At 40.9% G+C, this 144,179-nt stretch overlaps 2 protein-coding genes and 1 long non-coding RNA gene across 10 annotated transcripts; 1 reads left to right on the top strand and 2 right to left on the bottom strand.

Moving 5' to 3' along the window:
• The first annotated feature begins 25,470 nt into the window (after window positions 1–25,470).
• On the top strand, window positions 25,471–105,364 carry BLNK (B cell linker). The gene is made up of 17 exons (XM_068548282.1): window positions 25,471–25,655; window positions 46,035–46,100; window positions 50,395–50,444; window positions 65,638–65,678; window positions 70,518–70,674; window positions 73,263–73,426; window positions 79,202–79,283; window positions 80,526–80,597; window positions 87,322–87,394; window positions 89,135–89,162; window positions 89,962–90,004; window positions 92,236–92,323; window positions 92,887–92,918; window positions 96,327–96,403; window positions 97,232–97,315; window positions 99,931–100,086; window positions 104,741–105,364. The coding sequence occupies exons 1-17, from the start codon at window positions 25,609–25,611 to the stop codon at window positions 104,858–104,860; spliced, it is 1,380 nt and encodes a 459-aa protein (XP_068404383.1). The 5' UTR covers window positions 25,471–25,608; the 3' UTR covers window positions 104,861–105,364.
• On the bottom strand, window positions 74,404–107,055 carry LOC137767349 (uncharacterized). Its single transcript, XR_011074514.1, has 4 exons — window positions 106,974–107,055; window positions 92,910–93,059; window positions 90,762–91,529; window positions 74,404–74,676 (listed from the first exon to the last, which is right to left on the bottom strand). It is a non-coding gene; the product is annotated as an uncharacterized lncRNA (long non-coding RNA).
• A 10,959-nt stretch (window positions 107,056–118,014) lies between these two features.
• ZNF518A (zinc finger protein 518A) lies at window positions 118,015–143,213 on the bottom strand. 8 transcript variants are annotated; one of them, XM_068548274.1, is made up of 7 exons: window positions 142,419–143,187; window positions 141,042–141,161; window positions 140,508–140,593; window positions 127,875–128,021; window positions 125,311–125,362; window positions 124,654–124,777; window positions 118,015–124,507 (listed from the first exon to the last, which is right to left on the bottom strand). In XM_068548274.1, the coding sequence occupies exon 7, from the start codon at window positions 124,377–124,379 to the stop codon at window positions 119,913–119,915; it is 4,467 nt and encodes a 1,488-aa protein (XP_068404375.1). In that variant the 5' UTR covers window positions 124,380–124,507; window positions 124,654–124,777; window positions 125,311–125,362; window positions 127,875–128,021; window positions 140,508–140,593; window positions 141,042–141,161; window positions 142,419–143,187; the 3' UTR covers window positions 118,015–119,912. The 8 variants fall into 8 exon arrangements, with proteins under 8 accessions (XP_068404375.1, XP_068404381.1, XP_068404379.1 ...); XM_068548280.1 differs by having other exon boundaries at window positions 143,118–143,180; XM_068548278.1 differs by lacking the exon at window positions 141,042–141,161 and having other exon boundaries at window positions 142,419–142,518; window positions 143,118–143,167.
• Between the last annotated feature and the right edge of the window lie 966 nt (window positions 143,214–144,179).

The raw sequence follows: 144,179 nt of genomic DNA, 5'->3' as shown, positions 1-144,179 counted from the left end.
TCAATTCCTTTCATTCTTTTTTCTTTATTCTCCTCTGTGGTAGTTATTTCCACTATTTTATCTTCCAGGTCACTTATCCGTTCTTCTGCCTCAGTTATTCTGCTATTGATTCCTTCTAGAGAATTTTTAATTTCATTTATTGTGTTATTCATCATTGTTTGTTTGCTCTTTAGTTCTTCTACGTCCTTGTTAAACGTTTCTTGTATTTTCTCCATTCTATTTCCAAGATTTTGGATCATCTTTACTATCATTATTCTGAATTCTTTTTCAGGTAGACTGCCTATTTCCGCTTCAGTTGTTAGGTCTGGTGGGTTTTTGCCTTGCTCCTTCATCTGCTGTGTGTTTCTCTGCTTTCTCATTTTGCTTAACTTACTGTGTTTGGTTGGGGTCTCCTTTTCGCAGGCTGCAAGTTCGTAGTTCCTGTCATTTTTGGTGTCTGCCCCCAGTGGCTAAGGTTGGTTCAGTGGGCTGTGTAAGCTTCCTGGTGGAGGGGACTGATGCCTGTGTTCTGGTGGACGAGGCTGGATCTTGTCTTTCTGGTGGGCAGGACCGCGTCTGATGGTGTGTTTTGGGGTGCCTGTGACCTTATTATGATTTTAGGCAGCCTCTCTGCTAATGGGTGGGGTTGTGTTCCTGTCTTGCCAGTTGTTTAGCATAGGGTGTCCAGCACTGTAGCTTGCTGGTCATTGAGTGGAGCTGGGTCTTAGCGATGAGATAGAGATCTCTGGGAGAGCTTTCGCCATTTGATATTACATGGAGCTGAGAGGTCTCTGGTGGACCAATGTCCTGAACTCGGCTCTCCCACCTCAGAGGCACAGGCCTGACACTCGGCTGGAGCACCAAGACCCTGTCAGCCACACAGCTCAGAAGAAAAGGGAGAAAAAAAGAAAGAAAGAAAGAGAGAAAGAAAGAAGAAAGAAAGAGAGAGAGAAAGAGAGAAAGAAAGAAAATAAAGTTATTAAAATAAAAATTTTTTTAATTATTAAAAATAAAAAAATTAAAAAGTACTAAAAAAAAAAAGAAAAAAGAAAGAAAGAAGAGAGCAACCAAACCAAAAAACAAATCCACCAATGATAACAAGTGCTAAAAACTATACTAAAAGAAAAAAAAAAAAATGGACAGAGAGAACCCTAGGACAAATGATCAAAGCAAAGCTACACAGACAAAATCACACAAAGAAGAATACACATACACACTCACAAAAAGAGAAAAAGGAAAAAAAATACATACATCTATATATTAAAAAAAAAAAGGAAGAGAGCAACCAAATCAATAAACAAATCTACCAATGATAATAAACTCTAAATACTAAACTAAGATAAACATAAAACCAGAAACAAATTAGATGCAGAAAGCAAGCCCCAAGTCTACAGTTGCTCCCAAAGTCCAATGCCACAATTTGGGATGATTCATTGTCTATTCAGGTATTCCAGACATGCAGGGTACATCAAGTTGACTGTGGAGATTTATTCCCCTGCTCCTGAGGCTGCTGGGAGAGATTTCCCTTTCTCTTCTTTGTTTGCACAGCTCCAGGGGTTCAGCTTTGGATTTGGCCCTGCCTGTGCATGTAGGTCGCCTGAGGGCGTCTGTTCTTTGCTCACACAGGACGGGGTTAAAGTAGCAGCTGATTAGGGGGCTCTGGCTCACTCAGGCCGGGGGGAGGGTGGGGTACGGAATGTGGGGTGAGCCTGCAGCGGCAGAGGCCGCCATGATGTTGCACCAGCCTGAGGCGCGCCGTGTGTTCTCCCGGGGAAGTTGTCCCTGGATCATTGGACCCTGGCAGTGGTGGGCTGCACAGGCTCCCAGGAGGGGAGGTGTGGATAGTGACCTGTGCTTGCACACAGGCTTCTTGGTGGCTCCCGCAGCAGCATCTTAGCATTTCATGCCCATCTCTGGTGTCTGCGCTAATAGCAGCGGCTCGCGCCTGTCTCTGGAGCTCGTTTAGGCGGTGCTCTGAATCCCCTCTCCTCGTGCACCCCGAAACAGTGGTCTCTTGCCTCTTAGGCAGGTCCAGACTTTTTCCCGGACTCCCTCTCAGCTAGCTGTGTTGCACTAGTCCCTTCACGCTGTGTTCACGCAGCCAACGCCAGTCCTCTCCCTGGGGTCTGACCTCCGAAGCCCGAGCCTCAGCTCCCAGCCCCCACCCATCCCGGCAGGTGAGCAGACAAGCCTCTCAAGCTGGTGAGTGCTGCTCGGCACCGAGCCTCTGTGCGGGAATCTCTCTGCTTTGCCCTCTGCACCCCTGTTGCTGCGCTCTCCTCTGTGGCTCCGGAGATTCCCCCCCCTGCCTCCGCATCTCCACCAGTGAAGGGGCTTCCTAGTGTGTGGAAACCTTTCCTCCTTCACAGCTCCCTCCCAGAGGTGCAGGTCCCATCCCTATTCTTTTGTTTCTGTTTGTTCTTTTTCTTTTGCTCTACCCAAGTACGTGGCGAGTTTCTTGCCTTTTGGGAAGTCTGAGGTCTTCTGCCAGCATTCAGTAGGTGTTCTGTAGGAGTTGCTCTACATGTAGATGTATTTCTGATGTATTTGTGGGGAGGAAGGTGATCTCCATGTCTTCTCTGCCTTCTTGAAGTTCTCTTCAAAACCTCCTTGAGGGCAAGGAGACTGTCCTTGACCTCTTTGTGTACCCTCCAGGGTCCTTATACATAAATGACTGTCCCTAATTACAGGCTTAAGAGCCCATTTCTGCTTTCATCCAAGAGACCAATGAGAATTGTGTGGATGACACACCCTGGTGCATAGAAGAAGAGAGCTCAGGCCCACAGATGTTTGTGCCAAACCATTTCTCTAAAGCTGGTTTTGCAGCCAAAACCCTCTCTGATTCCCTGCCAGGAAGTGAAAGTCTTTTATCACCACCTGGGAGGAAAAAGGGGTTCAACCGCTCAGGCCCAGTAAAAACAACCTCACATTGGTGAATATGGTATGAAACTCAGTTCTTGATACAACAACTTTGAGAAATTTCTGTTGAATGTGTGCTTCTCAAAGAGAATAATTTAGGGGGTGAGGAGCAGAGGCTCTCTTTCAGCATCATAACTTTTTCATAAAGGTTTGTGAGCAATTGTTTACTTTCTAAAAATAACTGAAAAAAATTCATATGCAATGTTTTAAAACAGTGGAGACAATAGTTTAGCTTGTAAGGTATATGCTAAATGGTGTGATTAAATTTAATCAAATGTTTTAGCTTGTAGAAACTTTGTAAAAGAGCCTGGCTCCTTTCAAAAGTTTTCTGAGGCAGCAGGTTACTTAGTCTCAGAGGAAATAAACCTATGCTCTACTAGTAAGTCTGAGCTTTATTAGAAAAGGCAGAAGAGGGTCCAGAAGAAAGAACTTTGGCTGAAGGAAGAAGTTTGCTTCAGATAGCTTTAGGGAAGGACAGAGAGAGAGAAGGGGGAGAGTTCCAGGAAAATCCAAGATGAGGCTGTCAGCTCTGAGAGGACAACTCAGTAAATTCTAGATGTTAGGGTCTCCTGGGGCATGGCGGGTGTCTTAGTCAGCTCAGGCTGCTGTAACAAAAATACCATATGCTGAGTGGCTTAAACAACAGAAATGTATTTCTCATAGTTCTGGAGGCTGGGAAGTCCAAGATCAAGATGTTGACCGATATGGTTCCTGGTGAAGGCCTTCTTCCTGGTTTGCAGACTGCCACCTTATTGCTGTATCCTCACATGGCAGAGAGAGAGAGAGATCATGTCTTTTGTATCTCTCCTCTTTTTTTTTTAATTTAAATTTTAATTTTTAAAAATTAATTTTTATTGGAATATAGTTGATTTACAATGTTGTGTTAGTTTCTGCTGTACAGCAAAGTGAATCAGTTATACATATATCCACTCTTTTTAGATTCTATTCCCATATAGGTCATTACAGAGTACTGAGTAGAGTCCCCTGTGTTGTACAGTAGGTTCTTATTAGTTATCTATTTTATATATAGTAGTGTGCATATGTCAGTTTCAATCTCACAATTTATCCCTCCTCCCTTTTCCCCCTTGGTAACCATAAGTTTGTTTTCTACATCTGTGACTCTAATTCTGTTTTTTAAATAGGTTCATTTGTACCGTTTTTTTAGATTCCACGTATAAGCAATATCATATGATATTTGTCTATCTCTGTCTGACTTACTTCACTCAGTATGATTTTTTTGGTTTTGGCTACGCGGTGTGGCTTGCGGGATCTCAGTTCCCTGACCAGGGGTTGAACCTGGGCCTCCTAACCACTAGGCCACCAGGGAACTCCCTGTGTCTCGTCTTATAACAGCACTAATTCCATTTATGAGAGCTCCACCTTCATGACCTAATGGGCTCCCAAAGGTCTCACCTCCAAATACCATCACACTGGTGATTAGGGCTTCAACATGTGAATGTTGGGGAGATATAAACATTCAGCCCATCACAATGGGTAAAAACAAAAACAAAACCGTAAAACACTGTTTGCCTGTAACATGCATACATTGTTACATACATACTTTTTTCTCTACTTAGAACTTTGGTTATGACCCTGGCTACACTAGCTGAGCTTTTAAAGTATCAGGGATCAGGCTGTATACCAGACTAATGGAATCTGAATCTCAGAGGGTGGGGGTGGGAGTTTGGGCATTTGTGTTTTTTACAAACTCCACAATTATCTTCCTGTACTGCCAAGTTTGAGAAACTGCTGGTTTAGAATTTTGTGTGTATGGCTGCCATTGCTAACTCTATTTTGTTCTCCTTTATATATAGCTAAAAAGATACAGAGACATAGACTCCTGCCCTACTCCCTTTTGATATTTGGATTTGCTAAATGAAATTAGTACTTTTCTTTTTTAACATCTTTATTGGAGTATAATTGCTTTACAATGGTGTGTTAGTTTCTGCTTTATAACAAAGTGAATCAGCTATACATATACATCTATCCCCATATCTCCTCCCTCTTACGTCTCCCTCTCACCCTCCCTATCCTACCACTCTAGGTGGTCACAAAGCAGGGAGCTGATCTCCCTGTGCTATGCGGCTGCTTCCTACTAGCTATCTATTTTACTTTTGGTAGTGTATATATGTCCTTGCCACTCTCTAACTTCGTCCCAGCTTACCCTTCCCCAACCCCATGTCCTCAAGTCCATTCTCTATGTCTGAGACTTTATTCCTGTCCTGCCCCTAGGTTCTTCATAACCTTTTTTTTTTTAGATTCCACATATATGTGTTAGCATACGATATTTATTTTTCTCTTTCTGACTTACTTCACTCTGTATGACAGTCTCTAGATCCATCCACCTCACTACAAATAACTCAATTTCGTTTCTTTTTATGGCTGGGTAATATTCCATTGTACACATGTGCCACATCTTCTTTATCCACTCATCTGTCGATGGACACCTAGCTTGCTTCCATGTCCTGGCTACTGTAAATAGAGCTGCAGTGAACATTGCGGTACATGACTCTTTTTGAATTATGGTTTTCTCAGGGTATATGCCCAGTAGTGGGATTGCTGGGTCGTATGGTAGTTCTATTTTTAGTTTTTTAAGGAACCTCCATACTGTTCTCCATAGTGGCTGCATCAATTTACATTCCCACCAACAGTGCAAGAGGGTTCCCTTTTCTCCACACCCTCTCCAGCATTTACTGTTTGTAGATTTTTTGGTGATGGCCATTCTGAGTGGTGGAAATCACTACTTTTAACTGGTGGAACATTTTCCTCAATATTCTGGACAACTCAAACTTACACCAACCAACACTTGCCAAATGGCATCAAGCAGGGCACCAGGAGAAGGCATTGCCCCCCTTTGAGTACTAGCTCCAATTCATCACCACCCCGTGAGACAGTGTCCAAGATGCCACAGGGACACATGGTCAGATGCTTCTCCCATATACCCAGGTGCCATCTTGGGGGTGTGACATTTCCTAGAGTTTTCCAAGCAGAAACTGAGTTACCTAATGGGACAGTTTAAATTCTTGGATTGAACCAAAACGGCCAGATGGGACTAAACTTTAGTTCTTTCCCCACATTCCAGCAAGAAGAAAGAAAATCACCTTTTCTCTGGACAAAATAACAAAGCTCACATTTTCTCTTTACACATAAGGTAAGGTAAGTGATCTTACACCCTGACACATGAGCTTATAAAACAATCTGCATATGCCTATGTGTATGTATATGCCTCCATAGATGGAGAACTCAGAAGTACAGGCCAGCGGTGGGCAGCACCTGGCATGGTCTGGGATTCTGGTGGCAGAGAAGAAATACCAGCTTCTTGGAGGCAAATCCTGACTTACGCATATGGGAAATGCTGCAGAATGAAACCCATCAGTGGTGCCATTGACAAGCCAGTTTGCCAGGGAACTACTGACATCATTCAGTGAGCTGGCCAGACGCAGCGGGGCTTCATTCCCAAAGATTCTGTTGCCCCATGCATGGAAGATCTAGTTGTCACCATTTGGTGTCACTATTTTCTATCTTAAAATGTCTTTAGGTTGTAAAGCAAAGCTCCTGTTGGAGAGAGTCTGGAGCATTTGACTGTGAATAAATTACTTTATTTAAAAATATTCTTCCAGTAGTTTCTCAATCTTGGCAGCCCAGGAGGGTAACTGCGGACTTTGTGAAAAAGCACACAGACGCCCAGTCCCACCTCCGCCTTCTCAGATTGGAATTCCATTGGTCTGGGATGGAGCCTGGTCCCTGATATTTTTAAAGCTCAGGTAGTTCTATTGTGTAGCCAGGGTTGTGAACCAAAGTCCTAAGTAGAGAACCAATATTTATGTAACAATGTATGCATGTAACATGCAAACAGTGGTTTTTGGTTTTGCTTTTGGCTTTTACCAATTGTTATGGGCTCAGGGTTTGTCTCCCTGAAATTCACTCCTTCATTTTTCTGCTTTGTAATTTTCTTCCCTTTGTGAAGAAAAAGGGCAGCATCCTCTTTATCTACAAAGTCCAGCGTAGGATTACACCATTCATTTATATGACCAACGGATGTTGAAAATCAGCATGGTGTAATACAGGTCCCTCCTCTTACAGAGCTTTTGGGGTTTCAGCTGTCAGCATAAACTGGGCAGAGGAAGCCACTGGAGGCAGCAGTACTGTGGAAAGAGGCTGGCCCTGGCTTTGAGTCTGGCTCTGCCATTTAGCAGCTGTGTGGTCTTGGGCAAGAAACTTAACCTCTCTGAGCCAATCTCCTCATACATAAGAATGCATAATAAACACCCAGTTTATCATGAAAATTAAAGGTGTTACTTGCACTCATGGGTACTTACTGAATGTCTGTTTAACATGTAGGTAGGGGCTGCTCTGGCCTCATGGTCCTCCAGCTCTGGAGCTGTGCAATAGTGTGGGGTTTGGAATCCAGTCTAGGTTCCATCATTTACACCTGATGACAGGTAAATGGCTGAAATCCTCCATGTGTACATTTAAATTATAGCTATTGCCCATCTGCAAATTGCTTTCCATGAGGATGTACTAATTTACACTCAGATTATATACCATTTTCTCACACTCTTAACACAGTGTATTATCAGATATTATTATTTGGGATCTTTGACAATCTGACATGTGGAAAAAGGTATCTCAGTGGAGTTTGCATTCGCATTTTCTTTAATATTAGTGAGTTTATGCCTCTTTTCACCTATTTCTATAAACCACCCATCTATATCTTTGTCTTTTTCTGTTGAGTGTGTTGGCTTTTTCTTACTGATTTGTGGGATTTGTTTACATATTACAAAATTAGCCCTTTTCCTGCATATAGGTTGCAAATACTTGCCCCAGATTGTCTACTGACTTTTGATTTGGTTAATGGTGATGTTTTTCAAACATACAGATTTTTTAATATAGTCAATATCTCAATCTTATCTTTTATGACTTCTATGTTTTGTGTCATATTTAGAAAGCCCTTTCCCACACTGAGATTCTAAAACAAGGGGGGGGGGGAAATCCCATGTTCTCTTTTAGTTTTCTTGTAGTTTTATTTTCATGTTTAAATCTTTAATCTGCTTGGAGTTTATTTTTGTGTACAAACTGAGGTATTGGATCCAAGTTTCCTCTCCTCCAAGAAGCTTTTGAGTTGTCCTAGATCCTTTTATTAAATAATCTGTATTTTCTCCACTGATTCGAAACCTACTTAGGTTTTGAAAGAAGGTCAGTAACTTCTACATTTGGCAGCAGGAGGATGTCCAAGCTGTAGAACTTTACGCTCTTAGCTCTTTCTGAATTGTGTCTCTTGTCATTTGGAAAAAGAAGAAATAAACATGCATTGACCTGAAAATTTAGTTCAGCAAATAGCTGTGTGGGAGGGTGGAAAGAACATGGGCTCAGAAAACCTGACTTCACTTCTCCTGTTGAGTAATTGTGGGCAAGTCACTTAACTGCTCTGTGCCTCAGTTTTCTCCTCTGTAAAACAGAACTAATAATAGCATCTATGTCATACTATATCATGAAGTTCAAGAGCATTAATAAATGTGAAAGAGCTTTATAAATTATAAAGGGCAATAGGCATATAAGTTGTTCTTTGAATTTTTACAAGTTGGTACAGCATTACCAGTTGACTTAGGCAACAAAATTCTAGATTTTTTAATTTATCAATTTTTTTGAAATCCTTCCAACTTCTTTGGAGATGGTTAACTTCTTTCTCCTTGCTGGTGAGCATTCTGAGTTTGCTAATTTTTGTTTATTTGTGTGTTTTTTGACAGCATCTGAGTTGGGGAGGTAGTGAGAGGAAGAGAAGGGAAGATTAGAAAGTTAGAATCATCCATTCGGTTTTGAGGGAGAGGGAAGTGAATCTGCATGGGGGAAGGAGAGAGATTTGCTGGAAGGATGGAAAACAGGGAGAATCATAGGGAGAGTGAATGAGCTTATCTGCAATCTTATAATTATTTCCTAGAAAATTTAAAAATTTGCTGTTTTATAATTTAACTTACAGGAGGGCAGTACAGCATAGAGGCTAAGAGTTGGATAGTACAGTGGTTGAATCAAAGTCCCTCCTCTTTTTGCAGGCCCAGTTTTCTCATCTTCGAAGCAATGATATTCATATATGCATTCTTCATGCTTGTGTGAGACCAGATCAGGAATTGGAGTGGGCAGTTGAAGAAAAAGCGTAAATCTCATAATGGTGGTCCTTGTAAAATGCAGCAGAATCTGTCTGCAACCTATCTTGCTGGAGGCAGGTGCAACTGGAGTCCAGGCAATCAGCCTTCCTCATCCCGCAGACGAATGCCTCTCCCCACTTTGAAGCCAGCAGAAGTCTGGGCAGAGGAAGGTGCCACTGATATCCCACCAAGTTTGCAAGAAAGGACATGGGATGATGACTCCTTCACCACAGATGGAAGGTAGAGTGTTCAGGAGGAAAATGGGTGGGGCCACTGGATGGGGATTTAAAAGAGGGGCATCCATGAGACCAGCAGAAGAAGGACCAGGAGAGAACGAAACCACCATTCGGGTTGCAACTATGGGACACTTAATGAAGAAAAAATGTGACTGTGATTTAATTTGTTGGAACCAGAGAAATTGTTCAGAATTCCTTCAGCTGTAAACTCGGCCTTATCGGCCATTCTGTTAATCTGTTATGATGGCTAAGGTTGATCATGGCTGTTAGTACTCAGAGCCCTTCCACATACATTACTACAAATGCTTCTAGCCCCAGGGGAAAGGTGGCTTCAAAATTCCTTTTCCATGTTTAGCACATTTTGAGCATATTTTATTAAGTTCTAAAAATTTGAAAACAGGTCATCCAAAACACCCCATTCATCAGTTGGCCCAGATGTCATAACGAATTGCAATATTTTCTCTGTGTCAGTTATTATGAATAAAGTGAATTCTCAGGAAGTATATTGGAAACCACCAAAAGACGTTTGCACTTTTTTGTAAGGTCACATTATTACATTTTCAATGTAAATTTGCTGGTTAATTCTATACCAGCCTAGAGAAATGTGCATGTGTCTATGTGTGTGTACTCTCATCAATAAAATCCCACCAGCAGGCCCAGCTGCATGGGCATGTAGGGTCCCAACTTTCAGAAAAACCCCACAGTGGTTCAGTGCTCTGCTATCACCATCTTGAAATTCTTAATTCTTTAACAAGAGGCCTCACATTTCCATGTTGTGCTGGATCCCAGAAAATATATAGCCAGTTCTGCTCACTATGAAATATTGGACTTTGTTCTAAAGGGCAAACAGGTGTTTTAAAAAAATATTTAATTTGCTAGTTATCATATTTATTTTTTTAAGTGCCTACTGTTCAGGTACATATAAAATTATGTGCTAATGCTCACAGGGAAAAATGCTTCATTATGACAATGTATATACAAATGGTATGAATCTTGAATAAACAGAAATAAATAAAAGGTTTTGAAAGGAAAAAAACTGTAGTTGAATTAATTTCTTTGGTTCAGGAGGATTAATTCTAACCATGTCATCTCCTATCATTAGAGGAAGCGAGAGAGAAATAAAGAGACTGAATAGAGAAGATCAGTCAAGGGTGTAGAAAAAAATAGGGAGGAATTGAGGGTGGGAGAGTGAAATGAATCAAGTACTGAGCCCAATAGTCTTCTTTCCATGGAAAAAAGCATTTTGCATGTTCACCCCTTCCGATTGATATGCACATTATCTGATGATATTTTTGACAACAGGGAGACAGATTGTGTGCTCTCTTCACTGTGTGGTTTTTAAATTTTTCTGTGTCTGGCTTGCTTCAAAGCAGACTAGAAACCTCATCTTGGAGATCTCCTTGGGTGACTGGACTCAAAGTAAAACCAAGCTGTACAGGTGGCTTTGATCTCTTAACTCTCCCTGTGCTTGGAGGTACTTTACTGTTTTTCCTGAACCTGAAATAATAAAGTTTACAAGTAAGGTAACCGTTATTCTCATACTGCGCAAATATATATCTTTGCCCCTGAATTTTCAGCATTGCTATTTTAATTTTGCAGCCCCAGTCATTTCTTTCATCAGTTTTTTTAAAGCGGATATGTGTTCACCAAAGAAATGATTCTGTTGCTTTAAGAGGGGAAAAAAAGATACACTCGGTCAGTCTGAAAATGTAACACCTGGCACCCATATTTAGAAAATTTTAAACACACACACACACACCAGCCTTTAGCACTGAAGTGTGCAGAACATTACAGGAAGCTCATTGCTTAAAAGCAGTTTGAGTTCAATAATTTATTTGTAAGTCCGTTGTTTGGAACTTGAAAGCACTTTTTCCCATAGAAGCAAAGCTATAAATGGTGCTTTGGTCCCCAGGCTCAAAAGACTGTTGGAGAAATGTCTGCTCTGGTGATGAAAATAGAAAACGACTCTCTGGCAATATAGTAACTGAGCCAAAGAGAAAAGCTAACAAAGTAAGAACTTGTTTGCTTTGAATGCTTATGCTTTTAAGAGGAGTGGGTCTCACCTGAGGAGGTAGTAGAGGCAGCTGGAGATTCCAGGGTGCATGTGGGTCATTTCCATGGCCTGGGCTCTTTGCATGTTCAGTTTAAAGCACTGGTGTGCTTTGTCCCCCATGCAAGGGTGCACCCCATAGTGTTTTGGTGCGACTCCCATGGTTGGGTTCTATTTTTGGCTCAGAATAGAAAGGAGAGCAAGAGAGGAAGGGAAATTTTCCCGAGGTGTCTAGAGTATTGGGAAAAAGAGAGAAGGGATAAATGAAGCTGCTTGACGTAGTGGTACCACAACTCACATTGTTCCTTTGGAATAGATAGTCCCCTTTGTGCATCTCCTGCCACATAGGGAACTTCCTACTTGTATGTAAATCTCCAGGTCACAAGTCCTCTTCTCTGGGGAGCTGCCCCCATTTTCCTAACTAACTTCCCCACTAGCTCTCAGCACAGCTTATAAATATCTCTTTGAAAACACACTTCACATTGCTTTGTAATAATTTGTTTGTATAACTCCTCCACTTGACTAGGACCCATCACAGGAAAAATAATTTAAATTGATTTTTAAAATATCTCAGAAACCCACACAACACAAGAATGCATGTTTCATTTGTCTAAGTTGGAAGCAAGCTGTGAGCAGGAATAAACAGGACTGGGGGGGAAGATAGTGGGGACATCATTCCACCAAAGGGGAAGATTGGAGATTGTGCAGAAGAGGTCTCAGATCAGAGCCTCCCCATCTCTCCCCACTTACCAGGAGCTTCACTGGTCCAGAACCACTTGCTTCTTGCCCAAGACACCTTGAGGTGAGTTAGGGGAGATGGAGACTACATGGAAGCCACTGCTTTACAAGCTATGGTGGTTATATTTTGAAGTTTTTCTAGTAGCCAATGTCCCTTCTTCCAGTGAAAGCCCCTGATTTTCATGTGGGGATCAGCCCACATACATGGGCATGGGACAGCCTCTGACCGAGGTCCAGGGTGGAGAACAGGGCATAAATTTCCCCCTGGCCTTGGTGTTTGGTTCAGGGATGGAGATGTGACCAAAATATCCAATCAGGGTAGATCTCACTACATTTGAGGGTGCTGTCACCATTCTGTTGTTCTTGAACCTGAGGGGCTGTGAGGCTAGAGCAGAGTAGTGGTATATTGGTCAATGTTTAATAATTGGCTCTCAAAAAAAAACCCAGCCCTGATTTGTAGTACAGTATTTGCCAATTCCAGGGCTATAAACATTTCCACCATGGCTGATTTCAAGCTCCAACCTAAAGTCGCTGAACACCGAGTTGGGAAGCACCACCATCACGTAATCCTTCCACCACAGACAATGGATACGATGGATGTACATAACCTTAAGAGCACAGATAAGAGCAAAATGTAACAAAATAACTATGAAAGATGAGTTTAGAGTATACTTTACCTTTTTTTTTTTTTTTACACTTTCTTTTTCTTTTAAATTAATTTATTTATTTTTGGTTGCGTTGGGTCCTTGTTGCTGCGTGCGGGCTTTCTCTAGTTGCGGCGAGTGGGGGCTGCTCCTCGTTGTGGTGCTCAGGCTTCTTATTGCGGTGGCTTCTCTTGTTGCAGAGCATGGGCTCTAGGTGCACAGGCTTCAGTAGTTGAGACACATGGGCTCAGTAGTTGTGGCTCGTGGGCTCTAGAGCGCAGGCTCAGTAGTTGTGGCACACAGTCTTAGTTGCTCTGCAGCATGTGGGATCTTCCTGGACCACGGATCGAACCCTTGTCCCCTGCATTGACAGGCGGATTCAACCACTGCGCCACCAGGGACGTCACCGTATTACCTTAGTTTTAATTATAACATTTAATTGTAGGCTTAAATAATTTATCTCTTTCAAATAATGGCTATGTTAACAACAGGCTCACAAAATTCCTAAAATTTTAACAATTGTCTTCAAGAGCTGGTAGGAACTACATCCAGCAACCCACTGAGCCAGAGCCATCCGGCCAGTAAGGAATTAACCAAGAGGCCCAGAGTATGTGAAAAACAGTCCTAACCATAGTGTTTACTATGTAACTCTGTAGCCTGTTCAGCCCAGGAAGGTTCTGCCTTTCGTGGTTTTAATCCAGTGATTAATGTGATTCCATCTTCTCTCCTTTCTTAGCATATTGTTTATACTTCCTTCTTTACTTCTCTCAGAGGTTGAGCTAGAGTTTGCAAGATACATTTACAGCTAACCAAAGTCCACTTTCAAATAACCTGTGAATATACCACTTCACAGGTAGTGTCAGTACCTTATATTGATAATAAAATAACTCTTAATTTCTTCCCTCTCATCCCTTGTATCATCACTGTCATTTATTTCACTTACATATAAGCAAACATAAGCATATATATGCATAAAATATATACGTAAACATACATACATTGTTGATATTATTATTTTGAGCAAACTGTTGTCTATTAGACCAATTAAGAATAAGGAAAATAAAAGTTATTTTATCTTTATCTATTCCTTCTTCAATTCTCTTTCTTACTTTATGTAGATCCAGTTTTTTGACCTATATTATTTTCCTTCTCTCTAAAGAACTTATTTCAACATTTCTTGCAAGGCGATTCTAATGGCCACAAATTTCCTCAATTTTTGTTTGTCTGATAAAGTCCTCATTTCTCCTTTGCTTTTGAAGGATAATTTCACAGGGTACCAAATTCTATGTTGGTGGTATTTTCCTGTCAACATTTAAAATATTTCATTTCACTCTCTTCTAGCTTGCATGGTTTCTGAGAAGTCGGATGTGATTCTTATCTTTTTCTGTGTAGGAAAGGTGTTTTTTCCTCTGGATTTTTTTCAGAATTTTTTCTTTATCTTTGATTTTCTGCAGTTTGAAAATGATACGCCTTGGTGTAGTTTTTGGTATTTATCCTGCTTGGGGTTCTCTGAGATTCCTGGATGTATGGTTTGGTGTCTGACATTAATTGGGGAAAATTCTCCATCATTATTGTTTCAAATATTTCTTCTGTTTCTTTCTCTCTTCCTTCTCCTTCTGGTATTCCCACTCTGTGTATGTTATAACTTTTTAGTTATCCCACAGTCCTTGGGTACTCTGTTCTGGTTTGGGTTTTTTTTTCAGTCTTTGTCCTCTCTGTTTTTCGGTTTTTGAGGATTCTCTTGAAATCTACTCTAGCTTTGAGATTCTTTCCTCAGCCATGTTCAGTCTACTAATATGTCCATCAAAAGCATTCTTTATTTCTGTTACAGTGTTTTTTATCTCTTGCATTTCTTTTTGATTCTTTCTTAGGATTTCCATCTCTCTGTTTACATTGCCTACCTGATCTTCATGCTGGGTTCCTTTATCCATTTGAGCCCTTAACATATTTTTTTTAAATTAATTAATTAATTAATTTATTTATTTATGGCTGTGTTGGGTCTTCGTTTCTGTGCGAGGGCCCTCTCCAGCCATGGCAAGTGGGGGCCACTCCTCATCGCAGCGCGCGGGCCTCTCACTATCGCGGCCTCTCCTGTTGTGGAGCACAGGCTCCAGACGCGCAGGCTCAGTACTTGTGGCTCACGGGCCCAGCCGCTCCGTGGCACGCGGTTTCCTCCCAGACCAGGGCTCGAACCCGTGTCCCCTGCACCGGCAGGCGGACTCCCAACCACTGCGCCACCAGGGAAGCCCCGAGCCCTTAACATATTAATCGTAGATGTTTTAAATTCCTGCTCTGGTAATTCCAACATCCCTGCCATGTCTGGTTCTAATGCCCACTATGTCTCTGCAAATTGTGGGGTTTTGCCTTTTGGTATGCCTTGTTTTTTTTTTTTTTTTTTTTTTGATGGCTAGACGTGATGTATGAGGTAAAAGGAACTGCTGTAAACAGGCCTTTAGTAATGTGGGGGGGAAGCATTCTGTAGTTCTGTGATCAGGTCTCAGTCTTTTAGTGAGCTTATGCCTCTGGACCGTGAACTTCACAAATGCTTCTCTTTTTTATTCTCCCACTTAGGTGGGACAGCATGACTAGAGTGGGCTGGAATTGGGTACTTCCCTTTCCCAGGTCAGTTAGGCTCTGATAATACACCAGCAGGTTAGGCCATGGTTAACTAGTTTCCACTGGGGGCAGGGCTTGTTAATAATGGAGTGCTCTGATTTATTTTAAAATGTTTTCTTTTCTCCACCCCTACCGGAAGCTCAAGGGGATTTTTCTCTGATATTTACTGTGGGAACCTGGTCAAGCTCCTAGAGGTAAATCTCAAAATATTGTCGCCTTATGACTGGGTCCTCCTGGAGTTTTTAATTCTCAGAGTTGTCCCCACTGAGCCGCCAGCAATTCATCAATTGCAGTTCAGGTTTTTCTACACCCTCACTCGTTCCTACAGTGGTTTTGCTAGCAAGTCTCTGCTCCAGTAAGCCATAATGACCTCTATGCACCTGTCTGTCTCTTCGATCTTGGGGGCAGCAGTTTGCACTGTATACTTCCTCTCTTACAGAGCAAAGAAGAATTGTTGATTTTTCAATCTATTCAGTTTTTCACTTGCTGTTAGGATGGAGTGACAACTACCAAGCTCCTTACATATGAAACCAGCAACTTCAATGATTTTTAACATTGATTCAGTTCCTGAGTTTCAATAGTAATTGCATCTCACAACTAATTTTTACTTTATTTACTTGCACATATCTTTTAATAACTGTCAGGTTTAATTCAGAAAGTATTTATTATATACAAATAATATTCTAGTTTTGTGCTTGCTACAGAGAAAAACCAAAGAAATAGAATATAGTCCTTTCACTGGAATGTTTATAATCTCATCAAGGTAATAGGATATACACTTGGGAAAAACATTAGAGAGTTGGCATATGGCTAAAAGCAAAAACTGTGGTCCAAGTACGAAGAGCTGGAGGAGGTCAGAGTAGTAGCCCAGGTGGACCAGAAGACAGGACAAGTTTCCAGGAGGAAGTGTGCCTTGAAGGTGAGTGGGATTTGGACAGGCCACAAGAAATTAGAAAATGGTCAAGATTGGGGCCAGAAATGGGAGACAGAAAGACTGTGCTTGGGAACTCCTGAGCAGGATTCTACACTGATGGAGAGCGCATTGATGAGGAGGCCTGGGGAACCAGGAAGTTCCAATACCCCTCATGACTCTGTAGAGGGCTTGAGGGTGAGAAACATTTGGAGTCCTTCCATTTTTTAAACTCTTACATGAAAATTTCAAATGTATAGAAAAGTTGAAAGAATGGTACAACAAACACTTGTATACCTACCACCCAGCTTCAATCATTGCTAACATTTTTTTCTGAATCATTTGAAGGTAAGTTGTAGACATGCCTACTTAAACCTTTAAATCCAAAAGCATTCACCTCCCAAAAATGTCCTAATAAGGATCTTTCTATATTACCACAATACCATGATCATTCTTAAGAATGTTAACAATTCCCTAATATCATCTAATCTCCAGACCATATGAAAATTTTCCCAATGGTCCACAAATGTCTTCTAGAGTTGGTTTCTTTCCACCAGTATCTTATTTGGGTTCATGCATTGCATTTGCTTGTTATGACTCTTCAATCTGATTTAATTTTGAACATCTCCTCCACTTTTTTTCTTTTTCTTTGCTTTTTTTAAGACCAGGTGGTTGTTCTGTAGAATTCCCCACATCTGGATTTTTTAAAATTGTATTCTTTCCTCTTAGTGCTGTCCAACTTGTTTCTCTACCACCTTTACTTCCTATAAATTTAGCGAGATCTCACATTCCAGTTTATCTGGGAATGTCCTGCCTGTTTACACCTGTAGTCCTGGCATAATTGTTAAATGAATCCTCTTTCACTCCCATAAATGCCCTTGTTTGGATGATTAATTATATGTTCACTCTCTGTGAACTGGAAGTTAGGTCTAAAAATTGATTAGATTGAGATCAAACATTTGTGGCAACAGTGCTTCTTAGTGAGATGTATTTAGTTTTGCATCACATCAGGAAGAAGTATGGATGATGCTGAGTTTGAACACTTAAGACAATGACAGTCAGATTTCATCTCTGCAAACGTTGGCTTTTCCCTTGGCAATTAGCCAGCAGCCCATGGGATGAGGCTTTCACACCTTGAGACTATCCTGTTCCCCAACATTCACCTACTAGTTTTAGCAATAATTGATGATCCTCACCTTAGTCAATTATTTATTTTGCAGTTGCAAAATGGTGATTTTCTTATTCTGTAATTCTTTCTACATTTACTAGCTAGCATTCTTAGAAAATCAAGGAGGATTTTCAATTCCTCTTAAAAAATGGTAAATGCTTCCTTCATTTCTAATTTATTAATTACCAGAAGTAAGGAGTTGATGGAATAGTTATCTCCAATTTTGGCAAATGACTTTGGTTTGGGGTTTTATTATTGCACACCAGTGGATTTTAATTTGTTCAAAATTTTAAAATAAATTACAGTCATTATTCTTTTTTTGTTGCTCAAATCACCCCCTTCAAAGATCTGCTCCTGGATCTTTGATGTTTTCTGGCACAAGATGTTCCAGGTTCAGCTTCCATTGTCTATGCCCCAAACCTGAAATCAACCCTGCCTTCTAGCCTCTAGCTCCTGCTAGTGGGGAATTTGTCTGTTTCTTGATATAATTGTAATTGAGCATCTCTTCATGTGTTTAAAATCTGGAATGTCATTGCTTCTAGGTCCTTTCAATATTTAGTGCTAGGAACTAAATAGTGAGTTCAGATTGATATTTCCAATTAAATTTAACATTACCAAGTTTTCCTTTGATTTTATATTTGTATTTTTTCTCTCACACTAAAAATCTTAGTTTCTGCTAATATTAACATATTTATTTATTAGTTTCTGCTAATATTAATATAAATATTTAGCATATTTATTAATTAACATATTTATTAGTTTCTGCTAATATTAACATATTAACATATTTATTAACATATTTAACATATTTATTTATTTCTGCTAATATTAACATGTTTATTTATTAACATAGTTATCTATATTATACCAAAAAAACACTTTGAAAATTATTACACATTTTATTACTAAAAATAAAAATACTGAGTAGAGTTTGAGATTTCTTTGTAACATTTTCATTCTTAGAATATGTTTCACTGAGGATGCACAGAGGACTGTGTTGAAAAGTCAAAATAATTCTCTTTTCCAGGGTATGTTACTATTTACATTCACTTGTTTCTGTTTACTTTTATTCTAAAGTTTGCCTTTTTAAATTTTTTGCATTAATTTTGTGTTTTTATTATATGTCAAGCCATTATCTAGTTTAAAAGTCAAAACTATGAAAAGACAGATCCAGAGAATCAATCTACATCCCTATCACTTCTGCTCTATTTCCAGCTCCCTCCTGCCTCCTATAGGTGACTATTTGTATTAGTTTATGATTTATCCTTCTAGTGTTTATGTTTGTATTTGCAATAATAAGTATGTGTATTTTCCTCTATCTTCTTGTTTTTTGTTTTTGTTTTTGTTTTTTAATTTATTTATTTATCTATTTATTTATTTATTTATGGCTGTGTTGGGTCTTCGTTTCTGTGCGAGGGCTTTCTCCAGTTGCGGCAAGTTGGGGCCATTCTTCATCGCGGTGCGCGGGCCTCTCACTATCGCAGCCTCTCTTGTTGCGGAGCTCAGGCTCCAGACGCGCAGGCTCAGTACTTGTGGCTCACGGGCCTAGTTGCTCCGCAGCATGTGGGATCCTCCCAGACCAGGGCTCGAACCCGTGTCTCCTGCATTGGCAGGCAGATTCTCAACCACTGCGCCACCAGGGAAGCCCTATCTTCTTGTTTTTTAAAAGAAGTAGCTTACACTGTCCTGACCTTGTCTCTTCCACTTACCGTATCCCGGAGGTCACACCATTTTTATGGTGGCACAGAACTCTGCTACAAGGATGAACTAAAATGTATTCAACCAGTCCTCCACTGAAAAGCATTTAGGTTTTTCCAATTTTCGTTGTTGCAAATAAAACTGCAACAAATAACTCTGTGCAGATGTTGCGTGCGTGCGTGCGTCTGTGAAAGTGTATCTTCAGGAGAGGGTTCTAGAAGTGACATTGCTGGATTACAAGGTCAATTCATTTATTTTGTTAAATATTGCCAGTTCCCCTCCATGGGATTGTAACGTGTTGTTAGCAAAGACTGCCTGTTTCCTAAGAGCATCCTATCATCAGACTTGCAGATTTTTGCTGATCTGGTACGTAAACATGCGTATGTTCTTTGGCCTGGTTATAACCTTTCTCTTAATACGAGATTGATTGAGCATATTTCCATCCATTTAAAGACCATTTAAAGGCTTTTCATGGTCATTTTTTTTTTCCGTCTCAATTTTTAGGAGCTCTTTATCTATTCGGGAGATTAGCCTTTTATCTGTGATACATGATGCAACTCTTTACTCCCAATTTGTCCTTTGTCTTTTGATGATGTTTGTAATGGTTTTTTGCCACAAAAAAGTTCTTGATGTTTTTCTAGTTAAATTTATCAATCTTTTCTTTGATTGCTTCTGGATCTTAAGTCATAGATAGGGTTATGAAGGAATTTAACTGTGTCTACTTCTGGTACAGCTATGGCTTCATTTTTATAGTTAGAGCACTGATCCATTGGGAGTTTTTGCTGTTGAATGGTTTGAGGTATGAATCTAAATTTTATCTCTTCCCCAGTGGCTTTGCAATTGCCCTGCTTATTAAAAAGTCCATCTTTCTCCCATTAGATATGCCACATTCATAGCATTTAATCTCCTTAAATTCTTCTGTTTATTTCTGCACTTTCTCTTTAGTTCTGTTGGTCATGCAGAAATACCATGCCGTGTTTATTAGAGAGGCTTCATAGCATGCTTTAAATCTGAGAGGTCTATCTCCTTCCACTCCCTTGATCTTCTTTGTCAGAGATTTCTTGGCAATTCTTGCTTGTTTTTATAGAGAGAGGAACTTTAGAATCTACTTCCCTCAGGTGTCGTTGGAGGAGAGGATCTTATTGCTATTTTTATCGGCATCACATTAAACTTATATATTAAATTGGAGATAATGGCATTCGTGACACTGAGTCATTCTACCCAAGAACTTGGACCATCTCCCGATTTGCTCAAGTCTGCTTTAGTTGGGGGCCCTCTGAATCTAGATGGACTTTCTGGGTAGGAGGACTAGGAGACCAGTGGCGCTCCACCAGATAAAAGGTAACAGAAATTTGTCATCAACAGCCACAGCATCTGCTATCAAGGGCTTCTCCTGGCCTCCAGGACCTCAACCCCTGGAGGCCATGAACCTTATCTTGGCTTTCTACTTCTCTGACGCTCCCATTCCTTGGACAGAGCACTCTGCCTCTCCACCCTTGCCTGCTCTCTGGCTTCATCGTGGCCCTGACTAACAGGGAAGACCTGGCCTCCTGACCGTCTAGGACCCCATGTATTTGCCTCCTACCCCATCTTTGGAGAACTATTTCTGGCTGGTGGCTGGGCTGTGTGACTGATGAGGAGAATGGGTGTTTGAGAACCAGTCTGACCAAAGGGATGGTCACGTGCTGGGAATTAGTGAGGAATAAGATGGAGCCCCAAGGTGAGACTCAATGACAGGGGCATGAATGACATTCATACTTGGTTCTAGAAGAAAGGAAAAACCTCTGAAATCCTTCTTGAGAGTCAGCAGTTGGGAACATGGCCTGGGAATGAGAGTGGGCGTGGATCTAGCTGCAGAGAAGAAGCAGGAGACTGAGCAGTGTTCCAGGTGAGGATCTAGGCTGGAGTGAGAACAGGGCGAGGGTGGAAATATTATAAAGGAGAGTCTTGCTTGAAGACCGGCTCTGAGGGCTGAAGGCAAGGGAGGAGGTGAAGATGAGACAAAGGCCAGGAGTCGTCTGTCCTGACAACAGGCTATGGTAATGTTCTTACCAGCCAAGGACTTGGACTGATACTTGAACTGTTTTCTTCTAAGCTCTTCTCCTCGTAATACAGATACTGCACTCCAGGCCAATTTCATATACAGAATATTGAGTTTACTGAACAGATGAAATAGGGAACTGATTCATCTCACAGAAAGTGAAGCCTCGAGCTTAAAAGAGGCTTTGCCGATTTGTTCAAGTCACAGCTGTGTCGTCTCCTTCCTTCTTCCTCCCTTCCTGCCCCCTCCCCGCAAAGGAGAACAGATAGACCACTAGCAGCATCTGCCTCAGTTCCTGTTCTCTCTTGGCCTCTCTCTGGCCTCTTCTGCTATTTTTCTCCAGTGGTTTACCCAGGCTTCCTAACTTCCTCCCAAACCTTCCTCCATCTGGGCCCTTAACTGGCACTGGCCAATTAACCAGGCATGGGCTTGACCAACAGCAAGCTCCTGCTACTTTGGCCTGCATGTGCCAGAAAGCTGCCAGGGCCACTGTTCCCGCAGGACAGCCTCCCCACCCCCATCCCAAGAATGGGGGCCAGCACAGGGAAAAGAGAGTGAATGGCTTGGGGGTTAAAGGGCCCTGGCTCAGGGATCAGGAAGAATAGGTGGCCTTAGGTAAGTGCTGTCACCTTTCTGAGGCTCGGACTTCACATCGTGAATGATAAGAGTACCCCCCTCATAGAGTTGTTGTGAGGCTGACCTTCCTGGGAGTAGGTTATGATGAGAACAATAGAAGCATACTGCATAGTATCCATGCCACGCTTCGCCTACTTCCTTTGGCAATTTGCCTAAACCAGCCCTGGCAGGGGAAGAGCCATGAGCAGGTGGGTGGCAGAGCAGAGAGGGTGAACCGTGGCTCACCTTCCAGTTTCAGTGAGGACTTGGACTACTTCCAAAGGTCTGTAAACTGACACAACCACCTAGCCTCACTTTGGGAAGCAATCTAGCACAGACCACCAAAGGCATCTCTTCTGGAAGCTGTGAGAGTGTTTCTGCTCGCGGAATCCAATTTCTGTGCACATGGGCCAATGTCCAGATGCCAGGTCAGAAGGAGTCTGAGCCCTTCTTGAATACCCTTTCTCATCCTCTAAAGATGAGAAGTTGAGGCCAGGGAGATTAAGTGATTCACCCAAACCCTTGGTTAAGTTGGTGCCTTGATGTCAGGGCAGGGCCCACTGCCGAAGCACAGGTATCTCTTGTGATGGCAAAACCCTGTGATTGTCAGCTTAGACTATGAAAACAAGCTTGGGTTTGAATCCCAACATTGATGAGTGGTGTAACTTTGGGCCAGTTACTTAACTTCCCTATGAATCAGTTTTTTCACATGTATAATGAATGGTGTCGGGACTACCCTGGTGGTCCAGTGGTTAAGACTCCGCGCTCCCAACGCAGGGGGCCCGGGTTCCATCCCTGGTCAGGGAACTAGATCCCACATCCGACAACTAAGAACCTGCACGCCACAACGATGATCCCGCGTGCCACAACTAAGACCCGGTACAGCCAAAGAAATTAATTAATTAAAAGAAAAAAAATGAATGGTGTCATAGTACACGAACATAAAAGCATTGAAAAAGCATGTTGTTGTTGGTTGTCATTAATGGATGCAAGGAAAAGCACCCAAGAGAAACCAGAGCTGGTTGGTCTCATCCCCAAACTCCAGTATAATGTCTTCTTGTTCTCAAGCCTCATCATTTCACAGAGCTAACTGAGACTTAGGCGGACTGTCCTGGCTTTGCCCCATAGCTTTAGACCAGATCTTATTTTATATATTTTTGTTAAATATTTAATATCTACAATAAGTACCTATATACCCACCACTCAACTTAAGAAATAGGACACTACCATTGCCTTTGAAGTCCTATGTGCCCCTTCACTGCAATCCCACTCCTTAGTTCCATTCACCTGAATTTTATATTTATCATTCCCTCCCTTGGTTTGACCATATATGTATATGCCCTAAATAATAAATTAGTTTTACATGTCTTTAACCTAAATATAACTGGAATCATGGTGTATGATCTTTTTTAACTTGCCTTTATTGCTCAGATTATTTTTGTTATTTATCCATACTGATCAATTTTATTCAATCATTTTCACTGTTGAATAGTACTCCACTGCATGAATATGCCACAATTAATTTATCTGTTTTCCTGTTGAGGGGCAATTGGGTTGTTCCAAGTGTTATCTTGTTTTCTATTAGAAATGGTGCTTCAATGACAATTCTTGCACATGACTTGGTGTACATGGTATATTTTTAGTGTTCTGACACAGTGCTATGTTATGTATGACCTCATGCTGGGTCATAGGTATGTATGTCATCAAGTGTATTAGGTGATACCAAGCTGTTTCCAAAGTGGTTGTACCTAGTTATATTTTTATCAGCAGTGTACAGGAGTTCCACATTTTCTTTAAGGTTGGTATTATCCATTTTTCATTTGTTAATCTAGTAATTAATTAATTGTCATGTTCACTGTGCTGTGTAGATCGAGACTGAGTGTTTATCATGGTATGTTGATCTCCATGTGCTGTGGAAACCATGTTGTGTGGTCTTATTCTTTTCACAAGTCATAGGCTAAAATTTGGTGTCCTCAATTTCCATGTTTGCATTGACCAAGTAGTGGCAGCCTGGAACATCATGGCTATCACACTATGTTCCACATGGGGTAAAATGTCCAGTATGGAAAAGCAGACTCTCATTTTTATCATGTCAGACTAGACACAGTAAAAAGAAGAAAGACAAGTGGCTGTAAAAAGAAAAAGCAGAAGTGTAACTCTTGCCCTTGGTCTTTTTCTCTGGGGAAATAATAAGTTCGCAGCCCAGGTGCTGAACAGAGTTGTTGGTTGAGAGAAAAGCCAAGTAGCCGATGGTGTGCACTTTACAGTAATCTAGAAGGAACAAGCTGATTATCGCCCCATTCAGTGGAGCTTGATTTTCCCGATCCTGATGACATTCTACGTGCCTTCACTCTCCTGGTCTACTAGTTCCTTTCTGTTAAGAACTGTGAGGAGCTGAGGGGCGAAGGTCTAGAACTCTTTCAAGATAAATTGCAAGAAAATTGAACTTCCTGTTTGGGGAAAATAAACAGTTGGAAGAGCCAAGCACTTACATTTTTCTCATGAAAGATGAACTTTCTCGCTGGCCTGGCCAATTCAGGGGTTTGGCCGAGCAGAAGGGCCCCACCCTTCAATAGCCCTGTGGATTCTGCTCCTGACCATCTGGTTAAACTAGAAATTCAGAGACGGTATATGAATGTGAATAATCAAGATTTACCTGGAGAAATACAGAACCTCTGTTTGTACAAAGAAGAGGCACAGGAGGAAAGGAATCCATCTACTACATCCATCTCTGCCATTGCTGCTGTTGCCTCTCACCTTCCTCCCCCTCCTTCTCCCCTTCCCTCCTCCCCCTTCCCCTCCTTCCCCTCCTCCTCCTCCTCCTCCCCCTCCTCACTGGCCCATCACTAGGTCTGGTGAGGGGATGGAGGTGAGCAGTGGATGAGGCCAGGAGGGGACAAAAGGCAGTGAGGAGAGTGGCACCCTGCTTTTAAGGGGACTTCTGGATGGCCTGATGTCAGAACTGCATTGTTGGGAGGTTGTTAAATTTGTTCTTAGCTGACCTTTGAGTGCATGTTGATTTTGTTTGAAAGCATCTGGCTATCAGCACAACTCCTGACACCATCAACCTGATAAAGAGGCCATGCTGTACAATGGAGATCCTCTCCCCTTTTCCAGATCTCCTATCTGTCTCTATCCCTAATGACCTTGCCTAGAGAATTGTCTTCCCATTTTACACAGATCTTCAGGAAAACTGAATTCTAACTCTCAAAGTAAACTGCTACCACTGTGTCACTGTCATCTTGATATTTATTTAAAAACATTTGGGGGAGGGGAGTGAGGAGAAACTATACCAAAATGCCATTTTCGTATAACGATCCTTTAAGTGGAAACGTTTATCCATGACTTTATGCAAATGAGCAGAAAGTCCCAAAGAGACTTTCAGATGGAATTGATTATTCTGCTTTTCCTTGAGCTCAGGAAGGGGACAGCATGACACCTGCTGAAAACAAGGACTATATGTGTTCAGGACAACAGGAAGTAGTGACCAGCCAGAAGCTTGCCCTGACCTGGTTATAAATCTGGTTACAGAAGAAAGCAGCTGGAAAGAAATTTGCATGTCCAATAGGTTTCACTATTAAAGTTTACACAACGTGGAGTAATCAGCCAAGCTGGCTGGCTACCCAGATCACATGACTATGTAGAAACATGAAACTTGACTACGTGCTCTAGCAAGTTTTACTTCTCCCTCTTGCAGGGGTGTTTGCCAGCAACCTGCACTCTCAGAAATCAGACTCAAGTGACTAGGACTCTTGAGATCAAAGTCTTACCATGCTACTCCCCAGGACAGCCAGGGACTGCTGACGTGACCACCGGACAGTGATCTGTGGTTCGTATAGTTACCAAAAAGAATGGATAAGCTTAATAAAATAACTGTCCCCGCCAGTCAGAAGTTGAGGTAAGATTTTCGCCATCCAATACTTTTCCTTCTCCTCCTTTTTTTTTTTTTTTTCAATGATCTATTGCATCTCAGAAATACTGAAATCCTGGAATACTTTGCTAGCTGTAAGGCAGTGGGGTGTCAATTGCTATAGGGAAGGGGACTTGCATTTTTAAAGAAATGTGTAGGAACTAGTGAGCTTATTCTAGCTGGCTTTGCCAGTGATGGATTGAAGTGTAAAGCTTTGAAGAGAAAATAAAAAAGAAAAGCCAAGGGCTTAGATTCTACCAATGGTCAGCTTGGAGAGTCTGAACACAGCAAGCTTTTCTAAAAAAAGTTTGGTCTAATCTGAGTACTCAAATATTTCATTGTGGATTACTATTTAATGTTAAAGATTGTTGTAATAATTTGTATTCGTTGTAGTTTTACTATCTCATTTATTTTGTGGCTGTATGTCACAAGTGTTTTGGGGAGATTAGATCTGTTTTTCCAGTGTCTTCATGTCAGAGTAACAATTATCTATAAAAAGCCACTTAGAAAGAATAAATAAACCAGAAGTGGCCCAAGGGGAAAGAATCAAGAAACTCCTCTGACCTATAGAAGAAAAGACTTCCCAAATTTTATTTTGAAGATTTTCTTTTTGTCTCATTGTGACAACATCATGGCTTTTTGAGACTGGAACTTTTAAGTGTTCAATGAGTGTTTTAAATTTCAGCTACCACTTGAACTTCAGTTTTTCACAGGGTGATGTGACACGTGTAGCCAGGAAGTTATCACAAATGATAAGGAGCTAGAGAATCAGAGCTTTTGAGACAGAATTTAAGAGAAATTAGTCTGGGAATGGCAGAGGGACAGCCCTTCACAGTTAGAATATGGGTCATATACCTGGTAGGCACTTGGTAAATGATAGTTTGAAACGAACTGCTGGTCTGGAATCAAGAGGCAGCATGGCCGCGGTCAGCCCTTTCAAGGGTGTGTTGATAAGGAGACAAAAAGCTTCTTCAGTCTTGCCCTTGGTCTCACATTGCTACACCGTCATGGGAGGGGGGCAGGTAAAACAGTGCAAGTAGTAAGTGACTCAATGAGTATAAGAAGTGAATTGGAGTAGCTGGAGAGGTTTTAACAGACAAGATGCTTCAAGTGCTAAGCTTTGTCAAAGTAAATGAACAAACCAAATCAAATAAAAACGAACATGTAGATATTGAGAATGGAGTAGTGGTTACCGGAAGTGAAGAGGCAGAGGGCAGAGGGTGAAATGGGTAAAGGAGGTCAAGTGTATGGTGATGGATGGAAACTAGATTTTTGGTGGTGAGCACACTATGGTACATACAGAAGTAGAAATACAATGTTGTAAAAGTGAAATGTACATAATGTTATAAACCAATGTTACCTCAATAAAAAAATAAATAAATAAAGAGCTAGGCTTTGAGAGGCAGGTAAGATAAAAGAAGTTGGAGAATTGGAGGGAAAGCCTGATGTGCTGGGAGGGAAGAAGGACAGAAGCTGACGCTGGGAGCTGGACTAGACTAGGTCCATTTGTAGGATGACAAGGAGAGTCTTCTGCCCAACAGAGGCTGTAGAAGAGATGTGTGGGACCAGAAGGTCCTCAAAAGGTTGGATGCATAGGGTGGGGCCAGATCACAAAGGACAGTGAGGGCTCTAACCACGGAGGGCTGGAGAACGGTTTATACAGTTACAGATGTCATGCCAATGGGCTTAAGGGAGGTTGGCAGGATGGACCGGAGTGGGCGGAACCTGGAGACAGGGATGCTCAGTAGGAGGGGCGGTTAAGTAACCCAAGCCTCTAGTGCTGCATTCCTGGACTTGGGGCAGAGCAGTGAAAAGGGAGAGGGAAGGAAAGACATGCCAAAGAAACTAACAAGGCATGGATATTAAGGTTTCTCTCAAATGAGCAAGAGGGTTTAGAAGGTCTTTTTCAGAGATATTCCATAACCTAGGCCTATACTAAGTCTTAGAACCTCTTTCAGGATATCCAGATGGGAATTTAAATAAAGAGAGGCAATAGAACCTAAATCACTTTATGATCCTTCCCTCGGGGACAAAGTCCAGCTTTGTCACAGAGCAGTCGATAGACAACATACAACACTAGATTAGAGGGTAGAAAACCAAAACCATATTGTGGATAATCATATACTACATTCGTCTGCTCAGGCAAAAGTAACTTTTTTTTTTCTACTTGGTTACTGAGTTGTTTTTACAGAATTGGCCTGTTTTGATAAAATGTGCACTGTCGATGTGGAACTTTTCAAAGAAATGAAATTGTAAACACAATGAACTTGAAGCACCATTTTAAATCTTTTCTGTAATTAGATGGGATGGCGAGGAATAGGTCAATGAATACTTGATCCCTGTGGTTTGTATCCTCTGTCCTGACAGGTTATCACCAATTCAGAATGTTGCCGACTGTGCAATTATTTGGCATCAGATGACAGTATAAGTGAAGAGCTGTGTTCATACTCTTAGGTTTATCAAAGTTTATATGATAATTTGCTTAAATTCTTAGCCAGAAAAAATAGAGAGATAGTGAGTGTCCATCAAGGGGGAGTAAAAAGGATGACCCTGATCTAGGGGGTATATTCCCAGGGCTGGAAAGAGACTAGAGGCAGAATGAGTGACCAGGAGGGAGGGAAAGTAGAGTCAACTAAGGAAAAGAGGGCAGGCATGATTGGAAAAAAAAAAAAAAAAAGATTCTCAAAATGAAGGAGAAAGAGAAGGTTCCAGGTGGACCTTCCCAGATGGACAGCTGGGGATGAGTAGTCAGCCTGAGAGTTTCTACTGCAGAGGAATTGAGAAAGGTGAAGTGGCTAAGTTGTATGTGACCACAGAAATGTGTGAGCACAGATTCTTGCTTTTTATCTCCCCTTGGGGCACTACATGAAGTCGATTTCTCTGTTAATGGGAATCCAAAAACTCTCAGGATCTTTTAGTTGATTCTTAGCCATGATTTTCCCTGGATTTTATAAGGTAACGATATCGTCAGAAACGCAGCTCAGACCTGAGGTCTCAATCCTTCCACAGTAAGTATTCCTATTCATAAAAATATTACACTTCTAGGTAAACGTTTCAACATTTACAGTCCTGAATCACAATGACTATATTCCTTTCAAGTTAGTGAAACTAGTTTGTAAAGGAAATTTTACGTTTTTATATTTTTGATAACCTCCCAGATGACTCATCGTCTGTGTGTGTGTATTTTTCTTTGTAGCTCCCACAAACACATGCTCACTTATTTTTACAAATGGAAAAAGTCTTTGACACAGGTGTGGTCAAGCCAAGTCTCCCTAATCCTTATATTGTTGGTTGAAGAGTATGGTATTTTTCAGTCAAACTAACATATGTGTGAGTTTAGGAAAGTTTACTTAAATTCCCTGGTCCTGGCTACTTCAGCTGAAAAGATAGAGATAATAACAGCACCGATCCCACAGGGCTGTTGTAAGGATTAGAGTGATCCTGGCACATAGTAATTATTGGATTGAAAAATGGTGGTTATTTAATATCTTATTGTTATTCTTATTAATTCTATAGGTGTGCAATTGATTTTCCGAACAGAAACATAGTACTTTACATTGATCCTTGATAAATTTTATGTCAGTTTCAGTTCTTCTTTTTAGCTATTTTGTCTATTTTACCTGTTGCTTCTGACATCTGTGGCATTTAGCTTTGCATGGACTGTGACGTGACAAACATCCCTTCTCTGCCCTAATCTAAGTGGCTAATAAACTGTTGAGCATGACAGAGCCCTGCCATGGGTGTCTGGGTCTCACGGCTAGGGGTCTCACTTGGAGATCCTATTTGACAGATCCTGGGACATGATTTTTCTTCTCAGGTCTTGGAATCCTCAATTGGCATTTCCAGTTACTTGACTTTTCAAGTTCAGTTCTTCAGAAACAAATTTATCTTCTTTTCACCTTTCTGCCACTAGATCCCTCTCTGGTCCTCCCTGTTTCTGTCAATGGTGTCATCATCAACTCTAAGTCTGATGCATCCTTTCCTCTGTACCTCCACTCACCTAACACAACCTCTAGTCTTTCTTTCATGATGCTTCCATATATGCCCTTTTCTTTCCTTTTCTACCACACCATCCTAGTTAGGTCCTCATCACATTGTGTCCCCCGGCTACAAAATGAGGAGTTTGGATCTGACAATTCTCAAAGTCCCTCTCAACTCTGATGTTGTGTGATCCTTTAGCCATGAAGACCATGCTTGAAATGTTACATCCTCTAAGGCTACCATTTCGTCCCATGACCCTCAGGAAATATTTCCTGACGGAATTATCAACTTGTTTGAGACAGTTTTCAAAATATTTTCAAACTCTTTTCTTACAAAGTTTTTGAAAACTGCCCAACTCAGAACACTGGGGACAGAGGATTCATCTAGACAGCATCCAGATGCATCATCTAGAAGGTAGCTATGATGTATTTAGAAGGACAAAGCAATTGGTACCCAAAAGGGCAGGATTCCGATTGCCAATTACTAGCTATGGGTCCTGATGAAGTCACTCAACTTCTCTAAGCCTCAGTTTCCTCAACTGTCAAATAAAACTAGAGATCTCTTCCTCACAGGCTTGTTGTGAAGACATGGGCTAAAGTGCCCAGAATATTTGTCACATGGTCAGTATAACAAGTAAATAAAAAGTAAACACAACAATCAGTACTTTTAACCCACCCTTCATGAATGACCATATATTATCTCTCTTCCTCCTCATGGTAGAAGATCCAACCCCCTTTAACTGGAGGGCAAGCAGAGCAGGAAGCTTCCCAGGGGCTCACGGTGGGTGGATAGAGCACATCCTGAATACAAGTGTGTCTTGGGCATCTCTCTTCTCATTCTTTTATAAGTTTAGATCAGAGGCCAGTGCTGAGGTGGGAGGGCAAGAGGAGGCATAGCATCTAATGGTAGAGATAAGATAGACTTCCCAGGAAGTATGGTTTCCTATTCTCCTCACACTGCCTACCTGCCTTATGTCAGCTGAGAACCTGCTCAACTAGGCTATATTGTGTTGTACCAATGGATGCAATTCTCAGACAAGGTCTCTGTCTTCTCATGGGCCAGCTACATGGGAGCCACTTTAGAAATTTGCTTAGTGTTTGTGGATTTCAGGACCATCAGCTAGGAAAACTCAAGGCACTCTTTCTCATCCACTCTGGGCATGGGTCTGCCAGGAAAACGCTAAACCAGAGTCCACATATTCAAGGCACCCTCTCTTCTGGATCCAATAATCACCCAAACAATGTGTGCTGTGGCTGAACAATTCCTCCCTCTTCGTGCAACCTGTCCCCAAAGTGGCTATGATACAGTTAATTCGGTTTCCAAGAACTGAACCACAATTACATTCTAGCCATGTCTCTTACGTCACTGGATGGGAGGAGATTGGGCTGGTACCAAATGCTTTAGGCACACATTTACAGTCTCTTGGTTTTCCCCCACAAATGATTAACCTCATCTGTTCTGTGGAGAATTTACTTGTTTGGTGCATTTTCAAAGAGGATCTTACTATTGCCCTCATGCAATGACATGAAGGAATCTAGGCTTGTTAAAGAAAACATGAATAAGAAAAAAAAAGAAATGAAATAATAGCTTGTTATAGAGATATTGAAACACTGGATGGCTTTCTTTGGCTTTTTAATAAACCCCGTAGAAGTTATCTTCTTCTGCCCTCCCCCAAGACATAGCTGCATCATTTAGATCAGTGGTTCTCCACGAGGGACAATTTTGCCCTCCAGGGGACATTTGACTATCCCACTTGGGGAGGGGGTGCTGCTCGCACCTCGTAGGTAGATGCCAGGGGTACTGCTAAACATCCTGAATTGTGCAGAGCAATCCTTACAGCAAAGTATTATCTGGCCCAAAATGTCAATAGTGCTGCAGTTGGGAAACTCTGATCCAGACCAAGTGGAATGAATTCTGTGTAGAACAAGAAGCACAGATTCACTTGTATGTGCTTATAGTGACAGTATGTATTTATAATACATATCTTTGCAATTGATGTGGCCTCTGCTTGCTGGACTGATTTTCCTCTGTCTGGGATGATTTGGGTCAGGGGTTGCCAAGGGGGAAAGTTCAGAAGTGCTTGAGCCTATATTTCAATGAGTTGTTTTTGGAAAAAGAATTTTTAGTGTCAAACAAAACTAGATTCCAGGAACTCCATGCACCACTGAAGCATAAGTTGTTCTCTCCTGGGTAGAGAAATGAGAGCAGGAAAAGATTTCCAGACATCAGGTTGCCCTAGAATAGTATGTTTCTACCTCTCTAAGTAGACTGGGCAACTTGAGTGGACACCACTAGAGTTAGGATAAAAAGTCAGTCAGACTCCGATTCTGTAGCTTAGTGGTCACAGGGGCTGCCACTGCCTCCCCATCAGACACATTGTGTCTCTTGCTTTGTGATTTGGATCTGTCAGGTCCCCTTAAATCTCACTGACCTCAGACCATTCTGCTTCTTTAAGGTGACCCTGCATCTCTCTATTTGCTCCCTCATGTGTTGATGTCTAAGCTCTCAGAAACAGCTTTAGTTTTCTCATTCCATGTACCTGCTCAGCTTCCTAAGCCTCCAGAGACCAAGCACACAATTAGAGGTTAAGAGGATGGCACACCTGTTGCTCCAGAAATGGGCCCCCCCTGCAGATTGGGTGGAATTCCAGCCCCCATCCAAGTCCTGCCTCCAGATCAAGGGAGCCGTGAACCCTGAAGCGCGCTCCAGCTGACTGTCCGCTAGGTCCCACTGACCTCAAGGCTCCCCAGCACGCTGTAACGAAGCAGCTTTTGTGCCGGGCTCTGACGTTGGAGCACAGGTCCCCTGGTCTGCGGTAGAAACCCTCCCTCAGAGAAGCACACCTCCTGCTGTGGGCTGAGCCTCTTGCTGGCTCATGTGTTCCCATCCCCGGTTCTACATCCCTCAGTGGGCAGCTTGTCTTCCTTCCCACGCCTGTACCTCGCTCCACAGCTGAGGACTGTCTGCTCCCAACAACTCCTCCCTCCAGCCATTGCTGCTCCTTGTTTAACCCGCCTTCTCCTACCTGTCCTGTCTCACCTCCCTTCTGAAAGGTCATCCATCAGCAGCTATATCTGCAGGCTGATTTTCCACTCAGGTGTTTTCACAACCCTTTTACAGCATCATGGTCTAGGCCCCCAAACAGGCCGTAGTCCCTCAGTCCAGCATGGCTTGTTTCAATGCTCATTTGCACAGCAAGGCACGGAAGCCAGCTTAAGGGATGTATTGCATGTCCTTGATGAGCGGTGCTTCCCCGTTGGCCACTTTCCTGAGAAAGGAGCTCGTTATCCCAGGGGCGTCTCTGCCTCCCAGCAGGCTAACTGGGGGCCCCAGATCTCCTCCAGATTTCAACCCTCCCCACGGTGTAGGGAATACACAGCAGAGGCCACTGAGTTTCCTGGGCCTGTGCTGTGCAGTCTCACAGGGCCCCATGCTTGGTTTAATGTCTGCTGTTGCAGTCTTAAGATTCTCAGTAATTTTGAACTAGTAGCCATGCATTTTCATTTTACACTGGGCCCCAGAAATTAGGTAGCCAGTGCTGGCCACAAGTTCCGTGAGCCCCGTCGGCTGAGCCTCTCCCCCTGCAATGTGTCAGGACACAGACATCAGTGGAGAAGCCTCCTCCTTTCCCCTCCCCAGCCCCCACATCAGAAAGGTTTACTGGGCAAGTAAGATGGAGAGGCCATATCTCTAGTCCCTCAGGTAAGAGGCCCAGAGAGGTGAAGTCACTTATCCAAGCTCACAGCAGAAAGGCCTAGTCTAGAGCTACACCTCCATGTTTGCCTAGGAGGAGGGAGGAACAGCAGGCCACACCTTCCTTTTTTTTTTTCCTGTGTTATTTACTGGCCAGTAAAACATTCTAGCTTAGTCTGTGTTCTATATTTTTCCTCGACTTTTTTTTTTTTTTAACTAAAAAGCAGCTAATTTACTAGTCAGAAACCCCAGTGAGGCCCTACAGAATATTACTGTCAGTATTTCATGCTATTACATGTTTCCAGGTCCAAACTTGAATTTCACACTGACTCAGTCATGTTTGGTACCGTACTGATACTATATATTTTTCAAAGAATGCTCCCACAATTGTTCATGTAATCTGAGAGTGAGTTATAATTAAAAAGAGCAGAGTTGGTCTTATGTGGAGACTAAGCATACAGGACCATGTTGTATAATTTAAGAAGTGCCCCAGAAAGGTGATTTTTGCTGAACTTTGGAATCAGGCAGACCTGGGTTTGAATACTTGCTCTGTACTCCCTTGCTCTTGGTCTTTGAGAAGGTTACTTAATCCTTTTTAGCCTCAGCTTTTCACCTGGAAAATGGGAATAATAATATATAATATAATAGGGGTGTTATAACAGTAAACATATTAAATAGAGAGTAAGAGTTCAGTCAATGTCCCCTCCCCACAAATCCCTCCTGGCCTGGGCTCTCCTGTTGTCCCAGTTGTGTCATTAGAGAGACATCCTCCTGGGATAAGGTGTGTCTCAGAGTCCTGGTTCAAACTGAAACATCACTATGTGTAATAGGTTAAGGCATTAAGCCCTTAGCCGTCACTAACACCCAGGCAGGAATCTAACAGCTCAGACCGTGGGGACAGAGGGCTGGGCTCTTCTGTCTCCCGCCCAGAGGTGGCTCAATCTATGGTTGTTAGTTGAAAGAAAGGGACATTGTTCAGGAAAGTGGTGATAAGAAGGAGGGAAAGGTCAGAGGAGGGAGACCACACCTAAGTAAAGGGAGTTCCCAGCGGGGAGGCTGTGACTGCGGTTGCTTGGACCAGAGGATTAGAGAGTTGAGCTCAAAGGTAGAAAGAAATGCCCTCCCCCATTGACTACGTTGTTGCTGTTTACTTTACAACTTTACTTGGTTCAAAGTGCAAAAAGCTGCAGGGTGAAGAGTACCTTTTAAGCATGTTTGGCATATTAATGACCACACCTGATCCTGGACAGGAAGGAAACAGTCATTTTTAGTGCAAATAACTACAGCAGAATCAAATACAAACATGAGAAGTATACTTTCAAAAAGGAAAATGGCAAATGTAATACCACATCACTGGAAAACTGGACCCTCTACATTTATGTAACTATTTTGCCTTTTGAATTGTCTTTACAGCCTGTTCAGGGTCAAAGTCCGCTTTTTACAACTGAAAACCTTTTGATTTCATGTCATCACCACATTTACAGATTACCACATTTGCCCAACCAATCCCAGATGACTGGTCAAATTCACCTGATGAATGCTGAAAACAACTCTTAACATGACTAAAACAAAAGCTATTCGTGTGCCTCAAAGGTAAATTGGAAAAAAAAAAATCTGCTTTAAAATTGCTAATGACTACTTGGGACGATGAACTGTTCTGCAACTAGTTAGTGGTGGTGATTGCACAGCACTGTGAATTCACTAAATGCCACTGAGTTGAACACTTTGAAATGGTGGAATGATGAATTTTTGATAATGAAATTATTTTCCATATTTACCATAAAATATTATGAGGATCCATGATCATATTTTTGTTCGACCAATTAGATACTGTGTCAAAGCTGTTTTTAAAAAAAAAAAAAAAAAATGTATTAACTGGGGAATTCCCTGGCGGTCCAGTGTTTGGGACTCAGGGCTTTCACTGCAGTGTGCCCGGGTTAGATCCCTGGTCGGAGAACTAAGATCTTGCAAGCTGCGCGGTGCGCCCAAAAAAATAAAAAATGTATTATCGATAAATGTTTCTGGATGGTAAACACTTAAGAATGTCAATGCTTCCTTCCACTTCAATCCCTACACGTGATATTCCCCAATATCTTTTTTTCACTAAGATCCCAAAGAAATGAGCTTGAGTCAATTTTTTTCAATGTATCGGAAATACCATTCTGCAAAATCTCTCTTTACTCCCTGAAAATATCCATGCTTTTAGCTATAGAAATGAATGCCCAGACAAGTGGGTGTACCATGTAGACACACCCACGGCTCATTTTTTTTCCACGTGAAGGCTAATTTTTTAAAGAACACGCTCAAATTCTTAAAACATATTCCTTTTCTAGAATTACATAGGATTATATTTTCAGAATTTTCTGAAAATGATTAGAGTTACTTATTTATCCTTGAGTCTTACAAATTTGAGAATCATCAGTTTCACACAATAATTTTTATGTTGTTAGAGGAAAGACTGTAAACATCACAAAATTCCTGCTACCAGCACCTAGTTAGAACAAGAAGCAAATCGGAGCCCAGGGACTTCCCTGGTGGTGCAGTGGATAAGAATCCGCCTGCCAATGCAGGGGACATGGGTTCGAGCCCTGGTCCGGGAAGATCCTACATGCCGCAGAGCAACTAAGCCCGTGCGCCACAACTAGTGAGCCTGCGCTCTAGAGCCCATGAGCCACAACTACTGAGCCCGCGTGCCACAACTACTGAAGCCCGCACGCCTAGAGCCTGTGCTCCGCAACAAAAGAAGCCACTGCAATAAGAAACCCACGCACTGCAGAGAAGAGTAGGCCTCGCTCGCAGCAACTAGAGAAAGCCCGCGCACAGCAACGAAGACCCAAAGCAGCCAAAAATAGATAAATTTATTAAAAAAAAAAATAGGTTTAAAAAAAAAAATCAGAACCCAGTACAGGATTAAATAACAGGACCTCTGGGGGCTCTTCCAAACCCATGAGCCTCCCTTAACTTTTTTGCTTTTCACGACCTGCTTTCACATGTTTTAGGAAGAAGCTTGACTCTATCCCAGCCCCTCCCTGCTGTGTGGGTGAGTGAGGGCAAGCATCAGCAAGAGGAAGGAAAGTGCTGCATCCCTACAGACCCCTAAAATCAGGGAGGGGGAGAGCCTGACAATTTCTGCTGTCACATCAAGGGGCAAATCTTCTAAGAACTTTTTACAGCTAGTATAACCTAGTTTCCTGTCATCTCATCAGTGTCAGAATGGTGTGGCCCAAGCCTAACTGCCTCTGATAGGGTAGAGTGTGAAAGGAGTTTTTTGGAAAGGAATCAGGGTATGAATAGGATCATCCTTGGTCCTGGTTATGCCAAGTCAGCCCAATTTCGGTCTGCTTATAACCAAGATCAGCAGTCTAGACTTGCCAAAGACTATCACAAAATATTTGCAGATCTCAGTGGGAAAAAAAGAAGGAAATGGTGGAGCGTCTGCAGAAACTTGCAAATTACTTTCTCTGGTTAATAGGTGGTTAGTAAGACAACCCAGGCCGCAAGATGCTCACGTGTAAGGTGCACACATGCCCCTACTCCAGGACTCTTAGGTGGCCTTTCTGACTAGGGTGATAAGAAGGGCACACGGGGATAGCTACCCAGGTCTCCTTGCAGCTGACCTCAGCCACTCTGCTTGTGAGCCTGTTCTGGACCCAGAGAGCCCCTGCCACATTCCTTCCTGCCGCCTGCGTGCACTGCCCTCTCTTTCCGCCTTTTCCTGCCATCTGTCCCTTCCTCTTTTTTCTCTGCCCCTCCCTAAAGACTGAAACAGGCCTCTAAGAGACCATGCAACCATCTAGCAACAAGTCTGACCTTGGAGACTAGTGGCAGGGCAGTGGGGGCACATGTGTCCCCGGTAAAAAACCACTTGGCTGGTAGAGGGATTGGATGCCTTCTCCAGGGATGGAGAGGAAGGTGCCCAGAGAGGCACGTGGTGAAGCTGGTCATCCACCCTGGTGAGGGGCCCAAGCTGAGACAAGTCAGCACATGTCATCCAGGGGTGGTCGAGAGCACGGGTTCTGGAGTCAGATGGCCCGATTTTGAATCCCAGCTCTGTTGTTTATTACATGTAGGACCTGGGGCAAATTACTTCTCTGGGCAAATATTTTCTCACTATAAAAATTAGGATAATCACAACAATGTGAATATACAATGTGTATATGAATACACTACTGACTGTACACTTAAAATTGGTTACGATCATAAATTTAATGTTATGTGGTTATTTTTTGATCACACTTTTTAAAATGGAGATAATAATAAGACCTACCTCACAGGGTTGTGAGGGTTAAATGAGTTAATGCACGTGAAGTACCTGGCACATAACACATGCTCAGTGAGTGCTGGTGTTCACTGTTGTCGCCATTGATTATCCAACTGACCACTAGCCTGGCTCCCTGGGCTTGGGCTGTAACCATGGCTCTGGGCTATGGTATGAGAAGTTGGAAGGCACATCCCTGCCATGGAAAAGCTGGTCCTCTAGAAGGAGACTCGGACCATGTGTGGAAAGGGAAGGAGCAGGGTGTGAGGGAAAGAGCTGGGGGAATCCTCAATAATTGATCTTGGCGCAATGGCAAAATGTCTCTGGAATTTAGTGTCCTCCCTTCCAAGAGGAGGCTGACCCAGGATATTCCTAGAGTCTCTCTCACCACCAAACTTCTGTGACTACCTTGATGACAGGCAAAACTAGGAGTTGGGATTTCAGAGCTGTGTGGTCTGAGACCAGCCCGGTGACCTCCTGGGCCTTGTATCTGCGTCTGTGAATGGGGCTGGGGGAGCTACCTCACTCTTGGGAGGCTTCTCAGGTTATCACAGGATGGAGAGGACTTGCCAAAACTTCTGTGCCAGCTTCACCGTGGACTCGCTCTCCAGAAGGAAGCAGCTTTGGTTGCTGAATTTGCAAATCTAAATATAACATCAATAATGCCACAGAAAGGCTGGCCTGGAGGAAATGGGGCATGAGGAAGCCAGGCCAGGGCTAGAAGAGGCTGTGGAAAGGACGGAGGAGGGAAGCTGGTGATAGGACAAGGTCTGCTGCATGCAAAAAACAGAATACTCACTAAAAAGTGGCATTCTGCTTCAAAATGACGGTCGGTAGCCAGACTTCAGTCTTGAGACAGAAGTTATCCAAAAGGAAGATATTTTGTGTGAATCAGAGAATTCCCACCCCCCACCCATCTGTCTCTCTCTGCCCTCTGGTCTGATATAGGTCAGAGGCTTCTGACATGTGATGTGGTGGCAGAAGGGACCTTCTTCCTGCATTACCAGACACAGGGTTTGTGTTCAGGGTAGCTCTGGATCCACACATGCCCTACTCAGTCTGCACTCACTGAATATTTGTGGAGTAAATAAGACAAATACATGTCTTACATAAATCAAATAATTATATTAAACTTTAAGGGGGAGGCCCCCCAAGTCAGTAAATCAAGAAATAATATTTTCATGTAATATTTTAAAAATCAAAATTAATGCAAAAAATTCCATGATGAACAAAATACTGACATTTTAAATGAAGAGAGGACCAGGTCTACTGACACGGTGCTGTGTTCCAGCACAGTCCTCTGTGAGAACTGTTGGCCTTGTGGCCGTCAATTCTCTCTTCTGCCCAGCTGAGGCCCTGAAGGCCACTCCTAGTGTTACTCCACTATTTTGGGGATCCCACTGCTGTGGGCTTGGGCCAGGGCCCAGCAGAGTTGCCTTCCTACTGGTCTCTGAGCCACCAGTGTCACCATGCCCAGGCCCTCCTCCATTCTTCCACCCTAATCATGACACGCCTCTGAGTTAAGGTTTCCAAAGGCTTCCTGTTGCCTATAAACCCCATCTCCTTGCTTGAGGAGGGAGTGGCCTGGTGAAAGCTGGGTTTTAGAAACATTAGCTGAATAGGCCCTGACAAAGCTTCAGAGCATGGATTGGAGAGGTACACTGGCAGAGGCAGCTTTTTCCTGGTGCAAAGGGGCAGCTGTAGGCTTGGATCTTGGCTTCAGGAGAAGGACCAGCCCCACGCATACTGAAAGGATGAAACTCCAGAACTGGGCTTGAGGTTAAGATGTGGGGGATGAAGAAGGAGGAAGGAGTTGCCTGTTCTTTTTGTTTGTGAAGAGTTGCTTGAATATGAAACCCTCTTTACTCCATTCCTTAATCCAGATTAAATAGGGATTTTCTCAGATTAACATTGCTTTATATTCCACTTTTTCTAGAAAAACAGAGTGAAAAAAAATACACTAAAACCTGCCTTTTCATGGTCCTCTGTGAGTGCACTAAGAAGCTAAAAGGAAAACAAGATGTTTTCTGATTTTTTTCTACTAAACTTTAAAAAAAGCACTTCTTGCAGATGATACCATCTTTTAAATCATGTCCTGTATATAATAAAAATTATTAGAAAGGTTTTTAGTGAAATATGTCTGTTTTTGGACTACTCTTTGCTGATCTGGCCACGTGCAGCTGCCTTCCCAGTGTCCCCCACCCCAATCCCAGCCCTAGTGGAGCTCTGCATCCCACCAGTCCATCCTTCCATGCCAATCAGCCATGTCAGGTTGGGGAGTGTTCTCAGTCAACCCTCCCTGCCACTACCAAAAAAAAAAAAAAAAAAAAAAACCCAAGCAACAACAATAATAATAAAACCCAATTCTGGAGTACCTTCCGGCCTGGAGGAAATCTACCCAAGTTCATCTACAATGAACATCTATTGCATACAGCTGCCATTAACAGTCTCATACAAAATAGTTTCACTGCCCTAAAAATCCCATATTCCCTAAAAATCCTTTCCTCTTCCTGAACTCCTAACAAACCTCTGATCTTTTTACTGTCTCCGTGGTTTTGCCTTTTCCAGATTCCAGGTGGAATCATACAGTATGTAGTCTTTTCAGATTGGGTTCTTTTACTTAGCACATATCACATTTTAAATCAGAAATCATCAGAAATTAAAAACTGTACAGCCTGTGTAACCAGCCACTACTTACCTGTGAGTCCAAAAAAGAAAAGAAAAAAAAAGAAAAGAAAAAAAAAGAAAAGAAAAATGGTTATCTTTTGCCATTCAAATCATAGTAGCCCTAGCCCACTTTTACAGAACTCCTTCCCCTGGGATTCTGGGTGTCCTGGGGCTGCTTGCACGTCCCACATCTCTACTCTGGCTCTTGCTTGTGTCCAGATCCATTCATCAGTCTCTAGGAGCCATTCTCTGGTGCAGAGGGTATCTTCTAGGTTCCATCTGGATTTCTTGGGCTCCTTCCACCTCTTTCCACCAACCCATCCCTTATTTTCCCACAGCCTAACAGAGTTAATAAGACTTCACTGAAGTTTGAGGAATAACAGAAGGGAAGTATAACACAAAGAATGATTTATATTTGCTACTAGTCAAGGCTTCGCTTAGTGTCCTGGACCCTTCCTCAGGTCCTCCCTGCTTTGCTCCCAGCCAGAGTGCCAGCTCACCTCTGCATCATGAGAATGAATGCTACTAGAGGTCAACTCAACCTGTAGTCCAGGGACCAGCAACCAGGAGGCCCCAGGAAGACAGGAAACATCCCGATACCAGAGCCCAAGACCTGCCGACCACATCCTCATTTTCTTCACTGCTGGTTTCTGGACTGCAGTCTTCACAGGACAAGTGACAGCAAGGACAGCACACCCCCCACAGATAGGGCTATGGTTGTGTCTTCATCCCAATGCCACCACAATCCGTGCTATTCCGTGTTAGGGCACCATATGAGGAATGGCAAAATCCCAGCCATAGCACTCTGCTCAGAGCAGGTCCAGTTGCTTCTGGATTACTGCACAGTGTCAGGGGCACATCCTTCCTGTAGCCCCTTCATCTCCACTCTGCAGCTTTTACAAACTGTGGCTCAAGAAGAAAGTGACGATAAGAAAAATAAAAATATACAGGCATAAGGTAGTCTAAATTCACACAGAGAAAAATCAAGTCCCATAAAGAAGTGACAGTCTGGTAAAGAATACGTCCAAATCAGGTTACCAAACTGACCACTCAGCTTCTCTGTCTGAAACTTTGCACGGGGTTAACAAGGATTTTAATTTTCCTCAAGCAGGTGTTTGCTTTACTTGACACAACTAAAAGGCCTGCAGTGGGAAAAGGCCTGACCCGTCACAGCTGAGCCCAAAGGGTGGGCTTCTGAGCAGTAGAGTCAGCACCACCTGGGAACTTGTTAGAAATGCAAATTCTCTTGGGCTTCCCTGGTGGCGCAGTGGTTGAGAATCTGCCTGCCAATGCAGGGGACACGGGTTCGAGCCCTGGTCTGGGAAGATCCCACATGCCGCTGAGCAACTAGGCCCGTGAGCCACAACTACTGAGCCTACGCGTCTGGAGCCTGTGCTCCGCAACAAGAGAGGCCGCGATAGTGAGAGGCCCGCGCACCGTGATGAAGAGTGGCCCCCACTTGCCGCAACTAGAGAAAGCCCTCGCACAGAAACGAAGACCCAACACAGCCATAAATATAAATAAATAAATTGTATAACTTTAAAAAAAAAAAAAGAAATGCAAATTCTCCAGCCCTACCTAGACGTACCCAATCAGAAACTCCGGGGGTGGAGTGAAACTCTGGGTTTCAAAGGGCCTCCAGGTGATTCCGGTGCAGTTTGGTGTGAGGACCACTGGTCTATCAGATTCTAAAGTAAGCTGCTTCTTTGAAGGCAAAAAACTGCTGGTAACTTTCAAATGATGAATCTTCCTCTCTTAGGACCTCGTGGGATCTAAATTTGTTGAGATCCAGGCTCAGCCAGGGCCACACTACTACAGTGTGTTGTTAAATAACTAAGTTTGTTGATATTAACTCAAACCCTTGAAAAAAAATTTTAAACAATGGCAAAGGAGAGAATATAAAATTCAATTTGGTTTATATAAGGAATAATAAATATAATTATTTACATTACCTGCTCACCATTTTTAAATGCCTAAATGCCGTACTGCTTAAAAATTACATATTAATATTGTTTTAAAATGTGTATTAGATAAGCTATGTTCTTTGTTTTATTTTGTTACGTACACATGGCTGTCTCTTCACAACTTTAAAAAATTAGAACATTGTGATCCTATTATCATTCTCCCAAACATGGAAGGATATCTCAGAAACGGAAAATCAAAGTGCAGCTCTTTTATGCCTTACCTATTTTCACCCACACACAACTTATCACAGTGAAACAACTGATGTTCAGCTCAAGAGAATCCTCTCCTGAAACAGTCCAGGTGCACATTTCTTTGCTATTGCATATCCTTCAAGTTGTGGCAGAGGAAAAAATGTGCTCCAAAATGGAGCAGAAGATACTAGAGGGCAGCAAAAGCTGTGCATCACACAGTGTATGAAGAGTTGATAAAATGAGCTGAGAGCATTACCACATTTTCTTGGTTTGGGGGACACTGACTTGTAAGGTAACCTAAGTTTGGCAGCTGTAACTGAGCAGTCTGTGCACGTCAGGGTCTGTGTGAATGAGATGCAGAGGGAGGAGAAAAATTCAACAATTTACTATAGTTATAGATTATAATTATTTTAATAATCTATAATTAAAAGTAATTAGGAAATGCCAAGAAGCATCAACTACCAAGTTGAACAAATGACAAAATTACATCAAATTTTTTGCAACTATTTGTAACATCTGTTTGTCTATGCCTACAGCAAAGTCACTTATGCAAATCAGCCGCTGGCTCCCTATTACTCTGCCTGTGTCCCACTCTTGACGGAACTCTGATAGGATCCTTCACTCTGGCTCATTTTGTCCTTTTACCCGGTTAGGCATTAACTTAGGCTAAAGACATTCCACTCGGTTACAGTCAGCTTATAACCAGGGGTGCCCTCTGCTCTCCACTTGAAATTATTCAATTTCTTTCCAATCAATCCATTTCAACCTCTCTCTCAATCTCACTCCCTCTCTACTCCCAGACCTCCTATTTTTCATTTTCACTCATTCCTCTATCTCACAGATTCTCTATAGTTCCTCTGGTAAAGGAGAAAGGGGTTTGCACAGGATGTACGTGAACAAATTCTAGAATACTGTATGGTTCTGAGGTAACTCAAGAGTCCAGCTTGAAGGACCCTCTGTATGTCTCTGATGGGCCAGTTGGTCCTCTTCTCTCTCATCCATCCTTTTCTCTCTGCCGCTGAGCCCGGTGCTTTGCTGAGCTCTCACACATATGGAGTCAACATGCCCAGCCTCCCTAACTGGCGATATAAGATGTGGCCTCATTTCCTTATTATGACTGGCACTGACCTTCCCATATCTGAACTTGGGCCCCTCAGTGGGTCCCCCAGTTATGTAAATGATTCCCCAAGATGCAGCCTTAAGGATGTTCTGAAAGAAGTCTCTCTTCTCTTTCTACTCCACTCTCCAGCCTGTCCTCCCTCTGCACTCCACCGCTCCGTGCCAATGGGAAACACTCTTCCCCACAGCCCAACCAAGGCTGGGCTGCAGATCCTGACAGGATACTACTGAAGATTCAGGGACAATAAAGAGAATTATCTCATTGAAAATGGCTACTGATGGCATTGTGGATGGCTCTTCTCAACGCAGAGGCCCAGACCCAGTCTCAGGTTCAGAGCTACCTCCCCACCCCTCCAGCTCCCCACCACTGAAAACCCCTCAGGTTTGTCTGTGCTCTTCAGGTCTCCAGGTCCTCACAGTCATTAGACCTAGAAGGGAAAAGAGCTCCCCCAAATCCCCAGTCTAAGTTCCCACTTCTTGTTTGACAATCTCCCTTTTCCCAAGGTTGTTGAGAGTAGGAATGTCTATCACCTGTGCAATAAATCTTCCGCCATTTCCTTGATGCCCAGTGGCCCTCAGGAAACAACTACAGCAGAACATCAGCACGGGAGAGTTAGCCTGAAATTAACACTTAGTGGAGGACGCAAACAGGCCAGGCCAGGCGGAGTTCCTCTGACAAGCTGTCCTCTCATCCTCTGAACTGCTCCATCCCTACACCGAAAAACTTTGCAGCATATGAGTCATAAATCCATACATAGTCCAAGAGACTAGTTCTCCCAGATTCCAATTCCAATCAACGGGGTTTCCTAGACCTATGCTAAGCCTAATTATGCACCACTCTTCATATTAGCTAACAGAGGGCTTAGCTCCCAAAGTGAGAAAAATCTGCATTTTTTAATGGAAAAAGTCCATTTTCTTCTAGAACAATGGCTATATACAAGTTTACATTTCATTAACTAAAGGGCCCAATGAAATAGCTTTCTCAGAACAAAGGAAAGGCTTGCCTGGAAGGTAAATTCAAATATGTTACTCTTTCAAGGCAGAACCATGTGAAATTTTATTTAGATACATTTTAAGTTAGAAAATCATTACGAAGAAAACAAAACATGGTCCTATACTCTGACCCTTTTTCTAATTTATAAACTTTTCTAATTACAATTAGCTTTGAAAACCATTTAACAACTTCTTGCACGTCCTTCTAAAAAGTTATGCCCATACCAGCACAAATGTATGTATGTCTTTTTTTCCCCACAAAAAAATATATGCATATTCTGAATTTTCCTTCTTTCTTTTCTTTCTCCTCATCCTCCATTTTCATTTAACTTAATAATATCTCGAGTATTTTTACATATCAGCAATATAGATGTATTTTTTTAAGGTCTGTGGTATTCCATTTATGGTTTTATCAATGTGTATTTAACTAGTTCCCTTTTAATGATAAATGGGCATTTAGGTTGTTTCCAGGTGTTTTTAGTGGGAAAGGCAGGAAGGATTAGGGTTATTACACATAATTCTGGAATAAACATGCTGATATGTATAATGTTTGTATAGTCTGTGACTATGTTCATAAGGTAAATTCCTAGCAGTGGAATTTCCAGGTCAAAAGGCATGGTGGTTTTACACTTTGACAGATATTGATTGTAATAATTTATATTCCCAAGAATATCTGTATTCTCATACACTTGTCAACCCTGGGAATTATTACACTTATTAAGTTTTGCCCGTCTGATAGGCAGAACATGATTTCTCATTGTTTCCATTTAGATTTCTTTAAATATAAGTGATGTTAAATAACTTTTCATTGGTCTGTTGGCCACTGGCATTTTTTTCCTGTTAGCTCTGCGTTCACATCTTTTGCTCATTTTCCTATCACATTTTTAAGATTTTTTTACTGAGTTGTAAAATTTCTTTGTTAATCAAAACATGTAGTTCTTCTTATTATATTATGTGCTGCAAATATTTCTTCCAGCATGTCATTTATCTTTCGATTTTGTGCATATTACTTTTTGTTCTGCGGAAGTTTCAGATATCTGTTCAATTTTCCAGATTCTACCTAGTAAAGTTAACCAAGAAAAAAAAAATCTTGAGGCTGATTTCTGTCTATACTGTGTCCTTTAAGGTAGCTCCATCCTTGCAATGTTGATGCTCCGAGGACAATAAGTGATAAACAGTGAGGCTTGTGATAGCTCACATGTCTCCTCAGAGCAGACATATCTGAGAATCAGAATTCCTCTTACAGCCTGAGACTGACCCAGACTTCAACAGGTGGGGGCATGGCCCAGTGACCACACTCCTTATAGAATCAGTCACACCTTCCCTCTGCTCAAGTAGAAAATGGTCAACTTAATGAAATACAATATAATTCATGCTGTTTGGGGGTTTATGGTAAGTTGTTTTCTCTTTTTTTTTTTTTTATACTCAGGAAGGAGAGAAGACTTTTTAAAAAAATCAACCTAGTTGTTAATATTTTATGTTTAATTTCATTTCTTACAGGCAGCTTCAAAAAATGGTCCATGACATCAAGAACAATGAAGGTGGAATAATGAACAAGATCAAAAAGTAAGTTAGATGCCATAGCACTATGTGAGCACTTATTTATGTAAATAACATCTTAGGTCAGCCTGCACTAAGTGGAAGAACACAAAATTTCCCTGTTACCCGAGTGATGAGTTGCAACCTCTCTAGCATGTGACACTTTCTTACTCATGGCTAGAGTCATGGTGGTCAGACCCATATTCAGGAAACATGGTGAATGAGTGGGTGGTGCTCAGGCACCTTGTTTTTCTCTCTCACTGCTGGAAAGCTGAGCTATGCCATTCAAGGTGCCTGGCAAACATCAAAAGAGACCTTTATAGAAGCAGGACAATCAGCTTCTTTGACCACTTAGCTAAGGGTCACTAGGACACACTTGGAGAAATCCAAAAGAGAAGTTGCAAGAACACAGCCTGACTTCTTTAGGATGCCGTAACTGTTTCCATATTTTGATTTCTGCTTTTTCAATTATGGCCTTAAAATGGTGTTTTCAATTGGCACTTGGAGAGGGCAAGTTAGAATTGCAAACCTTCCTGCACACACAGACACACACACACACACACACACGCACACACACACGCCCCTTAGGTTCTTTTTGTTGTTGTTGTTGTTTTTGTTTTTTAGAGAATAGAAATTGTACATTGTACATACCAGCATTTGCCACTCAAAATCTAAGTCAAGAGGAAAGGGGAAATGGTATTCTGTTAAGATTTTTTTTAAGGTTTTTTTGTTTTTGTTTTTATGAAAGTAATACAGATTCACCAGGAAAAAAAAATCAAAGAGTTCAGAATTGTACGAAGTCAAAATCTCTCACTTTCTCCTATCCCCACCCTAACCCACTCCCCAGAAATGGACACAGCATGAGTGAATTTGGTTTATATATCTATATGTGTATGTTTACACACACACATACACACACTGACATAGATATAGTCCATACCTGTACGTACATACATTTTCATCATGAGTGGCATCATACCACATACACGTTCTACCAACTTGCTTTGTTGGTTTTAATTAATGCTAAATCACGGACATCTTTCTTTGTTAGTATGTAAAAATAACGATATACCTTTTTTTTAAGTTTATTTATTTATTTATTTTTTGGCTGCCTTAGGCCTTCATGCTGCGTGCGGGCTTTCTCTAGTTATGGCGAGTGGGGCTACTCTTCGTTGCGGTGCATGGGCTTCTCATTGTGGTGGCTTCTCTTATTGTGGAGCACGGGCTCTAGGCGCCTGGGCTTCAGTAGTTGTGGCATGCGGGCTCAGGAGCTGTGGCTCGTGGGCTCTAGAGCGCAGGCTCAGTAGTTGTGGCACACGGGCTTAGTTGCTCCGCGGCACGTGGGATCTTCCTGGACCAGAGCTTGAACCCATGTCCCCTGCATTGGCAGGCAGATTCTCAACCACTGTGCCACCAGGGAAGCCCACCATATACCTTTTAAACAGATAATTAATAGTCTACTATAAATGTATTATTCATTTAACCAGTTACATATTGGTAGACATTTTTTAAAGTGGGAGTAGGAGTTTAAATGTACATTTTGGAGGCCAATTTGATAATATCTGTCAAAATTTTGTGGCCATTTCTTATAGTTTACCTGTCACAAATAATACTTCAATAAATATCCTTTGCAGACTTTGAATGTACCAGAAAGCTAAATTCCTGAACTGAAATTTCTAGTTTCTGGGTAGAAGGATTTGTGCCCTTGAAATTTTGCTTGATATTACCAAATTGCTGTCCAAAAATTTTGTACCACCAATAGTGGATAAAAGCTCATTTCCTTGTGCTTTCAGAACAGAGTATCTTTTTTTTTTTTTTTTTTTTTTTTTGGGTCTTTGCTAAACTTAAGGGTAAGAAATCAGGGACTTCCCTAGTGGAGCAGTGGTTAAGAATCTGCCTGCCAATGCAGGGGACATGGGTTCGAGCCCTGGTCCAGGAAGATCCCACATGCTGCGGAGCAACTAAGCCCGTGCGCCACAACTACAGAGCCTGTGCTCTAGAGCCTGCGTGCTGCAGCTACTGAGCCCACGCGCTGCAACTACTGAAGCCCGTGTATTGCAATTACTGAAGCCTGTGCACCTAGAGTCTGTGTTTCGCAACAAGAGAAGCCACAACAATGAGAAGCCTGCGCACCGCAATGAAGAGTGGCCCCCGTTCGCCACAACTAGAGAAAGCCCGCACGCAGCAACGAAGACCCAATGCAGCCAAAAAATAAATAAAATTAAAAAAAAAAAAAGAGTAAGAAATCACTTTTTGTGGTGTTTTTCGGCTATAAAATGTAAATGAGTTTCAATATGTATAACTGATCATCATAAAATAGTTAAAATGGTCTTCTGCTTGTGAGGCAGTGGTCATCTCATACAGGAGAAGAATTTGTCTTCGTGTTCTGTCCTATGATGGGGAGAGGTGTGTGATTATTTTCATTTCTTATTTCTGATATATATAGAATCTCATTGAAATGAGAGAACCCTGCCAGTCATTGTTTTAATTACTAGCAATTCTAGATTAATTATCCCACAGTTGCCAATTTTACAATACACCAATTCTCTCAATAATATGAAGTCTTTGTATAAAATATCTCTTTATTCCATGGCCAGTCATACTTAACAGAAGCCATGGAGCTCAAATTTTTCCATATAATTTCTACTTCATTCTGCCCATTATCCCTAAATGCACTTTTACTTGACAAACCATGTTTTCTTCTCAGCTTGGAAAATATGGCTGCCACAGTCATTACCCTGGGTGAAGTCAGTGGCCCTTTGGGTCTAAGTGCCCCGAAGTTAAGCTCTCACTCGTAACCAAGCAACAGGTGCCACCTTGAAAGGAGGAAGCACAGTTGAGCACACTGGTTTCCTAACAGAAGAGCATAACAGAGTTGTCACTGGTTCATGGCCAAATGAGAAAATAAGGACCTTGAAGTGTTGGGGGTTGGCATGCAGCTGCTGGCTGCTCAGTGAGGCCCAAACCACACCTCTTATTCTTGGTCGGTGTTCAGTGACCAACGGTAATCTCTTGATTCTGTCCTTTATCCTGAGATGATGACCTTCACACATTTGGGGGTATTAAAATACCTTTTCTTTTCTTTTTTGAAAGGAAGGCAATAACAAGTAAGAGTTGGTTTGTGTTTTTTGAAATCTTACTGTGTCATGAAGAGATCTGGCACCAGATACACTTTTGTTTTTGTTTTTCTTCCCTTCAGCACCTTGGACAATCTCTCTCTGGACCTCATCATAGGTCTAATGACAATGTCTTCCCAGCTCGCCCTGCTGGCTTGCTGAGAATTAAATGAAATAATAAACAGGAGAGCCTTTGGGGAAACAAAAAGCAGAATTTCTAGGCAAATATAAATATTGTTATTTTTGCAACATTACAGTTCTGGTTTATAAGGCTTGTTTTTTGTAATCAAACATGATTTTCTGTACTGCTTTTTTTCCCCAAAAATGAAATATGTTTTGTATGTAATGGTTACCTTATACACTGCTTATATAAAGAGATGTGATATTTTAGTATATGAAGGCTACTGGGTTTTATATAGGTTTATTCATATATATTTTAAATTTCACTAAGCAAATCATTCTTAAATAAAATGGGTAACTATTATTAAAAATAATAATTTACTATAAACCTTACCCATTTCAAATAATGAGAGAGAAAGTGTTGTCAGAACTTGTAAAAAGCCTAAAAACTGAGATACATTTTTGAAATGTAATTTTAGTTTTCTCCTTTTAATGAGTGGGGAAGCATTGTGAATATTCAGAACATTTTATATGTGCATAAAGATAGCAGTTTTGAGAGTGCTTGAAACAGTTCAACTTCTAATCTAAATATCACAATCCCCAAGCTGGAGACACTCACTGCTCACTTATTTGGCATTTTTTCAATAGTACAAAAATAATTTCAGTCCAACCTACAGCTAAACTGTTGATCATAGCTAATTTTTTACTATTATTTAAAGCATTTATTAAGTTATTTGTTAAAATAGAGTTCATCTTCTCTTCCCTTCCTATCAACCAATCAACATTTACCTTCCTTGAACCTCTGAGTTCAGCGCTTACATGTATTCTGGCCTCTCGGAGCCCTTTCACTTCCCAACTTCACTTTTGTCAAGCCACAGCCACATTGGGGAGATGGGGAGAGGTGGGAAACCGCTGACTAATGGCTTCACTACGTTTACAGTACGTTTAGTCTTTCAATGTGATGAGTCCAAAAGAAGCTATTATTCTATTGGTTATCTATCCATTATCTCTAAACATGCTTATATCATGGACCTTGACAACAGTTGTCCTACTCACTGACCAGTTGTCTAATTTGTTATTTACAGGCTGAAAGTCAAAGCACCTCCAAGTGTTCCGCGAAGGGACTATGCCTCAGGTAAGAGTATTTCTAAGATACTTGGACTCTTGACTAATCTAATGTTCACAGTTACTTCTTAAAAAGGGAACACTGTTCTACTCATTTGAAAACAAAAGGAGCCCATCCTAATTTTAAGAATGACCAAATCTATTAGGCATTTGACTGTAGTGGGGAGGTAGTAGTCCTTCAATCCATCCATCCATCCATCCATCCATCCACTCACCTATTTATCAAATATGTACTAGGCAACTTCCATGTGCCAGGCACATACAAGGTTTTAGCAGAAATACAGTGAAAATAAAATAGATATAATCTCCATATTCACAGAATTTATAGCCTAGAAGGGAAGATAAATGATATTAAAAGCAATTACAATTCAGCGTGATGGGGAAGCACAAAGTTCTATGGAAGTACATAGCAACAGTACCTAATCTAATCTGAGGTGGAGAATGTGCAGGAAGTGGGGAATGGAAGGCTTCCTAGACAAAGAATTGTTAAAATAGATACTTGAGGGTCAGTGAGGTGGGGGTGAGGGGTGTGGAATAAATTACTGATAGCACATAGTTAATCAGTGCTCTCCAAGTTTTTGCCCTGCAACCCCATTCCACCTAGGATCAACTTTGTCAGGGACGAGGAGTTAGTCTTGAGATTGGTAGTGTTTATGGCAGCAGTAAGCTAAGTAAAGTATCCACTACACTTTCCTTTTCTAGAACAGATGCATTGGGAGGATAGGTCTAAAATCTCTTTCTACTGGCTTAAATATAAAGATGTCCTGGATGTGGACAGATCTATACAGCCCTCAGTGAAAACCACAAAGCTACAGACATTGATGAAGACTCTCCCTCTATAGGGCAACAGCTAAAACCAAATCACAACCTTAAAGGATGATTACTATTTTATTTTATTTTTTTCTGCCACTGATCAAGATAGCATTAAATCAGGTAGTTGAGTTCCCCTTGGGCACTGATGAAATCTTATCACACTCAGAAATGCTGACCAGCACACCAAGTCTGGTCACTGACCCATTGGTCACTTTGCAGAACTCACTAGGTCACACCGTATTTATTGACCTCACATTGCCAATCAGTCAGCAAGCCTAGACAGTTGATTAGGGGATTCCTTTGCAATTTGGAGCTAAAGAATAAACACCCCGTTCTGACTTTTAAAATCTACCTAATTTGTCTATGGCCATACCACCCTGAACACACCCAATCTTGTCTAAAATCTACTTAATCAAAAGCAAATGAGGGAATTCCCTGGCGGAGGGCCTGGGTTCAATCCCTGGTTGGGGAACTAATATCCCACAAGCCGAGTGGTGCAGCCAAAAAAAAAGAAAAGTTAAAGAGAACAAATACATTTTCCCTTCCAAGTTCTAAAAAAGAAAAGAAATCAAAGCAGACTGAACCTGTTAGGTATCCAAAAGTTTGATGGGAAAATATGGACTCATGGAGTCTCAGGTTTAAAAGGGACCCCAGAGGTCATATAATCTAACATCCAATCCAATGCTTAAAGATACCCCCCCCCCCACCATGCACCACACACAAGGCCCACTTTCCACTTGGACACCTCCTGTGATGACCTCCCAAGCCTGTCTGGTCCAGTCAGGGAGAGACAGCCCTGGAGGGATGAAGATGAGGTCCATTTCTTGCGGCTTCCTAAGTCTCTCCAGGTGGCCACACAGTACAAGTTTTTAAATATTAAAAAAAGGGGAAACAGAGTTGTTCTGTGCAACTTCAAGGATAGAATTAAGAAGTGAGGTCATTCGAATGGCTTCTTCTCTAGAATAAACATCTCCAGGTGCTTCAGCCATACCACACAGTTTTTGATTCACTCAACAATTATTACACGAGTGTCCTGTTTGACACTCACTGTGCTAGATATATAATAAGGAACAAAATATAGTCTTCAAGCTTAAAGTGCCTAATGACTAGTGGGGAGTCACATAATAAATCAGAACACAAACAGGTAAATACAAATTACCAAACATGGTAACTGCTGTGAAGGAACATGGCAGATGCAGTGATAGGGAATCAGTATGGGGTAGGGGAACAACTTAAGCAGTCAGGGAAGGTCTCTCTGAGACGGTGACATTCAATTTGAATCCTGGGGAATTAGCAGGAACATTTGTCACTTTGTAGATGACCCAACAGCACTGGAGATGCTGGACACAAACGTTAGGAGCTCAGAGGCAATTCGATCTATCTGACTTCAGGATGGATGTCTCCTGATGGTCTCCTCATAGTCAACTGTCTCCTTGCTCATCCCCTCACCCAGGCCCCTTCTTTTCCTCTACTTTTTACTAGGGCAGAAGACAGGGAGCATTCATGATTTATTCACCCTTTTGCCTAACCCACACACACTGGAGATCATCCTTGATTCCTCCTCTTCCTTCAACCTCTACACAAAAAATTGATCTCTAAATCCTATTCATTCTCTCTTTTAAGTGTCTCTCAAATATCTTTGCCCCTCTCTATTGACATGGCTACAGCTCAGACCCTGGTCATCTCTTGCTTGTCCTAGAACAAAAGCCTCTAAGTAGTCTCCTGAATCCCTAATTCCATGGGGTCCTCTCAACCTCCACCAGAGAATTGTTCTGAAATACCTTTGCTTAAATATTTTCATGGCTCTACATCACCAACAAGAAGAACTGCAAACTACCGAGCCTGCATACAAGGTCCTTCAATGCCTAGCCGCTAAATGGCTGTGTAACTTTGGACAACTCACTCTTTTCTCCTTATCTAGATCATGCAGGACTGAACCAAAAGATCTGTTAGGTTCCCGCCAAAGCAAATACTCAACACTGGCAGAAACACAAGTCCTGGGAGCCCAGGGCCCAGTGATGAAGCAAGTCTCTCCTAACCTTCCCTGGCTTTAGAACTTTGCCTCTTCCAATCTCCTTGATGCTCAGAAGTATTCCCTTTCTTGACCTCAGACACCTGCTCTCTTCCCTGAAACCCCCCAAATAGTCTTGATATCAGTACATTTGTACTTAATCTCTCTTGGAACACAGAAACCTGGCCCAGTCAGGTCTTCTAAGCCTTTGCTACTCAAAGTGTAATTCCTAGCCTGGCAGCAACAGCATCACCTGGGAGCTTGTTAGAAATGCAAAATCTCTGCTCCACCCTAGAACTACTGGATCAGAATTTGCATTTTAAGAAGAACTCCAGAGGATTTGAATGTATATTACATTTGAGAAACCCTGCTATAAACCACCAACTCTGTCCTTATTGATTCTCCTGAACTGAAAGACAAATCTGTTGAAGTTCCAGAATCTCTAAAATTCATCCTATTGTTTCACCAGACCAATACGGCCTTGCCTAATCTCCCTGCTCTTACGCTCAATCCCTGGAAAAGGTCCTTTTGGCAAAACCATCATCATCACCTGCATTTAGTACCCCCTTTGCCACTCCCTGCCCCCCCCCAACTCATGTCCCAGGAGCATTTCCAGCTACTTTCCCTGAGCCTTGGGGTCCCTGCACAGCTGCAAGCCTGGGGCCTCAGAAACCAACCCTTCAAGGACCTTGGAGGCCCCAGTGCTTGGAGACCTTAGCCCACCAGACCTCCTGAGCCCAGGAAGCCTATCAAGTGCTCCCTGGAGGTCTGTGCAGATTTGATCCACCCAAGGCTTCTGAAACAGCCCCATCTGTTTCAGCTGGATGCTGGAATTATGTCCTCTTCCCAGTTCCGGAAGCAAATCGCTTCCCAAACCCTTTAAGCCAAGCTGGAGAGTGTGTTGACCTTGGTGATGCTGACCTTCAGAGAGCAGAGGATAGAAAGGGCCAGCGCCCCCCAGAGGTCAGGAAAAGAGTAACCACAGTCCCTCTAGTGGAGTGTGTAAGGACAAAGCTTGAATTATACAAAGAATGGAGGCCTGGACCTCCTACAGATGCAGGTCAGGCCAGTGTGCAGCCTGTTGCTTTCACTTCAGACCTCACAACCCTACTTGGTCTCTGAGGAGGGAACATTGCTGGCAGGGAGCTCACGGCCCACTGAGCAAACTGTATTACTCCTGCGCAGCTGGCATTGTTGTGGGAAGGGAAGATGTCCAAAACACATTGGGTGTTTACTCTGTCCTGGGCATTATGCTAAGCTCTTTACAGACGTTAGCTCATTTAATCTCCCATTAGCACATTATATAGAAATGACTATCTCGGTTTCACAAATGAGGAAAATGTGTTTCAGGAACATTACGTAACCTGTCCAAGGTTACTGCAGCCACTAAAAAGAAGACCCACCCCAGGCTTCCATTCCATTGTTCCTCCCTGTGGCCCAAGCTGGGATGGCTACACTTTTCTGGGGCATTTCTTATTTACTATTCTGAAAGCCCCAGAGCCTCTGACATTGACACCTGCTTGTTGAACGTTCAGAGTTGAGCAGCCTCCTCTATCTTTGAGTCTAAGGTCTGGCTGGAGAGGGAGGGTGGGGAGGGGAGATCAGTCGTGGTGCCCCCAGAGTCTTCTGGGGTCACTGCAGAAGCCCCACTGGTCACTCTGCAAGCCCCTGAGAGGTTTGAACAAGGCCTCTCTCCTTGTACCCTAGGGCCCTGACATCCAGGGGCTGTTATCATGTCCCCAGGAGGTCCACCTTCTCCTCCCACCACTGATAACGTTTGGGGAAGAGATGGAGCAATGATAAAGCGGGGAGACCTCAGGGCAAAGAAAGATACTTAGACAGGGATTGCTGGGTAAATGCCCACCACTGAAACACAGACTATGCATAACAACCCTGTGTCTACAAAAGAGTGAAATATAACCTGCTTTTGCCCCTGTCCTGGTGTCCTTAGTGAAGCCAGCATTCATTTGATTTGTTGTCTCCCTGGTTACCCTCTAACTGGTGGTACCAGCAAAGCTGAGCATAGGGAGAGCTGTATTCAACACCAGTGCTGCCTCATGGAACTAAGACTAGAAGAATGAAACTTGGACTCAAAGGTATTTTAAAACCTAGAAAGTCCTGAAGGATCACCCAATTCAAGCTTCTCATGTTAGGGATAACTGGAGACCAGAGAGGTACAGTGACTGCCCCAGGTCACACAGCCAGCTGATGACTAAGCCAGGACTGTGTCCCCCATTTCTGCACACCCACACCCATCAACAGGGCCCTGTGAAGGATGAATGAACATACAGATAGTCGGAATTTCTAAGACGTTAAGTATTTAGACTCAAATCACCTCTCCTAGCCAGCCTGGATCTGGCTTTGGCTTCAGCTCCCCATGCTAAGTCACATCTCTTTCTCCTCTCGGGTGTACCCAGTGGGACTGTCAGCTCACTGCCTCCCCTGCAGCCTCTGTGGTTCTGCTTTCGGTTCCTTCCCTGTGTCTGTCCCACCAGCACAGCTAGACTACTCTCCTTCCTTCTTTGCTTCCTGCATCCTGCCGCAAGTTTTCCCACTGGTTTCCTGCATTCCACCACCAGCTCACAAAGAGGGGAAATGCCCAGGGCCCAGTGGCCGAGAGCACTGCTTCTAGAGTGGAATCAGGGCCGCAGCGAGGCTGTGTGTTTGCACGCAGCTATGGAGTGCACCTCTCAGTGCCCATGGCTGGGAGGCCACCAGGTCCGCCCAGGGTCTCTGGTGCTCCTGATGACCCCCAACCAAGAGACTGAATTCACACCCTCTCCTTCACCCTTTCCCTCAAGCTCTCAACACAGAGTCCTTTACTGTCCTTGCAGCCATCCCTTCCCATTCCCAAGAGCCCCAGTCTGGTTCAGCCTCTGTCTCTTCACACCTGGGTTACTCAGACACCAGGCTCGTCAGCGCCCCCATCTCCAGCTTGTCACCAGAACCTGCAGTGCCCACTGAGGCCAGAGCATCCCCTTGGCTGGCAACAAATCGAGCTTTGTTTACCTGTCGGCGTAGTTCCCTGTGACTCTCCAGTGCCGCTCGGCCATTCTGTGCGCACCTGTGCCTTAGGGATGCCCCCTTCCATGCACTGGCTAAGCCGTGCTTCTGGGACTGATACAAAAACCCCTGTGTTGGGGGTGGAAGGAGGACACCCTCCTTCATCGTCATTCTCCTGCCCAAGCCCCACTTATCCTTTAAGGCCCAGTTCAGTCCCACCTTCGGCACACAGCCTTGTGTAACCTCTCAGCCCTCACTCAGTGCACCCTTCTCCAAACTCTCCCAGCACCTGGCATTATGATCAGGTCCTGGGACATTCACCAGGAAACTTTATACCACCCTGGGTCATCCTCACTCTGATACATGATTGTTTCTCTAGACTCTAGGTCTTTTATTTCCATTGTAGAGGCTGGCTTGGTGAGAAGATCTTGGCCTTTGAGGTCTTTTAGGCCTGGGTTGGAATCCTGGCTTTGCCCCCTAAGCACTGAACCTAGAAAAGTTTTGTAACTTCCCCGAGCCTCAGATTCCTTACCTGGAGATAAGAATGTCTATCCTTCAGGTTACTGTGAGAATTACAGAGAAAGTAAATTAATAGTAATAATCATCATTCACTGGGCCCTTACTCTATGTAAAGTACTCCTCTAAGTACTTTCCATGTGCTATTTCATTTTCATTCTCTCAAAATCCTATGATACAGGTGCTAAAAATAATGTCCATTTTAGTGATGAGAAAACTGAGGCCCAGAGGTTAACAGGTTGCCTAAGGTCACACTGCTAGAAAATAACAGAATCAGGATTCTGAGCAAGGCAGCCCGATCCCAGGGCCCAAGCTCAAAATCCTGCATTTCTTGGCCTGGAGCAGATGCTGAGATGGAGCCATCCTGGCCATTCTCACATGTCGCATAGTGCCAGGTGCTATGCCCTCGGGCATGGGAGGGCCACAGGAATCGCAAAGCCTGGGCCTGGCAAGGGAAGGATGTGTAGCATGGGATCATGACACAGTAAATAGAGGATAAACCCCAACCAGGTACACAGCACAACAGAAGAGGCTTTCCCTGACAAGGAGGCCCAACCAGCAACTCAGCTCCTTGGCAGGGGCCTGCAATCCCACACCACCTGGCCCATATTCAACTTGAACTTACCCTCCTGAAAATTTTATTCACTACATTAGAGGCTTTCTTGGATCCACTCTTTGTGGTAGCCATACCGTGTGGTTACCATTAGAGTGAAGTAGAATTGGTATCGTTTTGAGGGTTTATTAAGATAACAGTGAATAACATTAACACAGTACTTAATGGGTGTCAGGTTTTGCAAAGCATTTCACATGTATTACATTATTTGACTCTCATAAAAACGTGAGGCAGGCACTATTCTTATCCTTGTTTTACAGGCGAGGAAACTGAGCTTTAAACAATTAAAGCACTGGTCCATTGCCAAGCAGGTGGTAAAGAGCAGAGCCAGGATTTGAACCCAGGGAGCTTGGTTCTAAAACCACTACCCTCACACTTTGGGAGGCTCCCTGAGATGCTGGAAAACCACCCACTACTTGGATCTAATATTTGGATGGTTACGCTTTTCGGTCTGGGCAGTGGCTTGCTAGGTTGTGACTTTATGAGTGTGACGCAGTGAGCTGCCTGTGGGACCAGAAGATGGATGTGGCTGGGGGAGGGTGGGTGGCCAATCAAATAACCTCGACCACATGATGTTTTTCTCTCTTTTCTGCCTCGATGAGCCACAGTGCCTGGATTGGGCCATGCTTGTTTCTCCTTGGTTTTATCTGAATGCTCAGTGGAGGGCCAGGTGGTTCACATGAGATTTCAGCTGCAGGAGCCAACACAGCCTGGCCTCCAATCCAGCCCCCATACTCACCAGCCATGTGACTCAGACACATGTGCCTTAGCCCCAGTTTCCTCGATTGTAAAACAGAGATAATAATGGCACCTACCACATAGTACTGTTTTGAGGATAAATGAAGAAATACACTTATAACACTACCCCTAGCACCAAGCACATAGGTATTCAATGATGGAATCTATTATTATTATCCTCATTGTCACCCATTCAACACATTTATCAGTTTATGCTTTTATTAATGCAGAACTACAAATGCAAAATGCCATCCAGACCCAAAGATAAATTAAATAGGTCTTGCTTTTCAGTACAGAGAGACACAGACAACTTAGTCATAGCACAGGGCAGAATGAAGTACATGCCACAAGGGGCCAGCAGCATCTACGAGGGCTCAGAGGAAGAAGTTGATGGGTTATGACCAGAGGGACTGGGAAAGACCGTATGGAGGAGGGATGACAGGGATTTCCATGGAAGAAGGAAGATGGGCTGGGGTAGCAGCACGAGCAGAGCAGAAAACTACCAAATGTGCAGGATGGAGGAACAAGCTGTCTGGTATTACTAGAAGTGAATAAGGAAGATCCGGCTGCAAGAGGAGCCAATGGAGGGCCAGCAGGTTCAGGCGTTTGAATGTGTTGATACAGAAGCTTGACTTTATTCCACAGGGAGCCACTGATGATTCTTGAGGAAAGGAATAGCATGATCCAACCTTTATTTTAAGAAAATAACCAGAAACGGTCGGAAGGATGAATTGAAGAGGAAAGATAATGGAGACAGGAAAACTAGTTAGATGATGGCTGCAACTGCTTTCACCAGTAGCTAATCAGAAAGTGGACCCTGCCTGACTGAGAAAAGGAGTGAACCAAGGCAGGGAAGTGTGTCTTATAAAAGCATTTTATAAAGGTTTCTATTGTAAATGATTGAAACAAAAACATCTTGCTGCCTTATGTTTTGACCTTCAGTTATCCCCAAACTTAAGGTATTAGAAATGTATTCCCCCACTGTTCCAGTATTGGCATATTGGGAAGAGGACTTATTCACCTATTCTTTTAGTTTCTTGGCAAACCTAATGATCAGAACACACTATAATTTGGTATAAGACAACCCAGAGAATAATTTCACAAGAATTATTTTCTGTTAATGTCAAAGTTTGACTCACGTTTGACTTCTAGAATGAAGCCTCTTCTTAGAGCCTATCATGTTTTTCCCGAGAGATGGTGCTGTTGATGCCATTGCTTAAAATCCGGCCACCCTGATCCAAAGACTTCCTTCTGGCCCCCGCTTCAGCTCCATAATTCTTTTCCTTGTGCCTCTGTGGACTCCCCCTGGATCTGGAGTCAGTGGTCTGCTGTGGCAGGGGATAGAAATAGCAAGAAAAGTTTCCACTGAGGTTCTGGGGGGTTCAGGGACCATCCACCAGGCCTTCTAGCCGTGGCTGCTCAGTGGGGTGGGAGGGAAGATGGGACTCTCTATGGTGCAGTCATCAGAGCCACTCTGCCATCTGAACCTGTGTCTCGTTGAGTGAATTGTATTTAGATTCTAAGGTCAGTTTATGTGATGGGATTGATGCTAAGCTTCTCATACTCTAAACGTGTTTTGGAGGGAAAGGGGTCTAATAGTCTCCTTGACTGTCATAATCCAGACCTATTTTATTCTTCAAGATCATAAGCTACTTAAGACCTGTCACATCCATTTTTATACCCCCTGTGGAGCCTAAGACAGTGCCTGCACCCTGGAGCCCAAGGACAATGAGGCAGCATGGCGCTCGGGTTCAGAGCATGCACTTGGAAGTCAATCAACCTCCAGGGCTCAAACTTGGTTTTACCATTTACTATATGACCTGCGGCAAATGATTTATTTTCTCTAATCCTCAGTTTCCTCATAAGATTTTTGAGAGAGCTAAGTGAGTACAAAGCTCTGATAATTATTGCCTGGCATGTAGTAAAGCACCAGAAAAAAATTTTTTTTATAAGAAAGTCAACATTTGAGCCAAAGAGAATCATAGAAGTTACTCCCTTTTAGAGATCTGGAATTTTATTTTATAGATCTGGACAATTGAGGCCCAGAGATGTTAGATATTCTTGCCTACTCTCCAACTAGTTAGAAACAGATCCTGGATGAGAATTTAGGTCTATCTGACTCCCTGTCCAGTGCTCTTCCTATTACACCATCCACATATTGATTCAAAGAAATCCTTGGAAGCAGCACAGTATGGATTCCCACTCCCAGGTCCCAAAAATGTCCCTTGACAAAGACATATAAGGGTCAGATGCACCATTTCTCTGCCCCAGTGATACTTTTCTTAATACGTTGGGAACTGACTTTATTTTATTTTATTATTAAAAAAAATTTTTTTTTTCTTATTAGTCAACCATTTTACACACATCAGTGTATACATGTCAATCCCAATCTCCTAATTCATCACATCACCACCCCCACCCCACTCCGCTTTCCCCCTTGGTGCCCATACATTTGTTCTCTACATCTGTGTCTCAATTTCTGCTCTGCAAACAGGTTCATCTGTACCATTTTCTAGGTTCCACATACATGCGTTAATATACGATACTTGTTTTTCTCTTTCTGACTTACTTCACTGTGTATGACAGTCTCTAGACCCATCCACATCTCTACAAATGACCCAATTTCATTCCTTTTTATGACTGAGTAATATTCCATTGTATATATGTACCACAACTTCTTTATCCATTCATCTGTAGGTGGGCATTTAGGTTGCTTCCATGACCTGGCTATTGTAAATAGTGCTGCAATGAACATTGGGGTGCATGTGTCTTTTTGAATTATGGTTTTCACTGGATATATGCCTAGTAGTGGGATTGCTGGGCCATATGGTAATTCTATTTTTACTTCTTTAAGGAACCTCCATACAGTTCTCCATAGTGGCTGTATCAATTTACATTCCCACCAAAGTGCAAGAGGGTTCCCTATTCTCCACACCCTTTCCAGCATTTGTTGTTTGTAGATTTTCTGATGATGCCCATTCTAACTGGTGTGAGGTGATACCTCATTGTAGTTTTGATTTGCATTGCTCTAATAATTAGTGATGTTGAGCAGCTTTTCATGTGCTTCTTGGCCATCTGTATGTCTTCTTTGGAGAACTGTCTATTTAGGTCTTCTGCCCAATTTTGGATTGGGTTGTTTGTTTTTTTAATATTGAGCTGCATGAGCTGTTTATATATTTTGGAGACTAATCATTTGTCTGATGATCCATTTGCAAATATTTTCTCCCATTCTGAGCGTTGTCTTTTCGTCTTGTTTGTGGTTTCCTTTGCTGTGCAGAAGCTTTGAAGTTTCATTAGGTCCCCTTTGTTTATTTTTGTTTTTATTTCCATTACTCCAGGAGGTGGATCAAAAATGATCTTGCTGTGATTTATGTCAAAGAGTGTTCTTCCTATGTTTTCCTCTAAGAGTTTTATAGTGCCCAGTCTTACATTTAGGTCTCTAATCCATTTTGAGTTTATTTTTGTGTATGGTGTTAGGGAATGTTCTAATTTCATTCTTTTACATGTAGCTGTCCAGTTTTCCCAGCACCATTTATTGAAGAGATTGTCTTTTCTCCATTGTATATCCTTGCCTCCTTTGTCATAGATTAGTTGACCATAGGTGTGTGGGTTTATCTCTGGGCTTTCTATCCTGTTCCATTGATCTGTATTTCTGTTTTTGTGCCAGTACCATATTGTCTTGATTACTGTAGCTTTGTAGTATAGTCTGAAGTCAGGGAGTCTGATTCCTCCAGCTCTGTCTTTTTCCCTCAATACTGCTTTGGCTATTCGGGGTCTTTTGTGTCTCCATACAAATTTTAAGATTTTTTGTTCTAGTTCTGTAAAAAATGCCACTGGTAATTTGATAGGGATTGCATTGAATCTGTAGATTGCTTTGGGTAGTATAGTCATTTTCACAGTATTGATTCTTCCAATCCAAGAACATGGTATATATCTCTCCATCTGTTGGTATCATCTTTAATTTCTGTCATCAGTGTCTTCTAGTTTTCTGCATACAGGTCTTTTGTCTCCCTAGGTAGGTTTATTCCTAGGTATTTTATTCTTTTTGTTGCAATGGTAAATGGGAGTGTTTCCTTAATTTCTCTTTCAGATTTTTCATCATTAGTGTATAGGAATGCAAGAGATTTCTGTGCATTAATTTTGTATCCTGCAACTTTACCAAATCCATTGATTAGCTCTAGTAGCTTTCTGGTGGCATCTTTAGGATGCTGTATGTATAGTAGCATGTCATCTGCAAACAGTGACAATTTTACTTCTTCTTTTCCAATTTGTATTCCTTTTATTTCTTTTTCTTCTCTGATTGCCGTGGCTAGGACTTCCAAAACTATGTTGAATAATAGTGGTGAGAGTGGACATCCTTGTCTTGTTCCTGATCTTAGAGGAAATGCTTTCAGTTTTTCACCATTGAGAATGATATTTGCTGTGGGTTTGTCATATATGGCCTTTATTATATTGAAGTAGGCTCCCTCTATGCCCACTTTCTGGAGAGTTTTTATCATAAATGGGTGTTGAATTTTGTCAAAAGCTTTTTCTGCATCTATTGAGATGATCATATGGTTTTTCTCCTTCAATTTGTTAATATGGTGTATCACATTGATTCATTTGCGTATATTGAAGAATCCTTGCATCTCTGGGATAAATCCCACTTGGTCATGGTGTAAGATCCTTTTAATGTGTTGTTGGATTCTGTTTGCTAGTATTTTGTTGAGGATTTTTGCATCTATATTCATCAGTGATATTGGTCTGTAATTTTCTTTTTTTGTAGTATCTTTGTCTGGTTTTGGTATCAGGGTGATGGTGGCCTCATAGAATGAGTTTGGGAGTTTTCCTTCTTCTGCAATTTTTTGGAAGAGTTTGAGACGGATGGGTGTTAGCTCTTCTCTAAATGTTTGATAGAATTCACCTGTGAAGCCATCTGGTCCTGGACTTTTGTTTGTGGGAAGATTTTTAATCACAGTTTCAATTTCATTACTTGTGATTGGTCTGTTCATATTTTCTATTTCTTCCTGGATCAGTCTTGGAAGGTTATACCTTTCTAAGAATTTGTCCATTTCTTCCAGGTTGTCCATTTTATTGGCATAGAGTTGCTTGTAGTAGTCTCTTAGGATGCTTTGTATTTCTGTGGTGTCTGTTGTAACTTCTCCTTTTTCATTTCTAATTTTATTGATTTGAGTCCTCTCCCTCTTTTTCTTGATGAGTCTGGCTAATGGTTTATCAATTTTGTTTATCTTCTCGAAGAACCAGCTTTTAGTTTTATTGATCTTTGTTATTGTTTTCTTTGTTTCTATTTCATTTATTTCTGCTCTGATCTTTATGATTTCTTTCCTTCTGCTAACTTTGGGTTTTGTTTGTTCTTCTTTCTCTAGTTCCTTCAGGCGTAAGGTTAGATTGTTTATTTGAGATTTTTCTTGTTTCTTGAGGTAGGCTTGTATAGCTATAAACTTCCCTCTTAGAACTGCTTTTGCTGCATCCCATAGGTTTTGGATCGTCGTGTTTTCATTGTCATTTGTCTCTAGGTATTTTTTGATTTCCTCAGTGATCTCTTGGTTATTTAGTAACATATTGTTTAGCCTCCATGTGTTTATGTTTTTTACGTTTTTTTCCCTGTAATTCATTTCTAATCTCATAGTGTTGTGGTCAGAAAAGATGCTTGATATGATTTCAATTTTCTTATATTTACTGAGGCTTGATTTGTGACCCAAGATGTGACCTATCCTGGAGAACGTTCTGTGCGCACTTGAGAAGAAAGTGTAATCTGCTGTTTTTGGATGGAATGTCCTATAAATATCAATTAAATCTATCTGGTCTATTGTGTCATTTAAAGCTTCTGTTTCCTTTTTAATTTTCTGTTTGTATGATCTGTCCATTGGTGTAAGTGAGGTGTTAAAGTCCCCCACTATTATTGTGTTACTGTCGATTTCCTCTTTTAGAGCTGTTAGTAGCCTTATGTATTGAGGTGCTCCTATGTTGGGTGCATATATATTTATAATTGTTATGTCTTCTTCTTGAATTGATCCCTTGATCATTACATAGTGTCCTTCCTTTTCTCTTGTAACATTCTTTATTTTAAAGTCTATTTTATCTGATATGAGTATTGCTACTCAAGCTTTCTTTTGATTTCCATTTGCATGGAATATCTTTTTCCATCCCCTCACTTTCAGTATGTATGTGTCCTAAGTCTGAAGTGGGTCTCTTGTAGACAGCATACATATGGGTCTTGTTTTTGTATCCATTCAGCAAGCCTGTGTCTTTTGGTTGGAGCATTTAATCCATTCACATTTAAGGTAATTATCAATATGTATGTTCCTATTACCATTTTCTTAATTTTGGGGGGTTTGTTTTTGTAGGTCCTTTTCTTCTCTTGTGTTTCCCACTTAGAGAAGTTCCTTTAGCATTTGTTGTAGAGCTGGTTTGGTGGTGCAGAATTCTCTTAGCTTTTGCTTGTCTGTAAAGCTTTTGATTTCTCCATCGAATCTGAATGAGATCCTTGCTGGATAGAGTAATCTTGGTTGTAGGTTCTTCCTTTTCATCACTTTAAATATATCATGCCACTCCCTTCTGGCTTGTAGAGTTTCTGCTGAGAAATCAGCTGTTAACCTTATGGGAGTTTATGTTATTTGTTGTTTTTCCCTTGTTGCTTTCAATAATTTTTCTTTGTCTTTAATTTTTGCCAATTTGATTACTATGTGTCTCAGCATGTTTCTCCTTGAGTTTATCCTGTATGGGACTCTCTGGGCTTCCTGGACTTGGGTGGCTATTTCCTTTCCCATGTTAGGGAAGTTTTTGACTATAATCTCTTCAAATGTTTTCTTGGGTCCCTTCTCTCTCTCTTCTCCTTCTGGGACCCCTATAATGCGAATGTTGTTGCATTTAATGTTGTCCCAGAGGTCTCTTAGGCTGTCTTCATTTCTTTTCATTTTTTTTTCTTTATTGTGTTCTGCAGCAGTGAATTCCACCATTCTGTCTTCCAGGTCACTTATCCATCCTTCTGCCTCAGTTATTCTGCTATTGATTCCTTCTAGTGTATTTTTCATTTCAGTTATTGTATTGTTCATCTCTGTTTGTTTGTTCTTTAATTCTTCTAGATCTTTGTTAAACGTTTCTTGCATCTTCTCGATCTTTGCCTCCATTCTTTTTCCAAGGTCCTGGATCATCTTCACTATCATTATTCTGAATTCTTTTTCTGGAAGGTTTCCTATCTCCATTTCATTTAGTTGTTTTTCTGGGGTTTTATCTTGTTTCTTCATCTGGTACATAACCGTCTGCTCTTTCATCTTGTCTATCTTTCTGTGAATGTGGTTTTTATTGAGAACTGACTTTAAAAAAACAAACAAAAAAACGACTTGAAAGGAATGAACATGAGATGACTGTAATAACCGTTCAAGGCCTAGTAGATGGGAGCAGGTGGCCCAAGGGCAGAGAAGGCAGGTTCAGGGTGCTTGTGGACAGGGTGGAGCTGGCCAGCTGAGATTTATGTTTGTGCATTCTGCTTCCCACATGCCATTTCAGAGAGGCCAGCTGACGAAGAGGAGCAGTGGTCAGATGACTTTGTAAGTATTTGTTCCTGGGACTAGAAGGGTATCATTTCCACCAGGGCCCCTGGGAGGCCTTTATAAAGACTTGTTTCTGAATGACACACTGGTGGCCAGCTGCCCATCATGGAGGGGAGATGGCTGGGTTGGAAGGGCCACCTATAGGCAGGGCAGCAATAACCTCACAACGGCTGACTTGAGCTAGCACCGTCATGTGCCAGGCTAGGAGCTTCATACTTATTCCCTCATGTAGTCCTCATGACAGCCCTATGAGTAGGCATTCTTATCCCCATTTTCTGCTGGTATTCAGAGTGCTCACCAGCACAGCCAAAACAGATGTTAAAATGCTTGAATAGGGGTTTCCCTGGTGGCGCAGTGGTTGAGAATCTGCCTGCCAATGCAGGGAACACGGGTTTGAGCCCTGGTCTTGGAAGATCCCACATGCCACGGAGCAACTAGGCCCGTGAGCCACAACTACTGAGCCTGCGTGTCTGGAGCCTGTGCCCCGCAACAAGAGAGGCCGCGACAGTGAAAGGCCTGTGCACCGCGATGAAGAGTGGCCCCCGCTTGCCACAACTAGAGAAAGCCCTCGCACAGAAACGAAGACCCAACACAGCCAAAAAAATAAAGTAAATAAATAAATAAATAAGTCAGGAGCTCAAAAAAAAAAAAAGCTTGAATATTTCCAAATCAGTTGGCAAATGCCTCTGCCCTGAATTCCCCAGTGCCCCATCACTGCTTGGTGCCTGCCAGGAGCCCTAAACAAACCAACAACTGAAGAGTCAATGCTTGGCACATCGGGGAGTTTCCAGGACACTCCTTAAGGTCATGGTCAGTACCTGGGCCGGATTAGTTGTTAAACAGTTTGGACATCAGCCCTGCCCATTTTACAGGTGAAGAAACCAAGACATGGAGAGTTTTAAGTAACTTGCAATTCCAAAATTCAAACCCAGGCTCTCAGATCTCAGAAGCAGACTTTTAAAACTCAAGGGGCTTGCTGTGACCAAGAGGATATGAACAGACTCTGGGGGCCACAGATGGAGAGGGCTCTCCCTGACCATGATGACATTGGAGTGGTGTGTCAGAATTAATTGTGAACCTCTTCAAGATGGCTCTGCAACCCACAGGGCCCCAGGGGCCACTTCTCTTTGGGGCTGAATCTTATAGAGACAAGACATCCTAAAAACTTTTCTGTACAATGATTATTCCTCACATATCAAATTCATGCAGAATGTTAGGCTGCTCCAGTCTGTGAGCTTTATATCTGGAAGGGATCCAAGAGGGCCTCCACACAACCACATACCCCATAAGGAAACTGAGGCCAAGAGCCTGAAAATGACTTGCCGACCGTCTCTCCATTACTCAGTGGCCCAGTAGAATGAGAACCAGGACTCCTGTCCAGTGCCCAGAATTGAGCCTAAGCCCAGCTCCGCACTGTGTACATCACCTGGAGTTTATTCAGAGTATTAGGAGACGGACGTTCCTCCCGTTTCAACTGCAGAGAAAAGATTTTTGTAAAGAAGGGGTGAGGTGGCCTCACTGTGGGTCACTTAGGCATGGAGAGCCTCCCAGGGCCCAGCAGCACTGATCCCTCAGAAGCACTGCAGCTGCGCCCCCTGCTGGAGGCACACACACAGGGCCACATCGGAAGCAAACTTAAGACGCTGGACCAACATCCCCCAGGCAACCGAGAAAACTCAGCTCGCTGGCTAGAAGAAGACAAGGTGGGGACCTAGCAAACACAAAATAAAATCAGTCTGAAGAGGAGGGAATGACTTGTGTCCCCAAAGCTAAACAACCAAAATGAAGGTACCAGCTATAGTAAGGATTGATTGAACATTCACTCACAATTTTTACCTTATTGGATTCCCTTGGTACATAGAATGAAATCCAGGCTTGTTGCTAAAGCCTCCAGACCTGATGAAATACGACCCCTGCAGCCCTGTCTAGCCTTCCCTGCACCCCTCAGCAGGGGTTGCTCATCCCAGCCCAGGCACACAGGCCTGCCCTCAGTCCCTACAGCAGGTCGAGGTCCTGCCTAACTCAGCGATTTCAGACTCATGGTCCTTGGGCAGGTGAAGGAAGAGGGGAAGAAAGGAGAAACCAGAGTATCCCCATCCTTCTTCACTTGGTCGGCTCCTTCTTGTACTTCAGGCTTGGCTTAAGTGTCTGCTTCTCACCAGGAAGGCCTTTCCAGCACCCCTATCCAAGACAGAATCCCTCTTCCCTTTGCTCTCTGTCTCAAGAACCTGATCAGTGCATCTATGACCAGGCATATCTATTTTATCTGTTTGATCATCTACTTATTTATTATTCACTATTTGTTTGTTGTTGGTCTCTCATGCTAACATACAAGCACTCTGAGGCCAGGGACTGTGCTCTGAGTCAAGCATGATGGCTGGCACATAGTGGGTGCTCAATAAATATTGATTACATGAATGAAGGAATGGACAATTTGAGAAGATTTTTGTCTGATTACACATTCCCTTCTTCAAAGTTCCCATTAGACTGTCCAAAGTATTGTACTTCCTCAAGTATTGAATGAATGAATGGATTAATTAATTAATTAACGAAAGAATTTTGTTCGTCATAATTTTGAATAATTTGGGGGGAGGGGATTTTTTAAAACTCTCAGAAGTTTGAATAGATCCCCTTTTATTTCTCTTGATGAAAAGGCATTCAACACATCCTACTGTGCTTGAAGTAGGAGGGACTTATGGCGCATCTCCCACAGAAAAGACTTTCCAAATGAAGGGCCAGTTCAGCACTTCCTGAACATCCATTCCCTCCTCCTCAGTCCCTTCAGAGCCCAGGCAGCAGCTCAGCGCATTCATTCATTCCAAGTATGTTGGGTGTGCACCTACCCTGCAGCAGGTCCCATGCTGGGCCCTGGATATATAGTCTCAGTCCGGTCCTCATGGGGGCACAGTCTGGTAGGCAGCCCAGTGTCAGACGATGGCTGCCAGGAACAGCTGACGTGGGATCTCTCTTTCTCTACCTTCTCTGCCACCTCTGCCAACCTGGTCCTCTCAGTCAGCTTGCTGTGCCGGAGGGGCTGCAAGGACTCCAGACTCCTCCCCGGGATGCACACTGATCCTCAGCCTCCAGGTAATTAAGTCTAGGAAGCCAGTCCCTGCTCCACGAAAACTGAAACAAAGTGGGATGCCCAAACCGTCCCCCACTCAGGCACATGCGTCTGGCTGCCCACTGGTTCTTTCACTTTCCGAATGTGTATTAAAGCAACTGCTTCTCAGTGCTCATACTGACGTCTCCCTGGGATGCTGCAAGAGCAGTAATTGGGTCCTTGGCCTGGATGAAGAGAGTCCCTGGCTTGGGAAGCCAGGGTCTTGCCCTGTTAAGCCTCCCCCCGGCCCACCCTTTCACTCCCACTCCACCTCCCAGGCCTCCAGCCTGGGAATAGTCTTTGGCTTCTCCAGAGCACAGACTGCAGGCTCAAATTACTCAACTCCTCTGGGCCTCAGTTTCCTCAAGTGCAAAATGGGGTTTTTAAAAAAACTATCTCACATGATTGTGGTGAGGGGTCAATGAGGTATACAGTGCATAGAAATGTTAGTTATAATAATAATCATTACTATTATCATTACTTTATTCAGCCTAATTTCATATTCCCATCTGCTATTTCTGACCTAGGGGTTTGGGAAAATGCCCCCTACAGGAATTTTCTTACCTCCCCCCTCTCCCTGTCCCTTCCTGGCTCCCCCATGCCAGGGTAAGGACAAGCACCCTCCTTTGGGCTCCTTCCTCCTTTTATTCTCTCTCCCCCCACTCCTCCAGCCACCTTGGGAAAAACTCTATGTTCAGCCTCCTTTCTCTTTCCTTATCCCACTCTTCACTCTCTTCCTCTCCTCTCCCCGATCTCCCTACAGACTGAGGAGGAAAGCACAGGGCTCAGTCACTGACTCCTTCATTTGTTCCAAACATCCTGAGTGCCTATCACATGCTGGCCCTGTCACGGGCCCTGAGGATACAGCAATGAAGGAAACACTATACCTGCCTCAATGTTACACAATTGCCAGGGAAAGGAGACAGGCCAAAAGGCAGGTACATCATAGATTCATCAGAAAATCATGTATGGATCGAGCATCATGTCAGGCAGTGTGAGGGGGCAGTGGGCACAGAGGTCAGAGGACCTCTTAAGTCCTGAATCAAATATTTCCTCCATATGAATATATATGTATGTGTGTTACACACATAAACTATCTCTGAACAAAACGCCCAAGAAGCTAGTCACTCTGTTTGCCTCTAGGGAGAGGAACTGAGCAGCTGGGAAGACTTCCCTCCTTGTGAACTGTTTGAACTTTAGACTGGCTCAACGTATTTTCGATATGGACTTAAATAAAATTTATATTAAAAAAACAAACAGAAAGAGAATGGACTCCGAGTCAGTTCGAAGTCCTTGTCCCTGCAACTGTCCAGCTCTGTTTAAAACAAACAAACCTTATCTCTTCAAAGGTGTCTGTATTCCTGAGCTTCTCCTTACCCTCTCTTATTACACTTACATTTTCCTCAACCATCAACCTTCATGATTAATAAAACCTATTTGGTTAATCTATTTTATTGGGTCCTTTCTTTGTCTTCCTAAAATACATTTTATCTCTGGCTGTTCTTTGCAGACACACAGAATTCAGCCACCCTTGGGTTTAGAGGTCCATGCGTTCCCCCAGGATAGTAGTCCAGGTGATAACGTTTTGGAGGCTAAAGGCCCGGCTTTAACCCCAGGGCTGCCGCTAACAGCTGCCTAACCCTGGTTAGCCGACCCCTCCCAGCCTTGCTTTCTCGTCCCTCCGTCCCTCCTAAGCACGCGTGGGGCGCTGAGCATGGTATCTGTACTTGCAGGACAGCGATTATGAAAACCCAGATGAGCACTCCGACTCGGAAATGTATGTGCTGCCGGCCGAGGAGCCCGGGGACGACAGCTACGAGCCACCACCCGCCGAGCAGGAGACTCGGACGGTTCACCGGGCCCTGCCCTTCACCAGGGGCGAGTACGTAGGTGAGTCCCCACCCAGACCCTGGGCGCTCGGCCTTCGGGGCAGCAGGGGGCGGGGCAGGCCAAGGTCGCGGGATGGTGGGCACCTCCCACTCTCACCACCTCCAAGTGGGTCATCTGGTCCCTCACAGGCACTGGAGCCCCCGCTGGTAAGCTTGCCCTTTGGGGAAGGGAGGGGGTGTCCTTCCTAAGCTGGGAATGTTGAAAACAGGCAAAAGATAAAACAAGCACGTCCTGACGTGGCTCCCCACCCACCTCAATTCCTGATAGTCCCCAGAGAAATCAACCCAAGATTAGTCCCTTCTTCTCTTCTGGCTTCCTGCGTACAAGGTTCTGGAATTTCTCTTGAGATGGCTGTACGGAACCAGGATGACCTTCAGGGATCCCGGTGTCTGCTAAGGCCCCTCCTTCCTCCATCTCTCCCACCGCCGCCCCCCGCTGGCAGGCTGTACAGATACACTGAGTCTGGACTGTGGAGTTTTAATTGGGGGGAGGGGCACGGGGAGGGGCTAGGGGTGAAGCCCTCTAAGCCTGGAATTAGCCTTATTGGTTAAATGGACGAGTCTTAGGTGTGGCCTCCAGTCCTGAGTGTAGCTTTTAATGCCCCCCCGCCCCCCCAAGAAGAAGTCTGTGTTCCATTCTAACAGGTGACTAAGTTCAGCAAGGGGAGGAGGGGAGTGTGTCCATGCGATCACGTGAGGCCAGGGGTCGTACAGAGCAACCCTACGTGTAAAGGGTTTAGTGTCCCTTATCCTTGAGGATAACTTCCTCCTTACCAGGTACCAGGTACTGCCCCTGCTTCGTGCCACATCTATTGAGGACCTACTATGTGCTGGAGCTATGCTAAGCAGCAAGCGAGACAGGCAGACTCCCAGACTTTTTACAGTTTAGAACTTAGTGCTTTACAGTCATGGCCTACTTCACCTTCTTGATAATCACAAAGGAAGAAAGGGAGGCTCAGAGGAGTGAACTCACTGGGCCAAGGTTTTACAAGCGGCAGAGCTGGGATGCGAGTTGGGCCTTTCAGCCTCCAAAGCCCGTGCTCTTCACCACTCTGCTCCGCACACCGCAACCAAATCTGTGACCTCGTTCAATCATCGCAACAACCCTGGGAAGGAAGGGGCTGCGTCAGGTCCGTTTCACAGGCCAAGAAACCGCTATTCAGGACCGTTAAGTGGCTCATTCCAGGTCATACTCTTCGAAGCCTGTCTTCTATGCTTTGCTCCTTCTGACGGGCTTAAATCTTATATTAAGAAATCTCAGTAAACTCCAAGAGCTGCCAATAAAACTACAAAAACTGACAGTCATAGTCATAGTAAAGTGGATGCCTTGGTGCCTAAACACAGCTACGCCACCAGAAGGAGGCTTCAGAGGAGGCACCAAGTGTAAAGTTAACCACATACCGTCACCGAGGCAGAAGCGCGGGCTGAGGGCTGGAGCAGGCACCGGGTGGAGAGCACAGTGGGAAAGGCAGAGGCAGGGGCAGCTGTATCAAGCTGGGGGCCGGCTGTAGCGGGAGGAAGGAGCAGGAAGCCAGTGTAAGCACCTGTGCTGGTTCCAGGAAGGGGAACCCACCAGGTTATTCCTATGCGAAGATTTTCCTACAGTGTATCAGTCAGAATCTGTGCTCGCAGATCAACCGGGTAGACTCCCTGTTGCCTAAGCCCTCCACCACGTTACGCAGGTAAGGTTAGTTCTGTATATTAGGCATCGGCTCTGCCAGACACAGTGTTCCTCCTGCCTTGCTGTTTTCTCCCTAATCCCTACAATAACTCTCTGAGGTGGATACTTACGATCCTCATTTTAAAAATGAGGAATGTGAGTCCCAGAGAGGTTACATAGTGAAGAAGCAGCCCAAAGGAGTGCCGCTGGTGGGTGGAGTGCAGGGGACTGAACGCAGGGCCCTTGACTTCAGAGCCTGGACTCCTTCCCTGACACCTGGTAAGGACGGTCCTGTAGCAGGGGTTACTCACGACTTCCCCATGATTCGAGGATATCATTAAGGGGAGGAACGTATAGGTTCACCCGGATAAGTAGTGGCAACCCTGAATACACCTTAGAATAACCTGGGGAATTTTAAAACCTATAATACCAGGTCCCTCCCCAGAAGTTCAAACTGCATGTCTGGAGTGGGGCCTTGGCATTTTTTAAAGCTCCCAGGTGGTTCCTGTGTGTAGGCAGGATTGAGAATCACTGCCCTTAAGGCTTCATGGAGCAAAGTGAACCACTGAGGAGTACCGCCCCCCCTGAGACACCCCCCCCCCCCCGCCAATGCCAAAGTCACCATCCACTCTGTTTAGCAGAGCGTTTGGGCTGCCTGCTCTCCTGGGTCTGTGGGTCTGCATCAATCCCCAGGAGGATGTCTTTGATGAGGACATTCTTCTGGTTTTTATAATGTAAGTCAATGGGCAGTTGAAATTTTTGCCTAACATGTCATTCTACTCTTTAAGGGAATGCCCCAGTTAATAATGTGTGGCCTACATAGATGCTGGGGGTTTTATACTTTCTAGATCTCGGTGGCTTCCGCCCAGGGAATGATCCAGAACCCATTCATCTTATGCTTTGTTGTTCTTGTTGTTTTTCCTCTCAAGACAATCGATCAAGCCAGAGGCAGTCTCCGCCCTCCAGCAAGACCCTTCCCAGTAAACCCAACTGGCCTTCGGCAAAGGCAAGGCAGGCCACCACTCTGCCAGCCTCGACTTCTCTGCATAAACCTCAAGTCCCACCCAGACCCAAAGAGCTCCTTGAGGATGAGGTAAAGTAAATCTGTCCAGAAGACTGCCCAGACCAAGTGGAAGGCAGGATGTGGGCCGGATAGGGGGAGGGGCAGGACAGTGTGGCCTCAGGCGTGTCTTCCTTCCTCCAGGCCCTGCTCTCCGGCCAGCGCTAACCACCCTGCCCCCTCTAACTCTCCATTGTTATGCTGAAAGGATGTTTTCTTTAAAAATGGCATATATGGTCTTAGTTTAAGCACTTTCATTTACTACAGGCATATATATCCATACTGGAGCTGTGTCCCTCTAACTATTCCTTCGAGAAAGAGTCCCTCAGTTTCCTGCAAACCTCTCTTTCCTCCATAATATACTTCCCTCTTTATTCTCCATTGCTCTTCTCCCTGTCCCGCCTCATTTTCTCTCCCCCACCTTCTTTTCTCTCTGGTCCTCCAGCCTCCTCCTCTAAAATGCAGAGGGGTGCAGTGGGGCATACACTGGAGACCCCTAGTCTGTAGGAAGACCCTGCACAACTCGAGGAGGAGCTGACCCCTCACTTCCCTCGACAGCTCGTGCTTCTCACTCCCTCTCCCCAGCCCCGGGTATCCAGGGACCATCTTTGCCGATTGTCCAGGACCCAACTCTAGGTTTATGTCATCAGTCTCCCTTCTGCCAGCACCTAGATTTTCACGTCTTATTCCATATGGAATTGTTCCAATTTAAAAATGAACAGGTAAACCCATTCAGGCTATTGTAGGAATGACTGATAAAGCCTAATATGTTATGGCTCCCAGATGTACTTGTATTTTAAATAAAGTCAAAGACAAGCCCTCAAACGTAGCCATTAGAACAACCCTACAAGTGTAACAGTCTGAGAAAGAAAATAACATTAAAGGCAACTCTTAACCATCACCAGACATAATCTTACTGCAGCTTCTCGAAGAAGTAACTTGTTTTTATAAATTTATTTATTTATTTATTTATTTTTGGCTGCGTTGGGTCTTTGTTACTGCGCGCGGGCTTTCTCTAGTTGCGGAGAGCGGGGGCTACTCTTCGTTGCGGTGCGTGGCTTCTTATTGCGGTGGCTTCTCTTGATGCAGAGCACGGGCTCTACGTGTGTGGGCTCAGTAGTTGCGGCACACGGGCTCAGTAGTTGTGGCTCACGGGCTTAGCTGCTCCGTGGCATGTGGGATCTTCTGGACCAGGGCTCGAACCCGTGTCCCCTGCATTGGCAGTCGGATTCTTAACCACTGTGCCACCAGGGAAGCCCCAGAAGTAACTTGTTTTTAAATGCCTGTAGATGATAAAACCTACAGCTTATGAGCATGCTGTGAAATGACCTTCATTTCCGCCTTAGTATAATTTGTAGCCCAAGAAGAGATGGAAAAGAGAGACTTTCAAATAAAATAGAGGCAGCATCCAAGCTCAAATTCCTGCTTTGACCCTTACTAGTTGTGTGACTTAGGCAAGTCAGATAAACTCTCTGAGTCTCAGCTTTTCCTCTCTTCAGGTTATTTTAAAGATTTAATAAAGGAATGCATATATATATATATATCTCACTAAATACAGTGCCTCACACAAAGAAGGATTCCATGTATCATACATATTGGATTCCTTTCTACCATATTCTAGATTCTTTATAAAATCCAGTTTTCTAGTTTCTCCTGAAGACTGAGGGCCTGTCAGCACTTGGCCAGCCATGGCCTCGAAGCAGCTGAGCCTCATGGCAATGCTCCAGCTCAGCTGTGACTCCCTGGCCCCTGTTTCCATTTGTCATCATCCCCATCACTCGTACAAGACTTGCGCACACCCTGACTCTGTACGTTCCCCATTACTGTTCCAGGCCTGCTCCTGTAAGTATCTGAGCTTATGACCCCCTCTCTAGGGACAGTTTAAGTCAGGAAGTCAGCGGACTGAGAATGAGTGTGGTTTGTCAATCCTCAGTCTGTCTGTCAGTCTGGGAGGGGTTGCTGCCCTTTCAGGGTGAGAACAGGGTGGCCGGGAGAATCTGAGCATGGGACGTGGTAGGGAGACCATCTGTTAGGGTCTCACCGTGAATTCTTTCGGCATTTGGCAAATCCATATGAAGACATCAATTCAGACACAGAATACAAATGAAGACTGTGGGTTATGTGAAGCTCTCCATTTCTGTGACTAACTGGAGGTGGACCCCAGTGGGGAGAGGCCGAGCTTTGCTAATAGCAGCCTTGTGGAGGTGGCTCAGGCAAGCCTGAATCAGTGGGAAAAGGAGAAGTCTGGAGGAGGCACATTCTGGAACGGGCAGATGGACAGTCAAGATGAGAAAGAGGTTAAAAAAGAAAAAAGAGGCCAACATTAAGATCTGGCTGAGCCATTAGATAGGAAAAGAAGAAGTCAAACAGAAGCATAAATGAAAATGTTTAGCTCTGCCATACAGGTTACAGGCAAAATATGGGGGTACAGGCTGACCAGAGAGTTGGAGGTGGGAGGAAGGAGCATCTGTGCTCAAACAACGACAGCGGCTAACACTTGACAAGTGCTGTGTGTCGGCGGTGTTCTGAGCGCTCTGTATGTGTTATCTCATTACATCCTCACAGCAACCCTAGGAAGTGTGTGCTATTATCATCCCCATTACAGATGAGGAAATGGTACAGATGAAGTGCAAAGGGGTTGAAGAACCTGTCCAAGGTCACAGAGGTAAATGATAGAGCCAGCATTTGAAATCAGATGATGAGATACTAGATCCCAGGTGCTAAAGAGCTATCCTGTGCCACCTCTCCAGTATCCACTGAGAAGAGACCAGCTCCTCATTCAACACAAACGTGCCAGGGCTTCATTGGTGCCCAAAGCAGACCCAGTACCTCTCCTTGCAGGGCATCAGTTTTGTGATTTTACGTGACCTTGTATAGATTACTCAACTGCTCTCAAATTCCTCATCTGTAAAATGAGGATAAGTATACGTAACTTAATAGTAGGTATCATTGAAAGAATTCAGTAAAATAATGTATGTAAAGCTATTAAATGTTCACATGAGTTGTATTAAGCAAGAAACTCATGTGGGCATTTAATAGCTCATCTTAACGACTCCTGATATGGAATGGGGTGAAGGGCAATGGGAAAGTGAAAATAAGATGAATCCGTGGTGCTCCTATTTTTCACATTTAAAGTTTGGGGGAAGGCAAACATGTAAACACCTATAGCAGGTGTCTTAATACTGAACATCTAAACACTGGAGTTGATCTAAGATTATTTTTAAAATAATCATCTATTTTTTAATCATGCCATTGTAAAAACTGAGGAAGGATTCTAATAGCATGTAGGTTGTGGTAGTAGAACAATCTGCCTGGCTTCAAAGGACCAATTATTCATGTAACTACAGCCAGTTTTTTGTGATGTGAACATGGGATAATGGGGTTTATATTAAAACACTGCAGCAAAGTGAAGATGAACTTGTTAGGACACAGATTATGATGATTCTTGATCATTTGCTTATTTTGGCAGGTAACAACTTTATAGTGTAGTATTATTGTATAGTACTAGTGGTACCTACCTTTTTGGGTTATTACAAGGAGTAAGTGAGATTACGCATGTGAAGTACTTAGAAGAGCACCTGGCAATAAGTGCTCAATAAATGTGTGTTTTTTGTTTCTCCCAGTCCCCATGTTGGCAACCAACCAAGGCAGGTTGTAAAAACCACTTCTGAGATCTGGGTACTTTATTTACCTCTTATAAAATCACTCCCTCCCTATATTTATGGTCAATTGATTATTGACAAAGATGCCAAGACAATTCAACGGGAAAAATTAGTTTTTTAAACAAACAGTGCTAAGATTACTGTATATACACATGCAAAAGAATGAAATTGTACTCCAATCTCACACCATATATAAAAAGTTAAATAAAACTGGATCGTAGGTCTAAGTGTAAGAGCTAAAACTATAAAACTCTTGGAAAAAAACATAGGTATAATTCTTTTTTTTTTAATTTTAAAAATTTATTTTATTTATTTATTTTTGGCTACATTGGGTCTTCGTTGCTGTGCACGGCCTTTCTCTAGTTGCGGAGAGCGGGGGCTACTCTTTGTTGCGGTGCGCGGGCTTCTCATTGTGGTGGCTTCTCTTGTTGTGGAGCGTGGGCTCTAGGCACGCGGGCTTCAGTAGTTGTGGCACACGGGCTCAGCAGCTGCGGCTCACAGGCTCTAGAGCGCAGGCTCAGTAGTTGTGGTGTACGGGCTTAGTTGCTCCGCGGCATGTGGGATCTTCCCGGACCAGGGGCTCAAACCCGTGTCCTCTGCATTGGCAGGCAGATTCTTAACCACTGCGCCACCAGGGAAGCCCAGGTGTAAACCTTTATGACCTTGGGATAGGCAATGATTTCTTAGATACAATACCAAAAGCACAAACAACAAAAGAAAAAAGTAGATAAAATTGACTTTAAAATGTAAAACGTTTTGCTGCAAATGATACCATAAAGAAAGTAAAAAGACAACGTGTAGAATGTGAGAATTTTTTTGGAAATTATATATCTGATAAGAGATTTAAATCTAGAACATTTAAAGAACTCTTATAATCCAAGAATAAAAAAGACAAACAGGGGCTTGTCTGGTGGCGCAGTGGTTGAGGGTCTGCCTGCCGATGCGGGGGACACGGGTTCGAGCCCTGGTCTGGGAGGATCCCACATGCCACGGAGCAGGTGGGCCCGTGGGCCACAGTTACTGAGCCTGCGCATCTGGAGCCTGTGCTCCGCAGCAGGAGAGGCCACGATAGTGAGGGGCCCGCGCACCGCGATGAGGAGTGGCCCCCGCTTGCCGCAACTGGAGAAAGCCCTTGTGCAGAAACGAGGATCCAACACAGCCATTAATAAATAAATAAAGCACACCTAGTATAGTGTAATTTAAAAAAAAAAAAAAAAATTAAAAAAAAAAAAAAAAAAGACAAACAACCCAATTAAAAGTTGGCAAAGGGGTTGAACAGACTTTTCTCTGAAGAAGATATACAAATGGCCAATAAGCAGACGAAAAGATGCTTAACATCATTAAGGGAAATGCAAATCAAAATCACAATTAGATACCACTTCACACCTACAAGGATGTTTACAATCAAAAAAGACAGACAATAACAAGTATTAGTGAATATGTGGAGAAATTGGAACCCTCATACATTGCCAGTGGGAATGGAAAAATTGCACAGCCACTTTGGAAAACAATTTAACAGTTCCTCAAACTATTAAATATAGAGCTACAATATGACCCAGCAATTCCACCACTAGGTATATTCTCAAGAAAAATGTCCATCTACACAAAACTTGTACATGAATGTTCACAACAATGTTATTCATAATAGCCAAAAAAGTAGAAACAACCCAAATGTCCATCAGCTGATGAATGGATAAGTAAAATGTGGTATAGTCATACAATGGAATGTAATTTGTCCATAAAAGTGAATGAAGTACTAAAACGTGGTTAAACCTTGAAATTACTATGCTAAGTGAAAGAAGTCATGAAAGACTGTGTATTGAAATATTGTATGATTCCATTTATATAAAATGTCCAGAATGGGCAAATCTTAAAGATAGAAAGAAGGTTGGTGGTTGACTAGGTCAGGGGAGGGGATGGATGGGAGTGACTAATGGGTGCAGGGTTCCTCTTGGGGGTGATGAAAATGTTCTAAAGATAGATTGCAGTGATGGTGGCACACTCTGTTAATATACTACAAATCACCAAACCACTTTACATAGGGGAATTTAATGGTATATGGATTATATCTCAGAAGATTTTTTTAAATATCACTGCTTCTTATGCAGTAAACTCTGAATATACAACATTACTGTATTTCTTTTAGGCTGATTATGTGGTCCCCGTGGAAGATGCAGATGAAAACTATATTCATCCCACAGAAGACAGTTCACTCCCATCTGAAAAAGGCAAGAGTTTGTAGTTTTAAGCACCTGAAAACTTCTGGCAGTTGATAGAGGCATACAAGACCATTTGGTAGCAAGCTCTAAGGGGCTCAGAAATGATAGTGCCCAGGCCTCTCTCCTCTGTGGCCATAGCATTTGCCTTCTTTGGCTAGTGGAACAGAGAGCGTAGTGGGCAACCCATCTCTGTGTTTGATAGCCTTTACCCTTCTTTCTCCATCCTCTTCCATGATTTAATACTCTCTTCTCAAGGTATAAAAGCACCTAAGTTCTTCTCTTTAGCTCCTCACTCAGAATGGGTTTCTTATAAAACCTAATACTCACAAAGTCATGAGCTACCATGTTGACCTTACAAATATTGCACCAGGAACAGTTTCTGCAGAGGACTGAAAAAATGAAAGAGTAAAATATGCTCTATGTTCTAATTCTTTAAAATGGAGTGCTATCTCAGGCCCATGAGAAACATTTCATTTGTAAATCCTTCAGGAAATAACAAACGCAGTTACAAACAAATTATCTTCAAAAGCCCGTGCCACATAGCCTCAGATGAGGCGTGGAACAGTGTATGATTACTCTGGATATAGTCACTATGGAGAATATAATCCTGTATAAATGCTGCCTCTTCAAGTAACATTACTCATCTAATAAACTTGACTCCAAAGTAGCAATACTCAGTTTTTACACTGCCATGATGTCGCAGCCCTCTCCCTCGCCCTAAATATCACCGACAGCTTCTAGACCCACCAGAATTCCTGAACTCACCCATCACCATGAAACAATAAATACAAATTAAATGCCCTCACCCCAAACCCCCATAAACCTACAAAATCCAAGAGGAATGATATGTGTTACTTGTGTTACGTGTGTCAGGGAAGGTGGGGCTATTAATCTGGCCCCTCCACTGTTAGTTCAATGCACGTCTCCTGGTAAAAAAACAAACTCTTTCATCTCCTAGACACCCAGTTTGGCAAATGAAATTCCAAGCCAGTATTCACTTTAATCACTAATATATTCATTCTAAAATGTTTTTTTCTTCTGAGAAGGCTTCTTTTAATGGCTTGTGGGCTTACTAATTGTGTCTCCCATTCTTTGTAGATTCTCTGGTCTGACCCATCATTTCCACAATGCATTTTTCCATAAGTGTGAATCTCCCTCAGTAGACTATCTACTATATATGTATATGTGTGTGTGTGTGTGTGTGTATATATATATATATAATTATAATATAGGTGTGATTTTGTGTTTCAGCTCCCATGGTTAATAGATCAACCAAGCCAAATAACTCCTCAAAGCCAGCCTCCCCTCCAGGGACAGCTTCAGGTAGAGTGTACACATGATTTGGTGGTTTTGTTTCTGTTTTTTTTTATTGTGAAATGATTACATTTGGGGGTTTCATTTTTAATCTGTTCTAAATAAGACAAACCACTCAGAGCAAATATTAAGAAATAATCCCTTGTGTTTCCAAATGTCTTAATAAATGGTAACAGAGGCCTTCTCCTCATGCTCATCCACTGTCTGGGGACACCTGTGCGAGGGGACCCTCGCCCCCGTGCCCCTGCGCCTCTCTCAGACAAGTCTTCTTTTTCATCCTACCTCTCTGGGCACTCTGCTGGCCGGCCCTCCCTCTCCGCTCCCCTGACTGAGGATGCCTGCACCGTTCAGCCTCAGCCCCCTGCTCTTCTTTCAGAATATCATGCGGTTAAGAGCTTGGGTCATAACCCATCCCCATTATCAACTGTATCACTTTGGGTCTGTACTTCACCTCTCCAAGCATCACATTTTCTCATCGGTAAATGGAGACAGGAGAATTCTGAAATTGTGAATGGGAAATTCTTAATGCAGTGCCTGGCACACAGTAGGCGCTCGGTAGAGTATTATTTTTCACTTCTTTCCGGTTTATCCATTCTTCTGGCTTCACTTCTCTGGTCTAAGCTGATAACTCTCTGGTGTCCAACCTTGACCTTTCTTCCCTTCTGAACACGTTGACCTTCCCACTACCTCAAGCTCAGGGCATCCATCACCCCTACCCTTCGGGCATCCCTATTCCTCTTTACACATCAGCCTCCAGGCTCCATGTCTCAGAGTGCCCATGTTCTTTCCCAATTCTGCTTTGCTTTTTCCTGAATTTGCTGTTCTATTTTAGTTGCCACCACCTGAACCAGGCTTTCTTTACTTTATCACTTCATACCTTCTGTCTTACAGAGTCCACTAGCCATACTCTTGTCTCTAGGCTGTCTCCTCAGTCACTGAGATGAGCTTCTGACCCCCTCCAAATGTTGCTAGCTTCATTCCATTACAAAGTTAGTTTTTACCATGTCATCCCTCCCCAAACCATGAACACTCAGTGGTTCCTAGGTGTCTCCTGTAGGGTTTGGCAACCCCTGGCCTGAGGCCCACAGTACTGAGTGGCGCCCATACCCCAGCCCTTCTACAGCACAGAGAGGCGCAGGAGCTTCCTCGACAGCGTTCTCTCCTTCTCCTCTCCCCCACCCTATACCACACACACACGCACACACACGCACACGCACACGCACACATGCACGCACACACACGCGCGCGCGCGCACACACACACACACACACACTCCCTTCTCTCCCAGACCTGAAGGCTGAACACAGAGACTGGGAGACTGACCTCTGCTTTCAGGGACGTGCTCCTTGAGAGAAAATGAAAGAAGATTATTTTTAAAAATCTTTTCCTAGACTCATTTCCTGTGCAATTGCTCACCCTCTTCACAAGTTCCTATTTATCCTCCCCCTCGGAATCCACAGGCTCTTTATACTTGGGGACTGGAGGTCAGAGGCATCTTATCCAGCTCATCTTAGTTTCTGGGAACAAATGTCAACACACCAACCTAAAACATCACGGCGAGGTCGCTTTGGTCCCTGCTGAAACGGAGACTCCTGACACGTGATAACTCAGAAGGGCTGTTATTACTGGAATAGAAAACCTTTCACTGAAACAGATAAATGAAGGCTTAAACCCTCCTTTAGAATAATAGTTTAATACTCTCTGGTGCTTACATCTTAAAATGCTCTTCTTGCCTTACACAGACCTCTTTTTCCTAAAACACTCCCAATACTCCAATCAGCCTGATTTTCCCATAAGATTCTCAGCTCCATGTCTTGCTCATAGCTGTGTTTCCAAGGCCTAGACAGGACCTGGCTCAGTGTAGGTGCTGAAATGGTAGATGGGTCAGTTGGTTGAGAGAGTGATTGAGTCCCCCAACTCTGGCTGTCTTTAAGGAATCACATGGCCCCATCATGAAGGCATTAGCCCACTGGATTTATTATTCATTAGTTTTATATTAATCTAGTATAGCTATATTTTATCACTAGAGGCATCAGATGAAGAAACCAAACCTGAACAAGAAAATAATTTCCTGGTTAAATGATTATTGGATATAGACAGGAGGAAGTTCAGGAGGAGGAAGGAAGTGAGATAACTCGGTGGTGGTGGTGGGCGGGTAGGGAACAAACCTGAACAGTTAGAGGGAGTTTCTGTGTGTGCAAACAGTACAGTTTTCAGAGATGATTTTTATAAAAGGAATAATCAGACTACTTGCCTGTGTCTTTAAATAACTGATCATTGTCTTTAGAGGCTTCAGAGAGTTCCCTGATAGGCATGATGAAAGTGCTAAGGTTTCAGGGGTTTCTGTTAAAGTTCCACACCACGACACTTGCCTCTGGTTAATGTTGCTTTTGGCTCTTTGATGGCTAATAAGGTGCTGGCCGCAGATTACATAGCGAATTAGGTCCTTCATGTTCCATACTGGGAAGTACAGTAGCAGGAGTTAGCACAGACTCCAAAGCCAGAGGGTCCAAGTCTTCACTCACTAGGTGCCAGACTTTGAGCAAGCTAAGTAATCCCTCTGTTTCTTAGTTTCCTCTCCTGAAAAAAAGGAAGGGGAAAATGGCACCTATGCCTAGGGGTAGTGTGAGAATTACATGAGTAAAAAGATACGAATCACACTCATAAACTGATAGCTCTTTGTGATTTATTATTGTTATTGTTCAGAATCCCTGGTTTAACCTGCCTTGATTCATGACACATGAGTCTGGCACATCACCCGGTACACATCTCAGAGAAGTGTTTCTTCCTTTCCATATAAAGTTTTACTCTAAATTTCGGGGTTTTTCAACCTCAACACAGTTGGCATCTGGGGCTAGGTGGTTTCTGTTGGAGACTGTCCTGTGCATCGCAGGCTGTTTAGCAACATCCCTGACCTCTGCCCACTAGATGCCACTAGCACCCCCTTCCCCAGCAGTGATAGGCAAAGATGTCTCCAGTCACTGCAGAAAGCCCCTGGGGGAGGGGGACAAAAATCACTCCCAGTTAAGAAGCACTGGTCTAAACAAACTGAAAGACTGAAGTCTATTGTGATTTATCTCTAAACGAGCATTTAGAAGAAGGCAGCGCAACCTCTGGCTAATTTGTAGCTTTTGTCAGAGAAGGGTAGACAGAGCATGTATTTCTGAGCTTGCTCTAAGTAAACAGCATTTTTTAAGTATTCTATCTCTTTATTTCTTAAAATAGGGGAGGAGTTCCGGAATTTACAATTCCCTGCTAATATGCAAGCAGAATTTTACCCATAGCCCAAATTATTCTTAAGTTGTTAAATTAAGTCTCTTTTATGTATTTTGTAAGAGTTCATATAGTACCTGAGAGTAAGGGATGCTTCGGCTAGTATGCAAGCCCCACTAGTGATAACAGGGTGTCTATAACAGCTAAAAGAGAGTTAAATCCCAAGGGCTTACAACGCCAACACTGAGATCATTAAGAATAAGGAAACCTACCACCACTGCATGCAAAACTGAAAAGAGGAGGATGCATAAGATATACGTGGTAGAAGGAAAAACTAAGGGTAACTTGTTTTCCAAGTTAAGAAACTTCGGTAAGCACCAGCTTGTGCAAGGCCTGTGCTGTTAAATCAAACCTTAACATAACTTTTTGCTCCCTATGATTTAAACAAAGATGATTTTTCTCTTTTATTAGTGTGCTTTTGGACACATCTCCCTCTATTGCATCCCCAGTTTCTCCCTTGGAGCTTTCCAACCAAGAATTCGGCTTGGCCAGGAAGCAGGGATCCTGGCAATGAGAAGGGTACGGTGTTGTCCTACCCCAGCCATGCCCCGGGGTCTGACTTCAGCCAGGGCGGCAGAGAGGGTCACTGGCCTACAAGGAGTAACTCTCCATCCTCCCGTGGGCATTCACAAAAGCAGCCCTCTGTTTCACTAATCTTTCCCCACATAAGGGAGAAGCAGCAAGTGAATCTGACATGCCCAATCATGCCCCAGAGTAACATTATGAGATATTGGCTAGAGAGGACACTGCCTGCCTAGGCTTTCAACTTGAATGGCCTTGGTTTCCAACCCTGGCCCTGCCCGTTAACCGCTCTGAGCCTCTGTTTGCTCCCCTTGATGTTATGTGAGGCTTAGAAGTGGCACATGTGAAGTACCTGGCACAGTGCCCAGCACCTAGAGATACTGCCGTGGTTGATAACAAGATGAGAAAATGAAAATAGCAATAATCATATTTACTGAGATCCTTTATGAGCTATAACTTATGTATCATAAAACTCACTCATTTTACATGTATAATTCAATGTTTTTTGTAAATCATTACATTTATAGAGTTTTGTAACCAGCACTAAAATCCAGTTTTAGAAACTTTCTGTGCCTACCCCAACTCCAAAAGAGCCATTATGCTCATTTGTGGTCAATGTTGTTCCCATCCTCAGCCCTGGGTAACCCTGATCTGCTTTCTGTTGTTATAGAGTTGCCTTTTCCAAACATTCATATAGATGGAGTCATATAATATGCAGTCTTTTCCATCTCACTCCTTTCACTTAGCATAACATTTTTGACCCTCAAAACTTTCAGTCCCTTTCCAGCAATATTACTTTATATTTGGCTAATTCTTTACATGTTCGAAGTTACCTTATTACCTAACCACAGTAACTCTCTGTTAGATAAAGTAGCTAGTGGCATCCCCATCTCACAGAGGGGGAAACTGAGGCATAGTGGCTCGTAAGAGGTCACACAGCCAGTTTGGTGGCAGAGAAATAACTGGAACCCTGTCTTCCTGATGCAAAACCAGAGCTTGTACTGGACTCCACCACCACAGAGGACAGCCAGCATGCCCCTCCCTCTCCTCTGATTGCAGAAGTTATTTACGAGGAGGGAAGGGGAAAGGAAGACGTTGGCCGACTGTTTGCAGATATGAAGGAAAGGGAAGCTTAGTAAAGAAGCCAGGCAGTAGATATGACAACAATAACATGCCCAGGCCAAGTGAGCCCTTGGTGAAAAGAGAGGGGACCCCTGGGAGGAAATTCTGACTTAGACCTTCTTTCTGCTTCCTTATTTTTCAGACGAGGGTTTTTTTTCTCTTCCGCAAAACTTTCTATCAACATCTATGAGTAGCCAAGTGTATTTTCACAATGTCAGTCTTAAGTATTGAGAATTTGAAGAACAATATCAACTTGATACCCTTGCTAATAAAACAGTTAGACTCATACTACTACATATTCAGATGACATTTCAGTTTATTGTCGGAGGAAATGTTAAAAATTCCATATGTAGTCTCTTTCTCAAAATGTTTTTAAAAATCCCATCTGGGTCAGCTTACATCTAAGTAAGGGTTACATGGGAGGGGCCGTTCCTTCACCAGATGCCACTGGTGAGTGCTTATGGAAATTAGCCCTATGTAAGGACTATGTGTAGAAAGAGTAAATGGGCTCTGAGTGAGAGCCTGAAGGCCTCTCTCTAGTCAAGTACATGAGAATGAACTTTATGATCTCTGCGTTTAATACTTTTCGAGGACTTTTTTTGTGTTTGGAATAGGTGGTCCTGTCAGATGAGGTGGCATGGGGGTGCATGTGTCTTCTCTTGTTATAAATTCTGAGAGGGCAGAAGCCTACGTCTACTTCTTCAGCTCTTCCACAGCCCCTAACACAGTGCCTCCAAGGGCTTTACACATACCAGGTTCTCAATAATTCTTGGTAATAGATTATTACCTCAGTGTTTACTTACGTGTGCTTTATCTTGCAAACTCAAACAACACATACTGTGGGCAAGTCCAACCTATATGTACAGAGTATCCCCTTTAAGTCCATTAGGAATTGTGGACTTATAAATGTAGTAAGTTCTTAATTAAAACATTTATTCAGTTCAATTTAATTCAGTAGAGAGCCTTTATCTCACTGAGCAGTAATGTCCAGGCAGGCGGTATCAGCCTGAGAGGAGGCAGCTGGGACGCGCTGAGGGGAGCTGGTTTAGCTCTGGCCTCTCCCCATCCAGGCCTGCTCCCTATCCCAGTAGTGAATCTCTGCCTGTCTCTCACCTTCTTCCCTCATAACGATGCTCTGGCTTCTATCTTCAGGTAGAGGGAGGGGAAATGGGCGCGGTGGACAAGGACCTCTGGGTCCCTTCTGTGACTTCAGAAGAGGAGATTTGGGTAATAGCTTGCTGCTTCTCTCCATTTGTCTATTTCTGCAGTGAGCAAAGGCCCTAAGAACTCAGAGATGAATGAATGCATGAGTGTTCTCCAAATGTGAGGTTAGGTGTGTGTACTGTGTAAGTGTGGTTAGGAATGAGCAGTGTCTATAGGTGTGATCAGGAGTGGTGGGTCTGTGCCCCTCTGTCTCTAGGCACTGCTGTTGTGCACATTTGTGCAGTGCATATAGATACAAGTGTGAGCTCTTAGCTCCCTTCCATAGGAACCCTTGTGAGCTCTTATTGAGCCCACAGAATCAGGGGCTCTGAACTTGTCCCATGGGGGAAATGAGAAGGTCATTTAGCAATGTTTAGATGGAGTTCCTAATTAACATCCTAGTTCTGAGCTTATAAATTGGCATTTATAAAATGTTTCATCACCTTTGCCTATAGGTTTTCCCCCAAAACTTCAATGTAACTACTTATGTATGCTTAGCTGAAAGTAAGAAAACATGTGCATGTATTTCTGAGCCTGCCAGCAAGGCCATCTCACTGTGACCATCAGCCCTCAGTTCAGGGCTAGAGACTGACCTGTGTATGTGTCTGCGCAGGTCGAAAGAGCGGGGCCTGGGACTCTAAGTCAACCTCTTCACCTGCTGCGCCATCCCCACTGCCCAGGGCTGGGTAAGTTCCTGCTGCAGAGAAGCAACTCTGTGAATTCAGTGTATGGTCTCCATCACTGCCGTGAGCAGAGCTGCCTGGAATCCACAAAGGAGTCCTGCCTGAGAATCTGGGGGCCAGAGGGGGGTGTTTTTCTGCTGTTTCCATTCAGAAGAGCATACCTGCCCAAGCTCATATGCAGGTGCACCTAACATTACAATAGGTGTGTTCCTGAAGAGTGTGGAAATGAAACCCTATTGCCCTGGTCTTCTCCACACCCATGCATGCTTCAAGTTGGACTAGGGGTGTCCCTGCTGACATCAAAAACTAGTAGTCTTTCCTCCCATAAACTTCTAGCTAAATCTTGAGCTCACTGACGTGTGTTCCACAAGACACAAGCTCCAGCACCTGAATAATTTTAAGACCCACTAGCAGGTTTCATCCCTACTTTCTACTCCTCGGTTTCTCTTCCAAGTATTTAGTGATCTGCAAACAAATGTGTACACAGAGCAGCATGCACTTGGTGTTCCATCAAAGCAACACTGCCAAGGTTCCTTTCAAAAGGGAGATGAGAGAGTCATTCTTTCTCATTGAACTTAGAAGAGCTTTGTAAGATGTTGGGTGCATGTAACATGTTAATATTACAAACAGTGACCCCATAATTTCATATTGGCTCAATAGGTTATTTTAAAAGCACATTTAAATCTGTCCAAAGCAAGCCTGCATGGTTATAGCCTTAATTCTGCCTCTGAGTAAAGCAAAGAAATTCTCCATTTCAGGGGTTTATTAAACAAAACTCTGCACACTTCTCTCTTGGCTTAGGTTTATCACTTCAGGCAAGTTACTTAGTCTCCTAATCTCTAAAATGTAATAAAAACACCCATTTAAAAAGGACAGTGTGAGGTTTAAAAAATATGTGAAGAGCCTAACCCAGTGCCAGGCGTCTTAGAGGCATTTGGGAATTGTTAGTATTCTTCCCCCAATCTTCCAGCTCTCAGCCAAAACAAAGTGAGAGATAGAGAGAAAGCCAGTATTCAAAATAAACACAGAAGAGAATTATAAAGCCTTAGCAATATTAGAGTCCAATCTCTACTGAACTAAGACAAACCAGTACGTTAGGCCAGGTAAACACCTTCAGGACCAGAGATCAGAGTGGGTTTCAAACTTGTGTTGTGTTGGTCTTGGGTTTATCTGTTTGGAATGAAATTCTAGGCAGACGTCTAGCAGAGAAGAGTCACCTGAAGCAGGGGGGACATTGGCGTGGGGAGGTGCTGGCTACAAATGTACCTGCTTGGCCACCCTCATGTCTCCACCCTCCTTCCCCAGACAGTAGCCCTGGGGTGCTGTTGGGGGAAGGGACGGCTCTACATACACACTTTGAAAACGCTGACTCTGGTCCTCATTTTACAGATGAAGAAACTAAAGCTCAGACTGGCCCTCACAGCTGAGAGAAACGGGCCTGAGGTCACAGAGTCATCAGTGGCAGAACTGGAACAAGAGCTCAGTTATCCTGATTCCCTGGCAACTGGTGCTCCTGTTTATCCCCAGTAACCCCTTTGCCATCTGTCAGCAGACCCTATCTGAGGCTAGAAGGATCATGGCTAAATCCTGCTCTCATCCCTCTCTTCCCTTCAAGGATAGTCTTCCTACACACTTGTATCACTTTCACTATTCTAGTTTAAATTTGAGAGTAAAATGATAAGGCATCAGCTCCTCTTTATCTTTGTTGTGTTTTAACAAAGCCAATCTCTTTCTATCCCCCAGGAAAAAAACAGCTACGCCACTGAAGACGGTGAGTTAATTCTGCTTTTAAAAGTGCTTCGTGTTTCCCGCAATGTTTATTCTCGCCCACTTATTTAAAGTTGACGACGCTTCCCGCTAAGGTGAACATAGCAATCATGTTGCTGCCCGGACAGTCCAAGAGAAACTTGGAGTCCTCACTTGGGTAGGGAAGATGCTGCACGGGAGGGTCACATCCTCCCTGAACCCCGTGTCTTCACTGAATGTGAACGGCCCATCAGTGGTCAGGCTCCCTGCGTCCCAAGACCTTTGTCTTCCCCTGTGTCTGCTTCCCACCCGCTGGCCTGGGAACTAATGACTGACAACTGCATATCAGGCACAAAGGCCTGAGTACACTCAACTTCTGGGCAGAACGTGGGGAACCTGGGCCAGCCCATTATTCGAGGAAGCCCACCTTGATCTGGTATCTACACTGTAGCCTGAGGTTTACAGTCCCTTACAAACACCAAGACGGTGGGGCCCTGAGACCAAAGCCAGATGCCAGATTTCCACTGCATAAGCGCTACTGCCCAGCAGCTGCTGGGGGTCATGGTATCCACCAACCCTGTTGACAGAGTGGGGACGCCAGGATGACACTGCTCCTTCCCTGACACACTTCAAGTCCATTGTCACTTAATGCAAAAGTGGGCCGGGGGACTGTGTGTTTTTAATTGTTGGTCTTGTGACTGAAAGAAAAGCTATGCATCAAGGAAATGTTCTCCCCCGGTATTTGTTTTAATAATATTGCCTTGACTTTTATTTCCACATACCACTGTATTGAAGATCCTTGCCTTTCTTTTTTTTTTAAATAGACTCCAGTTGTCTCTCAACAGAATGCCTCAAGTGTTTGTGAAGGTAAGGCCTGTATTACTTTGACAGATGCGCATGTCCTCTGAAAGTTATTTTGATTAAGGATTTGTGTACAAATGTATTTCTAAATTTCTTTAATTATCCATAAGGCAACTGTAAACATACAACTCAATCTTCTAAATAGAACAGTCTTGACTTTGCCATGAGTAGTGAGTAGCAAAGCTGATCAGGACCTGAGCTTGCCAGGCTGCACCTTTGGGGCAGGCCACAATCTACATGCCCAAAACCTGCCTGTTTGTAGACAGATACGACTTGCCAGGAACAGTGCCACAGCGTTACATAGGTGTGAAGACTTATTTAGAGCCAGTCACGTATCTTAGAATTAATGGCTAAGTTAAGGTAATGAGTTTTTAAAAACCTGTTTGTTCAAACAAGTTCTTGTGCTAAGTTTTCAAAATAATGTTTCCTGAGTTCAAACATCTATCTTAGTACATCTTCAAATGCTTCCCTTCCTTTGTTTCATCATAACCTAAAACCCTTATGTATACTTTTTATTAGAACTTTCCCATTTAAAAAAAAATATTTGTATTTGAAAAATACTGGGGAAAAAAAGACAGAAAGAGGAAGAATCATCCATAATCTCAACACTTAAAACACTATATAGAAATTAAAATCCTGCACCCGTCTAATTCCAATCTTGAAGGTACCCAATGTTAAAAGCTCACCATTTCCTGAGTTAATGTGGGCACACCTGGTCTCACAATGGACGGTAGACATTTTCTGAATGTGCATTACAACTCACCTGTCTGCTTTGACTGCTCTGTTGAGATTTTACATCATTTCCCACATCTTTCTCCCAGGCTGTTCCTGAGGTACCGCTCCCTTCCTGTGTCTTGCTTTCTTCTGCCTTTCCTGATGCTTTTGCCTTGCTGTCCTTCCATTCCTTACAGTCTTCCATGCCTGTTGAGCAGGGAGCTTGGAGTGATAATGGAGCGTTAGGGTGAGCCTCTGTAGGAAGCAAGTACAACCCTGTGCAAATTTCATGGCTTCAGAAGCTTCTGAAAACCATCAGAGAACAGGCTCTTGGCATGTCCCATGCGGCTCGGGTGTCCTCATTCCCAAAGGGCTCCAGTGCAGGAGCGTGGTCTCTCATTTCAAGAGTAGAGGCAGTGGCCATCCAAACCCAAAGCGGGTGAGTGGCCTCTTCTGACCTAGGAAGGAAGTCTCCTGGAGGACGGGGGCAAAAGCAGGGCTGGTCAAAGCTCATCAGGCTGTGGGGAAGCAAAGTGTTCATTGTTTCTCCTGAAATTACCATGTTGTAAAGTCATGAACAAATGTCTCACGTGGCAGCTCGAAGTAACTTGCCACAAACTTGAAACACAATCTTCAGAGATTCAAACTTCTGAATTTCTCTGCACCTCAAGAAACCCTGAAGTCTATCATCATTTATTTGAATCTTTGAGTTCTTACTGCTTTTATTTTGGGTTCCTGTAATGGGAGATCAGTAGTTCTCAAACTTTCTTCCATGCAGGAGACAGACCTTTGGACATACCCAGATTTTTAACACACCCTAGACGAAATTCGAGGGAGAATAAAGCATTACAATAATTTATAATCACTTTTATTAGTGGTTCAGCAATAAATGTTCTTCAACATAAACTTCTTAGATTTCAGGTTATGCACATTTCCCTGTGAACTAATTATAACTCCACCCCTTCCTCTCTCACTCAGGAAAAGATAGTGAAATGCAAGTGAGATTTAACATTATTATAGGGATAACCTTGAATTTGCTCAATTAATTTTTCAAAAAAGTAGATCATTCTCAAACGCTGATATTTTACCTCTTATCAGTAAGAAATTACTTATACCACATCTTATGACTAATGAAGACACACCAGGGTCTTGTAACACCTATGTGGAGGCCACATAGAAATCAGGGGTGGCTAAAGCTTGCTCATCTTCTGGCTTTTACTTGTAATCACACACCTAAAGGTCCAGATTCCACAGGTTCAGTCCCCATGTATTTGTACATTGCCAAGAGGTGAATGCAGAGGTGGTAGGGTGTGCTTGTAACACTGCTGAGTAGGAGTCCTGGTCTTAATAGCTCAGACACACCACCACACTGACAGGTGCACAAAGGGATGACATCCTGGTGAAAGACATGCTCATGGGAAGACATGTGACCAAATCTGGTTCCTCTCAGTTGATGTTTCTGGGTTTGGGCATGGGGACAGACATTTCACCCTAATCCTACTATGATAATTTTCTTAATGCAGAAAAACCTATACCTGCTGAACGCCACCGAGGGTCTAGTCACAGACAAGAAAATATGCAGTCACAAGTTTTTCCTCCTCCTGCCCAGAAGTAAGAATTCTTTCCTTTAAAAATAAGTTTCCTTGGGACTTCCCTGGCAGTCCAGTGGTTAGGACTCCACGCTTCCATTACAGGAGCCACGGGTTCAATCCCTGGTTGGGGAACTAAGATCCCACATGCCGCGTGGTGCGGCCAAAAAAATTAAAGTTTCCTTAACACCTGCATTGTTATACTGCACAGAAACACTGGCTTGTTGTGATTGGTAAAGATTTAATATTTCATTGCTTCGCAATTAAATTTAAAAAGGTGTTAAGTAGGTAACAACTTTAAAAAAACTGCTTAGAATTACAGAGACTGAACTAATATTTGGGTTAATTATTGGACTTAACTAAAAAATAACACTAGTCAAGTCTCCTCTTTTTATCAAATTAAAGGGAACAATTTTACTTATCTTGAAGGTTTTGGTGCCTCTCCTATCTTTAGATATGTTTTATTGGCCATTCCTGTTGATCCTTTGTGATGCACCTGTTCTGAGTATCTTCAGTGCAAGCAAAAAGTCAAACTTATTCATCTTGTGCTTTGCCCTTTAATTAATCTGAAATTCTTCCTTTCAGACCAATTCATCAAAAACCCATACCTCTGCCAAGTAAGTACAATGAAGGCACGAAGAACAATATCAGGTATCGGCTAAGGCTGGCTCTTCACGTCTGAGCCACCTGGGGGTCCAGTGCAACACTGCCTCTTCCAGCTGGAGTATCTTAGTATCCTCTCTAGCTTGTTTCCTCATCTGTAAAACGGGGCCAAGAATATTTATTTCATGGAGCTGTTCTGAAAAGTAAATAGATTTGAGATCATTTTTACTTTTTTCTTTTTTAGTTTTGATTGAATATTTTACTGGTCATACTGGTCATCTTTTATTTATTTAATTTTTTTTCACAACAACAATACAACTATTTTCAAAATAAGATGATTAAGTAAAACAACATATTGTGCTTGGTACATAGAAGGTCTTCAATAAATGATAGCTATTTAAATTGAATCTAAAATACATTTTAATGATCGTAAAATATATCTACAGAGGGTGTCCTGAAAAGAAGATCTGGCAAATATGTGGATGATTTTCCCTAGGCCAATAATACAATACCCTAAAACTATATGAAGTCAGACTCACAGAACACAACTGCCCAAACCTTGATTTACTTTCTACTCAATGTAGGAAAAAAATGAAAACACAAAATAAAACCCTACTGTACATGGATAATTTGGAAAATATTCCAAAATAATCGATTCAATAAATTTAAATAAAGAGAATAATTATTATATACAAAAAGTATGTGTGTTTATATAAACATAAATCTGTTTCTTAGGCTTTAGTTGGATTTTTGATTCATCTTAAATAAAAGAAACTTAAAATAAACTTTTCTAAAATTCTGAACACAAAGTGAAATGGTATAGCTATAGAAATTTTATTGTTTTTTTTACTACATAAAGCTTTATTATACCCTTTATTGTTTTTCAACCCAAGTCATTCTTTCCATTGACAAATACTTATTGACTGTCTGCTATGTGCCAGGCACTATTTTAGACACAGAGGATACAGCAGTGAATAAAACAGAGTCCCTTCCTTTATGGAGCTTCTTTTCTACTAGAGGAGAAATAAACAACTAGATAAGCCATACAATATCAGGCAAATGTTAAACTGATATAAAGAAAAATAAAGCATGGTGGCAGGGGGTGGGCACAGAGAGGAATGGAGACAGTGAGGGCTGCTGTGGTCAGGGAAGACCTCACCTGTAAAATGGGGTCTGATAGCTCCTCCCATAAAGGGCGGACGTGAAGGCAAAATGAGCTAAGATGTGGGAAACAGGACAGGGCTGGCACATATTCAGGGATCAGAAAATGTAAGCCTTGAACTCCCCCCAACTGCCCAAACTGCGGAAACCACCAACCTCCTTGTACTATGTACTTTAGGAGAGCGTGACCACCCACCCTCTTTTGCTGCACCCACCCGGGAATACTGTCCCCACCTGTCAGAACACAGCCTTCCTTCATACTCAGCCCTGCTGGGCCTGCCAAGCCCTCATTGCTCCCTCCTGTTAACAATGGTGGCTGTCACCTTTGAACGTCCAGGGCACTTTTATCTGAAGCACTTGGTTCATCTAAGCCTGTTTCTCTTGCAGACTTCCCCTCCTAAGAAAGGACAACTCTAGTTGCTCTGGTCAAAAACCTTAGAGTCACCCATGACTCCTCACTTGCTTTCTTTTTTTTTTATTTTTATAAATGTATTTATTTATTTTTGGCTGCATTGGGTCTTCGTTGCTGTGCGTGGGCTTTCTCTAGTTGCGGCGAGCGGGGGCTACTCTTCATTGCGGTGCAGGGGCTTCTCAGTGCGGTGGCTTCTCTTGTCGCAGAGCATAGGCTCTAGGCGCGCAGGCTTCAGTAGTTGTGGCAAGCGGGCTCAGTAGTTGTGGCTCACGGGCTTAGTTGCTCTGCGGCATGTGGGATCTTCCCGGACCAGGGCTTGAACCCGTGTCCCCTGCATTGGCAGGCAGATTCTTAACCATTGCGCCACCGGGGAAGTCCCCTCACTTGCTTTCTTCACACACCTTCCAGCTGTTCCTTCAAAATACATTTGCAATCCAGTCACTCTCGCTAATTCTGCTGACGCCATCTGTTCCAAGCCACCATCACCTCCTGCCTGGGCTTGCAAGACTCAACTGGCCTCCTTTCTCTGCTCTTGCCCCCTTCTATCTATTTCCAGCCCTGGAGTCAGAGTGACCTTGTTAAAAGACAGGCAAATCACACTATTCTGTTCAAAACCCTCCAAAAGCTTCCCACACCATGCTTGTTAAAGCTCAAGTCATGCTAAGTGTCCACTGGGTCCCACAAACCTGGTCCCTTCACCACCTCCTGTATGACTTCATCCCTTATTCTTCACCCCTTTTCTCACTGCAGTCCAGGCACAGTGGCCCCCTCTCTATTCCTCAAACACGCCAGGCCCTTGCATTCACTGTTCCCTACACCTGCAACAATTTTTCCTCAGATATCCACATGCCTCCTCCCTCTCCACCTACAGATCTTACCCAAGTGTCATCTCACTGAGGCTCTCCCTGACCAGCCTATTTAAACATACTACTTATCCGAAGCTATCCCCCACCCACTTCCCTGCCTATTTTTCTTCATAGCACTTATGACTTTGTAATATTGTATATATTTACTTATGTCTTTATTGTCTATCTCACTCCATTAAAATTTAAGCTCCAAGAGGGAGGGGCATTTTGCTGTTTTGTTGACTGCTGTATATTCCTAAAGCTTTGATCCATGGCAGGTACACAATAAAGAATGAATGAGTGAGTGGATGAATGAATGAATGAATACAGCTAAGTATTTTCTCCATTTCATGTGTCTCCATGTCTCCACATTTAGACGGTAAACTCCTTGAGGGAGTTTATGCCTTAGGGCAGAAATTCTCAATCATTTTGACCTCAGGACCATTATAACACTCTTAAAATCATTGCAGACCCAAAGAACTATGGTTTATGTGTTTCTTTCTAATGATACTTAATGTATTAGTTAGAAGACATTTAAAACATTTATGAATCCATTTTTAAAATATTAAACTCATTACATGTTAACAACATATTTTTATGAAAAAAATATATTTTCCAAACAAAAAAAATTTAGGGGGAAGAGTGGCATTGTTTTACATTTTTAAAATCTCTTTAATGCCTGGAATAACAGAGGCAGCTGAATTCTCATATCTGCGTCTACATTCAATCTGTTACAGTATGTTTTACTGGTCGAAGTATATGAGGAAAATTGGGCTTCACAGAGATATGTATTTGGAAAAAACCTCGCAGACGCCCTGAAAGAATCTTGGGGATTCCCAGGGTCCTCAGACCTCACTTTGAGAAGCACAGCTCTTAAGGATTTTTTGGTGTGTGTGATTTTTCAGTATGTGTGTTCCTTGCAGCTCCCAGCACAGTGTTGAGGTATAGGCAGAGTAACTGCTCAAGATATAATGGGATCCATTGATTTTTCAAATCCCTTTCAGGATTTCCAGAAGGGGGAAGCCCAACTGTGGATGGCCCATTACCCAGCTTTTCATCTAATTCCAATTTGTCAGAACAGGTATGAAATGAACTTGTTATCAGTAAACTGCAGGAAAGGGCATGACTTCTTATAAGAGAGACTTTGGAGTGAAGCTTGGGAACAGATTCTATTTTAAGTGAGCCTGTGAGTTGTCATTTGCTGATGGGTACAGAATACATTTTTTTCCCAACTGTTAAGACTTTGCTCCATTTATTCTAATTTGTATTCTGGATGCCATAAATAACAATTGGTGTTTCTTCAAAGCTAGCAAAGAAGTGTGTTGTTTTTATTGTTCTTCCTCTCACATAGATTCTATTTAAACTATGTAATTTTTTCAGAATAGATCTATGGAGGCATATGATATTAAAACACATAAAATAGCATAGTTTAAAAAAAGACAGAGAAAGGAGTCGGTGTGCCCTTGGGCAAGTCTCTAAGCTTTCTCAAATGTAAAATAGGGATGATAGCATGTATTTGTCTTGCCTTCAAAGTTGTTACAAGAATCAAATAAGATATTTGTAAAAACACTTCGGAAATTATAAAATGCTCCACAAAGCAACAATAAGATCATAATAGAAAGGGAGATGACAACTTACTTAGGAGAAAGGATTAAATGGTTCAGGAATCTAGCAGGATTAGGTCTTAAGTTCAAATACTAAGTCTACCCCCTACAGCCAAATTGGGGAGAAGTCAATTATATAATCCTTGTGGTTGATCAAAAGAAGCATAAAACTCATTTTCAGATTACTGGCCCAAATGTAGTTAGGCTTTTCTGGTAATGCAAAATGGGACTTTGTTTCTAGTGCACAGAAGGTTCAGTGTCATTGAAGGGCCATCTCTTGCTTAATAATGCCCTCTCACTCACAGGAAGCTGACGTTCACTGTAAACCATGGTACGCTGGTGCCTGCGATCGAAAGTCGGCCGAAGAGGCATTATACAGATCAAACAAGGTCTGACCATTTTAAAATCTCATGTTGTGCCCTCAGCCTATATCGGCACAGTTGTCATCCCGATAATATGCTAATTAAGTAATTGCAACAATTATGGACGCAGGAATCTTTTTTCTCTACTTACTCAAGAGGAACTGCCATCTCCTCCTCTCTTTGAAGCACCTCCCTCTTTCTTTGTTCCTCCATCTTATTGCTGCTTGTCCTTTCATCTATACATGGATGCATAGGCTCCACTGCTCTCCAAATAGCGGAAGAGAAGAAAGCTCTGGAGGGGATCTCTGTAAGGCTTGGTGCTACATGAGATCCATCCAGGAGTGAGATGTAACAGACTATTTTGGATCAATGTTTGGGATAAAAGATTGGGATCAAGATGGCAAAAAGTACTGGGAAGTAAATTTTTGGAGAGTCCAAGCCCAGTCATATAGGAACACTAGAACAGTCTGGACAATCCAAGATTAAAGTGCCACTTTTCTTTTTCTTTCTCTTTTCTCTGCCCACTTGCACCTTGCCTTGTCAGAATATACTGGTTTATTTTTGGCTGCATTGGGTCTTCGTTTGCTGTGTGCGGGCTTTCTCTAGTTGTGGCAAGCAGGGGCTACTCTTCGTGTGGTGCATGGGCTTCTCGTTGCGGTGGCTTCTCTTGTTGCAGAGCACAGGCCCTAGAGTGCAAGGGCTTCCGTAATTGTGGCACGTGGGCTCAGTAGTTGTGGCTCATGGGCTCTAGAGCACAGTTTCAGTAGCTGTGGTGCACAGGCTTAGTTGCTCTGTGGCATGTGGGATCTTCTCGGACCAGGGATAGAGTCCCTTGTCCCCTGCATTGGCAGGCAGATTCTTAACCACTGCGCCACTAGGGAAGTCCAGAATATACTGTTTTCTGCCACCGTTGTTTAGTCCTAGCTCTACAATGAAATATATTAAATGCTTTCCATCAGTCCTGTTGCTTCCTCAGTTATCCCTTTTTGTTTGGTGAAGCTCACCTGTAGTAGATTCTCAGGAAGGACTGTGCTTACGTTATTCCCTGAGTTCTTGCACATTCGAAACTGTTTTTCATAGCCTGATACCCGGAGGAAATCTTGGCTGGATGTAAAATCCTCGGCTTGAGTTTTTAAAAGTGTTGCTCCACTGGATTGCCTTGATGCTTCTGAGAACTCTGATGCTAATGTCACTTTCTTGCCCTTATATGTAATTTGATATTTTAATCTGATGGCTCTGCAGATTTTTTTCTTTTTAAAGTCTAATAGTTTTACCAGATTATGTCTCTGAGTAGATTTCCAGGTCAATGTTTTCAGGTAGATGGAAACCCTTTCAATATGTAGACCTAAGTTTTCTCTTATTTCCAAAACATTTTCTTAAATTACAGTCTTAAAGAGTAGTTCTGTTTCATTATTTTGTTTTTTTTCAAGGACTCACATTACATGTATTTTAGACCTTTCTTTGGGGAGGTCTTCCTTTCAATCCAACCACTCTGACGTTATTGTACTTTTTTTTTTTTAACCTCTCTCTCTCTCTTTTTTTTTTCTTTCTTTCTTGGTTGTTTCCATGCCTTCCTTCAGTCATTTATTAAATCTTCATTTAAGGCTATTGTCCCTTGGGCATCTTGTAATTTCTTCTTCATTTCTGATACAGGTTTGTCTTTCTTTTCAACTTCTTTCCCAGGGTTTTTTTGTTTTTGTTTTTAAATTTTATTTATTTATTTATTTATTTTTGGCCGCGTTGGGTCTTCGTTGCTGCACGTGGGCTTTCTCTAGTTGCAGCGAGTGGGGGCTACTCTTTGTTGTGGTGTGCGGGCTTCTCATTGCAGTGGCTTCTCTTGTTGTGGAGCACAGGCCCTAGGTGCGTGGGCTTCAGTAGTTGTGGGCTCAGTAGTTGTGGCTTGCGGGCTCTAGAGCACAGGCTCAGTAGTTGTGGCGCATGGGCTTAGTTGCTCCGTGGCATGTGGGATCTTCCCGGACCAGGGCTTGAACCCATGTCCCCTGCATTGGCAGGCAGATTCTTAACCACTGCGCCACCAGGTAAGCGCTCTTTCCCAGGTTTGATAAACTCTTATTGCATTCCTTCTTCCTGTTTTTGTCTACTTTTGTTCATAATTTTTGAATTTATGATTGTAGAATATTTTACAAGATATTTAATTAAATTTGGAATGTTGTGTTACAATTTTTTTTCTGCTTCAACATAAATTTTTGGAGAGAGAATTTTTATCAGCTGAAATGCTTTGATTCCCAATATCTGCTTTCTTCTTATAGCACTTTTGAATGGAATTTGTTTGATATATTTTTTTATTCATAGGCAACTTGTGAACATGGTTCCTAGTTCAAGAGTGCCCTTTAGGTTTGATCTTAATGTGTCCCTTCACACATTTCCAAAGCCTATAAACATAAGATCTTATTTAGTGCCTCAAAAAGCTAGCATTTACCTCTTTCAGAATTTTCTGTAAGTATATATTTTACTGAAGTATTTTCTTGCAAAATAATAAAACAAGCTCTAATTGGTAATAAAAATCATATACCTAAATAATTAACTTTTGAATATAATATAGGTATTTTTCATAAACTGATTTTTAACCTATGGAAACACAAGTAACACTAATCATAATTATTCTTTCTTTTAATAAACAGGATGGATCATTTCTTATTCGGAAAAGCTCTGGCCATGATTCCAAACAGCCATATACACTAGTTGTATTTTTTAATAAGCGAGTATATAATATCCCTGTGCGATTTATTGAAGCAACAAAACAGTATGCTTTGGGCAGAAAGAAAACTGGTGAAGAGGTCAGTAATTTCTCTTCTAATCCAACTCTATAACTATGTTTTGAGCACAATGCCATCATACTGTATTAGGTGCCAGAGATGAGGAGAAAGGATACAAGAGTACCTGGTCTAAGGCTTGCACATTGTCATAGAGTACGAGATAAAATACTATGTTTGGGCAGTATATCCTATGAGAGAACAGAAAGGAGGAAAGACTGGTATGATGTAAAAGCTATATCTTTTATCCTGTTGCTTACTGAAGTCAGTCTGACTCGGCATTTTGTTTGTTTTGTTTTTTAGATTCCACATATAAGTGAAATCATATGGTATTTGTCTTTCTCTGTCTGACTTACTTCACTTAGTGTAATACCCTCTAGGTCCACCCATATTGTCACAAATGGCACAATTTCATTCTTTTTTATGGCTGAGTAATATTCCATTGTATATATATATCACATCATCTTTACCTATTCATCTTTTGATGGACACTTAGTTTGCTTCCATATCTTGGCTACTGTAAATAATGCTTGTATGAACATCAGGGTGTATGTATCTTTTTGAATTAGTGTTTCCATTTTCTTTGGATATGTACCCAGGAGAGGAATTGGTGGATCATATGGCAGTTCTATTTTTAATTTTTTGAGGAATCTCCATACTGTTTTCCATAGTTGTCGTACCAATGTACATTCCCACCAACAGTGCATGCGGGTTCCCTTTTCTTCACATCCTCACAAGCATGTTGTTTCTTGTCTTTTTTTTTTTTTAATTAATTAATTTATTTTTGGCTGTGTTGGGTCTTCGTTTCTGTGCAAGGGCTTTCTCTAGTTGTGGCAAGCGGGGGCCACTCTTCATCGCGGTGCGCAGGCCTCTCACTATCGCGGCCTCTCTTGTTGCGGAGCACAGGCTCCAGACGCGCAGGCTCAGTAGGTGTGGCTCACGGGCCTAGTTGCTCCGCGGCATGTGGGATCTTCCCAGACCAGGGCTCGAACCCGTGTCCCCTGCATTGGCAGGCAGACTCTCAACCACTGCACCACCAGGGAGGCCCCTCTTGTCTTTTTGATAATAGCCATTCTCACAGGTGTGATGTGATATCTCATTGTGGTTCTGATTTTCATTTTCCTGATGATTAGTGATGTTGAGCATCATTTCATGTGCCTGTTGGCCATCTGCATGTCTTCTTGAGAAAAATGTCTACTCAGGTCCTCTGCCCATTTTTTAATTAGATTGCTTATTTGTTTGTTTGATACTGAGTTACATGAGTTCTTTATATATTTTGGATATTATCCCCTTATCAGACATATTATTTGCAAATATCTTCTCTCATTCAGTAGGTTGCCTTTTTCTTTTGTTGATGGTTTCCTTTGTTATGCAAAAGCTTTTTAGTTTGGTGTAGTCCCATTTGTTTATTTTTGCTTTTGTCACCCTTGCTTGAGGAGACATGTCCAAAAAAATATTGCTAAGACCAATGTCAAAGAGCATACTGCTTATGTTTTCTTCTGGGATTTTTATGGTTTCAGGTCTTACATTTAAATCTTTAATTCATTTTGAGTCTATTTTTTTGTATATAGTATAATAAAATGGTCTAAAATTTTCTGTTCATCAAAGGTCACAATCAACAGAGTAAAAAGGCAACTATGAAATGGGAGAAAATATTTGCAAATTATGTGCCTGATAAGAGGTTAATATCCAGAATATATAAAGAACTCTTATAACTTTGTAGTATAGTTTAATGTAGTCCTATTTGTCTATTTTTTGTTTTGTTGCCTGTGCTTTTGGTGTAACATCCAAGAAATCATTGTCAAATGCAGTCTCATGAAGCTTTCTCCCTATGTTTTCTTCGAGGAGTTTTATAGTTTGGAGTTTTATTTTGCTTTTAATAAAGTCTCAGATAGTTAGAAAATGCAAAACTCTGAAAACACGAAACACTGATCAAGACCAAATGGGTTTTAAAATATAGATTGCATTATCATTTCACACCAGTTAAAACTTTAACAGAACTGTCTGCTTCTCCCTACTCACAAAAACCTTCATTCTCACTGAAACCTTTATATGATAAATTTTTTAAACTATATGCTCCTCAACAGTAATCAGTGGTAGGATATGGTGGTGATCCTAGTAGGACAGAGTGACTTTGGATGGATGGTTACATTCTAAAGCCTCCCCAGGGACTTCCCTGGTGGCGCAGTGGTTGAGAATCTGCCTGCCAATGCAGGGGACATGGGTTTGAGCCCTGGTCTGGGAAGATCCCACATGCCTCAGAGCAGCTAAGCCTGTGCACCACAACTACTGAGCCTGTGCTCTAGAGCCCACGAGCCACAACTACTAAAGCCCGTGCACCTAGAGGCCGTGCTCCGCAACAAGAGAAGCCACTGCAATGAGAAGCCAGTGCACTGCAACGAAGAGTAGCCCCCGCTCGCTGCAACTAGAGAAAGCCCATGCGCAGCAACGAAAGACCCAATGCAGCCAAATAAATAAATAAATAATAAAAAATTTAAAAAAAAAAGCCTCCCCAGGGGTCCAGTACTTCTATAAGAGGCTTAAGGGTGGGTGAGGGAGCTGTCCTTTTTAGTGGTACTGAAATTCACTCAGATAAATTTTGAGCTCTCAGAGGGGCTCTGGACTTCCTTGTCCTGCTAGGAAACTCTGATAAACAGTGGTTCTTCTTGGCTTAAAGAATCTTCATCCCTACCTCAGAATGAATAGATCAGAGCTTCACCCCACTCCCCAATTATCCAGCCTATGGATACCAAAATAAATACATATTATTATAATATCATCTGGAAGTACTGACAGAGTCCTTTAAAACACTTACTTAAATTATCTATAATAAAAAGATAATTTCTCCCATATACTGAACATCTGAATTGAAAAATGAAAACTTTGGTTACATGATGTCAACCATGTGGAGATGTTGAAAAGTCTGTTTGTCTGTATTTGTGTTTGGGTATTCATGGGTAGAAAAAGTAACTAGTTGATTAACTGTTTAACTTTTTTTGCAAATGTTTTGACATTATGTGGATACACATTGAGTATTTTATCGCTCTGAGATCTGTTTGCTTTATTTTATTGACCATGGGATTTTGAGTTATCAAACAATTGTTTTTCTGTCCATGTATGAATATCTCAAATACACTGAATTAGTGTAGACCAAAAAAAAAGTGTTAAGGGAAACTGCAACTAAGTTATGCTCAATCCTTCATTCAGTCAAATCACAAATATGCCTCAAGTCCAGTCCCACTTCAAACATTTCAACTCAGCTCAACCCCCTACTTCAAACATTTTAATCCCCAAACTCTGCAACAAAGCAATCCTCAGAAATATTCAGAAGAGTATAAGGACAGAATGAGATGCTTATTTGTGTAAGCAAAGCAACTCTCTCCTATATTTACTGGGTTCAGAACACACTTTTTCACTTGGAATTCTCTTCAAAGAGGTTGTACTATTTCATTTCCTGGTGTGTTAGTCCATAAATTTAACTTCCAACTGCATTCAGTTTAACAATATGCTGTGACAAACAAACAGGATGAATGTCTTTATGAGTATCATAAAAAAAATTCACTGGCAAGTACAGGAGGGCTGAATGATTGAAGAGAAAGTAAGAAATAAGGACTAAAGGTACTTGAAAGTCTCTGTCTCTCTTCCTTGACCTAATATTCAGAAGCCAATTATCTAAAAGACAACTGGTGTTTCATTTGAAAAATGACTAGTATTCTGAATACTTTACTTATTTAATATATAATATTTGGAAGCTATCCAAATAATTAATAAAGGCTTTTAAACATTTTTTATTCCAGATGTTTATCTTTATGTGAAAAACTAAGAGAAAATGAAGTCAATTGGTTATAATTGCTAAATTATATGGCAGTGTTGTAAAACAATTACCACTTTAAAAAAATGACTGTAAATGCATTTATCTGATGATCGTGAGCTTGTAGCACTTTTGTATAATCAATGCATTTCATTTCTTGGTCTGTGTTATACTTATTTTATCTTTCATTTAAAACATTGATCATTTTTCAGAAAAAAATTGTGATAGCCTTAAACTAAAGCCAATAGACAATAGGAATTAACATACGGAAAAATACGTATGTATAGTAAGAGCCTAGCGTGAAATGTCATTATTAACTAGGCACTAATTTAGCTCTAAACTTACTGGGAGCTAAAGCAAAAATGGGTATATGAGGGTTTATAAAGGTTTCCTTATTTATTCAAAAAAAAGAACACAAAAACAAACATGAATTAACCTGGGAAATAACTCTCTTCACATTAAATTCTAACGTTAATTTACTACATCAGTCCTTGTATCTAAGACATGCAACATAACAGATAATCTATGTTTTATAAAAATGTAGAGAAATTCAATGTATGACAGTTTTACACTTGGCACTAAATAAAAAACAAAATATTAAAATATTACATCATAACTCAATAAAGTAATTTTCTCTAAGAAGTTATACTAATTGAGGATGTCAGTTGTGTTTTCAGTCTTATTGAATGGCCAGCGTCTGCCACCTCAAAGGTTACAGCCATTGTTAAATTGGACTTTTTTGGGTAGAATGTCATCTGGGACCTAGTAACTCTGACTAACTTGAAAGAGTTGGAGAAGATGGGAGGAGTGGAGCTCATTGTTAATATAAATGCCAATTTATAATTCATCTATGTTTTCTTGTTCTAGTACTTTGGAAGTGTTGCTGAAATCATCAAGAATCATCAACACAGTCCCCTGGTTCTTATTGACAGTCAGAATAACACAAAAGATTCCACAAGACTGAAGTATGCAGTTAACGTTTCATAAATTAAAAAAAATTTTTTAAAGGAAGTCAACATCATTGCTTCAGACATTTTACCTACTTCTACTTTTGAGGAAAAAGTCCAAAAACTTCATATTTTGGATTATGAATCGTCCAGTAATAAAATAGAAGATGAGGAAGCTGTTGAGGTGGTCATCGATTTCCTTATAAGAAGCTCACATGGACATGTTCTGTTGCCTGACTTGATGAACTGTTAATATCTGGTGAGGCTGAGAATATGCTACTAATATTCTCCAAATAAATGTCTTTATTTAAAAAAACAGGTGTAAAGTATTTTCAGTCATGTAAGAAAATAACACTCTACTTCCAAAATAAGAAAATTATACTCTTGGATAAAACAAAGCTGCTGAAAATTTAGACCACCACAATGGTCCTAGTGCCCCAGTGTAACTAGGACGTCTACTGTCAATGCTTGACAATTGCCTTGGTTAAAATTTTAATGTGTAGAAAATAAAATATAGATAATATATGATATTTATAAATACAGATAAGGGGGATGTAATGGTTCCTTTTTGTGAGCTCCCAACCATGGGAGATGTATACAGATATGAACTTTCTTATCCATGATTATGTTGTTAGCTTTGCTTATTAAATATAATTATACCCTCTTTGATCTGCATGTCTATTAAATGGACCCTAAATTTGATATGAGGTTCAGAGTGGGATGAGAGCAAAACTAGATTAAAAGCCTAGGGAAACAGCCCACAGAACAGGGGCAGAAAAGCAGACATTGATGAACACTCAGGAATAAAAGAGATACCATTGTGAGCAGCCATATCCAAGGTCTCAGGTTGTCCCAGCAATGTATTACACTTTGTCATATCAAAGCTTTTTATTCTACTGTGTACTTTAGACAGCACTGAAATGATAAAGCAGCTAATTAAGATAAATCTAATAATTAAATGAGGAATGCACTTGATCGCTAAGTAAGACAGCAGTCTGAAAGGATTTTGAAATTCTAGAAGGTTATGAACTCACAAACTCACTTATAAAAATAACTGTATTCTTAAATGTCATAATACCCCCCTTTCACTTTTATATTTATTTGTTTACTCACCATTTCCAGTGCTCTTAATTCCTTTGTATAAATCTAATATCCACCTGGTATCATCTTCCTTCCACATGAAGAATTTCTCTTAACATTTAAGATAGAGCAATTTTACTGGAGATGACATATCTTAGACTTCTCTTTTGTGAAATTTTCTTTGTTTTATCTTCATTTTTGAAGGGTAATTTTGCTAGAGAAAGAGTTCTAGGATGACTTCAGTACCTTAAAGATATCATTCCACTCTTCTGGCTTGCAGCGTTTCTGATGACAAGTCTGCAGTAATTCTTATCTTTGATTCTCAGTACATAATGTGTGCTTTTTTTCTCCGGCTGCAATAAAATTTTTCTCTTTATCACCTGTGATGACGAAAATGTGATTATAATGTGTCTTGGTATGGTTTTCTTTGTGCTTTTCCTGCTTGAGCTTCATGTTGCTTCTTGGATCTTTGTATTTATAGTTTTCATCAAATTTAGGGAAAAAGTTTCAATTATTATTTTTTCTTCAAATATATTTTCTGTTATCCTTCTTCTCCTCCCCTTCAGGGACTCCAGTTACATGAATGTCACACTACTTGATATTGCCCCATCGTGTGACAGCAATGGAGGTGCACTGTTTGGATCTCCCATCAGGAAAAAATCTGACATGCCTTGGGTTTTGAGCCAAGCCTATGCTCTTCCTAAGCAGCCCTCAGTCTGGCCAATTCTGCCCAACATGGAATTCCTCTAACTAATGGATAGTCTTTAACCTAAATTATCCATTGCGTTGGCTGACTTTGTCAGTGATGCATGGAAGTCTGAGGCTTTCTACACCCAATCCTGCTTCCACTCACCAACCTTTTCTTTCACCAGTATCAGATCTGCATTATGGTATGAAAGCTTTTCTTACTCAATCTTGCTCCATCCCCCAGGCATTATTGTCCAATAAACCTCTTGTACTCCAAATTCCATCTCAGCATCTTCTCCCCAGAAGACCCAAATGACAGATTTAGTACCAGGAGTAGTTTCAAGAAAGTAGGCATTAAGATGGCATCTTTGAACCAGATTACTCACCACCCAGTTGACAATAAGGACTCCATCCTTGGGGTATTTGAGGCATGAACCATCCCTGGTACAAAGTGGTGACCCAATTGCTAATCTCCTGCAGTGGGAGAGAAGAAAAAGCTGAAGACCAAACTCAGGATTTAATACAGTTGCTGAACTGCAAAAATAATTTTTTTTTTTTTTTTTTGGTCACACTGCGTGGCTTGTGGGATCTTAGTTCCCTGACCAGGGATCAAACCCGGGCCCACAGCAGTGAAAGCACTGAGTCCTAACCACTGGACCTCCAGGGAATTCCTTGCAAAGATAATTTAATGCTAAACCAAGACAGGTCTGTCATACCAAGGTCAGAGTCTTAGTTCAAAAAACCTGAGACCCTGACAGATGGGATGAGAACATCTGGTGATGAATGGTGGTAAAACCATCATTAACGGGGAATGCCACCAATTATTTGGCTTCCCAGACTCCTCTGAACCCTCAGAGTCTGCAGAGTTAACCCCTCTCATTAAGAAATAGCATTCTGGGCTTCCCTGGTGGCGCAGTGGTTGAGAATCTGCCTGCCAATGCAGGGGACACAGGTTCGAGCCCTGGTCTGGGAGGATCCCACATGCCGCGGAGCAACTGGGCCCGTGAGCCACAACTACTGAGCCTGCGCGTCTGGAGCCTGTGCTCCGCAACACGAGAGGCCGCGATAGTGAGAGGCCCGCGCACCGCAATGAAGAGTGGCCCCCGCTCGCCGCAAGTAGAGAAAGCTCTCGCACAGAAACGAAGACCCAACACAGCTAAAAATAAATAAGTAAATAAATAAATTAAAAAAAAAAAAAAAGAAATAGCATTCTGCCTGCGTGGGAAGACACTGCAGAGGCCTCTCCCCTGCAAGGCAACAGAAATACCCCTCAGGATATGCCCCTACCTTCTGTCCTGGCTGCTAGGCCAATAACCAAAGTTAAGTTGCAGCTTAAATCAGCCATAAATGTGCTAGGCCTGCTGAGGGAGGAAAAGAATACATCCTGAAAGAGACTGAAGAATTAGGCACCATGTACTGGCAGGAGCTGAGGGAGTACCATGGAACTAGATTTTGAGAATACTTGAGCAAAGAAGCCAGAATATAAGATTGGATAAGGAATAATTTATTAACTTAAGGGCGCTTCTCAGGATACATAATTTAATACTCTGGCAACGACCCTAGGAGATGATGCAAACTCATTGGGTGGCTCCTGGAAGACTAGAAAAAGTGATGACCTTCACTGATTGAGGGTGAAATGCCTGAATTGCTATGGCAGATAGTGGAGGAGAGAATTAAAAGGCTCAGGGAAGTGAGCGTGCTGGAGTGGATATATTATGTGAGGGCAGAAGACCCACCAGCGAATTATGTCCCAAAGGACAAGTGTGATCACCAAGGCCATTAGAAATGCACTGGTAAGAAGGGAGCAACTATCGCTAAGAAGTTCACTGGTAACCCTGTTCTGCTGGCCAGGGCTAATGGTAGCTAGGGCTAATAGTCTAAACCCTGGGACACTGATAGCAGCACTTACATATCAGAAGCCAGGGGGGGTCTCAATTATCATAACAAGATTAGGATACCAATCAAGGGGGCTCACAGAGTTGTGGATAAGGTTAACAGAAAATGGCATCAATTGAGGCAGAGTATGGGCCAATAAGGGTGTTGCTTTATATATATACATATATATCCCTTCCTGCTTCCAGTGTGTTTTTTCCCTATTACTGGATTAGGGAAGCCCAGTGACAATCACTCTCCTCTGAGTTTCTCAGCCACCTAGCAGGTCACTTTTTGCAGACCAGTTCTGGGCTGTGGCGTCTTCCACTGAGCTTTTCTGCAGGACCCCCAGGCCAGGTTCTGCTAACTGGCTTTATCCCACCAGTTCTCACCAATGAATTTCTCTCAGCCACCCAGTAGGCTCTAGCTTGGCCACACCCTCTATGAGTTTGTCTGCCACTCGGTGGGGAAACTTCCTGTGGGCCAGCTCAAGGCTGCCAGCACCTTCCAGTGAGTTTCTTTAACTCTTAGCAGGAGTAGACCAGCTCTAGCTGACCAGCACCCTCCAATGAGTTTCACAGCCACTGAATTGACTATTCCCACAAACTGGCTCAGTCAGGTCTGCACCTTCTAGAAAATTTCTTCACTATCAGCAGCCTGAATGTCCCTGTGGCAGCTACAACCTCTTCAACAAGGCCTGAATCTCAGACTAGGGGTTGGTGAGCCCTATTCTAAGTGCTTAGTTTCTTCCTTGCTTATTCTCACTTGTCATTTCTGCATTCCTTAATATCCAATTTTCCCCTTCTAATAGTTAACCAACTTTTACTAGTTGATAATTTTAATGGTATTATTGAGATATAATTAACATACTATAAAATTCACCCACTTAAAACTATACAGTTCAGTGGGTTTGACTATATTCAGAGTTGGGCAACCATTACCACAATCTGCTTATAATCTTCTCACATCAAAAAGAAACTCCATACCTATAAGCAGACACTCTCCACTCTCCCCCAGCTCCCATCCTAGTCAACCACTGATCTAGTTTGTCTCTATAGACTTGCATATTTGACATTTCATATGAATGGGATCGTACAATATGTGGTCCTTTGTGACTGCCTTCTTTCACTTAGCCTGCTGTTTTCAATGTTCATCTATGTTATAGTAGCAGTACTCCATTTCTTTTCATTGCTGAATAATATATTATATAGATATACCATATTTTGTTTATTCATTCATCAATTGATGGACATTTGAGTTGTTTCCACTTTTTGGCTATTATGGATAATACTACTATAAACAATTTTGTACAAGTTTTCGAGTGGATGTATGTTCTTCATTTCTTTTGGGTATATATCTAAAAGTGGAATTTCTGTGTCATATGGCAAATATACTTAACAGTTTGAGGAACACCCAACTGTTTTCCAAAGTGACTACACCATTTTACATCCTGACTAACAATGTATGAGTTTCTGTTTCTCTACATACTCATCAACCGTTGTTATTGTCTTTTTCACTGTAACCACCCTAAAGGGTGTGAAGTAATATCTCATTGTGCTTTGGATTTGTATTTCCCTAATGACTAAAAATGTTAACCATCTTTTCATGTTGTTATTAGCTATTTGTATATCTTCTTTGCAGAAACGTCTATTCAAATCCTTTGACAATTTTTCTTTTTTTGGGGGGGGGGGCCGCATGGCTTGTGGGATCTTAGTTCTCCAACCAGAGATCGAACCCGGGCCCTCGGCAGTGAAAGCGCAGAGTCCTAACCACTGGACTGCCAGGGAATTCCCTCCTTTGACCATTTTTTAATTGAGTTGTTTGTCTTTTTATTATTGAGTTGTAATCATTTATGTGTATTCTGGGTACAATTCCCACATTAGATATATGATTTGAAAGTGTTTTCTCCCATTTTGTGGACTGTCTTGTGTTCTTTGAAACACAAATGTTTTCAATTTAATGAATTTCAACTTATCTGTTTCTAATATTTTAATCATTTTATCTCTAACATGTAGGTCTTTGATCCATTTTGAGTTATCTTTTATACATGGTATGAGGGAGTATCTAAATACATTCTTTTGCATGTGGATATCCAGCTGTCCTAGCAGTATATGTTAAAAGACGATTCTTTCCATGTTGAATTGTCTTGACATTCTAGTCAAAAATCAATTGATCATTAATGTTTGGGTTTATTTCTGGACTCTCAATTCTATTCCATCAATCTATATGTCTATTCTTACATCAGTACTACACTGTCTTGATTACAGTAGCTTTGTGGTAAGTTTTGAAATGGGGAAGTGTGAGTTTTCCAATGTTATTCTTTTCAAAATTGCTTTGGCTGGTACTTCCCTGGTGGTGCAGTGGTTAAGAATCTGCCTGCCAATGCAGGGGACAAGGGTTTGAGCCCTGGTCTGGGAAGATCCCACATGCCACAGAGCAACTAAGCCCACGTGCCACAGCTACTGAAGCCCACGTGCCTAGAGCCTGTGCTCCACAACAAAGAGAAGCCACTGCAATGAGAAGACCTCACACTGCAATGAAGAGTAGCCCCTGCTTGCCGCAACTAGAGAAAGCCTGCACACAGCAACAAAGATCCACACAGCCAAAAATAAGTAAATTAATTAATTTAAAAAATTGTTTTGGCTGTTCTGTATCTTGTGTTTCTATATGAATTTTAGAATCAGCTTGTCAATTTCTGGCAAAAAGGCAGCTGGAATTTTGACAGGGCTTGTATCAAATCTGTGAATCAATTTGAGTAGTACTGCCATCTTAACAATAAATGCACAAACATGTCATGTTTCTACATTTAGGTCTTCTTTAATTTCTTCAACAATGATTTGTAGTTTCAGTGTAAAAGTCTTGCATTTCTTCTGTCAAATTTATTCCTAAGCATTTTATTCCCTTAGATGCCAAGTGGAATTTTTTTTCTTAATTACACTTTGATTGCTCACTGCTGAAGTATAGAAATAGAATTGATTTTTCTATTGATCTTGTATTCTGCACCTTTGCTGATCTCTTTTATTAGTTATAAGAGGTTTTTTAATGGATTCCTTAGGATTTTCCACACATAAGATCATGTCATCTAAAAATAGAGATATTTTAATTCTTCCTTTCCCATTTGGATGCCTAACTGCCACCAGTACAATGCTTAACAGACACAGTGAGAGTGGACATCCTTTCTTGTTCTTGATCTTAAAGAGAAAGTTGTCAGTCTTTCACCCTTAAGTTTGATGTCAGCAGAGTCCTATAAATAAAAAAACCTCATTCCTGGTATCAGAGGGAAACAGAACAGACTTCATTCATAGAGAATTGTAATTATTTGTTTTGACTACTCTGGTGACTTCCTGGAAGACTGGCTTTTGCCTGACATGAAGCTGGCAGAGAGCTACAGCTGCTACCTAGGGGCCATGTTGAAAACATTGACAGGTAGATGTTTTAGTCGCTGCTGTCTGATCCAATAGATAAAATCTGAGGCGATTTGGTTAGGGTTCTCCCTAACCAAAAAGCTAGGGCAGAAAGTAATAGGGCTTTGTAAAGCTTTAACATACTCCTGGGAATCTAGAAGGTCACACGCATGCCCACGACTGTGTGTACACTAAGGAAAGACCTGAGAATGCCATAAGCTCTCCTATCTGGCTGACCTGGAGGCTCTGCTGAAGTAAGAAGTGAAGGCTAAGGCAGAGCTTTAAACTGCCTGGCTAAGTGCTGCAGGGTCACCACAAAAACACACACAGTGTCCCTTGGCAAACACTGAGAGACTTTTTCATTCCAAGTATATAAGGAATTCTCTGTCCAATCATTAGCTGACCCTTAAGCTAACATTACAGAGACTTTATTGGTGACACATAACAAAGAATAAAGACTTTACAAACTTAGTTCAGAAAAGTTACTAGACAAACAAATACAACAAGCAAAAATGACAACAAACCCTGGAGGGTGTGTGGGGGGAGGTGGAGAACCTGATTTTCAGAGTTGCCACATTATAATATTTTAAATGTCCTGTTTACAACAAAAAAATTGCAAGGCATGTGAAGAAAGAGGAAAGTATTGCCCAGAGACACAGAAAAGCAATCAATAAAAATCCTGAAAAAGCCCAGGCACTGGATTTTCTAAACAAAGATTTTAATTTAGCTATTTTAAATATGTTTAAAGAGCTGAAAGAAACCATGTTTAAAGAATGAAAAAAAAGTAAGAGAATGATGTCTCAACCAAATAGAGAATATAAATAAATAGACAGAATTTATGAAAAGAAATTTTAATTCTAGAACTTTCAATTATACAGTTGAAAAGTAAAATAACTGAAATGAAAAATTCACTAGAGGGGCTCAGCAACAGATTTGAACAGGCAGAAGAAGGAATCCATGAACTTAAAGATAAGTCAATTGATATTGCCCATGTTGAGAAACAGAAAGACAAAAAATGAAGAGAAAGGGACAGAGCCTGAGAGATCTGTGGGACACTATCAAGCATAACAGCATACTAAAAAGTGAGTCTCAGAAGGAGAGAAGAAAAAGCATCAGAAAGAATATCTGAAGAAATAAAAACTTCCCAAATTTGATGAAAAACATTAGTCTATCAACCCACAAAGCTTCAAGAACTTCAAGTAGGATAAACTTAAAATGTGCACACAAGGCATATCATAATCAAGCTATTGAAAGACAGAGACTCTTGAAAGCAGCAAGAGAGAAGTGACCCATCACATACAAAAGGTTCTCAGTAAGATTAACAGCTGATTTCTCATCGGAAACCATGGAAGCCAGATGGCAGTGAGATGACATAGTCAAAGTTCTGCATAGAAAAAACTGCCAACCAAGAATTCTATATTCAGCAAAACCAACCTTCAAAACGGAAAGAAAAATTAACACATTTTCAGATAAACATTGCTAGCAGAACTGTTCTACAAAAAAAGTCCTTCAGGTTTAAAGGACACTACATAGTAATGCAATTCCACACAAAGAAATACACAACTGATAAATGTAAATACAAACACCAGCATAGGTAAATATAAAAGACAAAAAATACATACATTTTACTTGTAACTTTTCCTCCCTCTAATTTAAAAGAAAAATGCATAAAGCAATAATTATAGATCTACATTGATGGGCACACAATTTATAAAGCTATATAATCTGTGACAATAACAGCACGGGGGGTGGAGAGATGAAGCTATACAGAGCAAAGTTTTTATTATTGAAATTAAATTGGTATTAATCCAAACTAGGTGAAATAGATCAGCTTTACAATGTCTTTTTCTAATAAAAACTCGATATATCTTTTGTCTCTTATTTTTTCATTTGTGATTTTGGTGATGACACCAAAGAAGAAGTCTAAGAAGGCTTTGACTAAACAACGGTCATAAATATTTACTTCTATATTTTCTACTACAAGATTTACAGTTTTTTCTTATATTTAGGTTTATACCCCATTTTGAGTTAATTTTTGTGTATGTGGTGTGAGGAAGACTGTTTTTCTTCACTTTTTTTTTCTGTCTGTACTTCATATTTCACAATTTCTATCTATCCTCAGGTTTGCTAATTCTTCTGCCAGTTCAAATCTACTGTTGAGCCTCTCTAGTAAATTTTTCACCTTGGTTATTGTACTTTTCAACTCAAGAATTTCCATTTCGTTCTTCTTTTGTAATTTCTATCTTAATATTTTCCATTTGATGAGACATTGTCAGTATACTTTAATTCTTTAAATCTGGTTTCCTTTAGGTCTTTGAACCTATTTATAATAGCTGCTTAACATTTATCCTACATCTGGTACCCCTCAAAGGAAGTTTCTATTGCCTTTTTCCCTCATATGTCGCACTTTGCTGTTTCTCTGAATGTCTAATTTTATGTTGAAAGCTGGACATTTTAGGTAACATATTGTAGGATCTCTGCATACTCCTCGCCCACTCTGGACTTGTTTTTAGTAATTTGGCTAAACTAATTCACCAAGTCTTTTTCCCCTCACAGTATGCAGCCTCTGTTGTCACTGCTCAACTTGTTTCCCCCTCATTTTTATCTTTAAGCCTGACTTCCTAGGGGTTGCTTTCAAGTCAACACCACCTAGCAACCAGCCAGATTGATGAGAGGTTGTGCTTAAGCCCCCTGAATCAGTAAGAGATTTACACCCTTTACCATTGGATTTGTGACTTGGAGGCTGCTTTCACTGTTTAGGGAGTTTACAAGACTTGCCCTACATTCAGCAAGGGTTGCTCCTATGTGGTTGCAGCCTTGAGCAATGCACACATTCTTTCTGATTACAAGGGATGTCTGCAGTTTTATCCAGACTTTCTCTCTCTCTCTCTCTCCCTCCTTACCTCTCTCATCTTTAAGCTTCTCAATGATATCTAGTGGTATCACCAGCAACTGTTAGCCTTCAGTATCTGCTAGATGATTGCTCTATTGTTTTCAACACTATGGGGTATAAATTGCTCCAGTCTGATCCAGATAAAGTCAGGCCCCTTGTAACAGACAGCATGATTACCAAATCTTTGAAGCTCACTCCAACCCTCCCCTGAACAGGACCCCTGTGCCTCTGTGCTATGGAGCAGCTTGCGGGGTGGGGGAATGTTGGGAAACTGGGTCTACATTGAATGCTCCCTGAATACTCCCTGTGGAACAGCTGTGTTGGTGGCTGGGGAGGGCATAGGAGGAGACTAGAATGTGCCAAGGTTCACCAGCTGCTGAATGTACATACAATAGCTCTTCTGCCCCAAGAAAGCTGGGAGCGATGTATGCTGCCACATGACTGCCAATCCAACCAGAGCAGGTTAAGTCTCTTATAACAGAGCTGTGAGGGAAAGGGGGACTGCACAGTTCTGTAGCTGCCCTGTCCTGATTTTTATACTGCATGAATTAGGAGTGGGGCAATGGGCACCACTATCCAGCTGCCACCACCTTATTCAATACAAGCCTTCTGTGGGGCACAGGCATGGAAAATGAGATCTTCCGAACAGCAGTATATTTAATCTTACACCCAGAAACACTGTTATTTCTCCCAGTTAGGTTCTGTGGTTTTTCTTTTGGAAGCTTCACACAATTTTTACTTTGTGGCTCTTATTATAAATGGGTCTTCTTTTATTGCCTCCCAAATGATTACTCTTAAGTGTTCAGAAAACTATTTCTCAACGTACTCTCTTGGACTTTCAAAATATTGAAATAAAGTCATTTGCAAATAGTATTTTGGTCTCTCTCCAAGTTTTCATTTTGCTTTCTTACAATAACAATAGCAGTAACTTATGAAATAATTGATGACAGTAGGCACCTATGTTTCACTACTTAATCGAAAGAGGCAATTTGAGTTGCAACCTGAATATAACCTTCACTTTTGGTTGAAGGATTCTAAAGTATTAAGGAAGAATTCTTCTTTTAACATATTAAAAATGTCTCTACTAGGAATTAGTATTTTTTAGTAAGTAGATTCTTGGCATTGACTAAAATCATGATTTTCAAAATTGATGTACATTAACATTCCTCCTACATTACTCAAGTTTACACTATGATAATTTATGATATTCACTTTTTAAAGAAAAAAGATTCTTAAACTTGGGGCATGTATTAACAGAAGCCATTTTAGACAGAGAAATAGTCAAAAAATAATTCAAAGAAGATTATCAAACACCTCTTCCAAGATATTGGCTACTTCTTAATTGTCTAGTTATTAAAGGAAGCATACTTAAAGCAATGAACATCCAAATCAACCAAGCTGATCCTATTTCAGCTCTCCATTATAGGGAAATTCTTTTTCAAATACTGCACTCTTAACTAACATCCCCCAGCAAGTTTTACCAGGTGAAATCCCCAAGGCACTTTGCTGAAAACAAAGATCGTAACAAATTGCTGTGACAAGGAACAGAGCCAACACCTCAACACAAATGGGACATATCCTAAGTAAGCAGATGTCAATGGTGAAAAGGAATCACTTACTAAAAAGAAAAAATCTGAAGTGAGTTGCATGGCATTAATACAACATTCTGTTTTCAGCTAACCTCCCTTTCCCCCCATCCTAAAGAATTCCTATTACTTTTTCTCACCAGTGATTTCAAGTCACACTAGAAGAACTAGTATCTATTTCTCATCTAACCTGGACATAAATTCTCACAGCAATTAATCTCATTTTTAATCCCTCCATAACTTGCATTACCCTTGGCACACAAAAGACCTATCTACTTCATCCACAAATTATTTTCATTACCTTTACATTCACTTCACTTTTAAACAAATACATCTACCTTGGTTAACTGTATATACATACATTTTAGTTTTTATACCTTGTAACTTTTATATAGCTGGTGTATATCACACACAAAAAAACTATATCAAACTTCTGTTTTGAATAAAAATCTCAATCTAAGAACTGATCTTTGAGAGAAAGTAAGGGTTGGTAAACCATTTGATGGGCCAAATTTGGCCCACTGACAGGTTTTTTTTAACAAAGTTTTATTAAAATACAGGCAAATTCATTCATGCGTTGTCTATGGCTGCTTCTGCATTATGACAAAGTAGTTAACGACAGAGACTAATGGCCTACAAAGCCTAAGTTATTTGTCTGACCCTTTACTGAAATACCTCACTGACTCCTTAATGAAAACAAAAATTTTTATAACTATTAGAATTCAATCTGTGCTGAATGCTTAGTATTGAAATTATATTTCAATTATATTTCAAACTCTGAAAGTTGAACTATTATTTTAAGTGAATGACAAATAGTGAGGCCCATTTCAATGCAGAAGGACAAATAGGAAAAAATGAAAATCTCCTGACCCAGAAGTTGGATTGCAAAAATAACACTAACTCTTCCAGTTGTAATAAGAACTTCAAACTAATGAACATCATATTTTGGAAAGCCATCTTTAGCTAATTTTCAGCCAGAAGGAAAGAAAGGATAGAGGGTTTTATTTTCAGATTTTCTGCTCTGGCAATAAAGAGGCTCCAAGCAGGCTTTCCTCCTTCAGAATAACCTAGTTTAAAAAAAAAAACAACTCATAAAAGGTATCAACTAGAGTATCTGGGGCATGAAGCTTTTTAAAATAGCTTTTAAAACCTTAAGGCAAAAAGTATGTATCTTGACATTAGATTTTTTTTTACTGGTATGGCCATTCTGAAATATATTTTTATAGTGCTGCAAACATTGGCAAGACACTTCCTTCTCTCTCTTCTCTATTCACAGAAGGTGATGCATCATAATAGATCTAACCATAACAGAGCAACATTTCAGTTTTACTGCCATTAGGGTACTGAAGAACATAAGCCTCTCTGTGGCTTTTCTTACCAGCATAGTTAAACTATAATATATGTTACCCTTCTCAAACAAAATCTCAAAATTTCACCTATAATTTTGGGGAAAAAAAATCCCAAACTTCATTTTGCATTCACTAGCATTAAAAAAAAAAAAAAAAAAAAAGGCTTTGAAAACTATTTCCCACTAGAATAAAATTCCCATTTGACTTCAGCATAGTAAAAAAATTATGTAAACACAAACTTAAGATAAATTTAATTGAAGAAAACATTCATTACAGAAATTAACAATGCTTACCATTCTTTAAACACCATATACATTATTAATATATACTGTATATTTCCAATCAACTCCGTTCTTAGGCTCAATTTAAGAAACACAATTGTAACAGGTTTTGTACAAAAAATACTTCACTTCTAAGAAAGTAGACAAACTGCACAAAAACAGTACATGTATAATGTGCATAGCAAGATAGCTTGAAGCATCTATGTATGGCTTTCTTTAAAATAAAATTATTGGGGGAGTGGGCCCATTTGGGACCTAATGTTACAGTTGACGTATGTAAACTGTTTCACATCTTTTAGGCACTTGCTAACAATAGTGTTCAATCCCTGAAAACTGAATTTATCAAAAAAAAAGAAATTGTACATCTGAAATAAAAACCAAAAAAATAACATGGGTAAAGTCTTATATATTCCTTTTAAATTAAACGACAAGTTTTATTAGTGCATGCACAGAACTAAATTGAAAGAAAATAAACTTTTTATGTCAAAAACTTTCTGTGCAAAATTTACATAACTGAAAGGTACAAAAATATGTACAGGTTCTAAATTCTTTGTTATATACAGAAAAGGAGCCCTGAAGTTTTCATTCAATCAATGAAAATGTCATAACACTAGTAGTAACAATGTAACAAAAATTAGTATGTAATTTTTTAATACAAGAACTCCATTGTCCAATGGTCCAACAAAATTTGATCCAAACTTACAAAGTGGGAAGTTTAAATCGATGATTCTGTTGTCATGAAAATATTCATTTAAAAACTCTACCTGTTGGACATACCCCTTCGGAATCTGTCCTGAAGTTTTATGCACTGTCACTGAGTCCACTATTAATGCTTCTTCAATTTCCAACTGCAAACAATCAGTAATCTGCTTTGGGTTGTCAGTCATACTGAAAAGTTGCTAACAAAAATGGTTTGTCCCAATGTGGACATGTTCAGACACTAATAATAAACACAAAAGTATGATTTGCTTTGCTAATCTTACTTCAAAATATTGTTTCTGAGGAGTAACTTTTAATTTTCAAGAAAAGCCATTCCCTTGGAAGTGCTTCTATGTTTCACTCTTTTTAAAAGGGATGGCAACCAAGAAAAAAATTGGCCACTTGGTTTACGAGGGGACAATTTAAATCAAATAAACATAGTTCTGTGCAAGGGAATCACTGGGGAATATAACCAAATTCAGAAAAATGTTCAAGTTCTTTAATGAACTTCAAACTAGACAAAGAGAGTTTAATTCTTCTCTCGAGATTGCCCATCTACTGCAACACTTGAGAGCCATTTAGAAAAAGAAAATCACGTTGGAAGAGTGTTCCAATCAATGACATGGAACACAGCTTACAAGGAAAAAAGATCTGCTTGTCAAAAACTCTTATCAACAATCATATGAGGTGTAACTGTAGTGAGTTAAATGTACCCTCAAAGGAGCTTAACTACCTTCAAAAGAACTACATTTTGCAGATGTAGAGTAAGTTCTTTACCCAAGTTCTCTTAGAGTATCTTCACAAATAATGAGAAACTCCTTCAGTTCCATAATGAAAGAGATCTCAGCCTCTTCAGGGGAGCTATAGTTATCAGAATCATAAGGCTGGTGGAAGAAGAGAGGGAATGGGGCTGTCAGCTGTTACTCTCTACTAAGAGTCACTAAACTGGGAAAACTGTTTTATCAAAATTTTCTTTAGCCCTAACTTCCCGAGAACACATTTTAAAAAATTAAATCAAGGTGTATCTGTGCTGATTAGTTTCTTTCAAAACTTAACATGTGCACTGACAGCATTTTCAAATATCACACTAAAACTTTTGCTCTTCCATGGAAATATAGCCAACTTTTAAATGTTTAACTTCAGGTACTATATTGAAGTAAAAAATGTCTGCATTAGTAATTCAACCCACTATTTTCTTCTAAGGTAATTTTACTTTTCTTTTCCTTGGTAATTACAGTAAATTATTCTAACATGTTCCAATCACGAGTAGCTTCCATTAAATGTCTCTGACCATGACCAGCCCAAGCATCCTGATTGTCAAATACTCTACCACAAAACCAACAGTTAAATTTAGCCTTCAGAACATTTTCAGAGGTAGTTTTCACAATCTGGTAATTGTTTTTGCTTGTCTTTTTGAGAGTTAATTTTAGCACAAATCTTTCTTTCACAGAACTAACAGGTTTAAATGTTTTGTGCCTCTTGGGAAAATCATCGTAAGTTGTTTTAGAAGGGTTGTAACAAACTGGTTTCAGTAAAGCACTGATAGTTCTTTTTGACAATGAAACCTTAAGTACACGTCCATTAAATTTAGCAATAGTTTTCATTACATTTACTACTTCTGGGGCATCTGCATCAGGATGATTCAAAACTACAACTGGTTGGTTTCTCCTAGGACATTTCACAAGCTGTTTGGAACTGAAGGGGAAAAGCCGCAAAGTTCTGACTGAATCTTTTGAAAGCCTGGGTCTGATGAATCCGAACGATTCATGGACATCTTCAGGCTTTGCTTTTTCTTTACACTTTCTGTGTAATGCTTTTTTTCTTGGAGGTTCTTGGTAACTATCCCTACACTTGCGTTTACAGTTTCTGTTTCTAGATACAAAGGAAGTTTCAGAATCTTTACTTCTTTCATGAGTTTTTATTCTTGAACATTTCTTTTTCGAAGTCTTTTTCTTATTGAAGTTTCTCTCAATTGTACAATTTGTTTTACACCTTAATACCCTGGCCTCTGAATGGTTAGTGATACCTATTGGTTCCTCAGAAGATTCTGGGCATGTTGCAGTAGAAGTTATCACAATTTCATTTGCTGGCATCATATCATCTAGTAATAAGGGTAAGGCATCTCTAGAAGAGTCTGGCTCTTTCTGCTCTCCTCCTATAGTCTGATTAGATGGTACATTGTCTTTCTGCAGTGAGGATGCAGAGTTGTTTACTGACAGATTATTAGCAGCAGTCACATTTAAAACAGGGTTAAAAATTTTCAGCAGTATTTTTTGTGGTGTTCCTTCAGGTTTCTTTGGCTGTATATTTTTATAATAAGTACTATTCGGGACTAATTTAGACTTAAGCAGCTCAGTCTTATTTGGCATCACACACTTTAAAAAAACAGCTTGTTTGCCATCAGGCAAAAGGGTGTAAAGAGGTGGTTTTGGAAAAATCTTGTTCTGCTGTTTTACTGAATCCGAGATATTCAACTTAGTGCCCTGATGCTCAGATATTATATTAGGAGCAGGAACACCTTTCACTGAAGAACTTGCTGGCGTTTTAATAATGTAAGGGCCTTTTAATGACAAAGTATTTTCTGAGCTACTTTTCATGCTCAAACAGCTGCCAATGCTGGAACAAAGTGCAGGGGTTAGACAATTACTGTTTGGTTCTACTTTTAAAAACGGTGTTCTGCAAGGCTCCTTATTTGTAGTTCCACAAGCTTGAGCATTCTCAGTTTTGACAGCAGAAACACCTTCAAGTTTCCCATTATTAAATGTTAAAATCATCCCAGGTTTCTTGTTTAAAAGGAGAGAGGCAGGGACACCTTGTGTATTAACCAATGGAAGTGGTCTTCCTGAAGCATGTAATCCAGGCTTGTTAGCAATGTGCAATGGTACAAAAAAGCCTTTTGGAGTCTGAACAAAGATCGCCTTTTTTGGTTCTGAATTTACAAGTGGACTCTGCACATATAAAGAACCTATATTTTGCGTAGTGGCTCGTAGTTTGTCTTTTACAAGCTGCTGTGTAATTATTGCATCTGACTGAGTCTTAGGTAATGTGCCAAAACCAGAAATTCTAGGGGTCTTCTCTGAATCTCTCACATCTTGTGACATTGACAACATGTGTTTTTCTTTTCCACTACATTTTAAATTCAGATCATTTGTAGCCACATTAATCCCCATATTACCAGATGGAATCGGAAAGAAGCCTTGTACTTTCAAGTCTTTTGAAGATTCAACTATTTTGTCTTCTCCCTCATGTTTCTGAAATGACTGGTCACAATGAAGCGGCAGGTCTTTATCTGGAGTGTTACTAGAGTCTTGTTTTACATCAGGTTTTGCTTTTAATACATCTTGAAGTAACTGGTTTATTTCAGGTGGCAAAAGTTCTGACGCCTGTTGGCTCTGGAGAGAGAAAACAGATGTAATTCTAGGCATCATAGGTGACTCAACACTAGAAACGTCATCCCATTTAGGCTTTTCAGTCATGCTCTCTAAATTCTGATTTTCATTAGTGTATAGATTCTGTCCATCAATGTTTTGTCCTTTTTCTAAAACACACTGTTCTTCAATTTCAGCTTGTGTTTTTAAAGTTCCATCTTTAGTATTTAAATGACTAATAGATGCTAAAAGGCTATCTGGGTTTGAGCTCTCCTTCCTCACTAGTGATAAAACTGACTCACTTATTGGTTGTTGAACTACTGTCTTGCTTGATGAAGATTCTCTTTGAGGGTTTTCACACACTGCTGTCCCTGAAAACCTACGACGTTTATTAGAATTATTAACTTTTGAGTAATTATGAAAAGGTAATGATCCTTGGTTGGAAGATTCAACAGGTAACTCAGAGTTGACATAATTAATGCAATAGTTATGCATATCTCCACTGTTGTATGAATTCGGTTTGGTAGTACAGGTGACTTTATCTGGACTTTTCATGGCACTACCTGATACCTCAGGGTGACAATGAGTAATATGACTTCCCCATAAGTCAACATTCTCTCTTGTTTCTACTTTTGTGGTCAAATTCACCGATGCTGTAATCAATTCTGATGTTATCGGCAAAGGAGAAACACTTTTTTCATCATCCATAGTTGGAAGCATATTACTTGTTTGAGATAGTAAAGCCATTTCTTTTTCTGAAGTTACCTTCCCTGAAAGTATAGGAGATGAAGATGAAAATGGAGTAGCTGCTTTCATGTAAACTGTGTCATTTAACTCAGTTGTTACTCCTGTTAAAAATGCAGTAGTGCCCAAAGTCTGGGGCTGCAAAATTGCAGTACTGTCCCTTACAGCACCTGACTGTGAGCCTGGTGAATATAAATTCTGTTTATTGGTAGGCAACAGTTTTATTACAATATGTTGTTTTCCATCCACCATCTTAAAGCCCATAAACTTAGCACTGTAGTTAGCAGGAATTGTTATTCTATTATTTTTTACCATTAACACTGTAGGTCCTTGTACAGCAGTCTTCAAGAAACCTGAAGTAGAATTTGATCCCTCTTCAGCTCCATTACATTGCCCAGTGGACAGAAGAGTTGGCTTTTCTGACTCTGACTCAGCAGGTTTATCATTATTCTCACAGTATAGTCTTTCATCTTTTTCTTCATTTAAATGTTCCTGAACAAGATGGCTCTGGTCTTCAGATTTAGCCTGTGTTTTGTTCACTTTTTTAAGCACTTGAGTGTTTTTTTCTATACTTCTGTCACTTCCATTGTTGATTTTCTTACGTTTCCAGAATGTCTTCCTTGATGCACCTATTTTATATCTTTTCAATATTAGTTTAAGTCCTGCTGAAGTCTTTGCCATCCTTTTTTCATATTTGTCTTTTTCCAGTTTTTCTTTCGCATATAAATGTTCTTTGTGCAAAGTTATAACATGTCTTACAAGGTGCTCTCTCCTGGTAGCACCATAGCTACAATATTGACAAGTGAAGGGAAACGTACCAGAGTGAATATGAAGGTGCTTCTGAAGCTCTCCTTTGGTTAAACATATATAATGGCATTTACCACATCTATAAAGGATTTCGTTATGTCTATGTATGTGCTGAACAAATGTGCCAACATCCTGGGTGGAGAATTCACACTTTTCACATTGAAAATTACCATTTACACAATGCGTGGATGAAAAATGCTTTGTCAAGTCTAATAAAGTATATAAATTCTCATTGTTACAAATGTCACATTTTACTAAAGTAATTCTATGGGTTCGTCTGTGTTGTTTGAATACCTGGAAGTCATTTGCTGAAAAACTGCACATTTCACAAGGATATGAAGGTAATTCACCATGGTGCCACATTTGGAAGTGTTTCTGCAAATCATTTGGGCTATACCGAGTACTATCTCGGCACTTCAAACAGTTGAAGTTGAGTATTTTTGCAGACATTTTTATACCTTCTTCAACTCTCTCAGACTTATGGAGTAACATACACTCCTCTACACAGCTTACAGTCTTTATACTGATAGATTTTCTTGCAGTCTGTGGTTTATGCTGAAATAATTTTCTGTATTTGTCAACTTCATGTTTCAATAGGACCTCATTTGGAATATTTATCTTCGGCAAAACAATTTTCACATTTTTTAGTTCATAATGAAAACTACTTTCTGAAATTTTTGGTTTAAGTACTGATCTGATAGTATCAACTATCTCATTTTTCACATCATAATCTCCTTTTAAAGTATTCTGTTTTTCATCAAAAAATAAATGTTTCTGTTCAGATGGCATGATTTAACCAAAAAAATCCCAATTTCTTTTTTTCCTGCAAACTCTTGAAGTTACTTGTAATTTGAACAGGAAACAATACTGTGCCGAGACATCTTCAAAATACCAGGATTTTTCCCACATTAACTCACCTAAAATCAAACAAAGAACTGAAATGTTCATCACAGAAGTTATCAGTAAAATTCATATTTTAAGTTCATTTTGACACAAAGCAAGAATGTTGATCAAACAAATAAAAGACATAAAAGACCTATTAAGTATTTTAAGAACAGCTTACCAAGAAGTAATAGTCTGAAGTAGAAATAACACTAATCTGGATCTCAGGAAATACAAGCTTTACTTCCAGCTCTGCTCTGTAACACTGGGCAAGGTTTGACTTCTCTGCACCTCAGTTTCCTCATCTAAAGAAAACCACAATTGGATAAGCACCTTTAAGCTCTAAGATTTTATATAAAGTTGATACTATAGTTTTTAAACAGGATTTTAAAAATCTCAACAAGAGAGCCCTATAAACTTAAGTTCCACTGACACACATGGTTCCAATTATACACATATACCATTAACTTTCTCAATTACTTAGTTGACCCTATAGCTATTACCTTGTGAGAATTTCAACAGACTTCTCTGCAGATTTTCTACTTCCCTAGTGCCTCAGGGATAATTTATGTTAAAAATAAGTTTCATTCACCTAAACAACAATAACAAAAAGACATTGCCTGCTGTCTCAAGTTATCATTAATAACTGGTAAAAAAAGAAGAAATTGAAAGGAGTAACACATTTCCCTGGGGTACTCCTAAGTCTAGCTACTACTTCTGATTCCCTACCATTTTGGCTTTTTTTGTCCCTAGAACTAAGTCAGGTGGCAGCAAGGCAAGCCCTTGGCAGATTAGAATGTACCCATTACTAGCTGCCTCCATTAATTCAAACACTTACTGGTTTGTGTTACTCTAGACAAGTCTCAATCTCTGTGTTTTAGTTTCTTCATCTATAAAATGAAAAAAAAAAAAAAAAATTAGTATTTCCCCTACCTCTTTCACAGGGTTGTTGTAAAGATTAAATGAGGACACATAGGTAACAGAATCCTGTAAAGTACTATATAAACTGTAGCTACCACCATTACTGTATGTGATTACCATGTATGAGACATTATGATTCAAGGCGCAGAGGAACAGAAAACAGTAGAGTTAAAAAGATGTGACAGGGACTTCCCTGGCTGTCCAGTGGTTAAGACTCCGTGCTTCCACTGCAGGGAGTGCGGGTCTGATCCCTAGTTGGGGAACTAGGATCCTACATGCCACACAGCACGGCCAAAAAAAAAAAAAAAGGATGTGACAATATATTGCTGAGAATGGAAACTGACTACTGAAGGTTCAGTAGTAAATATATCAAGCAGTACTACATTTTCAGACTTTCATGGTCTTAAATATGTATATGACTAATAGATATAATTAGGTAAGCTAAAAAAATAAAGTGTAAATCACATTAAGCTTCATCCATGTCTATCCAAAGGTCTCACCTCTAAATTTCAATTAATCTAAGCAACTAGGAACTTCACTATTTTAAGAATCCTTTCTGAGGGAATATAATTAAAAGTTAAATTACTTTACATTACTACTAAGAGGTCCTTTGAATATTTCTCAAACTTAAAACTTTTGGTTGGGTCTAAAAAACACCTTCAATATTTTTCAAATATATATATGCTAACTTGAAAATGAATTCATTAGAAGGGTATGAGTTTACTGAAAAAAATTTTTTTTACATACCATGCCTAATACAGTAAAAAAATATTAAATTTTTTACTATATTATTTAAAGCTAAATATAAAAACTTTTTCTTCAAAAGTAAGAATAATAAATGGCTGAAAAAAAGTTCAATGATACCTGGTGGATACTTCACACCAACTGAGAAGATTCTCTACAGAGTATCACATTCTCAACAGTGACAAGCATCATGGTCATCTATGGAGTTTTCACCATACCAGAATCTGAGGGTGGGGCTCAAATATGTGAATCTTTTAAAGCACATCGAGTCATGATTCTTCCACATTTGGATACCATATTGTGGTCACTCCAGACTATCCATACCCAAGCTTTTCTATTTCTATATATAATCAAGAGGAGTCTGTATCATAGGTTTCATTACAAAAGGCAAATTGCTTCTTATAGTAATGTTTCCAAAAATGTGTAATGCTAAAAAAATTACGTATTTCGATAATGTTTCTAAATATCATCAACTTCATTTCAAAATACCTATATAATTTAAAATTTTTCTTAGAAGAAAATACATATCCCAAAGTTTGACAACCAGTGTGATTTAAATAACTCCATCAACTAATACTTACTAAAAAAATACCTACTATAAATGTGTTGCATTTTGATGAGTGCTATGGAGAGATGCAAAAACATGGTCCCTACTCTTAACTGCAGCTTACAATCTAAAGGAAGAGGCAGGACAAATAAGTTCATATACTGCTTATTCAGAGTTGATCATCCAGCAACTTTAAGCTTCTAATACACAAAAAATAAAAAATAATTAAGTAGGATGCATGGCAGCCAAAACAGATGCCACGGAGCTCACCCATTAGAGTACATGCCCTTTCCTCACATACAAAACAATGCTGAAAAAAGGGACCACACCTCATTAAGAAATCCACTTAGCTTTTACTTAAGTCTGATAACTGCTAATTAACTGATGTTGAATGTCATTATTTTTTATATTTAATGTATGGCATGTATAATATAGCTTTAAGAGAGTTTGTGTATTTTAGGTATTTTGGGGTTTATTTGCCCTCAAATTTTAAGTTTGGAGAATGTGTTTTATTTTTTTCAACCTGTTTTATGTGGAAGCAATCAAAGATGACACCTGGTAGCAAATTATACTACGGTTGCCACCTATGGGGGGGAAAAAAAAATGTGTTCCATTAAAAGAAAAAAAAAAGGAAAGAAATTTTATTATAATTTTAATCTTCCAACCTATTAGCTAATGCTCTTTTCACTACAGACCAATCTCTACACCCCACCAACAAGGATTACTGATTTTAAATCTTCTACTTAAATTACTGCCTTACATATATGTATTATTATATCATAAGACTTGAACAACATCTCATCAAGCCTTAAAATAATACTATTTGTTTAAAGTATGACTGGCCCTTTAAAGTAACCCAGAGTTTGCTGCATCAAGATGGCAACTCAAGCCATTTGATTTTCTCCCCCACCCAACTGAAACACAAACCAAAAAATATAATTTTAAAAAATCCTACAAAATGGCAAGAAACTAAAACACATTCCACAGCTATGCCACAAGGTGTTTGGAAAGAAAAGGTCCAGAGAGAGAAGAGTGAAAACAAATGCTGATCAAGCAGCACTTTTAAAGCACCACTTTTAAAGAGGAAGCACACTAGGGGACATTCATTCAACCAATATTCAATGAGTATCTATCTATTATGCCCTAAGTAAAAAAGTAATAAGTCCACCCACTCCCTCTCCTAAACATACCTTGTGAGAGAAGTGAGGGCTTGAGAGGAAGCTTGTGTGAAGCCCTTTGGGGTGACAGAAGGCTCAGGCTGAGGTATGGGAAGAGAATGAATCCAGAGCTTTGAGCTGGGTCCAGAGACCAGACACAGTTGGGGTTGCTAGCACCAGCTGTCAGGAGAGATGTAAAGAGGACATCATTTCTGAACAAAGATACATCTTCCTAAATCCATGGCCATCTTGTTCTGTTTAAGAGTGCTGCCCTTTCTCGATGTAAGTAGATTACTAACTCTAAGCTGTCAGAAGAAAATTACATTAACTTTCCCCACTTCATCTAACCAACTAAGAAAATCTTGGTTTATTCTCCAACAGTACGTCTCAACTCCCAATGCCATCAAAAAAGATAAGCAGGCAGGAACATCACTGGATGCAGCAGCTCAAAAAAGGGAAAATAATCTGAACACTCAGAGAAACCTCTCACCCATTCTCTCAACCAGCAGTGAAAACCAATAACTACAATGAAAGTTACTGGAGGAAAACGGAGAAAGCTTAAAAAAAAAAAAAATCAAGTAGTGATTGGTAATCTCACTAAGACCTGAGCTAGTATACTGAGAAAAACAAAAAAACAAAAATAAAACATACTGCCATGAAAGAGAGAACAAAGTAGATGGGGGAGAAATAATGGTTTTGAAAACAGGAGAAAAAAATTACATTGAGTTGTTGCTTTTTTTTTTAAAGCCTTGAATTTTCAAAATCAAAGGCTCCCCAAATGCCAGGCAAGATTATTAGTGGGAAAATATAAAACTCAGTATCTAAACTTATCTTAGTAAAATGTTTGAGTTTAAAAGATAAAAATGAAATTTTACCAAAAAAGGGTGGAGTGGGAATGACCTAAAAAGATATTCACAGCACCAACTTTAATCAGACATCAATATTAATCAGACATTTTACTCACAATTCAAAACACTAGAAGACAATGAAATAACATTTATAGAGTTCTGAGGGAAAATAATTAACCCAAGAATTAATTCTATACCCAGGAAAACTCTCATATGGGAGGGAAAAACACAATTTTAGATATGCAAAGATTCAGAGAATATACTACATATGCACTGTTTCTAGGAAAATCTTTAACACTTCAGCAAAAATCAAATTTCAGTCAGAAACAGAAAGAACTAAAAAAAAAATGTGATATAAAAGAAATATCTGTCAACAATAACATCTACAAAAGAGAAGTAAATGTAAATATTTTGTAAACACAGTTAAGAAAGTAGAAAAGACTGGAGAAGAGGAACATCTGCAAAATGACAAACATATAAGAAGCCCTTACAGAAAAATTAATGATGGGAAACAGAAGAGGTGACAATAGCAACAAAATTCTAGATGCTGGAAAGGAGATAAGTAGTAAATGACCTTGCAGACTCAAGAAAACAATCCCAAGCAGACAGTGGGGCAAACTAAGAACTAACCCATTTTATACTCTGAATCTTCAAAAGACTTAGGAACTGGCAGCACCAAGTCACTCTGAAATGGGAAGAAGAAAGGAGGAGGAAGCTAAAACAAAGAGAATTTTGGAGAAAGCTGCTTGAGTTTTGGTTAGATGCTAAGATTCTCTTCCCCACTCCATCAAGCTAGGTTACTGCTGTTCCCCAACCACAGCAGAAGTCTGGAGGTTATTCTCTGCAGAAAGTAAAACAGAATCTCTGAAATACAGGATACCAGACACAGCTGAGAAAGTGGGTACCATACCAAAAGGAAGAGGATTCAATGACCATATACATATGAGACACAAACCCCATCCCATGCCCCAGTTGGCTCCTAGGCTAAAACAGGGCTATAAAAATGTGGTCTGCTGATGATCCATGAACCATTTGTCGTCACCAGTCCATGACAAGATGTGTACAGAAACTGAGTAAGCGTTTAGAAACTGTAACAGCACTTTCACAGTGTTAAGTTTATGTCTGTTGAATCCAACAATAAAAATTTGGACTTGTTTTGCATCCTTTCTTTTTAAAATGTCATTTTCTTTTTTTTTTTACCTTGCTAAAAATCATTTTATTTTTCGTTCGATAAACGTTGTGCATGGATTGCCTATAAAATTTCATTTTCTAGAAATAAAGGCACTACAACATACTAATGATGGGAATGTAAGCTCACAGAACTTTCATAAAAAACAGTTTGTAAAATATATGTATTTCTTATAAATATTATAATAATTTTTATAAAATAATATAAACATAAACATATCTACATCTACATATATGCCAGGGGAGAAAGTACATTAACTTCCAATTCACTCCTAGAAATCTATCCTAAAGGTAATAATCAGATGTTCACAGAAGCACTGTTTACAAAATCACAAAATTAAAAACAACTAAAAGCCCACCAATAAATAATTTATGGTATTTCTATTCAATGGAATATTCTTCAATTTTAAAAATAATATTGTAAACCCACATTTATTAATAGGAAGAGATCCAAGACACATTAAGTGAAAAAAACAGAAATCAAACAGTAGACATGTTAGGATTTAATTTGTTCAACTATTAATAGATGGGTAGAAAATAGATGGATAAACAGACACATGGTCCTCTACAAACTCTCAGTAAGAAGTCAAGAACATACACACAAAAGAATGTTTATAGTGATTACTGGTTATCCTTAGGTCAGTGTTTCTTAAAATGTTATCCTTGGATTACTATGACCTCCACACTGGCATACTTCCTTATAGCACAAGCAAATAGCTTACATTTGGATGTAACAAGAATGACAATCTCTTTGTCCCTAGACCACACTATTATGAAGCTTTATCAAAAAAAGTGGCATGAATCCATGAAACTTTTGTAATTCTCAAACAAAGCAACTGACTTTGTGGTAAACCAACTAAGCTTTTCCTGAACAAACTCAAAATAGTAAACTTGACACCAGTACAAAATTGAACAATGTTGACACTAAAGGTGGACAAGAAATTAAAACAAAATAGGTATTATTCAATGCTGTACTCCCCTTATCAACACACAGGTACCCAATTACACTGTAACAGCCACAAAGCTAATGGCAAACATAATACTCAGAGAATGAAGAACTATGCTATTAGATGTCACTATACCTCATAAATTCATGCTATGAAGAGAAATGTTTTAATTTAACAATTAATTTGAAAGCCATGAGGTTATTTAAAAAGTAAGTAAAAATAGAGTTGGCACCACCAGAATAGCAGTTATGTATGCACTGCTGTTAAACAAATAAAAAGTTGTATGTATTTTATACAGAAAACAAGTAGTATTCAACTAATAATACGATTCCTGATCTTGGTACATTGTTAAAAGAAAGAATAAAAATTGTAACATCAATCTAAATTTGACTTTTTTTTCTATATACTATACAAAGAAATAAATAGCAAGTATAATGTTGAACTGTTTTTGCATTAGTTAAGTATATTATTCTTTAATAAAGTACTGGTTTTGATCTGACAAAATTGTATTTATTTTTATTTTCTTTTTTAGTGTTCTCATTAAGTTTTGGTATTGGTATTATGGAGAATTTGTAAAATGAATTGGGGTACCTTCCATCATTTAATTTGCTCTGGAATAGTTCACTGAACATGAGACTCGCCTGCTCTTTAAAATTACACAGACTGCGCCAACACACCATATGGGCCTGGTACCTCTTTAAATTTTAGACATTACAATCTTTGCAAGTTCTTCTATGGTTTCTGGGATCTTCGGGTTTTCTACTGCTTAAGTCACTTTTGGCAATTTATATTTTCCTTGAAAAAAAGCAATTTCCTTCACATTTTCTAAGTATACCCCCATAAACCTTACTTTTAACAATCTATCCTACAGAAATAAAAGCACAACATAAAGATATGTAACAGTAGCACTTAAATGTCCACGAATAGGAAAATGATTAAGTAAATTATGGAATATCCACATGAAAACAATATAAAGAAAGAGGTATATGTATTGAATTGCCTTAGAAAGATATTTATTGTGAAATTTTTTTAGTTTTCCAAAAAGGAAGTTGCAGACTAAGGCATGTAATATATTTTTAAATTAGCAGGAAAGAGCCTTGTTTTTATGTCAGAAGGAAAGATCCTATGAGTACATGTTTGTACATAGACAAATTTATAGATATCCTTCAAACTACTGATAACAGGTTAATTTTTTTTAAAGGAATGACAGCATGGCATAGCAAAAACAAAATAAAACAAAACAAAAACAAAAAACCAAACAAACCAAAACAACAGGGAAAGAATCATCAGATCTCCTAAGAACCTTGACTGAAACCAAGAAGGCAATGTCACTACCACAAGTCTTTACTGAGGCCTGCCTGTATATTCCTGCCCTTGAATTCTAGGAAATTCTGTATCCTTAACGTAATTCCCCCTTTTCAGCTGACATTAGCTTAAACTAGCTTAAGCTAGTTTTATTACTTGTAACCAAAGTTTCTTTCTTTCTTTTTTTTAATTGGAGTATAATTGCTTTACAATGTTGTGTTAATTTCTGCTGTACAACGAAGTGAATCAGCTATATGTATACATATATCCCCTCGCTCTTGGACCTCCCTCCCATCCCGCATCCCACCCAGCTAGGTCATCGCAGAGCACCGAGCTGAGCTCCCTGTGCTATACCACAGGTTCCCACTAGCCATCTATTTTATACATGGTAGTGTATTTATGTCAAACCTAATCTCCCAATTCATCCCACCCTTCCCTTCCCTCCCTGTGTCCACACGTCTGTTCTCTACGTCTGCATCACTGACATTAAGTTAATAGATCAATGTTGACTGTGTTTAATTCACAGAAAGGTAGGTTTTGTGATGATCCTTTAAATAGTTAAAGGACTTAAGCATGTAAAAAAGGAGGAAAGGTTATCTAGACCAGAAAAAAAGAAATATTAGAGGAACTGCAGGATCTAGATCACAGACAGAATGGGAAGGTTAAGTAAGAAGACTACAGAGGACAAATTTGAACTTGAAATGAAAGGTAACAAGGAGCCATTCATATTACTTTATGAGCAGAGAGTTATAAAAGCAGTACTTTAGAAATAGTATTAGAATGACACTAGACAGCAAGATATATTGCAGAAAGAGAGTAAAAATAGAAGTGAGAAAACTAAGAGGACTAAGTGACAATCCAAACAAAAAAGTGAGGAACCAGAGAACTGGCAGTGTTAGCATATGTTAGGAATCACACAGTAGGTACAGTGAAATTTTTTAAAAGATGATTCCCAGAGTAAAATGCCAAGGATAGAGACTTAGAGTGAATCAAAAAGTGCCATTCCTGGAGAGTTTTGTTTGCTTTCTACAACAGAGTTTTGTTTTGCTTTAAAAAGCAAAGACATTCTACAGTGTTCAGCTTTAGTGAAAAGGTATAAAAAGAATCTATGTGCGAACTCACAACATTCTAGTTGCTCAAACATTAAACAAAGAACTAAAAAAACTCTGAGTTTAGTTTAGCCCTATTTGTGACTCAGCATGTACCTCTGTAACCTAACTTGTCACATTAATTGTCCATACACAATTAGGAAAACTAATTAGTCATTATTTTTTTTATAACTATTGCATTCCTTGAGTTACTGAATTTTTCTCTGCAGAGATAACTGAATGCAAAACAATCATATAAACATACAACTGGAGATAAAACAAAGCAGCATGCAGCAGGAAGAGCTTGCTGAAAAACATAAAGTTCTGCCTAAAAGGAACCTAGAATACACAAAAAACTAAAACTCTTATTTTCAAAGCAGAACCTATTTTATTTTATTTTTTAATTGGGGTATAGTTGTTTTACAATGTTGTGTTAGTAGAAACTAACAGAAACTATTTTAGTGTCCTCAAAATAAACTATTCTCTTTTCATGACTTGGAACATTTTGGGCTTACTCTTTTTGTATCTGTTTTAAGTTTTTAAAAAGTTTACCCCAGAAGCCGACACCTATCTTATTTTAAACAAGTGAAAGAATAAATATTGTAGAAATTTATATTGAAAGTCAGCTCCCTTCAAATCATTGTGGCCTAATGACCTAACTTACCACAAAAAAGAGAAATAAAAAGTTAAGTATGCAAGTGTGATCAAGTACAGATATAGAAATATTCAAAATGCTAGTGTACATGTGAGCCACCTACCATTCAGGTAGATTTGTGACACTGGTATACAATTATGAAGGAGTTTAAAATAAAAATTAAAATACAGAAGCAGTTCCTGACTCAGGTGAATCTTATTTCTTTTTATTCTCTGAAACTGTAACTGCTCACTGTACATACACACACACACACACACACACACACACACACACAGCCCAATATATAAGATGCTTTCTGCTCCCCAATATATACACCTATATTTACCTTTGTTCATACTGTTTCCCTTCACCAGGCTTGTCATCCCTTTCTCTTTCTCTTAGTTCAATTCTGGTCAAACTTCTTTTCTAATTCTACTTCCTATAGGGACATGAAACCTTCTGCAACACACACTATTTCCCCCTTCTCTGAATATTCATTTCAAGGATAGCCATTGCGCATCACTTTATTACAAACTTTTATCGATACATCATTTCATTTTTAAGTTTTACCTCCCAAGATAACTTATAAGCATCTTAAAAATAAGTTCTATTTCGTATTTCTCATTTATCCCTCACAAAAACCAAGAAGATTGGGCACACAGGGACCTAACAAATTCTTAATTCATTTATTCTTTTATTTTCGTCTCTCCATCCCCACTGGCATCATCTTAGTCCACTGTCATCTCTAACCTGGATTAAAATAATAGTCTTCCTAACTGGCATTCATGCTTCCCCCCTGCCCACCAACCCTTCTCTGAATCCATTCTCCACACAGGAGCAAAAGTGATCTTCTTAATATAAAACAGATTACAGTATTCTCTGCTTAAAACTCCTCAGGGGCTTCCCAAAGCACTTAGCAAGCAAAATTTAATCTCTTGGCCAAGGCCTGCAAGAAACAGTGACATCTGGTCCTGGACTTCACTATTCAACTTCATCTCATGCCACTCTTCCCATCTGTAAATATACTCCAGCAAGCTCCATATATAGACTCTCAGTTCCTCGATACTCCCTCCCTATCTTTCTTATCTCAGGCCTTTGCACCTGCTACTCCCTGCTTGAAATATTCTCTCTCCCATTCCTCAAATGGTTAGAGCCTTCTTATCTTTTAGGCAGCTCAAATGTCACCATCTCAGAGAGGCTTTCCCCAACCTATAAGCCATTCCCTCCTCAAACAAAAAAAATTGTTCTCTATTTTAGCCCCTCGTAATTCTTTTTCTAAACATTTTCCCCTCTGGCAATATTTTATTTATTTGTCAATTTATCTTCTATCTGTCTCTACCACTGGAATAAAAGCACGTAAACACATGGACCATACCTGTCACGTTCTTTGCTATACCACCAGCATCTGGCACAGTGCTGGCCTTGTAGCTAGGACCAAATATGTGCTGGCCTTTGTTCTAAACCTTGGGAATACAGCAGTGAATGAAACAGACAAAAATCCCTCCCCTCATGGAGCTAACACTCTACTGGTTATTTAGATAATATCAACATAAGTAAATTATATAATATAGGCAAAGGTGACAAATGCTGTGGAGAAAAACAAAGTAGAGAAGGAAAGGCAGAACCAGAGTTCTAATTTTAAATACAAAGTCAGGGAGACCTCACTTGAAACGGTCTGATTTGAGCTAAGATCTTAAGGAGTTGAGGCAGACAGGCAGCATTCCAAGAAAAGAAAAGAAAGAGTAAGTGCCAACACCCTGAGTGTGGAGTGTACCTAACATGTCCGGGGAACAGCAAGAAGTTGGTCAGTATGATGGGAACAGAAAGCACCAGAGGGAAAGCAGCCGGAGAAGATGAGATCAAAGAAGTAATGAGGAGAGCTGCTGGAGCATTTCGGGTAGAGAGGTAACATGAGCTGAATCGTTTTTTGAAAAGATCACTTTGGCTGCTATGTTAAGAACGCAGTATTTGAGAGGGAGGTAAAAATGGAAGCAAGGAGACCACTTTGGAGATCATTATACGACAATTACCCAGGTAAGAGATGGTGGCTTGGTAGAGACAATAATGCATGGTCAGACTTTGAATATATTTTGAAGATAGAGCCTATAGGATTTGCTGACAGACTAAATTTGGTCTATGAGAGAAAGAAACACATCAAGGATAACTCTGAAAGTTCTGACCTCACCAACTGGAAGAAATGAGTTGCTCTTTACTAAGAAAAGATAGCGTGGGAGTAGTAGGTTTTGAAAGTATATCAAGAGTTCGGTTTTGGCCATGCAGAATTGGAGATATCCAGTTGACATCCAAGTGGAAACGTGGAATGTGTAACCGAATACAAAATACAGAGGTCTAGGTGTTAAGATAAAATTTGGGGAGTTATTAGTCTGTGTATATATATGTGTATGTATTTTTGTATATAGAACTGAATGAAAGGGGTAAGTAAAAAAAGAGAGAAGTCCAAGGCGTGAGCCTTAAGATACCCTAACATTTAGAGGGGAAAGAAGAGAAGAGCTGGTGTGGCTGAAAGGAATGAGCAGTGAGAATGAAGGTGAATTAGGAGAGTGGTACCCTCAAAGCAAAGTGAAGAAAGTGGTTTCAGAATCATAATGATCAACTCTGTCAAATAAGATGAAGACTGAGAAATGACCCCTGGACTTAATGTCAAGAGTGCTGGTGACACTGATTAGAATGGTTTCAGTGGCTCACAAACATGAATTTAAGAGAAAATGGGAAGAGAAGTAGAGGTGTAATACAGACAACTGTTTCAAGGAATTTTACTACAAAGAACCAAGAAATAGAGGAGTTGGAGTTTTTTGATTTGTTTGTTTTTTAAAGGTAGGAGAAATTATAGTATGATTGCATGCTCGTAAAAATGTTAAAATTAGTGATGGAAGAGAGAAAGAAAAGAAATGCAGGCAATGTCCTTTAGTAAGTGAGAAGAGATGCAATCTAGTAAACAAGTGGAAGAGTTGAACTTAGAAAAGAACAAAGATAATTCACCTGTAGTTACTGGAGAGAAGGAAAAAGACATCAGCAGGTGGGTAGATGTTATTGTGAGAGGTTGTGGAAAGAAACGCCTCATTTAAGTCTACGACAGGGGTTGGCAAACTACAGCCAACAGCCAATTCTGGCCTGCTGCCAGAATTGTAAATTAATTGTAAATTAAGTTTCATTGGAACACAGCCACATTCATTCATTTACATATTGTTTATGGCTGCTTTGGTGTTACACAGCAGCTGATAGGTACAATAGAAACCATATGTCCACAAAGCCTAAAATATATACTACCTGGCCATTTATAGCAAAAGTTTGCCAACCCTGGTATATTGGAATACTCTGTTAACTCTTTGAGCTGAGGACCAGATAGAAAAGAAGAAACAAAGAAGAAAGAAGAAAGAAAGAAGGAGATAAACAAAGAAGAAAGAAGATAAACAAAGACCTAGGAAACAACAGCATTTAGTGAGAATGACACATTAACCTATACATCATTCCTAATATCTGGAGCTCAAAACAAATATTCTATGAGTAATCAAACATTACTTTAATTTCACTCCTTATCTATTTTCAAATGTTTTTATAACTATTGCTATATTAGTTTTGAACTGGCTTTATCTCTACAGAGGAGGTATGGTTTCACCACTGTACTAAGGGATCTCTCAAAAAGAAGGAGGTAAGAAGAAATTAACTACATATAAAACACAGAACAGCATCGCAGGTTAATTACTTTTTTTTTTTTTAATTTTCAAGGCGGATGGTTATTAGCAACAAGATCTTTTCCATGACAAATAAATACACACCACTTGAATACACTTATTTTATATCTTAGCATCACAAAAATGGTATCACACTGAAAGAAATACAAACATTTTACTCAAAGAAAGCTCCACCTTAGTAGAAAGAAGCAAAATTTCTGCCTGGCTTTCCAAATACCTCACACATAGATTTACCTAAAACAGCCAACCTTATTTCCCATTACCTCTCATTCCCCCAAAATACAAATTATTACTGTCAAACCAGTCTCCTCCCAATCTTGGATGAGCACTTAATCATTTTCAACTCCATCCATTCTTCAATTATTCTTTATGCCTATCAAAACCCAATTCATAAGTCAAAATCCATTTGAAGTTATACCTCCTTTCAAGAAACCTTTCTAGACTGGGCCAGCCCTCACTGATTTCCTCCCTATCAGAACTCAGACTTACAACCCATATGACTGTGCGTTCATTTAACCTTTTTAGCCATTTGTATTATGTTTCATGTATATTAATCTGGATTCCTTAACTAAACTATAAGCACTTTGAAAGCAAAGAGCTCCTCTTATTCTTATATATTACTAAAAAGCTAAGTACAGCACAGATTATTCTCAACACACGCTTGTTGATCTGTGTAACTTAAGTATATAAAAATGTGCAGTATTAGAAAAAGCCCACCATCCACTCAGCCAAGTATGTACAATCCTTGACTACCCAGGCAGGTGCACATACTTGTACATACTACTATGTATCCGATAAATATTTGTAGATTGAATGAAGGACTAAATACATGTATAATGAATGAATGCATGCATGCATGAATGAATAAAGGGTATCTTTTATAAGGCAGAGGGAAAGGGCAAATTGTGTATGGACGTGAATGATCAACTTGAAGCTATAGATCTTAAATTCATAAAGGCCATATATTCATCAGGAGGTTTTCTGCTACAATCCAATTCAAACTAACTTAAATGCAGAATTTTGGGCCAAGGGACTGGAAAGGACACCAGGGTAGCAGACAGAATCAAAAAAAACCCATAGATACCTCATACCATGGTTCCTGGGACTAAAAGTGGTACTCTATCTCCATCTATCTCCCATCTATATGGCTTCACTTTCACCTACTACAGATGCGGTTCTCATACACGTAGGAAAGAATGTCACTAGCATCTTCCCAGATTAACAACATTACAGAAAAGGCAGCATCTTTCTCCCAGCATTCATATATCAATTTCAAAGGATTCGGATTGGCTCTGCTTGAGTAACGGGCAATCACTGTTGCAACAGGGATGACTGGGCTTGGGTTATAACACTGACTGATAAGACAAGACACCAACCACTCATAACAGGGGAGCATGGTTCCCCAAACGAAGAGATACTGGGTTGACGAAAACAATATGCATACACACATATATATACGTCTTCTACCAGCCACAACCTCCAACAACTCAATTTTAATTAGGAATTGGTGATGACTTTACCATATTTTGAAATTATTTGACTTCCTATAAAGCCAATATTTCTTTTCAGCTATTACCACTTCTTGAAATGAGACCCACGTGAAACCCACTTAATTTTCCTAAGCTTCAAGTCATGCACCTGCATTCCAATATTCTGACACTGGTTTCATGCAGTCATACCAATCATGATTTTAAAATTTTAGTCAGATTTTGCTTATAATTTTTAAGCTCAGATAATCCGAATCATTTTGATCAGTCACCATACAGCAGTCTCTTAGTTACTTCGTTACATGTGAAGTTTCATTGTTCACCATGTTACTGTTTTTGGGTAGTTTGGCTCAAACTTAGCAAAGAAAACTCTTAGCACTCAGCATTTACTTTCTCTATTCAGGAGCAACACAGTACCCATGTGAATCTCATGGTAAGAGATCAAACAAATGTTATATACGAAGAAATGACACAGGTAAATGAACATAAATGATAACCTGGTATCTCAACTTAGCTTTGTTGCTTTCTACTTACTGTAATTGTTATATTACCTTAACTTTTAATAAAATAATTTGTACCTTTGTGAAAAATGGCCTGAAAAAAAAAATCCATCTGCTAGTAAAGTTCACAGAACATGGTTACGATTACTAGAGTAATAATTTAAGTTGGTATAGTCTACTTAAATTATTTTAGTAGTTACGTACACAATCTTATTCCTAACTTAGGGTTATACTTATGGGTATACATTTGGTGAGGGGAATTATATGATACTGTGATATCCCAAAACCTATCCAACACAAACAGCAAGAGGCACTTGTGTTTCAAGGATAAATAAGCCATGTTTTTGTACAAGGGTAAAGTATTTTCCACTGAGTGCAAAGCTTTCCTTATTATAACACCATGGATTTGTTGGCAGGTATTTTTCCTTCTTTTTGTCCAAACCAGGATATTCAGACGACTGTTTCCAGGGAACCAGTCATAACTTCTATAGTGATTCCTAAGTCCCTTTTCTGACTCACAATGCAGATATCATTAATCACAATACAAATATACATTAGATAATTTTTATTTAGGTGCATTACTTTGCACTTACTAGAGCAAAACAGAAATATTCTTCTGGCCATTTATACAGCTTCAAAACATCTTCCTACCACATTTATCTCCATCATCCATTACCCAGGAGCCCTTAATGTCATCTTTATACTTAGAAGGATGATATAGTTAAAATCATCTTTAGATTTCTAACGAAATGTTGAAACATAAACTATGAAACAAAAAACTACTTTTTTTGCTTCCATTAAAATGAAAACCCACGTGTATTTTATTTAGGCCAAAAGTAAAACTATAACTTAGGGAAATTCATATATAGGTAACTATTCCATTTTGCCCAATATTAAAACATATTAACTTACTACTTAATAGACTATGTACTATAGTACTTCAATCTTCACCATACCTCTTTCTTCAAGGAACAAAAGGCACACAATTTAATGCTTGGACAAAGCCACAATCAGGAGCAGTGATCAAAAGAAGAGATGATATCTGGAAATGAAGACCAAAATTTTAAAACTTTGACTGCAAAAACTGTCAGTAAAATGTTTTTAAACTTTTGATTCAGTTATGCTTCATAGTCAATGTATGTGTATAAATTTAGAAGAAAAAAATCTCTCTGCACTTAAGACAAATAACCTATCATTGACACCCAGTGATAACATGTCATAAATTTACAAAAGTCACAAAACTCAAAGCTTAGAAGGGAGCTTAGAATCAATCTAATTCAGTATCTTCATTTATTACATGATAAGGAAAATGAGTCTTGTCTAAATTCACAAAGCTAGAACTAGAATCTGGATCTGATTCCAACCTAGATATCCTACCATGATAATGCTACCTCTTAATACTCACTTCTGATATCTACGGTTCCATGAAAATTGCTCACCATGTGAAGCCAATACCCCATATAGAACCGAAATACTCATAGCCTACACACCTGATATAAGATAATTAAGAATACTTTCAACTTTAACTCTTTTCTTTTGCTTATAGTGCTTTGCCAAAAAACTTTTAGTAGAGTAACTGAAGGAAACTGGGCAAGGTCCAAGTCTTTTATCTTTTAAAAAAAGAAAAAAAAAAAAAAAAAAGCTGTATTAGGTGATCTACAGCACACAATGCTTTAACAAAAACAAACAGAAAAGTAAACCATAAAAGTATATTAAAAGAGCATGTTTAAAGTATATTTTAAAGTCAAACTGTAGACTTATGCTAAAATATATCCCCTCTGGAATGTTTCAAGATATAAAAACTTTGGGATCACAATAGACTATACTATTACCAGACAGGATAGGAGAAGATCTTAAGTGTGATGATAAAAATCGCAAGCATTTAAAAGCTCATACATTATCAATGTGCAGAGTAGATATTCACTGTGGTTGCTGTCCTTTTATCCTTCCCAAAAAACAGTCATAATACGTTTTGAATTGATACTTATACTTACTTTTCGTGGCAACAATAAGGAAAAATTTGGATGTGCAGAACAGGTGTTAGATACCTACATTTTTCTCCCTCCCCACCCTTTTGTTAATTTTCTAGATCTAGGATTCATCTTATTTATGAGAATTTTAACAAAAATCAACATGGTCTACTATGCTTACCGTCCTCATGAAATGTTAACACCCTGAAAAAAGTTAATACAATGCAATGTCTTAATGAATTTCAGGAAAATTCAGTTTTGTTGAAAGATAATGAACCCACTTCTATTGATTTTCAGTTAAACTCTGAAAAATGTTAGGGTATTTCACAGAATCCATTTAAGTGGTTTTTATCTGCTCAACTTGAGTACAATGACTTTACAGTACACTCAAATCGGATCCCTTCCTGCATGAAAAACAATTCAACCATTTCAGTAAACTAGGCCTAACACATAGACGTTCAAAGTTAATGAAATTCCCACCCTGATGTACAGTTTGGTGGCATGTTTCATCATCGTGACAACCGCGCAGAGTTCAACACTATTATGTATTCTTTAAACATTGACTTATTTTACTTTTCTAGTGTTTTTTTAAGTTTTGATAGCCAAACATACCCAACGAATGTTTTCGCTAAAATAGTTCACAAACAGTAAACGCCCCCAAATTTAAACCTAAATTTAAACCTAAATAGAAAACTGAACTTTTGCATTCAGAACGTTAAAGCTACCGTATCTGTTTCATTGGTCTACTTAAGAGCTATAACATTTTACCTTACATACATTCATCCTATATATTTTCAATTACCATAGCCATCTAGGAAGAGACTGTCTACTACTTGACAATGAGGACATGTTAAGAACAGACTCAAAATGGACCCTACAAGTAAGAAAGCCAGTTACAAAGAAATCCATCTGCCACTGGGTGTGGTTGGGGTCTGCACGGAAGAGCGCCCTTGGCCAACTCTGGAGGAAGGAGCGCGCGCCAGAGACTTGAGCATATCTGCAACAACAAAAAAAAGACCTCCAAAGACCACAGACTGAACCCACAATGGGGACGCCGTCGAGTCGGGCTGCCGTGGACCTGCGAACCTACAGCTCGAGGGGTGCGGTCTGAGGGGTGCCCAAGCAGTCTCCACCAGCCCCGGAACGCGCCGAGTGGGTGCTTCGAGCGCCGCGCGCCCCGCTCCGTCCCAAACACCGCGCCCGATCCGCCCCTTCCTCCGGGGCTCGGCTGCCCCTCGGGCTCGCGGAGGCACACTGTGCTGCCCTCCCGCTCCAGTTCCTGGACTGTGGGAGAGTGCGGAGTTCAAAAAGCCCCGACGTAAAGCAAGCCCAGGCTAAAGGACTGAAGGTTAGCTCTGGCAGCCTAAGAGCGCCTAGTAAAAGGACCGACTTCTCTGGAAAAACTTTGCGACAAGTTAGGCGGAAGCGCTGAATGGCCGGGACTATTTAACAGACGCTTCCTATCACGAGAGGCGGAACCCTGAGAGGGTTCGGGGGGCCCTGCAGCCCCCACAAACTCGCCCTTTCCCCCCTAGCTGGCTCTCTAGAAGTCCCGGCATCCTAACAGGTCTGGGCGGCCCCGCTCACGGGGAATACCTCTCGTGGTCCCCATTGCCTGCGAGTCCCTTATGGCGGCCATTATGCTTCCATCCGGGTATTGCCGAAAAGCCGATCGCAGCGCTACCAGGAGCGCTCGCTGAGGCGGAGGGATCCGTGCCGCACCTGAGGCGAGCGGAAGAGGACGGAGGCCGGCAGGGTCCTCCCCCCACCCTGGTGAGTCTAGGCCACGGAGCTGGGCTCGCTGCTGACCTCTTATTTAGCGCGCTTCACGGGTGCCTGCCACGGCAGTGGCTCGTTTCCCCCCTTGGCTCACCAGCAGCTGGAGAGAGCCTACTTTCAATGGAATGAGGAATACACCTCCACTCTATGCTCTTCAGAGAAGACACCAGAAGCAGGAACTGTGCTCTTGGCAAACCCTTGCTTGACTGGGAATGGTCTCAACCCTGAGATTTTAATCATTTCCGGCTTTGCAAATGGCGTCTCCCCTCCTCCTTGCTTTTGACATGGCAGGGTTTAGCAGCCATTGCAGCCCATGTCAACGAAGGAAGCTGCCACAAGCAGCACTGGAAGACATATTGAACTCCAAACATGTACATATTTAATAATTGATTTGAAAACCGTCGTTCAACAAGGGAGGCTCTCATCCCCATCAAAGGAATCCTATCCCACACTACACACAGGGCTGACAAAGAGGTCAATTAATATGATTAGGTTTGCGCCAGGGGCCAGTATGGCTCTTCTATCCTTTACCGGATTTCTGAAATGAAATCTATTAATTGACCTCACTTTTTTACATAAATTACCTTCCTTGGGAGGGGGTGGGGGTTGTTATGGTGGAAACTGTTTTATTTAAATGAAAAAAATAACGCGACTGGAGGGGAGGGATATGCCAAAATATTAAAAGGGGCAGTACGATAGAATTTTTGTCTTCTGTTTTTTATGTCCCATATGTTCTTAGGAAGTATATATGCCGTTTGTGATTGAAAAAAAAAACTTTTAAAATGTTTATCTTAAACATTTTTCATTGTCTTAGAGTATGCTTTTGAAAATGTTGACATGTAACCATACACACGATTTTCTGCATCCTTTAATAAAAAT

The sequence above is a fragment of the Eschrichtius robustus genome, chromosome 7 (genome assembly GCF_028021215.1).
Source record: "Eschrichtius robustus isolate mEscRob2 chromosome 7, mEscRob2.pri, whole genome shotgun sequence".
Classification (NCBI taxonomy): domain Eukaryota; kingdom Metazoa; phylum Chordata; class Mammalia; order Artiodactyla; family Eschrichtiidae; genus Eschrichtius; species Eschrichtius robustus.
The sequence above is the reverse complement of the archived record's forward strand: the minus strand, read 5'-3'. Positions and strand labels throughout refer to the sequence as shown.

Excerpts from the sequence above, each read along its gene's own strand:
- BLNK (XM_068548282.1), top strand. The coding sequence starts at position 25,609 with ATGGATAAGCTTAATAAAATAACTGTCCCCGCCAGTCAGAAGTTGAG. Across the intron at positions 87,395-89,134 it reads TCCCCACTGCCCAGGGCTGG|GAAAAAAACAGCTACGCCAC; the intron begins GTAAGTTCCTGC and ends TCTATCCCCCAG. Across the intron at positions 90,005-92,235 it reads TGCCTCAAGTGTTTGTGAAG|AAAAACCTATACCTGCTGAA; the intron begins GTAAGGCCTGTA and ends TTCTTAATGCAG.
- ZNF518A (XM_068548277.1), bottom strand. The coding sequence starts at position 124,379 with ATGCCATCTGAACAGAAACATTTATTTTTTGATGAAAAACAGAATACT.